This window comes from Loxodonta africana, chromosome 5, assembly GCF_030014295.1.
Source record: "Loxodonta africana isolate mLoxAfr1 chromosome 5, mLoxAfr1.hap2, whole genome shotgun sequence".
In the NCBI taxonomy this organism is placed as follows: domain Eukaryota; kingdom Metazoa; phylum Chordata; class Mammalia; order Proboscidea; family Elephantidae; genus Loxodonta; species Loxodonta africana.
In genome coordinates this window covers 156,519,937-156,661,594 of record NC_087346.1, presented here as the reverse complement: position 1 = coordinate 156,661,594, position 141,658 = coordinate 156,519,937, and the positions used below count along the sequence as shown (strand labels likewise).

Here is a 141,658-nt window from a genome sequence, read left to right as displayed (position 1 = left end):
AAAGTCTCAGTAGTTCACAATAATGACCACTCATTTCACTACCATGGATCATGGACCAATTTGGCTGATGTTGGCTGGTGTTACAGAGAGAATTTCATCTCCAAAATATGTATCAACTTGGCTAGGCCATGTATTGTGTGGTGGCCCTCCATTTTTTAACCAAAAGACCAAAACCAAACCCAGTGCCATAGAGTCAATTCTGATTCAGCAACCCTGTAGGACAGCGTAGAACTGCCCCACAGAGTTTCCAAGGAGCGCCTGGCAGATTTGAACTGCCAACCCTTTGGTTCGCAGCCCATAGCACTTAACCACTACGCCACCAGGGTCTTATGTGTTGTAAACTCTAACCTCTATGATGTTAATGAGGCAGGATTAGAGGCAGTTATGTTAATGAGGCAGAGCTCAATCTACCAGATTAGGTTGTACCTTGAGTCCATTTCTTCTGAGATATAAAAGAGAGAGAATCAAGCAAAGAGGAGAGGGACCTCATGCCACCAAGAAAGAACAGCCAGGAGCAGAGTGTGTCCTTGAGACTCGGGGTGCCTGTGTGAGAAGCTCCTAGACCGGGGAAGACTGATGACAAGGACATCCCCTCAGAATCAACAGAGAAAGCCTTTCCCTGGAGCTGACACTCTGAATTCGGACTTCTAGACTCCTAGACTATGAGAGAATGAGTTTCTGTTTGTTAAAGCCATCCACTTGTGGTATTTCTCTTATAGAAGCACTAGATAACTAAGACAAGGGATTCATCTGACTCAGGCTTTGGGTTGGATTCAGGTCTGCTCCGTGCCTTCATTCCAGATCCCAGGCTGATAGACCATTGCTCTCTGGAGCACATGCATGCTTTTCACGGAGGAGAGTGGAAATCCAGGTGGGCAGAAACACAGGAGACCTCTTAGGGCCTGAGCTCAAAACTGGCCCCTTGTCACTTCTGCCCACGTGCAGGTCACATGACCAGCTTCAATGGGGCAGAAAGTGTAGGCTCGCATGGGAATGCCATGACAGGGGTGGGGCTGGGGAAGGTGAAGGGAAAAAAGAATTGTGGATAAATTATCCAATCTGTGGAATCTCGGATTTAATTAGAGCTTTTCCAGTGGATTGGGTGGGGGTGGAAGGATGAGGTATGAGAAGCAGGCCCATAAATGTATACAGACACATCCTGACTCCAGAATTCCACCGTTGTGCAGGGAAATTCTTAGGTCTCTGTCTCCACTGCCGTCCTGCGTGGCACTGTCACAGCCCACCCACTACCTCTGAGGAGGCCACACAGAGCCTGAGGCAGGGGTTTGAGTGCCTAGGATTTACTGAGACTGGAGAAATCCAAAAGAGAATGAGGCAGACCAGGGAGGCAGACTCTGCAGCATGATCCTCAGGGAGCCCTGGAGTGTGAATCGCAGCAGCCGTCCCATTCCTGGAGAAGAGGGTGGCGTGCCACCCTGCCCAGGTGTCACTGGGCAAGGCATCTCCTGCTAGAGAAGACAGTTTTCCCAAGTGGTTCCTGGGTATGAACTTGGGCCGCAGAACTCACAGTGGTTAGCAAGGATGTGCCAGTCCAAATGGAGATCTGGTGGGCACTACCCGTGTCCACTATGCCACGGAGAAGTTGATCAGTTCCAGACCACACCATTAGTGGAGGACAAGACCAAGGTGGCCGAAACCCTAACTCCAGGCCAGGGCCATTTCCCAGCCCACGGGGGCCAGGCAGAGGAATGAGGGTGGACCACAAAGGAGGTGGAACAGTGGAGAGTGGCCTGAAACTCTTGCTCCATCCGTGGCCCATTGCCCCTTTGCAGTTTCCTTTAATAAACGTGTTTTTCCCTTCCACTCCACCTTGATGAGTGACCCAGAGCTAAGTCTCACACACACATGCACACACAACCGCCAAGAGCTCACAGGCTGGGGGCCAGAGACACAGTGAAAAGATGAAGGTGACTCGACGTGTTAAGGCCATGACAGAGCAAAGCTCAGGCAACCAGGAGGTACCTCCCTCCATCTGAGGAAACCAGGATGGGTTCTGGATGGTGCAGCATTTAGGGTGAGTAGAAGCAATCCCCCTGGACAAGGAGAGGAGGGGGGCTGCCATCCGAGGGATTGGCCTGGGCTCACTCTTGGCAGCTTGGCCACCAGGACACAGTTAAGAGCTCTGAGCACAGTGGGCATGTGTTTCCCATCACAGCTTTGGAGGCCACACAGCAGAGCCAGCAGGATCCTCTGGGCAGGGCTTCAAAGCCAGGCTGCAGAGCCCAGATGTCATCCCCAGACCATGGCAGACTTGGGGTGTTTCAGGAAGGGGTAGAGTGTGATCTGATTTGCATTTTTGAATGACAGAGAATAGACTGGAGGGAGCCAGACTGTGGCAGGGGCAGTGAGGGGGTCAAGGCAGTCTTCACTGGGAGATTCTGACACCCCATGTCCAGGGGCACCCCAGACCCTCCACTCTGTCATTAGCAGACATCCCCCCGCCCCAGGTAAGGGGTCCATAGGGACCTCAGAGGACTATATGGTGACAACTGACATCAAGAATACTGAGCTTGGAGCCCATGGTGCCAGTAAAGCTCTTGGGGAGAGGGAGGGGGGACACCAGTCACCCCTCTGAGGTGATCCAGTGGCAGACAAAGAAGCCCGAGAAGGCAAGGGGCAGTCAGGAGGGACAGAGCCTGGGGAGAACCCCTCTGGACATCCTGCTCGGATTGGCCTCCTTCTGGCACCGGGTAAACAATGATCTGTTGTGATCGCACATTAAAAACGGCAGCATCAGAGCAGCCTGGCATTCAAATCAAAACCCCACCATGTACTGGCTGGATGGCCTTGAGTAGTTCATCCATCCTCTCTGGCCTTTGTTTACTGATCTGTAAGTTAGTGATCCCTGCCCCTGCCCTCTGGCCAGTAGTAAAGCTCTCAGAGGGAGCGTGGCCTCCATGCCTAATCAACAGAGTCTGAGAAAGGGAGCCAGCTAGCTGGGGCCTCAACAGCCCTGGCAGGGAAGTCAGGCCACCCACCTTCCACAAGCAGCACCCTTGGCCCCCAAAGCCTGGCCCACCGACTTCAGCCTGTGAGCCAAGAAGCTCAACAGCAGTGGAATCTCAGAGGGTGTTATTTCCGGGAAGCCTATTTATAACCCAGCAGTCCTTCACCTTTGCCCCATCAGAGCTTCCTATGGGTGTGCAAAGGACTGGAAGATGGGGGCCTCAGTCTTCTCCTCTGAGAAATGGGAGGATACTGCGAGAGTGTTTCCCGGGTTCCTTTTGGCTCTGAAAAGCCATGGTGGCTCCTATTTCCTGCACCTTCTGTGTGTTCAGTGCTGTGCCATCAGGGGCAGGCTCTCAGGGCTCTCCGTCTGGGGAACAGAGAACAGGCAACCACTGCTCTGCCTTCTGTCACTGAAGGTTAGTTTGTGTTCTCTAGAATGTTATATAAATCATGCAATATGTACTATTTAGTATAGTCACTAACCAACTGCTGTCAAGTTGATTCCAACTCATAGCAAAAACATAGGGTTTCCCAGCCTATAAATCTCTATGGAAAGAGACTTCCACATCTTCCTCCTGTGGAGCCACCGGTGGTTTTGAACCATTTCGAACTGTTAGCAGCTGATCATTTTAACCACTGCACCACCAGGGCTCCTTATTTAGTACTGCGTTTTCCACTAGTATAATTATTTCGAGGTTTATCCATGTTGTTGCATGTATCACTCCATGGTTGTTTCCCTTTTATTGCTGAGTGGTATTCCACTGAATGGATATACCACATTTTTATCTCTCCATCCACCTGTTTGTGGACACCTGGATTGTTTGCTGTTGGGGTCTATCATCAGTAAAGCTGCTCTGAGCATTCATGGACATGTCTTTGGACGTGCTTTCATTTCTTTTGGGTAAATGCCTAAGCATGGAATAAGTGGGATGTTTTTATGGTAAGTGTGAAATCCTTGGGTGATGCCATAGTTAGCGTCCTCAGCTACTGACTGAAAGTCTGATGGTGGGAGTCCACACAGAGGTGCCTCGGAAGAAAGGTCAGGTGACCTACTTCTGAAAAATCAGACATTGAAATCATTATGGAGCACAGTTTTACTCTGACATACATGGGATCACCACAAGTCGGAGTCAACTCAACAGTAACTGGTTTATAGTAGGTGTATATTCAACTTTTAAAGAGTCAGCCAAACTGTTTTCCAAAATGGTTCTACCATTGTACATTCCCATCAGTAGTGTATTAGAGTTTCAGTTGTTGAGGTTTATTTTCCAGGCTTGTTTTACATTTTAAAGGTTCTAAACCTCAACTTTGCATCCCTGACTGACTTCTTGCAAGGAGCCAGGCCCTGTGCTGCACAGCTTTACATCTCTGAACCCATGTGGCTTGCAAATAGCATGATTCAAACCCAGGCAATAAACAGCTTTATAAAAACCCTCTGCCATTTGATGGCTCCTGGCTTGGCCAAGGTGAATGGGCTGGCTTCTGATCTGGGGGGTTAACATACACTGTGTCAGGACTTCATAACAACATACTGCACCGCACATACACACACCTGATGCCATCGTTCACCCAGAGTTTGGAGAATAGAACCCTGGACAGGGCACAGGTGTCAGAATCGGGCTGATGCCCCTAAAGGAGCAGCAACGGTCTGGGTTTTGCTGAAGCTATCCCAGGTGCTGAATGCGGAAGCAAACCCGGCTGCTGCCTTGCTGGCAGGCGGTGCGCCGTCCATGGTGCTGAAGGGGAGCGCTATGGCTTTGGCGCCGTCCGTGGTGCTGAAAAAGCTGCGCTGTGCCGGAGCCCGGGGATTGCTAGGGTTCTCCGGTGTCCAGAGCCGTAGTGCTCTAGGATGGTGAGCAACACGTATCTCCTCTGTTCCCTGATGTTTGGAGTGTGGTATCTCGAGGAGTCAGGAAACCCTAATGGGGGTATGCCTAAAGGTAGATGAATGATGAAGCCAATAAACAGAAAGTTCCCCACTCATTTCCCAAGCTCTGAATGAACATCGGGATTCCCATGGAGCAGACAGCATGTGAAGTCAAGAGAAAAGAACATAGGGACCGTCTCTCCCCCATCCTCTGCCTCCTTCATCCATCCATCAGAGGCACAGGCAGGTGGGCCGTCCAGAGGCAGCACAATGTCAGGAGCAGAACCCAGCCCCAGTCTCAATGAGGCTGAGTGATAATTTGCAGACGGCAGTGGTAATCTCTGCCCTGCATATTTCACAGCGAAGTTGTAGGGCTCCTGGGTGGTCTGGGCTGGAATGTGTTATATATGAGGCAAACACTATACAAAGGGGGAGTTAGATATCCACGTGGCTAACCCTGAAGACCCATGCACACTGCTACCTTTCCAGCCTGTCCAGTAAATCCCTCCAGATGAAAGAAGGGAAAATCCCAGCACAACCACCATATTGTGTACAAAGTTAAAATAAAGAAAAAGAAAAAACCGTGATCTTGCTGTCATTCAACCAGTGAGGGGAAGGTATAGGGGTCTTAGAGGCCACATGGAGTCCACCCTCCCCCGAGCTGGTGGGTGAAAATAATGAGGAAGGTGTTCATTAACACATGACCAGTTGGTGGTAGAGCTGGTGGGCTGCCCCTCTTGCTCTTACTCCCCAAAACATCCAAAAACTTTGGTGCTAGGGAGAAGATACTGGTCATGGTCAGAGAGGACTGGGCGCTCAGCTCTTCCTATCGCTCTCTAAAGCATCCCCTTCCCCTTCCACACAATCTCAACCCCACCCACTCTTTTTCCGAAACCCTTTCCCATCAGTGCTCTCCCCCAAATTTCTACATTGTCCCACGTTGGTGCCTGCTTTGACCTGCAGAAGCTGCCAACAACCTCACCTGGTCTGGAGGGACCTGTAGTGGGTGGGAACTCAGTGAAGGGGGAGCTTCCTGTCCACTGGGCAGGCAGGGGCAACCCCATTCAGGGGCTGATTTTACCTGTCATTGCCCACCTGGGGCCCCACAAGTGAAGCTGGTGGCTTGGAGATAACCTGAGATGGCAGATGGGCAAAGATTGCACAAATGAGGGTCTAATTGACAATCAATTGTGATTAGGAGTGAAAGGACGTCTTTATAGCCCGAGACACTCTAAGCTGAGGTTGGAGGGAGGTGAGGGTTGTTTCCCGGGATTTGAAAGAGGAGGAGGAGGGCGCTGTGCATCCTACAGCCTGGGTTGTTCCTTGGAGATGGGGAGGGGTGGGGGCGGGTGCCAGGGGGCAGGAGAGGATGCAGTGATTGTCACAGCTGAGCCTCGTCCACACACAGCCCTCTTTTCCCACAAGAAAGCTGCCAGAGGTCCCCTTACCTAGACCTGAAACTCTCCCCTCACACCTGGTACCCCAGCCCATTCCCGGGACCAGACTGCGGAGGGGGAAGTTCATTGCTCGGCCTGCAAACATTTGCATAGAACTGTGAGGGCAAGGAAGAGAGTGGAGGGAAGGAGAGAGGAGGGAAACTCAGACCCTACAGATTTCCTAACACAAAGTACCTTTGTCTGAGCAGGACTCAGAACCCTGAAGGAGCCCCACAAACTTCAGCAAGGACAGTATTTTGCAGTGTGTGTGTGTGTGTTGGGGAGAACACTGTGTAGTTGTGGGTTACATCTTAATATATTACCCTATTGTGCTTATTACACAGATAGTTAATACACTATATGAACTATGTTTTAGTGATCATAGCCATATATTATACGATGTTTGTATTGTATAAAACAACGTGTGTGCTTGTGTTCGTTTTGAATGAAAGTTGTTCCAAGACGACTTACCTTAAAGTCATCACATTTCTCTTTCTTCCTCACTGGCAGGTGTTGTGTGTGTGTGTATAGCTAGGGTGAGAGCAGACCCATGCCTGGCCCCACCCACCTGGGGGTGGGGGATCGTGGCTGCTATTAAGATAGTTGGCCACATTTGAGCCTTGGGACCTCTGGTAGGAACAGATGCCTTGTGGCATGGAGTGTGTGTGTGTGTGTGTGTTTGTGTGTGTGTGTGTGTGAGGGAGACTGTGATGCTCTACAACACAATGAGACCCCATCACCCAGATGTAAAGCACTTGGATCTGCCCTGCCTTCCCTGCCCCTCTCAAGGCACCCTCCCACCCGTGGGGCGCCCAGCAGAGGTGGTGGTGTTTCAAGCAGAGGAGGGCGATCATGGTCTAGTCAGGGGGTCTGTGCCCCTCTTCATGGAAAGAGTTACCAAGACAGGAGGTCACCCAGACAGGTGCACAGATGGTGGGGGAGAGGCTGAGGCTGCAGAGACGCCCGTGCATTTGGCAGTGATGTGTCCGGGTTTGTGTGTCCGGGTGTTCATGAATGAATTTGTGCTTGTGTGTGGCTCCTGCTTGTGAATGAGTGTGTGTGTGTGAATGGTTCACATCTATATTCAAACTTAGGTGGGGGAGGGGTAGCAAGGGAGAAGACTAAGGTGGGGGCGGGAGGGAGATAATTACCTCCCTGCGATGAGAGATTATCCACCCTCTTTCCCCCCAGAGGTGATTTATAATTTAAAGATAAAGAATAATCAAGTCCTGGCAAGGAAGGACACAGCGTTGTGGGGTCTGATTAGAATCTCCGGATGGACCAGCAAGCGGGGGAGGAGCTGGGAGGGTGCGGGGAGGAGGAGGGAAGAGGGAGGGGAGGCCTGTGCCTCCCCCCCGCCCCCGCCCGCCCGCCCCAGTCCCAACCTCCCTGAGGCTCAGCATGTCCGAGCTTGGCCCAAATTACCACCGATCGGTCCCCCATTATTTCTCCCAACTTTTAATTTCTGCTTCCAAAGGATCATTGCCTGCGGTAATTGCAAAGGACCCGTCCTTGTGCGCGGAGCAGGCTCCGGGGACCGCAGTGTGAGGCGGCTCGCACACCCGCTCGCGCACACGCCCGCACACACACTCACACCCGTCACACACAGCCGCACACCCTGAAGACACCCGCACTGGCTTCCTACCGCTGGCCCCCACCTGGGTCCCCACCAGCAGGAGGAGGAGGGGAGCCTGGTGACCCGCCCAGCAGAAAACACCATCCGACCTCGGACGCTGGGCCCTGTCTTGCAAAAGTCGCTGTGGATAAAACATGCACAGATAAAGCCCTGGACTTGTGAGTCCTCCAGGCCTGGGGAAACGGGCGTTTGCTGTATTATTTCTGGGAGACACACACATTCCCCCCTCACTGGAAGGGCATCGATTTTTGTATAGGCAGCCGGCCGAGTGTGTGATTTTTCCGCCTGGGTTTTGGCGGGTGGGGGCGGAGGGCCATCCCGCCGTCGTCATTTTCGATTCCACTTCTAATGAGCGACCCGGGGCGGTCGGCTCCGCCCCTCCGCGGGGAGTCTTGGCCGGGCCCTAATTTGACGAAGCAAAGGGGGCGGGCGCGGGAAAGGATGGAGGAGCAGAGACCCTGAGCTAGTGAGACCCCTAGACGCCAGCTGAGACCCCGAGAAGGCGCGAGGGCGAGAGGCGGGACGAGATCTGCGGGGCGCTCAGGGGAGGATTGGAGAGGGCCAGGGCTCCCGCGAGTAGGCGCGCGAGGACATCGCTCCCCCCGACGCCGTGGGGTGCCGCGGCCGCTGGAGCAACAAGGCCTGCGTGGGGTGGACCCGAGGAGAGGCGGCCGAGCTTCTCTGCCCGGGTGTCCTGACACCCGGGAGCGCTCGCCGGCCCAACGCCAGCGCCCACCAGGCCCCTCTGTCCATCTATCCCGCTATCATTTCAGAGCGCGCCCTGTCTCCTCCCCCTTGGCGGGACCAGCAAGGCGCAGTGCGAGGCCGTCCGCACAGCCGCCAGCGGACTCCGCTCGGGCTCGGACTGCGTGGGTCTGTCCGGCCAGAGCCTCTGTCCGTGTGTCCCGCGCGAGACCCGCCTCCTCATCTCGGGCCGGTCTGCAGCCAATTAGGCGCGCACGCTAACGAGGGCGCGGCGCCCCGCGGCCGCTGCGGGCGCACGTGTGTGCGGCGCTGGGCGCGTGGGCGCTGCCGGCGGGGCCGCCATAAATGCACCGACCGGGCGCGGCGGGCGCCTGAGGCGACGGCTGAGGCAGCCGCAGGGCAGGATCCGCCGAGCGAGAGCGGAGAGCCAGCCGAGCCGCGGCCGCCTCGGGGGACCGTGCGGCGGCGCCAGGCCGCCAGGGATGGGAGCCCAGTAGCCAGCAGGGCGCGAGCGGCCGGAGAGGTGGCAGGCCGGCATGAGCGCGAGCGGCCCGGTTGTTCCCGGGGACGGCCCCGCGCTGCCGCCGCCGCCTCCCGGGCCCGGCCCGGGTCCTGCGCCGCCCGCGCCCGCCGTCGCCCGGGACGCCATGGACGGGCGCGCTGAGCTGCCCGCCTTTCCCCGGGCCGGCGCCCCTCCGCTGGCGGCCAGCGACACTGTGCCTGCAGCACCTGAAGGGGCTGGGGCCGCCCGGCCCGCCGCGCCCCTGCGCCCCACCTCCTTCTCGGTGCTGGACATCCTGGACCCCAACAAGTTCAACAGCCGAAGACGTCGCTGCGTGCTCCTGGGCCCGGTGGCGCCCACTGCGTGCGCTCCGTGCGCCCCGGCCCCATGCCCGCCAGCCCCTGCCACCCCCGGCCGCCCGCCGCGCTCAGAGGAGCTGGAGCGCCGCGCCCTTGCAGCCGCCGGGGGAGCCGGAGCCGCCGCCGGAGCTGAGCTGCCGCGTGAGTAGGACGCGGCTGGCACCGGGCAGGGAAGGGGCTGGCCGCGTCGCCGCTCCCGGGACCTGCGGAGGCGGGGAGCCGGCCGGAGCCCGGGCTCGGTGGAAAGTTCGCTGCGCGCGGGGTCCGTACCCTGGCCCGCCGGCGGCCTCCATCCGACCGGGGCTTCGGGGCCCGCACCGGCCCGCCCTGCACCGAGGCCTCCCAGGAAGGCTCCGCCGGACCGGGCCCACGGCTGCAGGGCTGGAGGCCCGCCTCAGGGCTAGGCTCTGCGCGTCTCCCGGCCACAGAGGGTCGTTGGTGCCGCCGGCGGCGGGGACTTGCACAGGGGCTGGCCCGTGACCTCCCCACCCCCACTGTGTCCTCCCGAGGCCTCCCTCCTTCCTCTCTCTCTTTTTTTTTTTTTTTTGGACAAATCAGACTAATTGTGACAAAACGCTGGTTATCTCTGGAAAAACAATTAAATCCCTTCGATTACAGTTAAAGGGGAAATGTGCTTAGCGGCGGAAAGCGGCCGGTAATGGGGCGGCCCGCGCCCCGGCCGGGTCGATATCCCATTACGGCGGCGTGCATATCTCTTTCAAGCACCTTGCAAACTCCCCCCGAACATCTAAATTATAGGGTCAAAATTCGGATAATTACTCGATTAAAACCTATTACACTTATTAGGGGCCGCTATTGATCGCGAATTGCATTCGACCCGCTCCTGATTGCTTTTTGTGCCCCCCTCCCCCCGCCCATCCTCCCTCCAACTTCCCGGCCCCTCACTGCCCGGGATGGGAGCGCGGGGTGGGCAGGGCTGGGCGGCCAGATGCCGGGCAAGGGGGCAGCGGCTGCACCTCTTCTAGGCTTTTTCCCGGTGGGGCAAGATGAAGGGAGAACCAAACTCCAGCCAAACCCTTGTGGGCAGCTTGGCCCACGACTTCTCAGAGCCTCCACCTGCCTGCCAAGCCCACCCTGTGCCTGTGTGGTTGAGGAGAGGGAGCTGGGTCAGGACCCTCTTCTCCTCATCCAGTCCTGGGACCAGAGCAGCAGCCTGGGCAGGCGCAGAGGCTGGGCTGGGATGGCAGTGTCCTCAGGGACACCTGGAGATAGCCCCTGCGCAGGCTGAGGGAGTGGATGGGGTGGCCAGGACACCTGCCTGGCCACTCTGTGACTTCCTCCTGGCTGCCTGGGGAGGAGTCCGCCAAGACTGATTTTGTGTTGATCCCCTACTTGCAGTGCCAACCCGATCGCAGAGCAGCAGTCTTAGAGGGTGGGCTGGCTGACAGACAGAAGAAGGCATCTTGCCCCCGGCCCTTCTGGCTGAGCAGTCGGGCCACCTGTGGGGGCAGAAACGGCCCCCAAGTCCTGCCAGGACTAATGCTGTGATTCCACATTTCTGCAACTCAAAGTATGGCAACCTCTGGAGCCTCTGCTTGGAGGATCTGGGGCTTCTTCTCTGATTCAGTCCCTAATGCGCTCACGGGTCTCTGCGCTCAACCCCACACTGCCCTACCTACTGTCTGCTGGGGCTGAGTGGGACTGGTCCCAGTGGCGACCCTGACCCTCCCGCTGAAGGCCTGAGGCACAGCCTGCGTTCCGCAGCCTGGGTTGCCATTAGCGGCTGAGCTCCAGGGCCCGGGAGGCCTTAGGTAGGGACGGGAACCCAGGGCAGCCGATTTGGGTGCCTAGAATCTGGTCACTATCTACTCTTAAATGTCCTTAATTGGCTGGCCCCACGTGGCTTGGTAATTGAAAGGTAATATACGCCGAAATAAATTAAATGGCCGTTAACTAGTTTGTACATTACACAAAATGAGTTTAATTAAGTTTGTATCTGCCCCGCGGATCGATTGGAGCTTTCGCTCCACTCCTCTCTAAACTCCGCGAGGGGCCCGGGCCAGCGGCACCAGCGCCTGCCCTGCTCCGGCAAAGGCGCTAGACTCAACTTACCGTCACTCGGCAGGGCATCCCGGGGCCGCTGGAGACCGCGGGGAACGGAGGGGACAGGCGGTGAGAGGCCCAAGTCCGAGGGAGTAATTCTTTCGATAGAAACAGGAAGGGGGTGGAGAGAGGAAACGCAGGCGAGAAGGAAGGGAAGGGAAGGGAAGGAAAACGAATGAGCTAGAAAGAACAGATAGAGAAGAAGCAAGTAAAGGAAGAGAAGGAAACTAAAGGAGGAAAAGGAGATAATTGAGGGCGGGAAGCAGGAACAGGCTGGGGTCGGGGTCCAGCGACAGGAGAAAGGAGGAGAGGAGCAAGGAGGAGAAAGAGGCGGGTGCAGTGGGACGGTGGCTGAACTCGGGCCCTAACTGTCCTGTCCCTGCTCTTTCCCTGTCCCTGTCCCTTTCCCTGCTCCTGGCCTGTCCGCCTGCAGACGCCGGCGACCCCTACAAGGCTGACGAGTCCGAGGCCAACGGCTACAGCAGTGGCAGCGGCGGCGGCGGCCGAAGCCCGAGCGCGGATAGCGGGGACGAGGTGCCCGAGGACGACGAGGAGGAGGACGAAGCACCCCAGACGGCGGCGGCGCGCGACGCGGAGGAGGCGCGGGGTGGCAGCCTCGGGGCCCGCGGGTCGGGCTGCCCCGGCGCGGCCGAAGTTGAGGCGGCCGCCGTCGACGAGGCCGTGGTCCCGGGGCCCCGCGGGACCTCTCCCGGAGCTCCTGGCCCTCCAGGGGCCTTGGCGGCGGCGGCGGCGGCAGTAACAACTCCGGGGACCACGGGGACGACCCCGCAGGGCGCGGCGGCGGCTACTAAGCCCAAACGGAAGCGCACCGGCTCCGACTCCAAGTCGGGGAAGCCGCGGCGCGCGCGCACAGCCTTCACCTACGAGCAGTTAGTGGCGCTGGAGAACAAGTTCAAGGCCACGCGCTACCTGTCGGTGTGCGAGCGCCTCAACCTGGCGCTGTCCCTGAGCCTCACCGAGACACAGGTGAAGATCTGGTTCCAGAACCGCCGCACCAAGTGGAAGAAGCAGAACCCGGGCGCAGACACGAGCGCGCCGACCGGTGGCGGCGGGGCCGCGGGGCCAGGCGCGGGGCCGGGCTCTGGGCTGCCCGGCGGCCTCAGCCCGCTCAGCACGTCACCGCCCATGGGCGCGCCGCTTGCGATGCACGGCCCGGCCGCGTACCCGGCACACGGCCCCGGCGGCCTGGTGTGCGCCGCGCAGCTGCCCTTCTTGTCGAGCCCGGCGGTGCTCTCTCCCTTCGTGCTGGGCTCGCAGACGTACGGCGCGCCTGCCTTCTACGCGCCGCACCTCTGAGCAGGGGTCGGGGCCCAACACTGGGACAACGGACCAAGACCGGGCACGGACCGGGCACCAGGCCCGCGCCCCGAACGCCGCGGCCCGAGGACCCGAAGGCGCCGCTGCCCGGCTTTTTTGTAAGGTGCCAATCGTTGACTCTGTAAATAACCGGTTGATACAGAAAGTTTTAAATTTATAAATGACTGTCGGGGCGGGGCGGTAGTCAGCCGGCGCGGCCCGCTCCAAAGCCCTTTGCCGAACTTCGCTCAATCAATAAACGGCGGGAGACTGCGTCTCGAGCCTCCCCGCGTCGCTCTTGGCCTCTCCCGCCCAGACCAGTCCCTTGCGTTGAGGCGAGTGACATGACCGAGGCGCTCCCGGAGTATCTGGCCTGAGCGGGCCAGGTCTCCCCGCCGACCGGGCGTCCCACGGGCCGACTCTCCCGATAGGCTGGCGCCTGGATCGCAGTCCGTTCTCCACGTGTGGTACTAGGGGCAGGGGCTCACCCTCCCCGCGAGCTGCGGCTCAGATTGGGCGCTCCCCATCCCGGCACCCCGGGAGGAAGGATCGTGCCTTGCAGGTGGTGACCTGCTCCCCCTTCCGCCAGACTGTGGCCTCGGACAGCCTGGGGCAGGGGGGAGGGGAGAGGCGAACAGGACCGAGACGCTCGGTGGGCCGGGGTTGGGGCTGCCGAACTCTCGGCCGACGCCGCCTCCTCTCGGCTCCAAGGCCCTCGGCATTCCCGGCGCGGCGCCCAGCCGGCAGGGCGCATCTGCCAGCAGCCTGCAAGGAGAGGAAACCGAGGACTCACCAGAGCTCTTCCGCGCAGGCCACCGCTCCTCGCTCTCTGGGCCACCCCGCCCATCCCACTGAGGATACAGTCCGACCCTGTGGCGCCTCCAGACCTGGAAGTGGGCTCGCCCTGGGCAGGCGGGGAGGTGTCCACACCGACTCTCAGCCGGCCTGGGCTGGTGGCCCGCACAAGAGACTAGGCTGCGGGGACACGGACTCGGGGGCAGTGGGAACAACCACGCGAGGGAGAGGTCCCCAAAGGCGGCCCTGCCCCTCAGCGGCATCGCCCCATTAGGGTAGATCTTGGAGCCCCAGCTGGGAAAAACCGAGGTGGGGAAGAGGCAGGGCAGGGTTGTGGGACATCCGGCAGGGTGAAGCTGGGACATTCCTCCGCCCCTGCCGCTGCCTCCCCACCCAGCTCTTGGGGTTTCCCACCCATTTGCTAAGAACAAACTGAGCTCTCTGAGGGGACTTTTCCCTGGGGTGGTCAGCCCTCCCTAGCCAGGCAGTGCTAGGGGCTAGGCTGGGGTAGGCGAGAAAGGCAACCCCTGCTGGGAGGTGGCAGCCGCTGCTAGGTGCCAGGGGCTGAGGAGAGGAGACAGCATGGAGGCTTTGCCACGACAAGTGTGTGAAGTCTGGGAGAGAAGTGGCAGCTGGCCCACTACCTCTTGGGAGGGGAGAGCTGGCTGTGACCACCCTGCCCCTCTTCTGTACCCCAGACTGCCTGAGGTCTTCCCCCTCCCCCCCCTTTATCAGACTGGAGACTCAGGTCCCAGGAGACTGCCCCCACCCATCCGGTGCCATCCCCTGCCCTACCCTCTGGGTCTACCTGGGACTGCCACTGCCTGAAATGGTCTCCTTAGAAATCAGTATTGACCTTTATGTTTGCCCCCTTGGAGGGCGACCCTTGGCCCCTGCTCCCCTCCACTGCCTGGCTGTTGTCTGCACAAAACTGACAGTGATAAGTGAGTAGACAAGAGCCCGACCTGTGGGTGGCCCCGAAACCCGATGTAACAGGAGGATGCAGGTAGGTGGGGACATCCTGGTGTCACAGCACCCCCAGGCAGCCAGAGTGTGGACAGCTGTCTGGGGAGCCCCGGAGGCTCTAGAAGGCTTTTGGCATCAGTGAAATAACCGGCATTGCTGGGTTCCTGGACCCGTGCCGCCAAGGCTTGGACCTGGAAAGGCCCGGGTTGGCCTCCAAGGGGCTCCCCACCTCCCCGTGCCAACTGTACTGCGCATAGCCAGGATGGGCCGGTACAGTTCCAAGACGACATTCCTATTCCCAGAGGACATTTGAAGTGTGAAGATCTCGGTTCTAGTTAGCTCCCCCTGGATTCCCAGACCCTCCCTGCCTCCACTGGAGCCAGGCGCTTCAACACCAGCCCTGGGAGGGGAGAAGGCAGGGAGAGGGAGCTCCAGTTCCAGCCTCCTCCCCACCCCGCACCTCCCTCTGAGCTGGCCCTCCTACCTCAGCATCCGGCCCTCACTGACCCCAGCTTCACAGCTGCACAGAACCTGGTGGGCACACTCCAGCGTCAACCCAAGAGCAGGGCCTGAGCCTGGCTACATATGGGGTGCGTGGTGGGATCCAGGTGTGAGGCTGGGGAGGTGGCCCCCCCCCACTCCCCAGGTCCCCACACCTCTCCAGGCCCCCAACTCAGCCCTGAGCTGGAGCCAGGCCCTGCTCTGGGAGGGAGGGCTGCTTCTTGCCACATCCTGGGAGAGCCGCAGCCCCTTCCCAGGCCCCTCTGGTCTCTTCGGCATACCCTGTATACCAGGCCCACACCCAGGCTTACCGTGGTTAGCTCCAGGTTACACACAAGGAGACTGAGGCTGGAGAGGGGAGGGGCAGCCCTGCCCTAGCGCAGTGTACCTGCATACCTGCTCCCTCAGAGAGGAACCCCAGGCACAGGCGGCTCTAGCCCCTGCTGAAGGCTTGCTCTCGCATTGGCTCCCTAGGTCTTGCCATGCACCTGGGGGTGTTTTGGGGTTCCTCTGGATGCCTCTCAGGGAGCCTTCAGCTGGCCCTGCCACCTCTGCTCCCTGCCTGGCTTGGAGGGGGGGAGGGTCCCTGGCCTGCCTGATCTCAGGCTCCTGTGATGGACTCAGGGTCTCTGCTCCTGGGGCAGTGGCAGGCGGCCCTAGGAAGCACCTGCCATGGAAGCAGAGGCAAGTGGTGCTCTTGGGGTGGGACTCATCTTCCCTGGCCCCACACTGGTGTCAGTGCCATGAAGGACTGTCTCAGCCTCAAGATCCAGAATGTTCTGCACAGCACCTCAAGCCTGCCCCCAGACAGCATCCATCCCAGGATCACAGAGTTGCACTGATGTAGAATGTCCACAAACAAAACCATCTGCGTGGAAGGAGCCACCTGTCACAAAGCAGGCACAGCCCTGTAAGCGTAAGCCTGGGTCAGTGAAGGCCCACCCACAAGCCTCCTCACACTCTGAGGCTCCCCAGCTCCCAGCCCCTCCCACTGCCCCCCATCTTCTGCCCAGGAGAGCTGAGCCCTGACAGCTCCCTTGAGGCATTCCCCATGCTGCTCAGCCCTCCTGCCTTCCCTTCCCTTCTTACCCAGCTTACAGTCATTGCCCATGGGTTAGGATCAGATTTGGCTGCTTGGAAGAAAAAATCCTGAGTTAACAGAAGTTGAAAGACCATTAATTTTTCTACTGTGTAAGGGAATTCTGATCGTTGGTGGCCCCAGTCAGTTGTGTCACCTTGGCAAAGTGAACCAGCCCATGGCCAGCACCCGTGGCTTGGGGTTCTCATTCTCATAAACCAATATGGAAGCTGAGGCTCCAGCCATCACATCCTCATTCTAGGCAGCAAACAGGAAGGAAGGGAAAAGGACACACCCTCTCCCTTTCAAGGAGTTTTCCCAGAGGCCCATGTAACAGCTGCTTACAGCTCATTGGAGAGAGCTTAATCACATGACCATTGCTAAGAAAGGAGTCTGGGAAATGTAGTCCTTCACCTGGGAGGCATCTTGTCCCTAGTAAAAAGGGGAACGGATGTGGGGTGCCATTAGCAGACCCTACCACCCTTGTAAAGCCCCCTTGTGGCTTCGCCCATTTCCATATCCACCGGCCCAGCTGAAGCCTGGTTTAACCCCTCCCAACCTCAGCCCTGCTGACTGGCGTTATCCCAAACCACAACCAAAACCTCCAGTGGGGCTAACTATACTGAGCAGCCCTGCACCTGTGCCCTAAAATGTTTGCTTTCCCTTTGCCCTAACTTCCCACCTCCGCCTCCCCAACCTCCAGTCTGCCACAGACCCAGCCACCTGCCTGTGTCCCCACCCCTGTGCTCTGCCTTCCCTCTGCCCCACCTTCTGCAGCTGGCCTGCCCACCCCTTCCCTGCACCCCTTCAGAGACCAAGTGGTCAAAGACCTGTCTACACTGTCCCCACTTTTTCCTCTGCCCTATTCAAGTGGGCTTTCACCTATCACTCCCCCCAAGCCCCCCCCCCCGCCGACAGCTCTTACCTGGGGGCCAAGGGCTCCCCTGGACGGCCCCCTCTTGCCCCTCCTCTGTGAAGCCCTTTCTTTGCTCCCTTACAGGGTTCTTCTGTGCTGCTCCCCTCCCTCCCCCACATGCTCTCCAGTCCCCTGCCTGTCCCTTCCACCCCCAGGCTGAGGCCCCCAATCCCCCGGTCCAGCTCCAGCCACTGGCTCTGATCTCTGTTGTCAACGGGCCTCTCAGACATAACACAACCAAACACCCTCCCACCCCGTCTGTTCCTCCCAAAACTGCCCTGCTTGGTGAGGCCCTTTCCAAGCAGACCCAGAAGCACTTCCCACCTCACCGACCTTACTCCCCATATCCAAGTCCTAGGGGGCCTCTGCCTTCAAAGCTCATCCAGAACCACGGGTTTCCTCCAACTCCCCAGTCACCCCATCCTGGCCACTGTGCCCATGTCTGGGTGACCTGTTGCCCCCACTTTCTTCCCATCGCCACTGTTCACTCTCCACATGGCAGTAGAGGGAGCTTTTAAAAGTAGAAACCAGTCACCCCTGCCACTCAGGACCCTCCAGGGCCTCGCCTCACAAGCTCAGCCTCACTGGGGGATCCTCTGCCCCAACACAGCATCTCCACAGGGCTGCTCCCCCACTGTCATCAGGCTCCGAGGTAGGCCTGATCCGTCTTGTTCCCAGGGAGTCCCAGAGCCCAGGGCCAGCACAGAATCCAACCAGGACCCACCCTGGGTCACTTCAGGGTCATGTGGTGCCATGAAGTATCACAGGTGCTCAGAGGTGACCTGACCCCACACGTGTGCAGCAGCAGATCTTCCACAGGGGAGACGATGCTGGAGGAATACCTGGGGTGAAGGACATGGGAGGTGACAGCAGGGAAGAGGAGTGCGGGGGAGGACTGGGGCTATCACGTGAAGGGTGGGGACAGGGCTGAGATCCACTGACCTCTGGGCAGCCTCTGGCACTGCGGCTCCCCAGCCTCCAGAAGCATGTCCTCCCCTCACACATGGCCATGGGGGTCTCTTCCTTTCCAGGTCCCTCCACCCACCTCATCCCAGACAGCCCTGAGAGGTGGTCTCCTTTGGAGGGTGTTGGGTGCTGATCCATCCTTCCTCTCCCTGGGAAACGGGGTGAGTGTGGCTGGGTGCTGCCTCCCAGGACAGACTACGCCTCCCACTTCCTGAGCAGGTGAACACTGCCATGTGTGACAATGTCCTGGCCAAGGTGACACAAGCAGAGTGCGCATGTGTTGGGAAAGAGACCTGGAAGGCTCCTGATGGGCGCTGGCTCAGTGGCAGGAACACCCCCTTCTCCTTCCTTCTGCAGATATAGTGATAGCTGGAGCCTCAGCAGCTATATTGGACCATGGGACTGGATGCCACATGCTGAGGAGACGAGATCCCAGGTGGCATTGTGTGGCCTCCTCACCAGCACAGGACCTTTGGACTTTCTCATGAGGGAAGTTCCTATAAACTCTTGTGTTGATAAGCCATTGTTATTTAGAGCTCTCTGTCCTGTGAAGCTAACCCTAATTCTGACACAGGATTTCAGTAGCAGCCTGTCCACCCCAGCATGGTGGCTGCGACCCAGGTGTGCTGCTCCCTGCTCCTCCCTGTCAGTCCACCCTCCTGTCACCTCTCAATGCATCCCTCTTGCCAATCCTCACCAGTTCTCTGGTCTGGCCTCAGCCTGTCAGCCCTGCCATGTGTCACAGTACCTTCAACGGGTCAGCTCTGGGTACCCTTGTCCATCACATGTTCCACCAGCAGCTCCCTCCAGACAGCCTGATAGGGCCCAGACACCAGCGGGGCCATGCTCTTGCTTGGTGGCCTTGGACAGGCCCCTCAGCCTGGCCTCTGTGCTGCTGCTTCATATGGTCACTCCCCCTCGGCTCTGCATCTCCACAGGCTCCCTCTCCAGCCCAGCTCAGCCCCCTTTGCCAGCAGCTCACAGGACAACCTGCATGAAGCCCACTGGGAGCACTGGCCTGAATGAGCTCAACAACGAGTGAGAGGCCCGAGCAAGTGTGTGCTCTTGACCAGAGCCTGACCTGTCCTGCCCCGTCATCCCCTGGCTCAGCTGCAGGATGGGCGAGCCCAAGTGAGCGGGACACTGGTGGGTGCCATATGGCCATCAAGCAGCTTCATGACAGGCCTGTGGCCCAAGGGAGTCCTGATCTGCTGGGTTGGGGTAGGGCCATGTGAGTGAGTCTACAGATTCTCCCTGAGGTCCTGGGGTCATCTTCAGCGTCCTCAGGGCCCCTGTGCCTTCCCTGGACCAGCCCATCTTCCTGCCTGGGTCCTGCGGGGTCCCTCCCCCATGTTAGAGAGGTGCTCCCTCCTGCCAAAGGGGTCTTGTCTGGAGTTGGGGTGTACTGTGCCCCACTGTTCCAAACTCGCTACTGGACATGCCTTCCCAAGCCCCCTGGCCTCCCCCCACCTGACTCACAAGGGGCTCAAACCATGTGTGATAAGCATGGAGGTAGAAACAGGGGTGGGTGCTGAGAGCATGGAGGGATGGGGCCTCAAAAACAAGTCACATGACAGGGCCCCTCGCTCAGGAGGTGGCAGAGCCTGTGCTCCCCAAGGGTACAGCTTCCCCATTCCCACTGGCCAGAGGAAGACCCAGCCCAGCCCCTGCCACTCCTGGCCCTGCCCTCCAACTCTCAGCTGGTCAGAAAAACACTGGGTATCAGGTTTGCCTTTTAATAAATATTCACAAAGAGTCAGTAAAAGATCTGATAAAAGGGCACCAGGGTAACAGATCAGTCCTGAATTAAATTCACAGAAACACCCTCTCTTCCATCTCATCCCCAATTTTCCAACTTTGCCTCAAGATGGACAGAAGTATAAAATGGGCCTTTGGTGTAAAACATATTACAAAGCTACAGTATTTAAAAGAGTATGATAATAATCTATGACTACGCAAATAGGTCAGTGGGACAGAATAAAAAATCCAGAGATAGAACCAACTATACGTGGGGTCACCATGAGTTGGAACTGACTAGACGGCAACTAACAAGAACATACACTGTATTTTAACATATGACAAAGGTATTTCAAATCTGTGAAAAAATATGGATTCATTAGTAAATGATGTTGGAATAAATGGATAGCTATTCGAAATTTAAAAAATTGGATTTCTTGGCTCAAATTTTATAACAAAATAAATCACAGATAAATCAATGATTTAAATGTGAAAATGAAACCCATAAAAGTACTAGAAAAAAGCATGGAAAAATTTGTTTATATAACTATAGAGTGGGGAAAGCCATTCTAACTATAACACAAAACTCAGAAGCTATGAAAATTTGACAAAATTCAACTACATGACAAATCCAGATGACAAAAAAAAAAAAAAAAAAGGAAAATCAGATGACAAACAGGAAATATTTGCAACTCGTCACATAGAACTAATTTTCTTAATAAATAGCTTCTACAATTTAATAAGAAGTAAACCAGTAAGTCAATAGAAAAATAAACACAGGGTCTAGACATACAATTCACAGAAAAGAGACATGGAATTCTTAAACATATGAAGATGGTCAATCTCATCCATATGAGATGCCAGTGAAAACTCCAAGGCACCACTTTCCCACTTAGCTGTGTGTGTGAGGGCTTGAGGAAATAAAAATTCTCATACGCTGCTGGCATGAGAGGATACCAATACATTTCTAAGAAGAGCAATTTTACAATGTCTATCCAAATTGAATTTGTCAAGCATTTCATTCTACTTGGATCCACAGTCAATGCCCATGGAAGCAGCTGTCAAGGAATCAAACAATGTATTGCACTGGACAAATCTGCTTCAAAAGGCGTCTTTAAAGTTCTAAAAAGTAAAGATGTCACTTTGATGAATAAGGTGCGCCTGACCCAAGCCACAGTCTTTTTAATCATCTCATATCCATGTGAAAGCTGGGCAATGAAAAAGGAAGATCAAAGGAGAATTGGGGAAGAATAATGAAAATACCATGGACTGCCAGAAGAACAAACAAATCTGTTTCGGAAGATGTACAGCCAGAATGCCCCTTAGAAGTGAGGATGATGAGACGTCATCTTGCTTACTTGGGACGCATCATCAGGCAGGGAACACCAATTGCTAGAAAAGGACATCACGTTTGGTAAAGGAGAGCATCAGTGAAAATGAGGAAAACCCTCAATGAGATGGATTGCCATGGTGTCTCCAGAACAGGCTCAAACACACCGAAGACTGTGAGGGTGGCGCGGGACTAGGCGAGGCTTCATTCTGTTACACGTAAGGCTGCCGTGAGTCGGAGCCAAATCAATGGCAACTAACAGCAGCAGCAGCAGGACTGTAACTGCACAAACCCTTGACTCAGCAATTCTACCTCTAGACGATTAACCCACAGATAAACCTGTATATATATATATAAATGTATATATATATAGGAAATGATATAGATGCAAGGGTATTTGCTGCAGAATTGCTGGGAATAGTGAAAGACTGGAAACAGCTTAAGTGTCCCACAACCAGGGACTGCTCATATAAGTTATGGTGCACCCACACATAGAACATTATGCAGCCATATAAAGAATGAGGGGAAACACTTCCTGAATAGCAGAGTAACCCATTGCCGTTGAATTGATTCTGACTCATAACAACCCTATAGGACACAGTAGAACTGCCCCATAAAGCTTCCAAGAAGGGCTTCCAAAACCTACTCCTTCAGAAAAGTATCAACAATGCTGAAAAAAACCCGTAAAAATCAACTTTTTCAGAACTCTGGAAATTAATCAAAGGCTTACAGCAATCCCAGTGTTTATTCAAAAAAAGCAGCTGAAACTTGGTAAAAAAAAAAAAAAAAAAAAGCAGTCTTGGTGGCATTTCGACTTGCCTTGTTCCCATTCCCCTCTCCTCAGGTATGTGGCAGCCTCGCCACCACAGCAGCTGTGAAAACCAGGAGCTCGGCAGCCATTGGAGGGGGAAGGCTAGGGCTCCCTCAAAAGCCCCATCCCCAGAGAACTGTCACTACTTGTCTGGCAGCTCCCTGGAAAAAACCCACTCACAGGGCTTGTTTTTATGTGGTCTGGCTCTGAGCTGACAAAATCCCTATACAGTTCCTGCTGAAAGCAATCAGCAGTAATTATTTCACACTGCAACTGCCTGAGGTGGCGATATGAGTTGGAGCAAACAAGAGGCTGGCCATGTCTGGGGTCTTAAATGCTAGCAAGTGGCCATCTAAGATGCATCAATTGGTCTTAACCCACCTGGGGCAAATGAGAATGAAGAACACCAAGGACACAAGGTGATTATGAGCCCAGGAGACAGAAAGGGCCACATAAACCAGAGACTACATCAGCCTGAGACCAGAAGAACTAGATGGTGTCCGGCTACAACCGATGACTGCCCTGACAGGAAACACAACAGAGAACCCCTGAGGGAGCAGGACAGCAGTGGGATGCAGATCCCAAATTCTCATAAAAAGACTAGATTTAATGGTCTGACTGAGACTAGAAGGACCCCGGAGGTCATGGTCCCCAGACCTTCTGTTAGCCCAAGACAGGAACCATTCCCAAAGCCAACTCTTCAGACAGGAACTGGATTGGACTATGGGATAGAAAATGATACTGGCGAGGAGTGAGCTTCTTGGATCAAGTAGTCGCATGAGACTATGTTGGCAGCTCCTGTCTGGAAGGGAGATGAGAGGGCAGAGGGGGTCAGAGGCTGGCTGAATGGACATGAAAATAGAGAGTGGAGAGGAGTGTGCTGTCTCATTGAGGGGGAGCAACTAGGAGTATATAGGAAGGTGTATATAGATTTTTATATGAGAGACTGACTTGATTTGTAAACTTTCACTTAAAGCACAATAAAAACAAAAAAAAGATCAGACTTACTAGTCTGACATAGACTGGAGAAACCCCTAGAGTACGGCTCCCAAAACCCTTTTAGCTCAATAATGAAGTTACTCCAGGCCCGTAAAACCAAATGAGACTAAAGGAGCACACCAGCCCAGGGACAAGGATGGGAAGGCAAGAGGGGACAGGAAAGCTGGTAATAGGGAACCCAAGGTCGAGAAGGGGAGAGTGTTGACATGTCGTGGGTTTGGCAACCGATGTTACAAAACAATACGTGTATTGTTTAATGAGAAACTAGTTTGCTTTGTAAACCTTCATCTAAAGTGCAATTAAAAAAAAAAAGAGGTTGGCCGAAACACTCAAAGGGAAGATCTGAGAAATGAGATGCCATCGGGGATCTGAAAAGCAACAACATATTCCTGGAGATCTAGAAGGCCAAACATGTACATGTGCAGTGCTCTGTACATGCCCAGGAAAGAGCTGTGAAGGCCCTAAGCTCTTACTTCTGTCTGACCTGAGGCTTTGCAAAGCAGGAAGAGAAGGCTAAGGCAGAGTAGTCAACTGTGTGGCTAAGTGTTGAAGTCATGCTCCAAGATACACACACAGCCCTTTGATAGAAACTAGAAGTTCAAGGCATTTAAGGAAATCACCATCCAATAATTAGCTGACCATTAAGCTAATCAAGCAGAGACTTCAGTGCTGCACATGACAAAGAACAGACTTTACAGAATTGGGCAAGGAAAGTCACTAAACAAGCAAACAGCAACAACTATCACCACCACTACTACCATCACCACTCCTGCGAGAGAGAGGAGGAACTGATTTCCAGAATTGCCATATTATATTATTTTAAACATTCAGTCTACAACAAATAATGGTACATAAAGAAACAGGAAAGTATGGCCTATACACAGAAAAAAAAGCAGTCAATAGAATCTGAGTAAGCCCAGCTGTTGAACTTACTAAACAAAGTATTCAAATCGGCTTTTATAAATATGCTCGAAGAACTAAGGAGATAATTTCTAAAGAATTAATGCAAAGTATGAGAATAATGTCTTAACAGATATAGGGTATCAATAAATGAGACAGAAATTATGGAAGAGAACCAAACAGATTCAAGAGTTGAAATGAAACTCACTAGAGATGTTCAACAACAGAATGAATCTGTGAACTTGAAGATAGGTTAATTGAGATTAGCCCATCTGAGGAACAGAAAGAAAGAAGAAAAATAAAAAGAGCTGCAGAGACCAGTGGGACACCATCAAACGTACATAACGGGAGTCACAGAAGGAGAGGAGAGACAGAAAGGGGCAAAAAGAATGTTTAAAGAAATAATGGCCCAAACTTATCAAGTCTGTTGAAAAACATTAATGTCTACATCTAAGAAGCAAGTAGAATACACTCAAAGAAACCCACAACTAGACACATTACAGCCAAAGTGTTCAAAGACAAAGATAAAATCTTGAAAGCATCAAGAGAAAAAACAACTCATCCTGTACAAGACATCTTCAATAAGATTAACATCTGGCTTCTCATCAGAAGCCACGGAGGCCAGAAGGCAGTGGGATAATATATTCACAGTGCTGAAAGAAAAGAACAGTCAACCAAGAACCAAGACTGTTCTTCTTCAAAAATGAAGGAGAAATCAAGACATTCTCAGATAAATAAAAACTGAGAGAATTCATTGCTAGCAGATCTGTGCCCAAAGAAATACTACAGGAAGTCCCTCAGGCTGAAATTAAAGACACTGGGCTCAAAGGCACATGAAGAAATAAAGACCACCAGTAAAGATAACTACACAGCTAAATATAAAGGACAGGATAAATTATTTTTGTTTGTGAATCTTTTCTTCTCCTATCTGATTTAAAACACAACTACATAAAGTAATAACTATAAAACTGTGTTGATGGGCTATAATGTATAAAGATATAATTTGTGTGACAAAACTAGCACAAAGAAACTGAAAGGGAACAGAGCTATGTCAGAGCAAATTATTTGTATACTTTGAAATTAAGTTTGTATTAAACCAGATGAAATTGTTTTAAATTAAAAGATGTTAATTATAATCCTCAGGGAAATCACTAAAAAAATAACCCCCCCAAAAATAGTAAAATAAACAACAAAGGAATAAAAACATTACACTAGTAAATATCCACCTAACACAAAGGAGTAATGGAGGAATAAGAGAAGAAAAACACAAAAGATACAGTAAAACCTGCAAAAGCCAGGAAGCTGGGTAAAGTGGAAACCTGTCAGAGAAGGAAAACTCAAATATTTCCCATTAATAGACAGTAATCCAAAAGTGGTGTAAGACTGCACCCTGCCAGAGATGAAAAACTTGCAAGGCCTGGAAAATCAAAGCAGTTCCTTTGAGTTCCAGGTCTTACAGGTTTCACTGTATACATAGAAAACAAACAGAAAAATGGTAGACGTAAATCCCACCGTATCAGTAATTACAATGAATATACATGGATTAAATACTCCAAGAAGCAGGGATGGCAGAATTGATTTAAAAAAACATGATCTAACTATATTCTGTCAACAAAGAAACACATTTTTAGATTCAAAGACACAATGAAGTAAAAGGATGGAAAAGGTACTGTGCAAAAATAACAAAAAGAGAACTGAAGAGGTTATATTAATTTCAGACAAAATAGATTTGATGATTAAAAATTGTTCTTAGAGACAAAGAAGGACATGTTATAATATGAAAGGGTCAATCCATTAGGAAGATGTAACAATATATTCATTTAACAACAGAGACTCAAAATACATGAAGCAAAAACTGACAGAATTTAAAGGAGAGACAGACGATTCAAAAGCAAGAATTGCAAACTTAAACACTCCATTTTCAATAATGGATAGAAAAAATGGGCACACGACAAACAAGGAAAGGACTCTTGAACAACACTCTAAACCAACTAGACCTAATGGACATCTATAGGATTCTCCACCTTCATAAGTATACATGGAATATTCTCAGGGATAAACCACACGTTAGGCATTAAAACTAGTCTCAGTAAATTTAAAAGGACTGAAATACTTTAAAGTATGTTCTCCAACCACAATGGAAAGAAATTAAAAATCAGTAACAAGGAAATTGGGAAAATTCACAAATATATGGAAATTAAACAGTCAACAGGTCAAAGAAGATTACAAAGGAAATTAGAAAATACTTTGAGATAAATGAAAACAACATGCCAAAACTTACAGAATGCAGCTAAAACAGTGTGTATAGGCAAATTAATAGCTATAAATGCCTATATCATAAAAAAAAAAGAAATGGAAACTTATTTAACTTGATTTTAAAAATCTAAAGAAACCTACAAGTCGCATCATATGTAACGATGTGGAACTAAATGTTTTCTCTCTACGATCAGGCACAAGGCAAGGATGTCCCCTCTCTCACCACTCCTGCTCGACACTGTACTAGAAGAACTCGCTAGTGCAGTAAGACACGGAAATAAAAGGCACAAATATAGGGAAAGAAGAAATAAAACTGCCTTTGTCAGCAGATTGCATGATTGTCTGTGTAGAAAATCCCAAAGAACCAACAAAAAAACCTTCTGGAACTAATGAGTGATCATACTGAGGTTGCAGGACACAAGGTTAAAAGAAAAATCTCAAATCAATAACCCAATCATCCACCTTGAGAAATGAAAAAAAGAAGAGCAAACTAAACCCAAAGTAAGAAGGAAATAAGGGTTAGAGCGAAAATTAATGAAATAAAGAACAGAAAAATAGAGAAAACCAACAAAACCAAAGCTTGGTTCTTTGAAAAGATCTCAACAAAGTTGATAAACCTTTAGCTAGACTGATAAAGACAAAAAGAGGGAGGGAGGAGAAGGCTCAAATTAGTAAGATTAAGAATGAAATAAGAGCCATTACTACTGACCTTACAGAGCTAAAAAGGATAAGGACTATGAACAACTGTGAAGGAGCCCTGGTGGCGTAGTGGTTAAGCACTCAGCTGCTAACAGAAGGGTTGGTGGTTCGAACCCATGACATGCCCAGTCATCCAGTGATCTGCTCCCGTAAGAAACTTAAGCCTAGGAAATCCTATATGGAAGTTCTAGTCTGTCCTATGATGTCGTTATAAGTCAGAATTGACTCGGTGGCACACAACAACAATAAACAATTGTATGCCAACAAATTAGATAACATAGATGAAATGAACAAATTCCTAGAAAGGTTCTGTGGTGTAAAGAACTTAATATCACCTAAAGTAATCTGGTTTTGCTCTTGTTTCCTGAGACAATAACTCTAGACCCTTGGGATTTCCTGAATAACTGAGGTGCCTGTATTACTGGAAACCTCCATACCACACCTGAGGATTTGTGCTAATGAGTGAGGGCTGGCCAGATTAAAAAAAACACCTGGTAGGCTGACGTCAACCAACCTCAGGAGGGATGATTTAGCCTTTCATGCATATGCAATGAGGGCTTAGTTATGATTTGCTGGTAAAAGGCTGGACCATGAAGGCACAGGGAGCTTCCTGGCTGGTGAAGGGAGGGTGACGCACCCCCTTCGAGACATGGAAACTTGGTGTTGGGAACTCTCTCAGACCTTGCCATGAGTCTCCTCATCATGATCCTAACTGTATCCTTTTGCTATAATAAGTCAATAATCCTAAGTTCAGTACTCCCCGAGAGTTCTGTGAATCGTCCCAGCAAATTACTAAACCCAAAGGAGAAGGGGGAGCCAGCAGGTGGAAGCGAGGGTGTCGTGTGGACTCCCAATCTTGCGGCTAGCATCTGCCTATTGGGTAGTCTGAAGGATGGTGTCCTTTTAACCTGTGAGATCAGCCCTAGCTCCGGGTGACATGGCCAGTCAGTGTCAGAAATGACTGACAAGTAGGAGGCTGGGGACAGGATTAATCTCATTTTGGGATTGGACTCATGCTGACTCTTACCCACAAAGGTACAAACTACGGAAACTGACTCAAGCAAAGTCTGAGTAGGTCTATAACAAGAGCCTGAAATCAGTAACTAAAAATTTTCCACAACCGAAGCCCAGAACCAGATGGTTTCACTGGTGAATTCTACCAAGTGTTTAAAGAATTAACACCAATCTTAACAAATTCTGCCAAAAACATGATGAGGAGAAAACATTTCCCAACTCATTCCATGAGGCCGATATTATCCTGATACCAAAACCAGACATCACAAAAAAGGAAACTACAGATCAATATCACCTATGAGCACAGATACCAAAATCCTCAACAAAATACGAGCAAACCAACTCCAGCATCATATAAAAAGGATTATACACCATGGCCAGAAAAAGTATTTGACAAAATTCAGTATCCCTTTAGGACCAAAAACTCTCAACAAACCAGGAACAGAAAGGAGCTTCCTCAACCTGATAAAGGGCATCTACAGAAAACCCAGAGCTAACATTGTACTTAGTGGTGAAAGACTGAAAGCTTTTCCCTTAAGATCAAGAAGACGACATGGACGTCCACTCTAGCCACTTTTATTCAACCTTGTACTGGAGGTTATACCAGGACAATAAGGCAAGAAAAAGAAATAAAAGGCATCTAGATTAGAAAGAAATAAGTAAAACTATATTTGCAGATAACAAGATCAATATACAGAAATCAATTATATTTCTACACGCTTGCAATGAACAATTTAAAAATGAAATTTTAAAAATCCATTTATAATCATTGCAGAAAAATAAAATAGTTAGAATTAAATTTAACAAAAGATGTGCAAAATTTGTACACTGAAAACTACAAAACATTGTTTAAATAAATTAACGGGTACTTAAATAAAGATATCCCATGTTCACGGATCCAAAGACCTCGTATTGTTAAGATGGCAATACTCCCTCACATTGATCTACAGACTCAATGCAATTCTTATTAAAACTCCAGCTGCCTTTTTTTGCACAAATCGACAAGTTGATTCTAAAATTCATATGGAAATGCAAGGGACCCAGATTAGCCAAAATCATCTCAGGGAAAAAAAAAGTTGGAGGACTCACACTCCCCAAATTCAAATTACTACAAAACAACAGTAATCAAGACTGTGTGATACTAGCACAAGGATAGACACATACATTAAAAAAAAAAACAGAACTGCGAGTCCAGAAGTAAACCACATATTTATGGACATTAGACTATACATTTAAAGTCGAATCATTTTCGACAAGGGTGCCAAGATCATTTAAATGGTGAAAGAATAATCTTCAACACATAGTGCTAGCAAGAGGATGGTGTTAGATCTCAACCTCACACCATATATAAAAATTAATTCCAAATGGATTAAAGACCCTAGTGTGAGAGCTGAACTATAGAACTCTTACAAGAAAATACAGGTGTTAATCTTTGTGACCTTAGGTGAGGCAATGGTTCCTCAGATATGATACCTAAAGCACAAACGACAAAAGAAAAAAAAGTTAAATTAGACTTCATCAAATTTAAAAACTTTTGTGCTTCAAAGGACGCTGTCAAAAAAAAAGCAAGAAGGCAGAATGGGAGAAAATATTCGCAAATCATAGAAAGATCTAGTATCTAGACCATATAAAGAACTAACAAATGGCAACTCAGTCAGGACAAATAATCCAATTAAAAATGTGCAAGGAATGTGAACAGACATTTCTCCAAAGATAACATAAAATGGCCAATAAGCACATGAAAAGAGGCCCTATATCATTAATCATTAAGAAAATGTAAATTGAAAGCACAATGAGATACCACCTCACCACCAGTGAGACAGCCAAAATAAAAAAGACGTAATAACACGCGCTGGTGAGGACGTGGCGACATCACAACTGTCTTACATTGCTGGCGGGGACGTAAAATGGCGCAGCCGCGTAGAACACACTGTGGCAGTCCCTCAAAACGTTAAACATAGAGCTACCACCTGCCTCGGCAATTCCACTTTTATCCTGGAAAAATGAAAACATGTCCACACCATGTGTACGTGAATGTTCTACTTTTTGTCTCTATGGATTTGCCTATTGTGAATGTCTTACATATAATATGTGCCCTTTTGTCATTGGCCTCTTTCCATTAAGAATAATCCAGAGACAAAAAGTAGATTCGTGGTTGTTTAGGGCTTGAGGAGCCCCAATAACACAACAGTTAAGTGTTCAGCTGCTAAATGGAAGGTTGGCAGTTCGAACTTACCCAGCAGCTCTGTGGGAGAGAGACCTGGCAATCTGTTCCCATAAAGATAGTTGTTGCTGTGGGCTGTCGTTTCTGACTCATAGACTGCCCCATAGGGTTTCCTAGGTTGGGGAGCCCTGGTGGCGCAGTGGTTAAACACTCGGCTGCTAACCCAAAGGCTGGAGGTTTGAACCCACCAGCCACTCTGCAGAAGACAGGTTGGTAGTCTGCTTCTGTAAAGATTACAGCCTTAGAAACCCTGGGGGGCAGGTATGTATAATCTTCACGGGAGCAGATCACCAGGTCTTTTCTTCCTCAGTCACTGATGGGTTTCAACCACTGACCTTTCGGTTAGCAGCCAAGTGCTGACCACAGCCTAGAAAACCCTTTGGGTAAGTTCTACTCTGTCACATGGGGTCGCTGCGAGTTGAAAATTGACTTGATGGCACAGAACGACAGCAGAGCTTGAGCGAAGAGATGCAGAGCACGGGGAGGTGTTGCTGATAAGTACGAAGCTGCTCTCTGAGGGGATAAAATGTTCTAAAATTTCATTGTGGCAACGGATGCACAATGCTGGGAATATGCCAAAACCCATCAACTATACACTTAAAAAGTGCGAATTTTATGGGATGTAAGTTCTATCTCAGTAAAGCTGTCATCAGAGGAAGAGTGAGGTAGCTCTGTTCTGACAGAGAACGACCACAAAACATCTCGTGAAGCTGGGAATACAAGGTACCGACACTGCACACGGCACGCTGCCGAGGGGACACGCGCAATCAGTGGTCACCTCCTAGGAGGGAGACCACCCACCCTCAAGCACTTGCTGAGTGTCGAACATCACAGAATACCTAACCTGCAAGGAGACAACCCACTGGGGACATGTTGGCTGTTTTCACACCCACAGAGCTCCCAGGGTCTTCTGCCAGGCCAGGCCTGGAACCTATAGTGGGCCAGCCCCAACGGCAGGGGACAGTCACGCCTGCAGGGCATTCTAATTAGAATCTGCACCCCCTGCCCCCCAGGGTCAGGGGTACAAAGCTCTTGGTCGCATTAGATATACGACTATGTTCAGCCCTGAGGTTACTGTCCAACTCAGGTCCCCTCTCCAGTCTGAACATGCCAGCACTGCAGCGGCAGAGGAGAAACTGATGGCCAGAGGGGACCACACCACACTTGGGCTCAGCCTTTTAATTCAGTGCATAATTAAACTGGTTTGCAAACTTCTCATGTTTCTTCCGGTCCATCTGGTTCATGGCTGAGACGACCCTCCGCACAGCTGCCCTGTGAGAAAAGCAAACCAAGACAGTGATGGGGGCGGGGTTCTGATGATGGTGCTGGGCTCCTGGCCATGGCTGAGTGTCTCGCACCATCAGAGCAGATCCTGCCCCCTGACCCTCAGCCTCGCTGGGCTCGGGCCCTGGTCCTGTTGAGGTAATGCGGGCCTCGAGGTCTGCCCTGGCACTTCTCCCGTGGCCTCCTCCAGCCCCAGAGGCAGCTCCTGGGATCCCCAATCTTGCCATTGCTGGAGCCATGGCTGCCCAGCACCTGCGTAGAGAACAGCCCACGCAGGCAAATGCAGCTGGGAAGCGTCTGATTCAGACCCTGCTCGGTCCCTGCTCCACAGCTACACCCTAACACCATGTTCAACCTTGGGAAGCGTTTGTGAAGATGCAGCAAAGAGCTGCTGGGGGGCCTGCACAGTTACCGCCTCCCGACACCGCACTGACAAGCAGAAATGTGTTGAGCGGACCAAGCTAACTGCTGTGCTGCATGGCGTTTGGGTCCAGCTGGGCTTTGCACCCAATGGGGCACCCAGTCCACAGAGAGGCCACGAGGAGTTCTGCTGGGACAGAAGAGTGTGGTGATGCCCACTCGCCAGCATCATAGCAACTGGCCTCATCTGTGAAGCTGCCTCTGTGGGCACTGGTGGCGAGTGACCACAGCCTGACCTGTGCCTGGTTGCCCCAATCGGCAGGGCCACCTCAGCAGGCACGATGACACAGGACGAGGGCCCGCTCTTCATCTCAGGGCCCCCGCATCCTAGCAGCACCACCCCAGCTCACCAGAAACAAGGACAATGTGGCTGGCCAGGGAAGGCCCCTGACCAGGAACACCCCTGACCAGGAGCACCCCTGACCAGGAGCACCCCGACCAGGAGCACCCCTGACCAGGAGCACCCCTGACCAGGAATACCCTTGACCAGGAACACTCCTGACCAGGAATACCCTTGACCAGGAACACGCGTCCTCGCCATCAGGGACGTGTGGCTCTGAGGCTCTGCCTCTTGCCTGGGCTGTCCAGCCTGCCTGCTGTGCCCAGCACCTCCTTCCCACCCCTCCTCGCTTTCATGGGACTGAGGTCTGGGCTGTCACCCAGGAAGGAACAACCATCCTGCCCCCACCCCTGCAAGTCCCTGGAACATCCTGGAAGTTAGTCCGGCTCTCCTCGGAGAACACCCCCAAACTGAGGTGCTGGGGGACTCAGCAGAAGACTTACTTGTCGAAAACTTTCTTCCCAATGCGTGCCCGGGCCGTGTCTGCCTGCCGCTTCAGATCGGTGAGGTTGGGGTACTTCATCCTCTTCCCTTTGCCTTTGCCCTTTCCGCTGTACCGGGATGAGCCGAGGTCTGCCTTCACGGCAGCCTCAACGTCTCTCAGAAGCTCTGGGTCCTGCCAATCTGTGAACAAAACACAAGGGTTCCAGAAAAGTCGGGCACTAACCAGAGCCCTCTCCATTCACCCTCTGACCAGGCAGGGTCAGCTGCTGTGTCTCTTCCTGATGGATAAGGCTAGGGCAAGAGGGGCAGTTGGCTTGCTCACTGCCTGGCCCGACCCTGGGTGTGGATGGTCTCTGCCAGCAGCAGGAGGGCCTGCTGTCATGCCACTCCATGGCCCTGCGCCCCCACAGCCCCTGTGGCCTGAGTGGGCTGGGGAGGGCCACACGGGGGTCTGTGGGTAAGGGCTGGGGAGCTCTCTCTGGTGTGTCCACTGCCCCGCTGGTGGGAAGGGAAGGGGGTGAGGTCGTCCACAGGCTGCCTCCTGGCCTCTGGCCGACAGTGTCCCACCTGGCTCATGGTCCTCATCAGCCTCGTCTGTAGCCAGTGGGTCTGTGTGGCAGGAACAGCCACGGCAGTGGCAGGGGGGCAGGCTGGCCGCATACCATTCCCAGTAAGGGGCGTGTATTTTTAGAGGCCCAGAGACAATGCAGGGCTTTCATTCACCTGGACAGCACCCCTCCCCGCAAGCCTGATGCCATCCGTCATGGCCGCTAGACGCAGCCCTGAGAGACACAGGGCCCTGTAGGCTGAGATACCAGCTCTGTGGCAGCAGGAGGAACCATGGAAGGGGCCTGCAGACCAGCAGGAAAACAAATGTCGCCGTGGCCCAGTAGATTCTGAGCCTGTCACCGACAGGGAGAGCAAGATGGACACTTGACCAAGATGTGATGCAAACACGACTCAGAGACCAGCCACAGGCTCCTCTGGGGGGGTGGCCCTGAGTGGAAGCATGGTGCTGGGCCAGAGGGCTGGGGAGCTGGCCTCGGAGTCTCTGCTTCCACATCCCCGAGGGGGCAGCATGCCGGCCGAGAAATTCACTCAGACATCGCTGGGCCGGCTGCCCAGCTCAGGGGGCACGGCAGTGATGTGCCCCTGAGGCATCAGACCTATGAACTCCAACGCTGGCTGGCAAAAGAGTGCTAAACACGCCCTGATCCATTGGCTTCTGGCTGCACACAGGGGATGGCCCACGGCCTAGGCTCCCAGCCCCACAGACAAGCATGCAGACAGACCCTGGAGTGGGAAAGAAGCCAGGTCCCTAGACAAACGGATGGCCAGGCCACCCCGAGTGGAGTTTTTGAAGAGAAGGACTACGTGGCCACACGATTCAGATACAGGAACGATTAATCCAAGATTAAGGAAAACTGTCTAAACAGTTTATCTCCCGGTAATAAGAAGGCGTCACAGTTTAGGAACCCAGTGAATGGAGCGATTGTTTAAACACAACGAAAAAATGCCGGCACCCAGTAGAGATGGAATGAGCATCTCAGGAAAATGAAGGAGCAATTTAAAAGCCTTTGAAGAAAATCAATAGATGCCGGGCCGTGCAGCCTTCCTGAGCGCTGGTGGCGGGCGCCCGTGTGCATTGTCACCGGGCGAGCGAGCGCTGGGGAAGAGAATTGCGCAGCGCGCGAGGAGGCGGGGATCAATACCGTCGTTAGTAAAGAGATGCTATTTCACATCTGACTGGCCAGCAGCCGGCCAGCCCGCTGCCCCATACCTGTTTGTTAACAAGTCACCAAGGGCTGCAAAACCAGATACTCTTCAGGGCTGACACAAAAAATAGGCACTTAATTTGCTCCAAGTGTGAGCCACCAGGGAAGGCCTCGCCCGGCAGATTAACAGGTCAGCCCTCCCCCGCGCTGTCAGGGCCCAGCGCCCAGGCACACCCAGGCGTCAGCTGAAATCCAGCGTTTGTCTCCTGTAAGCAAAGAGCAGACCCCTGATGATGTCAGGAGAGATGGGCTGCTGCCTGGGGCACCTCCACATGAGCACCACCAGGGACCCATGAATGTGGTGTGCTTTCCATCCACCATCCAACATGGGGGCAGAGCCTCTCTGCAGAAGGGATGGAGGCCCAAGGCCAGGCAGGGCCCCCAACAAACCCAAACCCTCCCTGTGAAAGAGACACAGACCTAACACCCAGACATCACAGGGCACAGGCATGGGGACAGACCAAGTCAGAGGCCCAGCGCCTCCACCGCTCAGTCCCATGAGCACACCCCTAGCCTGGGCGCACCAACCCCACCAACACTGAAGGCTTCTGTGTACCCCTCACCCCAACTCGGCCTTGCAGAGACCAGCTGCTCAGGGACCTTTGGGGGCCATGTGGCCAGCACAGGGCACATGCACCAGGCCTTGGCATGAGTCCCAAAGACAGCCAGTGACACGCACACCTAAGACTAAACTTTAGGAGGCTGAAGCCCACTTTTTATTTAGCTTGAAACTGGCCTAGAGCACCTCCACTCAGGGCCCTGAAAGACACGGAGCTCTGTGAAGACCCAGCCGCCCCCAACGTCTGCCGTGCAGAGGTCCACCTAGGCCTTCATGGAACTGCTCGGGCAGTGTCCCCTCCTCCTAGGTTCACACACACACACACCCACAGCGACACCCACTTACAGGCACACACACAGTTCTCTGCCCAGGAATACCTATCCTCTGTTCACCACAAATGTACAGGCAAGCACACAGTTCTCTGCCCAGGAATGCCCATCCCCTTGCTCACCCACACACACGCACACACATACACGCACATACATACACACACACACACTGTTCCCTGCCCAGGAATACCCATTCCCTGCTCACACGCACATACACTCATACTGTTCTCTGCCCCAAGAATATCCACTCCCTGCTCACACACACCCACATACTGTTCCCTGCCCCAGGAATACCCATCCCCTGTTCTCACGCACATGTGCACACCATGCACGCACACACACGCACACCCCCCACTGCCTGCCCATCAGGCTTCCTGTTCCTCTGAGGCCACAGCCTGGAGGCTGGGTGGGGGCCCAGGCATGGGACACTTCCCGCAGGATGGCAGATGGCGGCAGCACCAATCACCCGAGCACACAAGCTCCTCAGAAGGGGCAGGGTGTGATCTGACGAGGGTGAGAGTGAGATAACAGGTATGGGGAGGAGAAAGGAGGGGTGCCTCCTGGGAAGGCATGCGGGGTGCAGTCTGTCTTCCCTCTAGCCCTTCGTCTGTCTGAAAAACCAAGAACCACTCGCAAATAAACCAGCACGAGGTGGTGCCTGGGCCCTGGAGACGTGGCTCAAGTAGATGCCTCAGCACCCCGCACGGTGGCCGTTCGGGTACCACACTCCTCCATGTTCTTGTTGGTTAGAAGTGAGAAGGGCGCACACTGTGATCCATCAAGAGTGGGGGTGACGAGCAGGGTATTGTGAGTCGTCTGCGGCCACGCAGACCAAATACACGTCCTGGGAGACGCCACAGAGCTGTGCCCCACCCTGCACTCTGCACCCCCTCCACCCCCACCGCCTCCCTCACCCTCCCACACCCTCCCGCACCTTGGCAGCCAGACCTACCCAGCCAGACCTACCCGGGCGCTCCGCCTGCCTCTGCAGCTGCTGCCTCTGCTCCCGGGCCCTGTCCTCCGCGTTGAGGGGCTGCCCCCTGTCATCTCGGGGGATAATCTTCCCGTGGAAGGGGCACTACAAAGGACAGCGTGGGGTTCCATGGGCGGGGAGGGGCAGTGCACTCAGTACAGGGTGTGCCTGCCCGCCCTGGGTCTCCATCACAGCTAGCTCTAGTTAGACAGCTCACAGGGAGGATGTGGGCACACAGCACACAAGCCACCCTGCGGGGAGATACTCTGAGCGCCTGCCGCAGGAGGCAGTAACATGGAGAGAGGTCTTCTGTCCTTGCCTTGGCAGGTGGGATGGGTGGTGGAGTGGAGGCTGGGCACTGCATCAGTTTGGTGGCCTGGGCACCGCCCCTCCCAAGAAGCCCTCCCCACCCTGCCCAGGGTGCCCAGACAGCTGGGTGGCACGCTTGCCTCCTCGCCTCTGAGGATCCTGGCCAAGCCCAGAGCAGGGTCATGGGATGGAGAAGCCACTTCCATGGTGCGAGAGGGCGGGGCAGCACCGGCCCAAGGATCCCCAGCGGAAAGCACCAGCACCCACCCGTTGGCTGCCCTGTCTGGCCCACCCATCACGCCCGCAACACCTGGCCTCACCTTCAGCCGGTCTTGGCGCTCACAGAGCCGGCCGTCAGGCCGAGGGGCGCGGCACTGGTGCTGCACCGGCTCGAACTTCCCTGCGAAGGTGATGTGGCGGCTGCGAAGCATCTCCGAGACGTCCGCGTTGTCTACTTCCTCGTCCACCTCGCTGGGCTTCCAGAAGCGATGCTGAGAGTCCGCTCTGCAAAGCAAACCCAAGAGACGCTCAGAGCCCCATCCATGGGAGCATGCCACCTGGCACTTGGGCATGGGCCGAGGCACGGTGGGCACGCCGGAGCAACACGGCCGCCCTGAGGCCTAGGCTAGGGAACGGCCAAAGCCACACCACAGCCCCTCCACCCAGGGAAGGGTGCCGGCCCCGCTGAGCCCTGAGGCCTCCCAAGAAGGTCACCTGGTCTTGTGTGGACGGGGTACAGGCGCTGGTCAGCCCATGTTCAAAATCTGACACTGTCATGGGCTAGCCATATGACGTGGGTGGGGAAGACAGCTGCTGTGATCTGAGCACCAGGGGTGGGGGGGGAGATCTGCCAGGAGCCAGGTTCATCACTAATGAGCGTGTCAGGGGACAGTGGGGACACTGCTGACGGCGCTCCAGGGAGGAAGCATGGATGGAAACACCAGTGACTACTGGGGGGCGACACAGGAAGGCTCTGCTCCTTTCTCTTCTCCCAAAACTTTTGTTATTAGTTCCCAATTTTTCCCTGCTGCTGCTCACCTGACATCCAGGTTGGGGGAAGGAAGCCCTCCCATGGACCCCTGGGCTGCATCCACTGCAGGCCCTTGAGGCCACCACACCAGTCAGGGCTCCTGAAAGCAGGGCCTCCATCTGTGGTGGCAGTGGGCACTCAGCAAAGGCTGGACATGGTGGGGGGCAGGCAGATGGTGCTCTGGGCTCACGGGTCTGTGGGAGGGGGATGGACAGTAGCACCTCCCCTGCTGGCCGCTCTCGGCCTGCCCTGCCTCAGGTGCTCCCACCAGGGTGCCCGCCCTCGCTAGGGTGCACCCTGGGGCCTCCTGCTCCCACTGGCAGCTTGCACAGACAGGCAGCACAGGCACAATGTAGGTGCTGTGGGCACCCCTGAGCCTCCAAGGATCCTGGCACCCATGGCGGGAGGCCACCCTCAGGAAGCACCCGGTGAGGGGAGTGAGGTGCAGGATGAAAGCTGAGCTGGCGGGGAGGGGATTTGCAGGTGCTTCTGGCAGGCGAAAGGTGGGAGCAGCCAGGATGCTGCCCCACGTCCCCTCCCAGACACCGTCAGCCCAGGCAAGAGCACACAGGGCCCAGGATGGCCACCACTCCTGGCTGCACCAGAAAGGCCAAGGACATGCCACCTGCCCTGAGGAGAGCTCTGGCTGTGGGCCATGTCATCAGCAGTACAAGCATCTGGACGGTCTCTGACCAGATCCTTCAAGGTCAAGGGGTCCACTAGGAGCCTAGGGCACACCTATACTCACTTGAGAATCTTCCCGGCCGCCGACTGCTCCTGGCCCCAGTAGCATAGGTCTACCCCGAAGGGCACCACAGGTGCCCGGGCTCGCTCTGCTGCCAGCTTCTGGGCCTCGTCCGGCCCCAGCAGCACCCTGGAGGAGCTACAAGAGCACAGCAGGACTAGCGGACTAGCCATGGGCTCCTGCACCCCCTCTCCCTTGCTGCCTCCTCCCCGAGCCACAGACCAGGGCTTCCCTGCATCAGCACAGGCTCTGAGAGAGGCAGATGCTGGCCACCAAAGGGGCACCCAGTAGATGGGGGCCTGGGCTGGAAGCATTGCGGATAGGGGAGCACTGGGGGTACTGGGGTCACAGGCAGCCCCACCTGGTCCCAGCACCCGCCATCAGCCCTGAGGACAATGGCAGCTCTGCCCACTGGCCAGTGGGGCTAACGATGACCACAGGGGCACTGTGGGTTCATGAGCTCTGCCCACCAGACAGCATTTACACTCCTGGGCGGGAGCCCGGCCTGGGAGATGACTCAGGCAGGGCCTCTCCTCTCTGGGCCTCAGCTTCCCTGTGCGGGTACTGACTTCCAAGGACCCTTCCAATTCCAACTTGCTCTGCATTTGCTTGGTTTATAAAAAAAAAGTTTCCCCCTTTTAAAGACTTCCAAATATTAAAAAGAAAGCATAAGTGGGCTCAAAGAAACCCTCTGATTGGCATGGCCACGTTGCTCAAGGCACACCATGTCTGGCCCCACAGAGCTCCTGGGAGAAGCCCCAGCCCGCCAGCCCCTGGACAGCCCCACAGAGAGCCCGGCCTCTGCTGAGGTCACTCACCTTGAGCCTGGGGTGACTGACACTTACCTTTCAGTCTCAGGCCCTCCTACAGATGGACAGGGCCTAAAAGAGCTCTCTCGGCCCTGCCCACCCCCACCAAGCTCTAGCCCCCCACACTGGCTCTGCGAGGACCCCTTTTTTCCCCTGCAGTCCCCACTGTGGCACAGACGAGGGCAGGAGTAAACACTGCCCCAGGCTGCCTTCCAAGAGACGCCAAGGAAGGTACTACTTAGCCAGACTGGGGCAGGCATCCTGTGGGCAGAACAGGCATGGTAACAGGCAGTGGGCACCGGGAGGTCACCTGGTGGGTGAGGGCGGGGGCAGCTGAGCTTGGAGCAGCCGTAGCTGGGCGGCAGCAGAGGTGGGGTCCGAAGCCTCCTCATCCCTTCTCATTCTTGTCCTTGCATGCAAGCCGTGAGCACTGGACCCCCCCAGAGGGTCTTTCTCCAGAGTCTGGACAGGGGCTGCTGGGTCTAGCCCTGGAACAAAGGCACATGTTCACCCCAAGCACCCTCCCCACACCACTAAGCTTGGAACCCTACATCCAGTCCCTGTGTCCCTTGGGGGTGGGGGGAGTGGGCAGATTCTCAGACACTACCGAACCCATCACACCTGACCCGGCCCTGAAGGCCTGACACTGGGCTGCCTGTACTGAGGCGAGGACCCTGGCCTGCTCTCAGCTGTCCACCTGCATCTCTCAGTTGGGCGTGCACCCTGGCACTGTGGCACTGTCTTTCTGGTCTCTGTTCAGCCCTGTCCAGCTGCTGTGCAAGGTAGCATCTAGGGGCTACAGGTTGGCAGAAGACACAGAGGGTGCCAGGGTACAGATTAGGACACCCAAGGCTCCATATGAGGGGCAGCCCCTGCCACCCCATCTCAGCGGAGGAAGCAACTAGGGCCTGGACTTGAGCCCCTCCTCCTCCAGGTACCAAGCCAGCCAAGGCTGTCCCAGAGGAGGAACTGACGGGGGAGCTAAGACACCCAAGAGCTCGGCTGCCATGAAAGAAAGCAAACCCAACAACACATCCCAGGAAAGGTAGGGTCACCAGGTTAAGACAGGACAGGTAATGTAAGCATATTACACAGTTTCCAAAACATAAGATGCTGGAAACAAAGCAATAGCAAGGCGTCTTAGAGAAGAAGAGGATGCTGAAGATAACGGCATGAAGAGTAAACAGGTGAAATGACGACACACCACAGGGGCTGCAGAGTAGAACAGACCAGTAGCACCTAAGCAGCAGGGTGGCCTGACAGCACTGAGAAGGAACAAAGCATGAACTGAACATCTAAAGTTCAGAGGTGTGCTGGACAGAGGTACAAGTACCAACCTCCTTATTACTGGAGTCCAAAAAGGAAAGAAAAAAATTAGTGGACTGTAGAAAATAGTTGAAGAGATATTGAGCTAAACCATCCCAGAATTAGAAAAAGGCTGAAGAGGCTCGCTGAATGCCAAAGAGGAGACAGAAGGATACACCATGGCCGGATATATTGTAGAGAAGTTTAAGAACATTAAAGATGAAGAGAAAAATCTGAAAAGTTTGCCAAGAGAAAAAGCTGATACCCTTAAAGAAATAAAAATCCCATTAACCTCAGCATTTTCAACAGCAGCACTAAACGCAAGGTCTAGGAAGGTCATTTTGAAAATGTTGAGGGAAAATATATTCAAACCTAGAAATTTATACCCAGCTAAACTACCATTTCAATATGAGGATGAAAGGACAATGAGCATCATGTATACATGACCTCATAAGGTTTGCCACATGAAGATCTGCTTTGAAAACACTCTTAGAATAATCCACCAAGAAGAAATTTATATGTTGTAACATTTTTTTTAAAAAAAGCACATAAAGCAACTACTGAGAGAGTCACAGAAAGATATGGATATAGCCACAGTAGTGCTGGTGGACTCTGGCAGACTCTTCTCACAGAGTGGTAGTTCAAACAGACAAAGAATAAGCAAATTATGGATGATTTGAATGACATTATTAAAAAGGCCAAATGAGCAGACATTGCAGAACTTTGTCATTGTTAGGTGCTGTCGAGTTGGTTCCGACTCATAGCAACCCTATACGCAACAGAACCAAAACTGCCCGGTCCTGCGCCACCCTTACAATCATTGTTATGCTTGAGCTCGTTGCAGCCACTGTGTCAATTCACCTCGTTGAGGGTCTTCCTCTTTTCCGCTGACCCTGTACTTTGCCAAGCATGATGTCCTTCTCCAGGGACAATCCTTCCTGACAACATGTCCAAAGTATGTAAGACAGTCTTGCCATCCTTGCTTCTAAGGAGCATTCTGGTTGTACTTCTTCCAAGACAGATTTGTTCATTCTTTTGACAGTCCATGGTATATTCAATATTCTTCGCAAACACCACAACTCAAAGGCGTCAATTCTTCTGTTTTCCTCATTCACTATCCAACTTTCACATGCGTATGATGCGATTGAAAATACCATGGCTTGGGTCAGGCACACCTTAGTCTTTAAGGTGACATCTTTGCTTTTCAACACTTCAAAGAGGTCTTTTGCAGCAGATTTACCCAATGCAATGTGTCGTTTGATTTCTTGACTGCTGCTTCCATGGGTGTTGATTGTGGATCCAAGTAAAATGAAGTCCTTGACAACTTCAATCTTTTCTCCATTTACCATGATGTTGCTCATTGGTCCAGTTGTGAGGATTTTTGTTTTATGTTGAGGTGCAATCCATACTGAAGGCTGTGGTCTTTGATTTTCATTAGTAAGTGCTTCAAGTCCTCTTCATTCAGCAAGCAAGGTTGTATCATCTGCATAATGCAGGTTGTTAATGAGTCTTCCTCCAATCCTGATGCCCTGTTCTTCTTCATATAATCCAGCCTCTCGTATTATTTGCTCAGCATACAGACTGAATAGGTATGGTGAAAGAATACAACCCTAATGTACACCTTTCCTGACTTGAAACCAATCAGTATCCCCTTGTTCTCTCCGAATAACTGCCTCTTGATCTATGTACAGGTTCCTCATGAGCACAATCAAGTGTTCTGAAATTCCCATTCTTCGCAATGTTATCTATAATTTGTTATGATCCACACAGTCGAAGGGTACAGAACCAGGGATATCATTGCTGATGTCAGATGGAGCCTGGCTGAAAGCAGAGAACACCAGAAAGATGTTTACTTCTGTTTTATTGACTGTGCAAAGGCATTTGACTGTGTGCATCATAACAAATTATGGATAACATTGCTGTCATGTACTGAAATATGTGTATCAATTTGGCTAGCTCATGATTCCCAGTATTGTGTGATTGTCCACCATTTTGTCATCTGATGTGATTTTCCTATGTGCTGTAAATTCTGCCTCCGTGATGCTAATGAGGAGGGATAGGCGGCAGTTATGTTAATGAGGCAGGACACAATCTACAAGACTGGATTGTGTCTTGAGCCAATTTCTTTGGGGATATAAAAGAGAGAAGCGAGCAGACAGACAGGGAGACCTCAATTACCAGGAAAGCATTGCCGGGAGCAGAGCATGTCCTTTGGACCCAGGGTTCCTGCGAGCAGAAGCTCCTAGTTCAGGGGAAGATTGATGAGAAGTACCCTCCTCCAGAGCCCACAGAGAGAGAAAGCCTTCCCCTGGAGTTGACACCCTGAATTTGGACTTTTAGCCTACTTTACTGTGAGGAAATAAATTTCTCTTCGTTAAAGCCATTCACTTGTGGTATTTCTGTTATAGGAGCATTAGATGGCTAAGACAATTGTGAAGACTGGGAATTCCAGAACATTTAATTGTGATCATAAGGAACCTGTACTTAGACCACAAGGCAGAAATTCAAACAGAACAAGAGGATACTGTGTGGTTTAAAGTCAAGAAAGGTGTGTGTCAGGGCTGCATCCTTTCACCATACTTACTCAATCTGTATGCTGAGCAAATAATACGAGAGGCTGGATTACATGAAGAACAGGGCATCAGGACTGGAGGAAGACTCATTAACAACCTGCAATATGCAGATGACACAACCTTGCTTGCTGAAAGTGAAAAGGACTTGAAGCACTTGTTGAGGAAGATCAAAGACCACAGCCTTCAGTATGGATTACACCTCAACATAGAGAAAACAAAAATCCTCAGAAATGGACCATTAAAAAACATCATGATAAATGGAGAAAAGATTGAAGTTGTCGAGGATTTCATTTTACTTGGTTGGATCCACAATCAACGCCCATGGAAGCAGCAGTCAAGAAATCAAAAGACGCATTGCATTGGGCAAATCTGCTGCAAAAGGACTCTTTAAAGTGTTAAAAAGCAAAGATGTCACTTTAAGGATTAAAGTGTGCCTGACCCAAGCCATGGTGTTTCCAATCGCATCCTATGCATGTGACACCTGGACAATGAATAAGGAAGACCGAAGAAGAGCTGACGCCTTTGAACTGTGGTGTTGGCGAAGAATATTGAATATACCGTGGACTGCCAGAAGAACGGACACATCTGTCTTGGAAGAAGTACAGCCAGAATGCTCCTTAGAAGCAAGGATGGCAAGACTGCATCTCGCATACTCTGGACATGTTATCAGGAGGGACCAGTCCCTGGAGAAGGACGTCATGGCTGGTTAAGTACAGAGTCAGCAAAAAAGAGGAAGACCCTCAATGAGGTGGATTGACAGGGTGGCTGCAACAATGGGCTCAAGCATAACAACGATCATGAGGATGGTGCAGGACTGGGCAGTGTTTCCTTCTGCTGCACACAGGGTCATCATGAGTTGGAACTGGATCAACGGCACCTAATAACAACTACAGTAAGAGAAGCCCTGGTGGGGCAGCAGTTAAGCATTCGGTTGTTAACCTAAAGGTCAGTGGTTCGAACCCACCAGCCACCATGAGAGAAAGATGTGGCAGCCTGCTTCCATAGATTATAGCCTTAGAAACCGTAGCGGGGTAGTTCTACTCTGTCCTATAGGGTCACTATAAGTTGGAATCGACTTGATGGCAATAAAGTAACAGTAAAGGCCCAGGCTGCCTTTAAGAGGCTGTTAGAAGAATTATGGATGTCAAAGGCAATTCTGGTGAGGGCTCAGAAGGAAGTGAAGAAAACTACAGAGAAAGTTTCCATTGTCTTAAACAATACACATGGCTCCATCAGCAGAATTCTTCTAGGCATGTGGGCATTAAATGTGCTTCTGATGAGGCTTTAAAAGGAAATGATAAACGTGTGATTGGACAATGAAGGAAGGGTGATGCTTTTTATGCAGCGGCAAAGAATTTGTCTGAAGTATGTTCAAATGTTTGGTGTAAGGTAGAATTTGTAAGCAAGACTTTGAACCAGTTCAAAATGGTTTACTCATGAGCAACAGAAACACGGACAGCATACCTGTTACATAGTGGGCCTGAGCATCTCTAAGGCCAGGGTAAGCAGCTGAGACTCGTAAGTGATTAACCTGGGTATTTGGCTGAGGAGATTTCTACGCAAGATCTTAAAGGGGCAGTGTGATTTCTCCTTGCCACTTACAGTAAAATGAGAGAGAAAAGATACCGCCTTAAAAATGAACTGTGCAAAGTAACTCAAAAATTTGGGAAGCCCTGTCGTACACACTAAGGACACATGCCCTGAAACTCTCACCAAGGACTTGGTGAGTCAATCTTTTGTTGACAAATGTCCTCCAAAAAAAAGAACCATCCCTGGAGCAACTCAGAAGATCAGCAGAACTGTTGGAAGGAACACGGGAAGCAGGGTTGCCTCAGTTTCAAAGGATGGAGCCATGGCCTTCTAGGTCTCAAAGGATGGAGCCATGGCCTCCTGGATCTCAGAGGGTGGAGCCATGCCCTACTGGGTTTCAAAGGATGGACCCACAGCTTCCTGGGTTTCAAAGAGTCAGATTTCCACCAACTAGGTTCCAGTATGTGGGGCTGCCAAGAAGATGGGGCCGTTGCCCAAAGATGAGGGGATGGGGCTGCCATGCCCAAAGGGCAGGAAAACGGAGCCTACCAGAGCTGAGGGGACAGGGTTGCCACTCAGATGCATTAGGAGAACGGGGCTACCCAAAGCCAAGGGGGCAAGGTTTCTACACCAGTGGGCCTGGAAGGTGGGCCTTCTACCAGGGCCGAGGCGCCCACACCCAGACTCTGGAAGCCATGGCCAACACCCAGAGGCTAGAGGGCAGGGCCACTGCCCAGACAGTCTCAGAGGACAAAGCATTACTTTCAAGCTTTTAAAGTTAATGTAATTTGTTCTATTGGATTTGCTTCGTGCCTGTTATCCTTTCTTACCCTCCAATTTCTCCCGTTTGTAATGGAAATGTCTACCTTGTGCCTGTTCCACCATCGCACTTCCCAAGCACATAATCTGTATTCTAGATTTCACAGGTTCGGAGATGAAGAGGGATTTTGCTCCAGGACAGAATATCCCTAAAGTCTCGCCTGTACTTTATTTAGACGACCCTAAAGTCTCACCTGTACTTTATTTAGATGACCCTAAAGTCTCACCTGTACTTTATTTAGACGACCCTAAAGTCTCACCTGTACTTTATTTAGACGACCCTAAAGTCTCACCTGTACTTTATTTAGATGACCCTAAAGCCTCACCTGTACTTTATTTAGACGACTCAGATGAGATTTTTGGACTTGGAGTTGACTTAAAACTTTTAGGAAGATGTAGTGGGTGAAATGTATTTTCCACGTGGGAATGACATGAACTTTGGGGGCCAAAAGGTGGGACATTATGGATTGAACAGTGTCCCCCAGAATGTGTTAGAAATCCAAACCCCTATAGCATTTTTGGAACCTGAGCTGTGCCACAGCCTCCCCCCAGCATAGGCCGGGCGTGATATGACTCAGACATGGCTACCCAGCTCTCGTTTCTGAAGTCAAGGTCTGTTCCTCAGTGCTCTGCAGGGAGTGGCAAACTGCCCACGGGCCAATCAGCCCACTGCCTGTTTTTGTAAATGAAGTGTTATTGGAAGACAGCCACACTCTGTTGTCCTCTGGGGCTGCTTTTGCACTACAGCAGCAGAGTGGAACGGTTGCAGCAGAGACCCTATGTGCTCACACAGCTGAAGATATGTACTTCCTGGCCCTTTAGGATTGCCCTAGGATACCCTCAGACACCGCACTGCCGGGCAGGTGCTGGGTCTGCTGCCATATTTCTTAGGTTACCACGGCTGAGCCTGGAGAACACGGGGCAGAGCCACTCAGAGACGGCAACTGGGTTACACCACCAGCGACAGGGTCCTGAAGCCACCATGAAACGGCGAGGCCCTGAGGCATGTTGCTGTCTGCATTCAGAAGACAACCTGGGTGACCCTACTTATCGCCATCCAACAAACCATCCCAGATTTCGCTTATAAAAACTTCCCGATACTTCCACTTAGTATTTTAGCAAAGCGTCACTGCAACGGACGCAGACACCTATGCAGTCAGCCCCACGAGCACGCACACGCACACACATGCACACGCACACGCGCGCAGCGAGGGGAGGCAAGGCCGACGAGTGAACAATGTGACATTTGGAGAGATACAATCACAGCCAAAGAATCAATATGAGAATTCCTAAGAGTTACAAGAACGAAATATATTTTTCATTGATTTGTTGTTTTAAACCATTAAAAAGATGGGTAAGCGTGTTAAAGCAGGGTAAATACTCAGGGCACTAAAAAAACACTACCATTTTCACATTGCTGTAGAAAATCAATCTCTCTGACATACTTCCAAAGTAAAAATCCAAAAAGCAGACAGCATTCCCCCGGCCCCGAGAGCGAGCATTTCCAGGGAGAACGTTGGGCCCTTGGGGAAGCAGAGGCCACCCGTCACGGTTCCAGCACCAAAGCAACCGTACCCCCCTGGTCCTCTTGGGCTCGCTGATGCCAGTACTGCCTCAGGGCTCAAATGTATCCCACCCCCCCAGGCCACATTTAGAGAGAATCATAAAAATGTCCAAATCTCCTTTTTGTTTAAATTGACCAAGTGGTACCCATTTGCCCGGAGCGCTAACGCAGACAGTGCCGGCGTGGCAGATCGATGGAGGAAGTGGAGAGGCTGGGGTTGCAGTGCAAAGTTAGGCTGCCGTGTGCTGCCATTATTGATTTTACCTAGTTCAGCTGGCCTTGTAATTAAAATGTAAATTTGAGAAAGAGATTATGTCCTGACAGAAATGGCGGGATTAAGGGGAAGATAAAAGCCCCTCGGTGCAAATTCAGAGAAAGAAAAAGAGCAGCGCTTCCCTCGGCCTGTGGATTTAGACTAAATCCAACCACTTCACACTCACCTGCATTAATTGAAAACACCACGGCTGAATATAAACCAGTGCTACGAACTGGCTCGCCCGTGAAGCAGTCTGATCACCGCCTGGGTTCCAGGCCTGCAGAGCCTCGGGCTGCCAGCTGTTTCCTGGGCTCTCCCATGCATTTGCCCAGTGTCTGCAGAAATGAAGTTGTGGGGCCGGCAGCCCTCCCCACACTGTCATCTCTGAGCAGGGAGCCTGTACCCAGGGCACCCATGGAGCAAGTGCCTCCTCCCTTGGCTCCCAGCAAGGTCCCAGAAGGGCTCTGACTTCATCTCAACCAGGTGGCAGGGGGGTCTCCTGAGCAAATACCTCCAGGCAAGCTAAAAATCCACATTCTGGGACTGCTGCCCAGGTGATGCTGCCTGGTGGGTGCAGTCTGAGCCTGGGACATTGGCCCCACCAGGCTGGGGCACCAGATCAGCTCTACCTCTGGCCTCTGCCTACAGGGTCAGGCCACTCTCCTTTGGGTCCTCTAGCCCTCAGCACAGGTTGGTGTTGTGCATGCCCGCCCATGTTCTTAACTGTCCACCCATTTTCAGCTTCATTATTGTTGTTGTTGGCTTCCATCAAGTAGGCCCCCCGACTCACGGCCACCCCACATGGCATGTAACAAGAGGCTGCCCAGTCCTGTACCACCCATGCCACTTAGTAAACAGCTAAACAGTACCTGGACCAGACTGAAGGCCGTGGCCACATTAGCTGTTAGGATTTCCTTCCAGGTTAAGTACAAAATGTCTCGAGCCTTTCGAGGAAACGGGTGAATTAGTGGTATATGAAATCAACAGGGTCTGTCTGCCCTGCTCTGCTCCCCACAGAGCTACGATGACACCAACCCCCCCGCCGACAAACCAGCGCTGTGGTGGGCACTAGGAAGACGGAGCCTGCACACACGCAGCCTTCATGAGAAGGTGGATGGTCATGAAGCAGTCTGAAGAGGGCCATAGCTAGGTGCAAGTGTCACAGGAACACAGATGAGGGTGCACCAGGTTATCAGCTGCTGCATAACAGACACCCCACAAAGTGTAGGGGTGGAGCCCACAGCCATCAGCTCATGTCACAGAATTTCTGGGGCAGGAAAGGACCAGCAAGGACAGAGTGTCTCTGCGCCATGACACCTGGGCCTCAGCTGGGAAGACTGGAACAGCTGGCAGCTGGCAACGCCTAGAGGTGTCTGCACTCGCATGTCTGGTGCTGGAGTGCTGGGGCTGGGGCAACCCAAGAGCTGGACTCAGCTGGGACGGCCAACCCACGCACATTCCTCCGTGTGGCCTGGGCTTCCTCACAGCATTGCAGCCTCATGGTCGCCCCAGACCTGCCCAAGAGCTGAACCCATGTCCTCAGGCCAGCGCTGCCACACCACCCTGGGCTACACGAGCTCTGGGACTCAGAGAAGTGGCTGGGGCGCGAGCAGGCTGTTCCCTGCCTATCCCGTCCCAACCATCCGGGACCTGGGCATGGGTGGCCTCTAGCATGGTCCCACTTCAACGAGGCGCCTCCCCAGGGGCTGGGCCAGGGCCTCATCCAGCTGAGGGCAGCAGGGAGCCCGGTGGGGAGGGGAGCAAAGACAACCCTGGGCACGGAAAAGGGCAGTTACTGCACCTAACAAATTTCTTAAGCCCCTTTGGGCTCCTTGTGCTCAGAGTGGGGATGCAGCAGTGGCCAGCCTAGGGGAGACCGCTGGCCACGGGAGCGCCCATTCTAGCCAGAGAGAGAGCATAAACGAGGAGATGATTTCCGGTGTCGGGAAGGAGGCAAACCAGAGGGCTCGGGGGATGGCCCAGGCGGCCAGGGGGAGACCTAGAGGAAGAGAAGCTGCCAGAACAAGAGCAGGGAGACCCAGGCAAGAGGACAGCTGGGCTGAGGATCTGGGTGGAAAGGGTCTGGCATGGCTGAGCGGGGCAGGAGCCAGCTCAGGACTGGGGGGCAGCCTCACAGGGCTCTTACGTGTGTGTGTGTCCCATCGCTGGCTTGCCTGGGAACCCCTGGAGGCAGCAAGCAGGCCTGAGTCTTCACTACACCCCTTGTTTGGAATAGGGGCCAGACGCAGGCAGGCACCCAGCAAGGGGTCACCCAGCAGGCCCCTGCTCGGGGCCCCCTTCCCAGATCCAGAACCCATGCTGACCCCAGGTGCTCAGCCTGTCCAACCCCAGGATGCCACTCCACCATGGCACTCGCTAGGCGGCCCCCAAACCCCGCAGACAGCAGGTGCGGTAGTAAACAGGGACTGTACAAATGGAAGGTGGTTAAAAGTCTGGTCATGTTAATTTGGCATGACACCCCTAATGGGTTATGTCTTCACACTTGAGTTGCCTAATCATCTAAATTCTTTTAACAAATTTACATTTCATCTTACAGCCTCCAATTCAAATCGACTTGTCTAATTCGCCACAAAAACCACCTCCTTGTTTTTATTTGCTTCCTCTGGCTGTAAGCAATGTTCCCCCCATGCACCCTATACTTGAGCAGACTTTCAGAGAGGGACCTGGGTCCCACCAATTAGCCCCCAGAGGGCCACTATCCTCAGATGAAGGACATAACTTTTGAATTTTTTTTGGAAGAAAAATTTTTCTCAATAGGAAAGGTAAGTCCCAGGCCACCTTTGCCTTTTTTGGCCTTTTGCGAGGAGGGACACGTTGCCCCATATTACAGGGTATGCAGGTGTCCTGGGTTCAGACTGTGACTCCATAAACATAAAGAGTCCTCCCATCTGTGACACTCCCCTATGACAGGGAATCAGAGAGAAGGGTTGTGGAGGCATGGGGAGCCACCTCTCCACCCACCCACTGGTTCCCTCCAGCTGGGAAGACCCCACCCTCAGGCCAGCCAAAAGCACCCCCCACCAGCACCACCACCTTTCCTTAAGGAGATGCTGTCAGACACTGGGGTGCAGTCTTGCTCTGTGGGAGCCTTTTTCTCATGATTTTAAACTCTCCTCCTCCAGGGCTGAGCATGTCTTCCCAGGCAGGGCTGCCCATGGAGCAGGAGGTGCCTGGAGGCCACTCACCCAAGTACAGGACACCTCCTTCCTGAGCACCAGGCAGGCCTGTGTGTGGGGGGTCCTCTGTGGCCCTTATTCTATGTAGACAACCAGATCCACACAAAGAAATTCCTGCTGGGAGCCAGGACAGGAGCCATCGCCCAGCAGAAGCCCATGCCTGTGAAGGGGCTCACCCCCCAAGCAAGTGCCCACAGCAGGCAGGCACAGGAATGGACCCAGCCCAGGCTCATACCAGGGAAGAAAGGAAAAATTATGCCACTTTATGAGAAGAGTGCCGATAAGATCCCTCAGCATAGTGAGGCAGGACACCCCTCCTGAGGCCCGCAGTGATCCCAGGACCACATGAGCGGGGATTGAGGGGGTGCCCCCAAGTGCCAAGTCCCTACCCCTTGGGAGGCACAGGTCAGGAACTTAGCACCTGGACCCCCAGGCATGCCAGTCATGGCCACAAGGCAAAGCAGACTCCCCGCATAGTTCCCTCCCACCATTCCACAGGGACTACCCATCCCTCCTCAGCTACTACCCTCACACTCACCACTGTTCCCCCCGGGCCCATGTCTGTGCCTCTGGTGGGCCGCGCCCTGCCCAGAACCCCCTCAGGCCACAGGTCCTATCCCCACGAAGGCTCCCCTTCCCTACAGCTGCACCCCTCAGTTGTGCTACCCCCATAACCAACACGCCTCCCTCGGCTGTGTTCCCACCCCACTGAGACCCTCCCTCCCTGGGCTGTGCCCACCTCCGCCCTCACCCTTGGGGTGGGTCTGTCTTGATGGCTCCTACCACCCTTGGCACTCACCATATTCTGCCCGAAGGTGGTCAGGGATGTGGGGCTCATACCCCTCCTTCTCCGGAACCTCCACAAACTCGTCCTCGTCCTCGCTCCCATCCCCTAGGGCTGCCGTCTGTGGAAACAACCCCAAGTACACATGAAGCCCCGGGCCTCATCCACAACAGCTGTCAGCCGGGCAGCTCCCTGAGAGTCCCGTTTCTGGTGGACTTTTCTCTCCAGTCCAGGGTGTAAGCATCATCTACCGTGGGACTGCATCTTACGATGGTCTCCAAGACTATCCTTGTTCCTAAGTACCACCTCTCCACCTGTGCTCCATACACCTGGGGGTGCCTTTGACAGTCCACCTGTAAAACCGCACATTCGAACACACTCAACTCCACCACCCCCTCACACCTGTCATCTTCTCGGGGGCATAAAATGAGCATTCTTTCAGAGCTTCACCGAAGAGAAACACTATTTTTTTCAAAAGTGCCCAATAAAACAGTGGATTTTAGGCCAATAAAAGGAAAAGCTTCCCTGTGGCTTACGCAACAGCGACCTATCTCGCCAGGCAGCCTGCAGGTAACTGGGAGATTTGAACCAATCTAAAGCAGCTGCCCTGTTCTGAGGACAGAAGGGGTCAGGGACAGGGACAGGCCACTGACCCCTCAGGACCCTTCTCAGATATTGGAGGTGCCCAGTACCTCATATCCAAACAAGAAGTGACAGGCATTTCTGGAGTATTTTATCGTTAAACACACACACAGAGGAAAGAAATTTTCCCTTTGAGGCCATCTTGGGTCAGAGTCAGTCTGGTGGGGACATGTGAGCTAAATTATGGGGGGAAAGCAGCCTGGGTAACAGACACCTGCTCCCTGCTGGGGTGAGAAGACCTGAACATTTCACATGTCCTTTTTTCATACATAAGAAAACCTGTGTCTCCCCGCACCCCAGCCCTTTTCCACATCCTCACCTCGCCCCCCACATCCCAGACCTTCCCCAGGCCCCCCAACCACTCTCATTGCCCCCCACTCCTCCCCATCCCTGTCTAGTCCTTGGTCCATGAGCAGGGCTACCCAAACCCCAGTGGGCACAGCGGCCTCCTCGGGCCACCCCAGCCCGGGACTCCGCAGGGCTGTTGTGCCTGGCTCCCATCACATCTGAGGCACCAGGGCTGTAAAGGCCCCACGAGGGCTGCCAGCCCCCCTGAAGCAGGCCTCCTGGCACACACTGGAACCTGAGACCCAGTGCCTATGGCTACCACACTCACTGTAGACGGGCCTCTAAAACATTTAAAACGGTGGAAGCCACCATCCTCGGGCAGGGTCCTGCTCCAACAGATGCTTACGGCACAAACACCCTCATCAGTCCCAGCTCCACTTCCTCCCCCACCGGCCTGGTGCCCCAGATTCTTCCAGTGACCAATGGAAAGCAGCACTCCCCACACAGGACCGGGAAAGGCCTGCGGGGTGGGCGCAGCAGTGAGCAAGAGCCTCCTCCATGGGACTCACTCCCCCTCGGACACCAGCCACCTGTCCTTCCTGAGTGGTCCCAGTGGAGAAGAGATGCCGCCACCTCCTGCCCAAACTACTTGGGGAACTCCTGGGGCTCGGTGCTCTGCCCACCACACACACATCAGCCTGGCCAGGATACCCAGTTCTCGCCCTCAGTCTCTGAGCCACCTGGGAGGCCAGCAGACCACCTGGCTCACCTTGGACCAGGAGGGGCCTGGCAGGGGCTAGAGGAGCATGGGGACAGCTGGGGTCAGCTTTCTTTACTGGGACCCGGCAGCATCAGAACATCCACGGCTAATACTGCCTGCAGTCATCTCTGCAGCCACGTCCTGTCCACTGAAGGAAATATCCAGAAGGGGAGACACCTGTCAGGTCAACACCAATGACTGTAAAACGAAAAACCCTTCCCTGTGTTCAACGGGGCCCTTTTAAGAGTCTAAGAGCAAAACCTTGAAAAACTTAACCAACCATGCTAACTACGCCTTTGTTTGTTTTGGTGAAAATATACACAGCCAAAGATACACCATGTGGACCATCTCTCCATGTACAATTCAGTGACACTGGTTACAGTCTCCAAGCGGCCATTCTCGCTATCCTTTTCCACATTATTCCGCACCATTACCTTAAGCTCAATGTCCCCTAAGCTCCCATCTAACCTTTCAAGTTGCCCTTGTCAATTTGATCTCACACAGATAATTCTTTTTGTCCTTCTAAATTTTATTGTGTTGTTGTCAATACACACGGCAAACCATACGCCAGTACAACAGTTTCCACACATACAATTCAGCGACACCGATCACAGTCTTCAGTTGTGCACCATTCTCACCCTCCTCTTCTGAGGGTTCTGATGAGTCGGAAGCCACTCAACAGCAACAGGGTTGGGTTTTTGCTTTTCTGAGTTGTTCCTCCTTCATTAACATAAACTCACTGCTCCCTCAGGTTCCTATCTAATCTTTCGAGTTGCCATTATCAATTTGGTCCCATAAAGACAGTTCTTAAAAGACCGTAATGCTCAAGGCAGAACTTTTTTTTACCTGTTAAGCTAAACTACTGCTCGGTTTTAAGATGATTTCAGGGAACATTTTTGGTTTAAGGTTTAAAGATTCTCTCAGGGCAATAGTTTCAGGGGTTCACGCAGCCTCCACGTCTCCAGAAAGTCTGGAGTCCTTGAGAATTTGATGTTCTGTTCTGCATTTTCCCCCTTTGATCAGGATTCTTCCCTTGAATCTTTGGTCAAATGTTCAGTAACGGCAGCTGGGCATCATCCAGTTCTGGTCTCATGGCAAAGGAGACAGTTGTTCACGGAGGCAGTTAGCCACACGTCCATTTCTTCCCTCCTGTTCCTGACTCTTCTTCTTTCTCTGTTGCTCCAGGTAAACAGGGACCAACTGTTGTGCCTTGGATGGCCACTTGCAAGCTTTTAAGACCCAGGCACTACACAACGAACTAGGAGGTAGGACAGAAGCACTAAACACATTATTAAGCCATTTAACTGGGATGTCCCATGACACAATGACCCTAAACCTCCAAACCAAGGAACCACATCCAATGAGGTATTTGGTTGTACAGAAGCAGCCTAAGTGGCTATTGTTTTTTTTTATGTCATTGTTGCATATATGGAAACTCTGATGGCGTAGTGGTTAAGAGCTGTGGCTGCTAACCAAAAGGACGGCAGTTCAAATTCACCAGGCGCTCCCTGGAAACCCTATGAGGCAGTTCTACTGTGTCCCATACGGTCACTATGAGTCAGAATTGACTTGATGGCAATGGGTGTTTTGGGTTGTAAATATATCTACCACAGAACTTTTGCCAATTCAACTTTTTACAGGTGTACAATTTATTGTGCTTTTATTTCTATACACGACTCAAAGGTATGTACAAATGTGGCTGTTTCCTAAATATAGGAAAGACTGGAGACTCCCAAGACCCCCTAAGACCAAATCCATCTGGTCACCACAGACCAAACCCACTGTAGTTCAAGGTGGGTGTCCAAGGCAGCATTCGGTTTCAGTCTGTGAACTCGCAGGACGCGGCTCACCGTCCCTGCTGCCTGCCAGTCATGGCAAGGCTGCCCACATGTGCGACTGCCGTGGGGGCCCAGGCAACCAAAGCCTGTACCTGCTGCACCCAGAATGCCATGGTGAGGAGCCCCTGCCCTGAGAGGCATAATCAGATGCAAATGTGCTCTGTTTGGGCACAACCCACGGCTGTGCATCTGGGAGCCACAGGAGACATTAATCACTGGGCACCGTAATTTTTGTTATCAGTCTAACACTGATCAAAAGGGAAGCCTGTCTCCACCGCTGACCTGTGAAACGTCCCAATTATACTCTTTGGAAATGACAGGGGCACTTAACTCCCGAGCTGAGCAAATGACGACGATCAATCACGTTTGAATAACAATGAGCCGCGGACCTGAAAATTATTTTTGTATAGAATCTACCCAGGAATTTATGAAAGGTGCAAAGCAGCCAAGGTTTTCGGGCATTATGGCTCACAGCTCGTGCTGTGCGTATCAAACACTAAACAGAATTTATGTGTTTTAATTTTCTAAAAGGTAGATGTGGGCCCGGTGCTACAATGCATAACATATAACGCCAGATTTTAAATATGGGGGTCATTTTCATAAAGTATGGTGCTTACTGCTCACACCCTTGAATCTCACCGGGGACTTTCATTCCATTTCCTTTTCCTAAAAAATATTTAACTGCTTAGCTAACTATTAGGAGTTATACCTTCTTCCTCCCCAGCTAAAATGGTTTATTCCTGTGACTAAATCTGGAGTGCTAGGCTCCTCTTTGTTCCTAAATTAGCACTGATAAGGCTGTCCTCCTGGGCTGAGCTGTCTTCACGAGAAGGCAGGTTCATTAGTTCGTTTGTAAACACCCAGCCGAAGCAGCCCCGTCTCCTGGCCTGGCCCACATCTGCCACCACAAAAGCTGCTGCCTTTTTAAGGACTCAGCCACCCGCCAGGTCCTTCAGGCAAATCCTTTCTTCTAAAGACACCCGGGCCTTCCTCCTCTTTAGCAAGAGCTGACCAGGGCAGTCCCTTTCCATACTCAGTTTTAAGCTCTTTGGAGGCCAGGGTAGCCCATTAAAAACTACGTCGACTTAAGGTACCACTACACTTCAGCTTCAAAGCTTCCATTTTCCAGTTTTCGTTCACCTGGGACAAACTCGGCTGTCCCGGAGCCTACAGTGGTTAACTTCCACCATGGACGTGGGACACCGGGCTGTCTCCCATTGAGGAAGCGCAGAGCAGGTGCTGATGTGCTGAGGGGCAGGCACAGCCAGAGGGACACTCCTGCGGCCTGCTTAAGGATCACATCCAAGTGGCTGTTCAGGATAAAGACAACGCTGTCACTGATCCAGGGACCATGTCTCACGAGACCTCCCCCAGAAAGTGGTCCTGCCCACAAGGAGAGACCCATTTCCACCTTGAAAAAAGCAATCAAATGGTTCACAATGGTGGCAGTGGCTGGGGTAACCTTCCCCTCAAGGTCAAAGGTCACATCAGACAAGGCCAGCCCTGATGGACTTGTGGGAACAGACGTGCCAGCAGTGGGCAGGTCTCCTCCCCTGGAGGCGACCCTCTCGAGGCCACCTGGCGGGGGGGGGCACTGTGAGGGGTTGCTCTCGAGCCTGTAGGCCCGTCCTGAAAAACTCATTCTCTAGGGGGCCATCCAGAGTTGGGGACACATTTTTAAGATGACATCCGACTTGTGAAATTTCCTCAAGAGCAGCTTACTTTTAATCCACCTGAGAAGTGAGTTTTCTCATCATGATAAACAAACCCTGCATGAGAAACAAAAAAGACCCCTCCCCCGCTGTCATGCCAGGCGCCCGGCCCTCCTGAGAGCTAAGTCTCCCATGCCTTCCCATACAGGTTGGAGTTGTCCGTGGCCTAGGAGAGATGCAGGCAGGCGGGTAGCAGCTCTGCTGGCCAATCCCATGCTTCCCTGGCCAAGGGCCGTGGCAGCAGGAGCCGCCCCTCGGGCTCTCCCCGGCCTGGGTCAGGGGCCACCTGCAAGCACCTGAGCCTTGGGAAGGCCGAGCAATGTGGAGGGGATGCTGCTCCGCATGGTGACCGTGCAGTGGCAGGGCTGGGCCTTCCTGGGAAGGCGTGCCTCAGGCTCCGTGCTGGTTTCATACAAATTGATTCTCACCCACGGTTAAAAGGATTTAGAAAAATGAGCCTCTGCGATCATAATTAAACAAGCAATAAAATGGCTAAAATATACAATGCAATCAGTTTACGGAGGGCATGTAGTGATGGTACTAATTATTGGACAGGGAAGGGGAAGAGGAAAGGCTGCGGAGCCTGTACCGCCGGAGACCGCATGGCCAGGAGACTGCAGCTGGGCCATTAAATAAATTCTGTACGATCTAATTAACTTGGCGCGCAATCTCAATTACTTTTCACCCAAGAAATCACTTTTGTTCAGTTTTATGTGTGTCTGTTTCCCTTTTTAAAAAAAAAAAAAAATGATGTAAGGCACCGTCAGACAAGTGAACTCTAAACTTCATTTGTCTTTCAGCAGGCTTGATGGCTATGCATTTAAAAACCCATTCTATCTTATAAACTAAAAATTAAATGTACTCAGCTGTGATGGTCGTCATTGCATCTGCTATTTATATGCTAATGCCCTCCCTGCAAGACCGTGCAAATTACCCCACCAGGCCAATATCTCATGCGCATCTACGGGGCGGCTGCCAGGGAAGCACCTTCTAGAGGACAGAGGTTGGGGCCGCTCCCGGCGCTGCTGACCACGCTGACCACTGACCACGCTGACCACGGCAGGCGGCCTGGCTCACAGGCAGCCGGAAGGCCAGCTGGCTTGGCCAAAATAAAACTAGCTTCAGTGCAAACGCGGCTTCGTAGAAAGCATGTTTGCCTCCAAAATAAAAACCTCTGAAAATCATCCTAACGCGAATGATTTTTCCAGGATGACTCCTTTTTATAGAATCTAAATTCATTAAAAACGCTTTTGCAGTAATATCAGAAAACAGAGAAGAAGGTTTATACCAATCGAGGCTCGATGCTAATCTAACCTAAATCAGTAATGGAAATGAGATGTTGAACAAACCTCCATGGGGAGATGCCGGCGTCCACAGGAGGTCCCTGGGGTGGGTTCACCAGCCACGGTGCTCCTGGGACCCAGGCCTGGGCGAGCAACCACAGGGGCCCGGGGACTCAAAAGGCTGGTCCGTCCTGCTGGGAGGTGGTGCGAGGAGGCCAGGCCACAAGTTCTGTTGGGTTTGGCCGAGCGGCTGGCCAGACAGGGCAGGCCCAAGCTGAGGGGCCAGGTCTGCACTGCTCCCATGCTGGTAAACTCGAACCAGGAGCGCCTGTCACTCCTGGGTGTGGCAAAACAGAGCTTTCCCCTGGGGTCAGCGGTAAAACACGGCCTGAGTGGTGGCGGCAACCAGTTCCCCTGCACAGGGGATGGTTTCAGTGGTGTGCGTGAGGGAAGCAGCTAAGTTATCACTTGGGTTACCCAAACTTTACATAAAACATCACATCCGATAGAGTGTGTAATTGTCTCGTCAGGGCAACCTGAGACCTCCAAGTCTAACAACTCAACCCTCCTACAAGCTCCACGGAGAACGCCGACTTTGGGTGCGGGAAAGGACAGTCATGTGGATAGAAGGTTCCAACACACGCATACACTGCACCCAGACATGGGAAAAGGGCCATCTGCTTCTTGTCCCTGTTCCTTCCCACCCAGCAGGTGGCAGTGCTCACAGTAGCCGTGAACAGCAGCCTGAGGCTGGTGGACCAGCAGGCGAGCAGGCTCAGCTGTGCCCCTAGGGCAGCCTAGGTGTCAGAGGCACACTCATTGGGCGGCCCTTCCACCAGGCCTTCTGGTGAAGCAGGACGCAGAGGCTCCCAGGCCTCGGCCGCCTCCTGCTCCTCTCGGGCTGACCTCGCGAGAACTGGGTTGCCGGCCCCCCAGCCCTGGCTCTCAGCCCTCCCAGGGATCTGGCGGCTTGGCCTTCAGCCGTGATGGAGGGTACCCGTCAGCAGGGAAGGTTGTTTACCGGGCACTGCTGCGGTCCAAGGCTCCCTGATGGTCGGTGATTTAGCTCCTGCTCCTCCTGGAGGTGCCTGACGTGTGAGACATTTTGCTCCGCGTGCATTCTGCCTCTGTCCTTTTCACCTACAGGAAACCAAACCCACGGACAGCTCTGGCAGCGTCCAGGAAGCTTCTCCCAGCACAGTGGCAAGTGAGACAGCTTCTGCCTCACTCAACGGCTAAGACCTCTAGGTGCACGGCTGCCCTGGCCACAGGCACCCACCCGGCGGCTCCGCACCCCTCAAGGCAGGGTGGGAGGGCAGCTTCCAGGCGTGTCACACCGAGGACCAATGTTTGGTGGTGTGGCTGGCCACCACAGACAGAGAACCCTGTATGGGTTCAAACGGACTGGTGTCCACTTCTGTGAGTGAGTTAGGACGTGCCCAAAGCTAAAACATCCGCGGCTGCCACGTCGGACTCATGACTGGGGAGGAAAAAAAGCAGCGACCATATACGGAGGTTTTAGCCTCTGAAACAGATAGCCTCAGTAAAAAAACGGTAATAAAGGGACACTGCTGATAATACTAAATAGACTGACGCTGAAGATTATTTTTTCTGACTTACTAGTTGGTAGAAAATTAACATTTTGTTAATTACACGACACAAAATAACCAGTGATCTTAGCTACGTAATTAAACAGCAGGCAATTTAAAAGTTTGCAAAGGATTTTTATCAGCTTAACGAATGTAGCAGGCACGGGTGATTACACCTACCCCATAACAGAGCCAGGCGGGAAGCTAAATCTACCAAATGATCCTCCATATTGATCTATTTAAGATTTATCCCCGGCCTCCTTCCACACGGAACTGAGACAGATACACTCTATAAAACAAACAGTTATACATATTTAAACTGGCTGGAATATTCTTTAAAGACGGAACATCTATGTCAAAAGGAAAACAACACCATGTAGGAACCGAGGGCAACAGACAGAAACTGGAAATCTTACAAACGAAAAAGGACGAAAGGCCTGCTGCGCCTGCTCACATCGGCCGCCTGGGGAGAGACGCCAGGTCCCCAGAGGGCCGCGGAAGAGCAGGCGCCGGGCTTCGGGCTTCGCTCCCGCGACGGAGCCACCGTCATTTGATTCTAACTCGTCGCGTCCTATTTGCCTAGGTCCCTCACACATCTGTGAAAACTTTTAAGGTGTTTAAATCACGCGTTATTGAATTAGCGCTCCCAGCTCAGCCTGTTCTACACGCGGAGTTAACGATGCCGATCCCGTGCTAAGTGGGGAAACGCTGAGGCAAATGATTTAAACTCTCTGTAAATTTTATTTGAAAATTAGTGAGGGACAGCTCATTCATAATTTCTAATTAAAACGGCTCTAATTAATGTTGACAATCATTAGCGGCCCCACCCGCCCCCCGCACAGGCCGAAGCAGACGCGGCCCCATAGCAGACGCGGCCCCATAGCAGACACAGTCCCGCGGCGCTGCGCCACCCCCGCCTGCCTGGAGGAGCAGGAGATGCGCAGATAGGTGCCTGCCGCCTCTATTCTGGGAAGCGGGCTCACCTAAGACTGGGTGCTGCCACTCACAGCCTGGCGGGCCGCCAATCGCTTCATCTCCCGGCTGCTCCGAGCCGCAGGCCCGCGAGCACGGAATGAACGAAATCCCTGAGGGTTTCAGATCCGGTGACTTTTTTTAAATCAGTCGGTGAAGAAGGGTCTAGAAAGTGTTCGTTCAATTAACAAAGGAGGAAGGCGATTTCTCCCTTCCCACTGAAGCCATACACCTTCCAATCTGAGTGACTCCAACCTGACAGGCCCGACCGACCGCGACAATCACCCCAAGCGCCTCCTCCGACAAATAGCTCAGGTGAGGGCCAGCCACGCCCAAGAGTCCCTGTGGGCAAGTCTGCTGGCCAAACTGCACTGCCCGGCACAGGGTCAGCCTACCTCCATCTGGACATCTGTCGGGCACCGCCTAGGTTTACCCCGTCACAGCAGCATGACTGAGAGCAGCACCTCTCTTATCCTCCAAAGTCTCCTGACTTAGGCGATACGTAATGGCCCCCCTGTTAGCACCCTCACCTCCATCAGCCTCTCTGGCCTTTGGAGTGAATGGTGGACATTTTCTCAGCCGCTGACCTCCCAGTCCCTGCCGCCCAGAGCTGGTCAAGCGCATAAATGCTCGGGTTCTAGAACATGCCATGTTGTGCACCTCTGACCTGCCCAGCATGTGCCCGTGTGGCCGTGTAGGCCCTGCGGGTAAGCCGAGGCATAGTGGGGTCCTGCCCTCCAAGCAGCATGGCCCACAGGTTCCAGGCGAGATGAAGCCAGGCTGCAGGTGTGAAAACAGTGGGCAAGGACGAGGGCCTGCCACCTGCCCCCGGGGTCCTGGGACATCCGGATACGGCGTCAAAGGAGGGCTGGGAAGGGTGTCTGCTGGCAGGATGAGGTGACGGGGCAGTGGTGACAGCAGCTGACCCTGGGCACCACACACCATCCACTGGCTGGCTGCGCCCCCCCTTGGAAGGTGTGTGGCGGGGGGGCAGCCAGAGCGCTAACATGCAACCTCACACTTATTCAAGGCACCCAGAGCCTCCACCCCTGGTGGCCCTGCCACACGCAGCCTTGTGGCCCCCACCACATGCCAAGTACAGAACAAAGGCCTCCTGACCAGACTGCTCAGGCTGGCACCACCCCATCAAGCAGGAGGCTGGCGAGCACCCGGGGCAGGGCGGTGGCCAGAGCACAGTCAAGCTCCTAAGAGTGGCTGGGCTCTCCCAGGACCCCACAGGCTGCCCACAAGCTGAGCGATGCCTTGGCCCCTCTGGGCTGGGGACTCTGCCACCCCCAGCACTATAGCTGGCCCAGAAAGTCCCCAGGCTCCTAGGAGCCACAGCCATGCTACCCAACAGCTTGTCTTCCCCAGCCACTCACAGCAACATGGAAACTGCCACAGTACCAGCTGCCCTCCAGAGGCACATGGTCACTGCCATGGCCTGCCTGGCTCACCACCACATAGAACTGTCTGACTGCAGGAGCTGAGCCATGGGTGTGCCCATGGTGGGCGGGGGCTGGCAGCATCTGGTCAGCATCTCCAGCACGGGGTTTCAGCATAAGACAGGCAGGCAGAGCACACACGGTCAGCGATCACTGCCTGTCACCCCCAGCCTCCTTGGGACCCTGGACACTCTGTCACAAAGGAGTAGCTGTTGCACACAGCAGCAAAAGAAAGACGGAACGACTCACAAAACACTTAACAAAGCCTCCCCTTACTCAGCGACCGGCACAGGGGTGGCCAGAGAGCAGGTCCCCAGGGCCCTGTATCCCTTCCTGCTCAGAGTGACCGCTAATGGCAACCATCGCTCTGGACACAAGCCTTCTGCTCTGAGGCCATTCCTACCCTGGGTTTGCTAAGAAATTCACCCCCATAGTCAACACTCTAACAGAATTATCATCTACTTCCCATGACTAGAAAGTGATCCTTTTTTCACTGTGAAGAATGTATTTTGGTCAAAAGTCACAGAAACAACTTATTTCTTAGTTAAGTTACACACCAAAATGAAAACTCTCATAAAGTATCGCTGAGAACCCACAAGCCCATACCTGCAGTATTGACAACCGCAGCCAGTTCAAAGCCAGGTGGGTGACTTCCTGGCCGCTGTCTATTCCCCACCCGGGCACTCTCCGTTTCCTTAGATTCATGAGACAGTCGAAAAGAGAAAAAGCAAGACCGCCCTCTGCTGGTCCCCAGGGGGATTGCACACACTGCTTCCAAAGTCCAGGGCTAGCCTGAGGATGGAGCCTTGGTGGCATACTGACTTAAGAACCGGGCTACTAGCCGAATGGTCAGCAGTTCGAATCCACCAGAAGCTCCTTGGAAACCCTAAGGGGCAGTTCTACTCTATCCTATAGTGTAGCTATGAGTCAGAATCAACTCCACGGCAACAGGTTTAGCTTGAAGAAGCTGCACCCACTTGGCACTTAGAACGTGGAGCTCTCTGGGAGAATTGTACCCATTTAAAAATGCCCCCAACTGGAGGCTTTCCTGCCCGCGGGCCTCAGACTCCCTGGGGCCATCCTGTCCCTCTCCAGCACAAGGCGGCAGTAACCACATCGGCTGGACCACCCTGCTCTATGGAGAGTGTCAGCCACCCTAGAGCCAAGGTCCGGGGTGTTCTGAGGGGCTTTGAACTTGATCTTTTCCTCAGCAAGGAATATAGCTTTCTTTTCATACCAAAGCTTCCTTTGAAAATGTGGAGCGAGCTTAAAAACCTTTTCTTGTCTCTCGCTCTGGGCTCCACATCTTCTCCAGCCGTGGTCCTGGCCACCAGCTGCACGGCCCCTACCACGGCCACAGCGTGAACGCGAAGCCAGCCATGTAGCTCCAAGGCGACAGCTGGGCTTGGGGCTGGTGTTCCAGGGAGTGGCTAGATCTCTGAGTCCGTTTTCCAGGGTCTAGGCTGGAGCCAGAGATCAGCAGAGGCGGAGGACGGGACATTACACGCACCTGCGCCGAGCATGTAAATGTCACTCCCACGTCTGCTGTGATGGGTGGTTTCTGGGGGTCACCCTGTGGAGTGGACCTAAACTAGTTCCCTTCCTTGACAGCAGCCCCTGAGGGTGTCCCGTGGAGAAGCCCCCACTCTCCATCCAGATACCCTTCTCCAGCTCACGTCTCCTCAGGTCCCCAGAACGGGCTTGTGGGACGGGGTCTGCTTGGCCCCACCTGCCAGGGGGAGCCCTCGGCCTCCTTGCACCAGCCAGCCCAGCACGTCTTGATGCGGATGATCTCCACGGCTATGGGGTCACCACATTGGGGTGTGCGTGGTGTCCCTGGAGCAGTGTCAGTTTCTCCCTCTCCTCTGTCATCTAGTGCCCCGAGACAGAGACACCCACGCCCCATCCCTGTCCAGCGGCTCCTGCTATGGCTCCGACTCCATGGTCCATGCCCATGGAGGCACAGCCTCCACTTTGGGGTCTCCTTCTGAGCCCCCAAGGACCACCTCTCCCCCTTATACCGCCATGGTTCCTTCAAGGCCTGAAGGCTCGAAACACCCCAGCAAACAGTCTCTACCGCTAAAGGGACAGGGGTCTTGAGGTTCGCTGCGGCCTGGCCAATGCTCAGCTCCAGTCGGCAGTGCAGCCAGGGGCGGGTGCTACCCTCTTAGTAAGCCGGAGACAGCAGTCCAGCCTGACCCTTTGTGGCTCCTCGGAGGCTCCCTTGGAGGGCAAAGCACTTAGCACCTCCTGTCCTCGGCCACAATCCAATGATGGGGCCCTGGGATGTTATCACCATCGTGGCAATGGCTCTGCTCCCAGGAAGTCGTCCCTGAGGACCAGGTCAGACGGGCTAAGCAGGGCTCGGGGTGGCTGTGGGCAGTGTCCAGTACCCAGGCTTGCCCCATGGCCTCCCTGGTCAGCTCGGAGCTGCAGGAACACCCTTGGACCCGTCTCCAACTAGAACCTTCTACCTGCTCCCTGACACTTGCCTGCCCACACCCCTGCTGCCTAGAACCCTGCCACAGCCTCCGCTGACCAGGGAGGAAGACCCTCTGCTGCCTCTGTTCACAAGGCTGGAGCATCTGTTTCAGGACATCCACGCCAAGAGAAGAAGGATCTGGAGATTGTCCAGCCCCCTAGGCAACACCGGCTTGCTGAGGATGGCTGAGACTGGGCCCCAGAGGGGTCACGCAGAGGCAGATTGAGAAAGGCAGGATGGTGCCCTTCAGCACTCCCCACCACCCTGCCTGGCCACCGTGCACTCACCAGCCTTCTGGATCCTTCCTGAGGCTTGATGTTAAGCTCCTCATACTTCCTCACAGCGACTTCCAGCTCCGTCTTAAGATCGATGGCACACTTCAGCCGTTGGTCGTGAATCCCTGCGCGGGTGAACAGCTGCGAAATAAGGGGATGGATTACTGCTGCCCACAAAGGCGTCCGTGGCCCACCCTGCCGGTCTCGCGGCCTTCATCTCTCTACCCTATGAGGACAGGGCATTCTCTCTGAACACACCTGGGACAGAGAGAACAGAAGGGCTGAGGGTCCTAGCGGAGGGAGTCTTCTGGGCTCACGGGCAGAGAGTTCGGGGTTCAGTCGCCTGCTCCCATCCCCACGGTTGCCTCTGAGGGTGTGAGTCCTCGCTTGCTTTCTCTGCTCACTGCCTTAAATCCTCACAAGCTCCCTGCTGCCTAAATCCTCATCGCCAGCACACCCGCTGAGCCTGGCTCATGGCCAGGGCCCCCAGGGCCCGATGCAGGAGCCCCCAGAGCTGAAGCCCAGGTGCCCTGCTGGGCCAGGCACCTCTGCAGCACCTCACCTGCACCCAGGAGCACACGGACGGCAGGAACTTGTTCTGGATGAGCTTGAGCGCGTCCCGGGTGCTGTGCACAACGGCGCTGTTGTCTTCATCCTCCTGCACCCGCAGGGTGTCTGGGACAAGCACACGGGGGTCAGCAGAGGAGCCGCCAGGCTGGTCTCCTGGGGGCAGGGCAGGCAGCCTCGGGCAGAGATTGTGATGGCCCCGGGATCACTGGGTGCCAAGGGCACCCCCACCTGCTGGGGGACCTGCCGGTAAACCACCAGGGTGAGAGCCACTGACCCCTCTGCATGCTGTTGCTGTGCCGCCGCCCCCGACCATTACTGCTAACAAATCCCAAACTGACGCCACGAGAAGTAAATCCACCTTTGAATGATTTGGTTAAGACCTTTTTTAGCATAACTCCAAAGCCAGAACCCGAAAAGGAAAAGTAGAAAATGCTAATATTATGAAAATATAAAACCTTGTTTCACAAACACAAAGACAAAACTGAAAGGTAACCCAGCGGCACTGGTTAACACAGGTAAGCCCATGTGGAACCCATCCATTCAGACGAGAAGAGACAGACACAAAACATAGTAAACTGGTAAGCTGCAGCTAGTCCACAGTGAGCGTTCTCTTGAAGAAAGGACAACAGAGCAAGGCTGGGGGTACAGGTTTGCCCAAGTCCGAGGCCACGCGGGCCGTGGGTATGTGGTGGTGGGTTTTTTTCCAGTCATGTACGACTGCATGGTGTGTGGATGGGGGCAGAGATCACCAAGAGCTAGGCTTCCCCGGGGCAGGCATTGACGGCATTGAGGAAGCAAGGGCGGCTGTACTGACCGACCACAGGGTTCCTGCTGGACACAGGCAGGCAGCAGCCGGGGGAGGGGACAGCTGAGGCAAGCAGCGGGTGCAGGCCGGGAGTGGACAGGTAAGGCCACGCACATCCATCCAGGCCACTCTGAGGGCCACTGGCCACTGGCACCCTCTCCCACGTGTCTCTAGGCCCCTCTGATCCAAACACCCCAAAAGAGCTCACAATACCCTCCTCCCGTGGTTTGCCCCGCCTCAGGCCACCTGTTCCGGGACTCTCTCTCTTATGTCTCTCCATCAGCTCAGCCCGCTGCAGCCGGACCCCAGCCTTTCCTATCCAGACATGGACGAGAACTTCCCACAGCTCTCTCCACGCTGATTTCTACCCCAGCCCCCAAACCTGCTGTCGATGTGGCAGCCCTGGGGGTCTTCCCAGGCTGTCCCTCCAGAGTACCCCCAGCCCCAGGTCCTGAGTGGCCCACCCAGCCAGCCTCTCCACCCGGCCCACCTCCCTCCCCGAGCCCCAGCCACCCTGGCCTTTCTATCCTGGACAAGCACCACCTAGTGCCAAGGACTCTGCCCTGTGCTTCCCAACCCCGGCCTTGGCAGGCTGATGCCCCAGCGCTCCACCTCCCTGGTTGGCCAGTGGCCACTCCTCCTGACCATCAGACTGTCGGGCACGCTGCTCACCACGGTGGAGCTTATACACCTGGTGAGCAGACGTGTATCATAATAAGTTACATGCCGGCACACAGGTGATATGGCCACTCAACATATGGATGCTGGCTTTTCACCCCATGTGCCAGCCCGGGAACCAGTGCTATTGCTGCTTCAGTCCCAGGGCATGCTCACCTGCAGCAAGTTTAGTTCTCTGTGCACTGCTGGCTGGGCCTCTGACCAGGCAGGACGCTCCACCCCCTTCCCAGGAGCCCCTGTCACAAGAGGGTCCTTCTTACCCAGCCCCTCACACCGGGGTCCCTGCCCTGCTCAGAGCCCGCCGGGAGCTACCGTGAGATGCCAGACCAGTCAATGTGCTCTCGGAAGTGTCCCTGCCACCAGCCACAGCCAAGGAGGCTGAGGCTGCAGGTCCAGGGTCAGGCTCTGCTGTGGGGACACCCTGGGAGCTCAGGAGTACCAGCGACGAAGGAAGGTGGCCAAGTTACCTGAGCAGAGCTCCAGGTCCAACGTGTACTTGTGCGAGCCAAGCCCGTGGCTCCGTATGAACTCTTCCAGGTGGTCCTCGTGCTCCTCCTCTGACAGGTCCCCCGGGGCTGCCTCTGCCTCTCCACGGCCGATGGCTCCCAGGCAGCGTGGAAAGGCAGGCAGGGCTCTGCTGCAACAGGGCTGCTCCTCATCCTGGGGGCCAGGGGGGGCCGGGCCGAGGCTCGAGGAGGGAGGGGCATCCTCAGCAGCTACCCTCGGGGCCACAACAGGGCAGGTGGCCCCCGGGCCAGTGGCCAAGTCGAAGGGCACTAACAGCTGAAAGCAGTTCTCCACTTCCGTCAGGCAGGATCGGATTTCTTCAGACAGTTCTGCCAAAAGATGAGACCTGCTGATGGAAGAGCTAGGCGAACAGTGCCCCTCAGCAGGAAACCCCGTCCACCTATGGAGGGAGGGCCGTTCAGCACCAATTGGCTGGGGTGCCCCAGGTGCACAGTCTCCCCAAACACACAGCGCCTAGGGCACGCCTCTGCCTGCCACCCCCGGGATCCTTGTAGCTCCCCCACCGACAATAGAAGCCAGTGTCCTGGGTGCACATATTGATGGAGGCCGGTTCATTGCTCGATAAACTTCCAACCCAGCAGCCAGCCTGCAAGGTCACGTGCAATGGCACGGCTGGCAATAACCCCTCAGGCCTGAACTTGAGCCATGATGGAAGTTCACTGGTGCTTCACAGAATACCAAGTGAGATGCTCTACCCGGGGCAGGGGTGCCTTCAGGAGAGGGACGGGCAGGTGGGAGCTAAAACGACACACATCAGTTCCCAGGGCGCGTCTCCTTGCAGACCCTCCTCATGAATCTCAGACGCCTGCTCTCCAGCGGCCCCCTCAGAGGCCCCAGAACTCAGCTGCTCCTGTTCGATCACACCTGGGCCAGGGTTTCTCCATGGGGCCGGAGCCACCCAGAAGTGGCCTTTGGACAGGGCCACGCCCAGCAACAGGGTGTCTGGGTCTGCAGGAGGCTCCCAGGTACAGAACTGAGCCCTTGAAGCCTGGCACCTAGAGGACCCAGAGCCACCGCCACTGCCAAGCTCAGAGGACACTGCTCTGGTCACTGGTGCCGTGGCCCCTCTTCTTCTGTGCCCCTCACACCCTCTAAGAGGCTGGCTGCCAGGAGGTAAGAGGTGGGGCTTAGCCAGGCCATGAAGCTCAGACCCCAGCCTGCACAGACGCCTCCCTCCCTCCTCCATGCCTCCCTGCCCTGTTTTCTCCTTCCTTTTCTCTCTCTCATCCTCTGTCCCTTCTCTCCCTCTCAGCTTCCCTCCCCTTTTAATCTCCCCTCTCTCTTTCCCTCTCTCTCCCTCTACTTCTTCCCTCCTCTCTCCTCAGCATCTGTGCCCAGGTGGCCCTTACAGGAAACAGTCATACACGAGCATAGCCACCAGGGGGTGAAGAAGGGCATGGATGGCCTGCAGCGGGCCCTCCCGGGCAGGCTGTTTCTCACTGGAGACTGGAGAACACCCAGGCTTGCCTATGGTAGGGTCTTTGGGAACAGAGCTGGAGTCTCGGGCTGCACAGTCAGTCCTCCAGCCTGAGCTGTCTCTACCTAGCCTGTCCCCTCACCTGCCCTCTTCCCCACCTGGGGAAGCCCGAGGCCAGGATGGAGGAGGTGGTGGCTGGCAGAGGACTGGGCGGCCCTAGGAGCTCTGCCATGGGGAAAGTGACGACCAGGATCCTGCAGAGTGGGTGCAGCCTCACGGGAGATGGGTGAGTCTCCCCGGTAAAGGTGCAGGGAAAAGCGCACCCCCAGGTCTGGTGGCCTACCTTCCATCTCCCTTTCGGCCTGCTTGGCTCGCTCTCTGTAGATGTTATCCAAGCGTTTTTGCTTCTCTTCCTCTCTCTTTCTTTCTGCCAAGGTCCTAGCGTTGACATCTTGAAAGTCTACCTGAGAAATTGAGAATAAGTATCAGACCCATCAATAAAAAACACAAATAAAACAGAAGTCAAAAGTTGTTTTATAAAAGATTTAACAGCATCAAGTCACAGCCAAGAACTCTGATCTTTCTTTTTCAGTTGTATTTTAAAACGTTATTCTGAAGTCTAGCTCCTGGAAAAGAACAGCCAGCAGCATTGCTATCTTAGGTAAGAATTACACAGGCAAAACGAGCCACCTGGGGAGCAAAGGCTGTTGACAGGACTGAGGGGCTACAGGTACTGCCTGGGCATCTGTGTGCACCCCGGGAAAGGCTGATCGCCCACAGGCCCACCACCGAGGGGGGCTGAGGGGTCTGCCGGCTAGAATATCAGCACCGGCAAGGTTGAGGTTCCTCAAGGTGAGAACCAACGTGAAAGTGGGAAAAGGGGGGGGGAAGAAGGAAGGAACGAGGACATCGAGGCCTGGGGCTGCAGCGGCAAATCTCGCGGATTCCATCAGTGTCCAGCATGAGCCAGAGCGCACCCAGAACCCAGGTGGAGATCTGCGTTGCAAGGTGTGAGGACCTCAGTCCAGGAACGCACTGTCAAAGGAGAGATTTGCATTTGGGAGGCTGAATTTTACTTTCTCCTTTTTTTTTTCCAGATCTACCTCACACAAGTGCAGAACCTGGGTCCCTGGCTCAGCTCCCTCCACACGTGGAGATGAGGGTGTGTGTCTCCCCCAGGAGCTGCACCTCCTCAGGTCCTGCCCCAGTCGTTGTTAGTCACTGTCAAGTCAATTCCGACTCATGGCCACCCCATGTGTGCAGAGTTGAACTGTGGGCCACAGGGTTTTCAAGGCTGTGACCTTTAGGAAGCAAAGCGCCAGGCCTACCTTCTGAGGCGCCTCTGGGTCAGTTTGAACCACCAATCCTTCGGTTAATCATAGTTTAGGACCTAACCAGATATGCCACCCAGGGATCCAGCTAATTCCTCCACTGCTGGTTATCCTGAAGCCCACCCGCCACCAGCCCGCCTGATAGTTATCCTGGACCCCGCCCACCAGGCTCCTGCTTGCTATCCTGGACCCCACCCACCAGCCCCCTGTTGGCTATCCTGGACCCCACCCACCAGCCTCCCTGCTGGCTATGCTGGACTCCACCCACCAGCCCCTCCTTATCCTGGGCCCACCTCGCTAGCTATTCTGGACCCCGCCTACCAGCCACTCCTTATACTGAACCCCATCCATCAGTCCCCCTGCTGGTTATCCTGGAGAAACACCTGGAGAAACACCGCCCCCCCCCCCACAGGTTATCCTGGGCCCATCCTCTCCCACAACGCCACAGCTAGTCCAGCAAGTCATTTCCTTTCTGCCATTGAAATACACTCCCAAATCCACTACTGTGCCCGCTACAGCAGAGTCATCAGTCTGATGCAGAACCCCACGGCAGAGGAGAGGAGGCTGCGCAGGGCTGGGCACCCGGGTACCGACGTCCTCCCCGCACACCAGACTCATCAGGAAGAGTGTTAGCTCCCCCCCCACTCTCCTCCTCCAGGACACCCAGTGGGCCACCAACACGACGTCGCATCAGGCCTACCCACCTGTTTGTTGTGTCGTAAGAAGTGGTAGCCCAAGGCCAGCTTCTTGTAGGCCTCGCCGTACTTCTCGTTCCACCTCTCGACAGCCTGGATGGCAGCCCGCCGCAGCTTCTGGGCCACCTCCCTGGGAGGCGGCAGGGGCTGCTCGTGATCCGTGCCTAGCGTCAGCTCCAGGAACTCCTGGAAGTTGGAAACGACCAGTACCCTGAACTGATGCGACCGGGCGAAGAGTGCATCTACCACCTGGAAGGCAGAGAGGCGGATCTCGGCATGCTCCTGGTTCAGCTGGCTCATCAGCAGGTGGTAGGCGTGGCACAGCTGCTCCTCTGAAGACCTACAGGTACAAGCCAGCTTCAGCCAAGAGCCCAGCCCGTGAAGGACAAGCGGGTTCGTCGGCTCCTCTCCAAATTAAGTACACGCTCCCTCTACATGGACACGGTCCTCACGTGCGGCAGAGACCACTGGCTGTCTCCTCATCTCCATTCTCCCCTTCTGGGGCAGGGCCAACCAGTATGGCCCCGAACTGACCTGCCCACCTCCCACTTGTGTACAGCCCCCAAGCCAAGAATGGTTTTTATATTTTTAAATGGTTGAAATAAAAATACTTTACCACACATTAAAATTACATGAAATCCACATTTCAGAGCTTATAAGGTCTTCTTGGGACACAACTATGCCCATTTATTTGTACATAGTTGTGATGGCTAAGGCTGCGTGTTAACTTGGCTGGGCTGTAATCCTCAGGAGTTTGGCAGTTATGTAATGATGTAGTCATGCCCCATTTTGTGATCTGATGTAATCATCCTCCATTTTGTGATCTGATGGAAGCAGCCAACCAGTTGAAAAGAGTTTCCTTGGGGGTGTGGCCTGTATCCTATATGGATGTTCTGGCAAAGCTCACTCGCTTGTCCTGGATCCTTCATCCAGCTTGTCATCAATTGATCTCCAGTTCTTGGGACGAAAGCCTGTCATAGTGTCTGTCAATCTCGAGATTTGTTGCAATGTGTGAGCCAGCAGCCTGCCATCTGACCTGTCGATCTTAGGTTCATGGCCCCTGCAGCTACGTGAGTCAGGAGAACCCTCTAGCCTGACACTGACCCATGGACTTTGAACTTGCCAGCCTCTACAACCATGTGAGCCATTTCCTTGAAATAAATCTCTCTTCTTTTTCTCTCTTGCTATAGATACGTGCTTCACTAGTTTTGCTTCTCTAGAGAACCCAGCCTAAAACAATTGTCTACAGCTGCTTCTGCAGAGTCACATAGCCATGAAAAGCCACATGGCCCACAAAGCCTAACATATTTACTCTCTGGCTCTTTACATACCATCCCAACTGGAGACCACACCTCCCAGCCTCCCTTGCAGCTAGGTACAGCCAGTGACAGGAGTAAAAGCAGAAGGATCTCTGGCAGCTTCAGGGAGCCTGCGTTGGAAGGGAGCTGGCATGTATCCTCTGCCCCTCTTCTACCCGGCTACTGCCCCCTTGAGTAAACCACTGCTATTTGAAGGTTTTCTGGGGCATGCAGCTAAGCCTGATCCAAGCTGAAATTTTTGAGCAAAATGTAAATACTCCATCACATAACAGTCACCTACGTTCTCCTGTTTGATAAATACAGGACACAGCGTACTCAGTGAGCCTCAGTTTACAAGCCCAGGGTCTGAGCAGAGGCCTTTTCCCTCCTCGCTGCTCTCTGGCTGCCTCAAGAGGAGATCTTCCCATGTGCAGCGCAGATCCAGCTCGTGCTGTCCGCTGAGGGAGAGACAGCTGCGGATGGACATGCTGGACATGTTCCAGTGTCTAAAGACAGACAGGGCCTGCTGACTCAACGAGCAACTCACCCTCTGTGACCTCTGACCTTTCCCAACATTAAAGAACAAGATGCATACTTATCTATAAATCACATACGTGCACCCAAGGACTCATGTATTACACACATCATCACACACACAGGAACGTGAATTATTTTTAACGTGTTCCTCCCCAGCCTGGGGACCGCTGCCCAGAACATGACTGCCTGTCACAGGATCTGGGCATTGTGGTGCCTTGGGGAAATGGCCTGGGCCTGCATGTTCCTCTGGCTGTTCTTTCCCAGGGCGAAGGAGGTAACTGTGGGGGCAAGCAGGGGATGGCTGAAATATATGCAGCTGGGCAGAAGGTCAGACCCCAAGGGCAGCCCCAATCTCTAAGTACATTACAGACCCACCAGGCCAGTCAGTCACCACGAAATGCTGGACCCTAACACATACTTGCAAATTTTCTTTAGTTCCTTCATTTTCTCGGGATTCAGCTGGGGTTCTCCTGAAGTTGTGAGCTCTTCTACCAACTTTGGAAGTTTTTGATCCATATCTAGAAACATGTAATGCAGAGATGCCAAATCACAACCCAGTACTTTACAGTTCATCATTTTATGAACAAATGTTTACTGAACTCCATTCCAGGGGGGCATTCCAGGAGGGGCCCTGAGGCTGGAGCTGTCATGCCATTGCCACCATGAGATGAACCCCTGGGAAATATAACGATTCAAGATGGAATTCATGGTGAGTCCAACAAGGCCCTTGTGGTGATAATCAGGAAAAGTACAGAGAAAGGAACACAACACTGAAGTTCCATGACCACCCAAGTTTGGGAGATGCTGTAGCTGTTTTCGGGTTTGGCAATGCACGTGGCACATTAAAGGGACGAACATCACTGGCTAAATGATATTTAAGTTAGCTTCTTCCAAATCCATCTGATTGGGGCCCTCCTCCTGCCAATACCACGATCCACAGGACAGCCTCTGGAATGGCTGCAGAGGCAAAGGGCAGCCCGTTTTATAACAAGAACCAGATGAAAGCGCTTGTGGAGCCCCGTGGGGCCTTGTGGAGCCCAGGTGCAAACAGAGGCACCAGTGCCGAGCTGCGTTGGGCACTGCAGGGAAGAAAAAGGCCAGGGGTGAGGGTGAGGCCAAGAAATTGGACAGAAGAATTGGAAAGAGCCAAGGAGAGCAGGCCCAGGCAAGTCATGAACTGAGACTCGGGCAGCCTGGGCCGCTGGCTGTAGAGCTGAGCTTCCCGATGCGGAAGAGGGAGCCACGCAGAGGCTCTCAGCAGGAGCCTGCGAGCTCAGAGAGCTCCTCTTCCCCAGTCCCAAAGCCCGCCTCACTGAAAGCTTTCCCCAGACAGAAAGGACCACGCACCAGGCTCTTCCACCCCAGCGGACGGGCGGGAAAGGTGGCCCCCCGCCCCGCATTGGGTCCACCCTCCTCTCCGCCCGCCTTGCCGCGGCCGGGGTCCCCTCCCTTCCGACACTGGAAGCTGCCAGAGCCTCCCCAGGCCAGGCGGGAGCACGTGTCACGTCTGGAGGACCAAAGACCCGCGCACAGTGACGTTTACTGTTAATGAAAACCGGCGCTTAACCTCGCCTACTCCGGCCGACGGCCACGCTGGGCAGCAGTCCCGGCCGGGGGGCAACCAGGGCTCTCTCCCGGGTCCCCCGCGCTTCCCGAGTGAAGGCCGCTGCCCACGCGGCCCGTGACGACCCTCCGCCCCGGGCGCATCTCTCCACTCGGGTCTTCTTGGTTGGACGCCCCCCTCGGCTGCGGGGACCCTGGGGGACTGAGGGGAAGCAGCGCGGGAGAGGCCTGCCCGCAGGCCGTCGCTCTCCGGTCCCGCGCCGCACCCGCCGCCCGGCCCCTGCCCGGCACGGGGAACCTGAAGGCCAGAGCCCGGCGCGACCCTCGCCCTGTCAGCGCGGCGCCGGCGACCCTTACCTAGCGTCCCGGCACCTCCCGCCTTCGCCCCGCCCCTCCCGGCGGAGGCTCCGCCCCGCTCCTGTCACGTGCTCGAGAGCGCCGCAGCTATTGGCTCGCCCTGGCCCTGGCGACGCGGAAGCCGGGGTCAGCGCAGGGACTGCGGTACCTACCGTGCGACGCAACCCTTCCCTCCTGTGCCCCGCCCCTTCCGGTGGGGTCCCGCCCGCCTCCTGTCACGTGTTCCCAAGCTCTGCATCCATTGGCTCGCCTTGGCCCGGCGGCGCGGGCGCGTGGGTGGAGCCAGGGTCAGGGCGGTGACGCAAGCGCGCTCCCGGCCTTGCGGGCCGGGGAAGCTTGGGGAGGGAGACGCGCGAGAAAAAGGAGGCGGGAGGGCGCAGCAAGCTTATCTTAAAGGGGACGCGGGCGCCTTGCCGCGACGTACAGACGTGGAAACTGAGGCCCGTAGAAGGGTTGAGACCTCAGTTTCAACGCTACAACCTCCGGGAGGCTCGCGGTCCCCGGGGACGCGCCGGGCCATGACCGCCCGGGTGGAGCCTCGGGGCCCGTTTCTCATGCCCGGCGCTGCCGGCAGGGCCGCGGGCAGAGGCCGCCCCCAGAGCAGGCGGAGGAGTCGGGTACCCGGTTCCCCCGGCCGGGGCCGAGCCGGGGAGGGTGTGAGGCGTGGGCCGGTGCGGCCGGACGGTGGCGCCCGTGCACCGCGGGCGCACTGGGCCTCCCCTGGCTGGGTGAAACCACTGCAGCGCAGGCCCGAGCGAGTGTGGATGGAACGCTGGGAGCCAAGGGTGACCCCAGGGCCCGGGCCCGGGAATATAGGCGTTCCGGCCATGTGCAAGGGGCGCCTGGGGAAGGGCAGGCTCAGCCCTGCGGCGTCTGTGGGACGCGTCGCCCACCCAAGCAGGGGAGGCCCGGGGCGGGGTTGCCTGAAGCCCAGAGAGAGGAGCGCCCCGGCTGGAGACTTAAGTCCGCACACGATGGCTGGAGGAGCACCTGCGCCCTGGCGAGACAAGCCTTACCTTCATTCCTCCAATATTCAAAGTCAACAGCCGGTCACCCCACCTGGGCACACGCGACAGCCAGGCCTCTCCCGTACGCGGCCACCCCAATCCATGTCTCCCCACAGGCCCCCGCACACGCTCCCACTCCTCGCAGCTTTGCGCCCTTGCTGTCCTTACTGCCGCCAACACCGTCGTTGCAACTGCCGAGCCTTGGCACAAGCTGTCCGCTGCCTGGAAAGCTCCTGCCCAGGTCTCAACAGGGCATCTCGCTGGTTTGGGGTCCTTGCTCGAATGGTCGTGAAGCCTTCTCTGCATATGTGGGCAGCTCTCCCCCGCCCACCGTTTGGACCCTTTGAGGGCCCCATTTCTCTTCAGGGCAGTGTCCGGGTTGCAGGTGACCCCGCCCCCAAATACTTGCATCTGCAGTGCAGGCCACATACTGGAGTCAGTGGACCTGGTTCCACATCATGGAAGACTTTGTAAGTCCTGCAAAGGAAATGAGCTGTGCCCCCCGCCTCTAACTATCCCCCCGCCATCTGTTTATTTCTCTGACCTGCTCTTCTCTCCCTTGCTTGCTTCACCCCAACCACAGTAGGTCTCTGTGGAGCCAGTCCCTTTGCCTGGAAGGTTCTTCCCCTAATATCCACGTGGCTCGTTCCTCACCTCCTTGGAGCCTTTGTTAATATTTCACCCTGAACATTTGCTCTTCCAGCCCCTCACCATCCTTGCTGTATCAAGCACCCCCATCTCCATTTTCTTAACCTGCTCTACTTTTTCCCATGGCACTTACTACTTTCTATCATGAAAAGCATATTATGTTTATTTTTTATTGTTTCTATTTTCCCTCACTCCTCGAATGCATACCGCATGAGAACAGGGATCTCTGTTTTGTTTCCTAATGCCAGACACACAGTAGGTGTGTGTAGGTGCTCAACATTTGTTAAATGTTAAATGAATGATAAAATTAGGAAGGCACAATGAATCATAATGTGAACTAGAAAATATTTTAAAAGAACCAAATGCAACTTTCAGAGATGATGAATCTCAACCAGGATAAACCCAAAGAAAACCACCTAAGGCATATCATAATCAAACTGGGTAAAACCAGTGACAAATAGAAAAATCATAAAAGCAGCCAGAGGAAAAAGGCATAATATGTCCAGAGTTACAAAGACAAGGCAACCGTCAATTTCTTGGGAGAAACAATGAAAGCCATGAGACAATGGAATGACATCTTTAAACTAGTGAAAGAAAAAAATACTGTCAACCTAGAACTGTATATGCAATGAAAATATCCTTCGAACATGAAGTAAAAATATTTTCAGACAGAAGCTGAATGAACTCATTTCCAGCAGATCTGCAGGACAGGACATGTTGCAGGAAGATTGTCATATGAAAGGAAAATGACACCAGATACACACTTATATCTGTAAAAGAAATAGAGTGCTGTAAATGTAAAAATGGGGGTAAATATAAGATCTATTTTTTCTTATTTTAAATTTCTTTTTATAAATGACGGACTGTTTAAAGTAAATAATGCACTGTAAAATATCTGTTGCAGTAAAATATATGATGACAATGGCTCAAAGGACAGGAGAGGAGACATGGAGGTATATGTTATAAGATTCTTACATCTTACATATAAAAAAAAAAACCAAACCCATTGCTGTCAAGTCAATTCCGACTCACAGCAACCCTATAGGACAAAATAGAACAGCCCCATAGATTTTCCAAGGAGCCCCTGGCGGATTCGAACTGCCAACCCTTTGGTTAGGAGCCGTAGCACTTAACCACTATGCCACCAGTGTTTCCATCTTACATATACTGGTATAATATTATTTGAAGGTACATTGTGATAAGTTAAAAATGTACAATGAAACCCTAGAGCAACCACAAAAAAAGAAGTATAGCCAATAAGCCAACAAAGATGAAGTGGAATCATTAAACACACACACACACACACACACACAAAAGAAGATAGGTAAAGATAAAAAGTGGAACAAAAAACAGATGAGGAAATAGAAACGAGTAGCAATGTGATATATTTAAATCCAACAATGATTACTTTAAATTTAAATGGTCTAAACACCCCAATTAAAAGGCCAAGATTGTCAAATTGTATTTTAAAAAAGCAAGACCACTAATATGCTAACTGTAAGAAACACACTTCAAATTAAATGCTCAAGTAGGTTAAAAGTAAAAGGATTAAATATATAAGGTACGAACACTAAGCACACAAAAGCTGGACTGGTTTTACTCATATCAAAGTAGACTTTATAACAAGGAATATTACCAAAGAGGGACACTTCATAATGATAAAGGGGACAAAACTTTTAAGAAGGCATTAATCCTAAATGTGTATACTCCTGATAACAGTGACTCAAAACACATGGAGCAATACTTGACTGAACTATCCTCAAAAAGTTAAACAGATAATTATTACCCTATGACCCAGCAATTCTATTCCTAGCTATGTACCCAGAAGTCTTGAAGCAGATACTCCAAAAGATACTTGTACACCAATGTTCACTGCAGCATTAGTCACAATAGCCAACAGGTGGAAACGCCCAAATGTTCATTAATAGATGAATGGATAAAAAATGTGGTACGTACATACAATGGAATATTATTCTGCAATAAAAAGAAATGAAGTTCTGATACATGCTGCAAAATGAGTGAACCTTAAAAACATTATGCTGAGTGAAATAAGTCAGACACAAAAGGATAAATATTGCGTGATCCCACTTATATGAAATATCTGCAGTAGGCAAATGAATAGAAACCAAATTTATTAGGGGTTTCACTGGGTTGGGGAAAGTGGGAGTTATTGTTTAACAGGCCCTTTGTCAAAGATAAGGAAAAAAACTGGAAACAGTGATGATCCTTGCACAACATGGTAAATGTTATTGATGTCACTTAATTGTATATGTATTCCTCTCTCAGTAACTGATGTAACAAGTAGAAAGGAAATCAATAATGATGTGAAAGATTTCAACTCCATCAACCAGTCTGACCTAGTGACATTTATAGAACACTACCCACATTAGCAGAATTTCTTTTCAAGTGTACATGGAACATTCACCAAGATAGATCCCATTCTGGGTCATAAAACAAGTCTCAATAAATTTAAGGGAACTGAAACCATACTGAGTATTTTCCTTACAACAGAATTAAATTAGAACTTAATAATAGAAAAAGTTTTGGAAAAACCCTAAATACTTGGAAATTAACCAACAGACTTCTAAATAATGCATGGGTCCAAGAAGAAATCACAAGGAAAACTATAAAATATTTTGATTTGCATGAAAATAAAAACACAATTTTGATAAACATAAAAAATATGTAGGATGGTTATATTAGAAAAGAAAGGCCGCAGATCAGTAAACTAATCTTCCCCTTTAAGAAGTTAGGAAAAAAGAGAAAATTAAACCCAAAGTAAACAGGAGAAAAGCTATAGTAAAGACAAGAGCAGAAATGAATTAAACAGAAAACAGGCAAACAATGGGGGGAGGGGGGGGAGGGAAGAAGCCAATCAAACTAAAAGACAGTTTTCTGTAACAATAAAATTGATAAATACCTAACTAGGCCGATGAAGAGAAAAACAGAGAAGAAACAAATGACCAGATAGGAGACATCACTACATATCCTACAGACATTACAAAAAATAATAGGGTATATTATGGAAAACTTTATATCAGTAAATTCTACAACTTAGATGAAATGGACAAGTTCTTTAATGACATAATTCTCAAAACAGACTTAAGAGGGAAAAAAGACTTGAATAATTCTATAATAAAATATATGTCCCATACACTGAAAACTATAAAACTTAGATGAGAGAAATTAAAGGAGACCTAAATATATGGAGAGCTATACCAGGTTTGTGGGTTGGAAGACTCGATATTGCTAAGATTTCAAGTCCCCAAATTGATCTATAGATTTGATTCCAATTAAAATCCCATAGACTTTTTTTCTTTTGTAGACATGGAAAACTGATTCTAGAATTTATATGAAAATGTGAAAGACTTAACAACAACAAAAACCAAAAACCAAAGCGGTTGCCATCAAGTTGATTCCAACTCACAGCAACCCTACAGGACAGAGCAGAACTGCCCCATAGGGTTTCCAAGGAGCAACTGGTGGATTCAAACTGCGAACCTTTTGGTTAGCAGCTGAGCCCTTAACCACTGCATCACCAGGGCTCCACACAAAGGATTTTGAACAGCCAAAACAATATTTGAAAAAAGAACAAAGTAGTTTCACAATTTACTTTAAAACCTCAGTAATCAAGATAATGTGGTATTGGTGTAAGGCAGACTTCAAGATCAATTCCACAGAAGAGATTTTCCAGAAATAGACCCAAACATATATAGTCAATTTTTTTTTTTTTTAAACAAAGGAGCCAATGTTCTTCAATGGAGGGTGGGGGGTGGGGGGATCTTTCCAACAAATTATATTAGAACAACTGGATAAACATAAAGGGGAAAAAAATGAACCCCCACCACTTCCTCACACCACACGCAAAAATTAACTTGAGATGGGTCACAGACCTAAGCATAAAAGCTAAAAGTATAAATCTTCTAGAAGATATAGAAGAATATCATTGGGATCCTGAATAGGCAAATATTTCCTAGATAGAACACAAAAATCACGAACCATAAAAGAAAAAAAATTGTTAAACTGAGCTTCACTAAAATTAAGATCTCTGTTCACCGCTGACATTGCTAATAAAATGTAAATGTCTACACGTATGGCAAACAGCCTGTATCAAAAATATTTAAGAATTCCTACAAATCAATAAAAAAAGACAGATAATCCATTAAAAAATGGGCAAAAGACTTGAACAAATATATGAATGGCCAATCAGCACATGAAAAGGAGGTCAATGTCATTAGTCATGAGAACACAAAACCACAGTGAGACACCACTCCTCACCCACCTGGATGGCTAAAGAATGACAGAATGACAGAGCCAAATGTTGGCAAAGATGTGGACCAGCTGGAACCCTGCTGGTGAGTATAAATGATATGACCACTTTGGGAAAATCTTTGGCAGCTTTCATAAAATTAAATATAGAGCAACACTATGACTCAATAATTCCATTGTCAGATATTTAACCAAAAGAGATAAAAATAACGTCCACAAAAAGCCTTGCGCACAAATATTCATAGCAGATTTATTCATAATAGCCAAAAAGTGGAAAGGGCCCTAAATGGGTATCAAGAAGAGAGTGATAAACAAATTGTGGTACATTTAAACATGGACTACTACTCAGCAAAAACAAGTCAGAACCACCGATACATGCAACAACGTGGGTGAATTTCGAAAGCATTCTGTTGAGTCAGAAAAGCCAGACACACAAGAGTACATAATCTATGATTTGATTTACCTGACGATAAAAATCGAAACAGTGATTGTATATAAGGGGTGTGGATAGCCTGGAAGGTGCACTGGGTTGGATAGTGTTCCCCCTCCAAAAAAAAAAAAAAAAATTACGTTCTGCCTGGAACCTCACAATGTGACCTTATTTGGAAATAGGGTTGTTGCAGCTGTAACTGGTTAAGATGAGGTCATACTGAAGTGGGGTGGACGCTCAGTCCAATAGGACCGATATCCTCATAAGAAGAGGAGAAGAGGCAGAGACAGAGGGAAGATGCCACGTGAAGAGAGAGGCTGAGACTGGAATGATGCTGCCACAAGCCAAGGAATGCCTGGCGGCCACCAGAGGCTGGAAGAGGCAAGCAAGAATTCTCTTCTGGAGATCCCGGAGAGAGCGCGGTCCTGGTAATACCTTGATTTCTGACTTCCAGCCTCCGGAGCTGAGAGAGAAAGAATTTCCCTTGCTTTAAGCCATCTATTTCACGATACTTTGTTACCACAGCCGTCCTAATACACAAGGTAACTAACTTTCTGGGGTAATGAAAATGTTCTACACCTTGACCTGGTGGTGGATACATACATGTATACATTTATCAAAACTCATAACATTATTTACTTAAGACTTGTCCATTTCAATGTATGCAATTTTTACCTCAAAAAACAAACAAAAAAACCCATAGTGAGATAACATACAGAAGCAACGGAATGTCTAAAACTAAAAAGCTTCCCAATGCCAAGTTCTGGCAAGGCTGTGGAGCCGCTGAGCCCTCAGACGCTGCTGGTGGAGGTGTAAGCTGGCACCACCACTTTGGAAAAGTGCTTGTCAGTATCTAGTAAAGCTAAAAATATAACCCAGAAATTCCCCTCCTGGGTATATCCCCACAGAAATACACACTGTATGTACACCCTGGGCGTGTCTGTGTTCGTGTGTGACATACTATTGCACTGTGATACCAGTGAGTTTATCACACATTGTATATATCCAGTGTATGTCCATATGGGTAAGTGTGTTCACAGCAGCTGTATCCATAGCAGCCAAAATCTGGCAACAACCCAGAGGTCCACCAACTTGTGCTGTTCATGTCATGGAATACTACACAGCAATAAAAAGAAGGAACTATCGCTACACCATGAATGAAACTTCCAGCAGGCTCCGGGCAGCCTGGGAGGCTGGCACCCAGCAGGCTCCGGGCAGCCTGGGAGCCTGGCACCCAGCAGGCTCCGGGCAGCCTGGGAGCCTGGCACCCAGCAGGCTCCGGGCAGCCTGGGAGCGTGGCACCCAGCAGGCTCCGGGCAGCCTGGGAGCGTGGCACCCAGCGGGCTCCGGAGGCTGAACAGGTCTGGGTTAGCAAGCCTTGAAGGTAGTTCGTTTCCCAGGGTGGGAGCCATGCAGTGGTTAAAGCAGAAGCCCTGTCTTGAACTCTGTTCTTATGAGTCCTGCTTCTACCCCCTGGGTTAAGAAGGATGGGGCGGGATTTTTATCTTTTCCTGTGTTACGTGTTTGCAAATTCAAATTTAAAGAGTTCTAATAAAGCATCAAATTTCAAAAGGAAAAAAAAGACGACCATGCACTACATGGGGTCAGGTGTTGCCCGGGCGTCCCGTGGTTCATGACTACATGTACTGACCTTGAAGGACATCCATGTACTGCAAGTGGCAGAAGTACGTTGGAGAGCATCGCATAGACGTGATCATGTTTTCCAAGAAAACACGTGCGATGCTTGCGTGGACCACAGAGTGTGCGGACATACGTACGGCCAGCACCGTGGACTGCCTCCACACACAGGACTCAAGGGAGCTCTGGCTTTTTGAAAAGGCACTTTTCAAAGGCTTGTAATAAAACAGAACCACTGAAAAAGTGGCTGTGTGAACAGAGACTTGGGCTGGAGGGCTCTGAAGTGGGATGTCTGGGTGAGGGGTGGCTGGGTCATCCCTAAGGGCGTGGCGCGCCCGCCTCCACGGAGGAAGCCGGGTTCACAAGGTGGCTCAGAGGGCCTCTGCTGGACCTAGTGGTGCCTGGGGTGGGCGTTGGGGGCAGGGAGGACCAAGGAGTCAGAGGCTGCTGTGGCAAGGTGGGGGCTCCCTGGCCCTGGCTTTTGCTTTCTCAACAAAGAAGGACAAGTTCATCCAGGAAAGACAGACGTGGAGACACAAGCATGGCAGGGCCTCGCTGGAGGCTCATGGGAGGGAGGCCAGAGTGTGCATAGGGCCAGGCAGCCACAGCTGGAACAGAGGTGTGGGGACAGGAGGGTCGGGGGCTGGGTCCTCCAGGTGAGCTTGGAGGAGGCCAGGGGTGAGGACGTGGCCTTGTGGAATCAGGTGGCCAAGCTGTCTCTGTGCCAGGCCAGGCCGGCACTGGAGGTCTAGGTGTGAACAGCTAGAGATACGAGGATGGGCTCTTGGCAGAGCCTGCGTGGTGACAAGGGACGGACAGCAAACAGCGTTGCTGAGCCACCTTCAGGAGCCACCACGAGGAGCTGTGGACAGCCAGCACCCTGCACTGAAGAGGGCAGGTGGGAAGGCCCCAGGCTGGGGCATCCAGTGTGGACCTGAGGGAAGGGGCTGTGCTGCCGAATGAGAATGGAGAGAAACCCAGTGGCCACCAGCAGCTCTCAGAAGAAGGCTGAAGGGGGTAGGGAGGGGAGAAAGCCAGTGGCCGTCCAGGCCCTGGCAGCTGCCTCAGGAATGGCAGGGCAGGTGGCCCCAGGCTGATAGCAGCAGCCACAGGCCTCCCCAGGTCCAGCCCCCAGCCTCAGTACGCCAGCCCCTGGGTCACTGGTGGCTGCGGCCAGATGCTGCGCCCACAACAGATGATGCCCGCATGTCTCCACAGGCTGCCCCGAAGGTCCCAGTAGCCAGGGATGCAGTCACAGACACGCAGAGGCTGGAGACAGCTCCTCGAATCCAAACCAGGAGGGCTCGGGCTGGGACACCAGGATGTGGGTGCTCTCACCCTTCAGGGACCCCTGGACTGGCCAGTGGATGGCCATCCATGGCGCTGGCAGGTCTGAGTGCCAGCAGGAAGCAGCCCCTCCAGGATGGATGCACCCTACTCACACTGCTAATTGTCCTTTTGGTAGACAGGCCTATGGGGCCTCTTGCTGTATTTTGGGCCCCCTTTAGCTACAATCAGGGAAGCGATGCTGATCAAGAGGGAAGTGTGGAAGGAAGCGAGCCAGTTCTCAGGGCGGCTGGGGCTGGAGCAGCTGAGTGAGCCCTCCCCAAGGGGAGAACCCACCGTGCAGGGGGCCCCACTGTCATTGTTCTGTGCGCTCATTGAGACCACAGCTGCCTCAGGAACGCACCTGACAACGCCTTCACCAGCCACGCCAGCAGAGGGGAGCTCCGAGGGGGAGACAGGAGGCATCTGTTCCCAAGGAGCCTCACACCCTGGAGGCTGTGTGGGGGAGTGGCCAGCACAGCCCCGGGCTGCTCAGAGGCTGCTGCAGCCCACAGCTCGGGTGAAACTGGCCTGGATTCAGAGAGGAGGCCCGGGGGCGTAGCCATGACACCGGGGGCCGCCAGTCTCGTACCCACTCAGCACGGGGCACGCTTCAGGTCAGATGATCCTAAAGGACCTGAGAGGCCCAGTCACCAAACCCTTGGTGACAGCCCCAGGGGGCAGCTGAAGTGAGACATGAGCAGGCCTCTTGGGAGGGTTGGCACGTGGAGGCTCACGTCTTGAGAACCACAGCTGCTGTGGCACTAAGAGCAGGCGGGCCTCAGTGGGCTGCCCGTGTGTGACAGACCCAGGCCCCGTGCCAGCCACTGTGGCCAGGAAACCTGGAGGGTGGGCTGGAGGGGACGCTGCTCACTCACTAACCGGGTCAGGAGAAAGGGCTGGAAAAGAAACCTGGAGCCAAGGGGGAGGAAGAACAGAACCCAACAGCAGCCTCCTTCTTACACAGAAATGAGAAATAGAAAACAATTTTATTAACATGTTTTACATTTACAGTTTATTAGCTAATCAACATTGACATGCAAAAATAAGCGCTAAATACAAACCTCTACAGCATGGTTCTGTCAACTACCACATGTTTTGTGTCTGGAAGGTCACTGGTAGCTGTCCTGACTGAACTATTTGTTTCTGTAATGAATAATGTTTACTCTAAATGTATGGAACCATCCGGCAAGGCCTCTGCAGAAACTCGGTCCAGTGGATTTCCACATGAATACATTCTCAAAGCAGGAAGTAAGGCGGCGTGCACGGCGGCATGAGGTTACCTGCGCACCCTGGTGAGGCAGGCGGGCTCCTGTGAGGCTGGCTCCCCATGGGCCTGTGGGCAGGTGCCGGGCGGCTGGCAGCAGCTCTAGGAGGGAGCCATCATGTCACTAGCAGGGCACGCCAGAGCTGCTGCGGTACACCCACGGTCACACTGCGTGTCACCACTTGGCCAGGTCCAGGGCTGAGACAGATGGGAGTCTGGTGAAGAACCAGCCCTCGTTTCCCAGGTCTCATTATTAGCAAAAACGGGAGGGAAACTGTGAGAAACCATGAGGGAAAGAATCGATTCCTATTTTTGAAATGTTCTAGAAGTTTCCCTTGGTGTTGAAGTCCGTCTGTAAAGAAAGGTCGCCTTTGAAAGGTGAAAGGACGTTCCAGAAGCATCCAATAGGTGTCGTATGTTACAAAACCCTACCCATCAAAACGTTTTCCAGTACAAACTTACGAAATCGTATTTCCTCTCTTCCTGTGAGTACCTGTCGTTGCTCGCTGATCTTTGGTCGCAGGAAACAATGATGCTGTGGCAGGTGGGAGCTGAGGGGGGCGCCTGCTGCCCGCCACCCCAGCCGCTGCGTGCCGGCGACGGCCTACATGATGTACACCTTCTCAGCTTGTGAGAAGTGGAAGACTTCTTTGGTTCTTGGGCAAACGACTTTATCATCTTGGCGGATAGAAAGCAGAGACTGAAAAGTAAGATCAGGACACATTAAGACAAGCACGTGTAGCCTGAATTAACTCCCACTGAAAACTCACACCGTGAGGCGTCAGGGAGTACACTGTTGTATTTGCCAAAGTTACTTCTGAAGACCCCAGGGCTCTCTCTCAGCTGTCGTTCCCCATCTCTCCTCTGCCCACTTTCAAATGACAGGCGGGCGGCAGCATGGACAGCAGTGCGGATGGCGTGTGCTGCCCTGGCCCCTCCCCACCCCTCCTCGTCCCCTGTCCCCTCCCTCACGTTATAGCCATAGACGTATCCGTTGGGTAGCATCATGGGTGGGTTATTCTCATTCATCACATCGCCGGAGATCTTGCAGACCAGGCGGGAGTTGGCACAGTGGGCCATGGGCAGGGGCTGTGCCAGCTTGTTGAGGGACCGGCTGCACACGGGGCAGTCAGGGCTCTTGGAGCTGCCATCTTCCTTGTAGCACTGTCTGCGCGGCAGGTTAAGGAAGGCTCGGCAGGGCCACCTGTGGGCAGTGAGCAGGTGGGACGGGGACACGCTGGTGCACTCACCTGCCCCAGGCCCATACAGGAAACAACACGTGCTCACTTTTCAAGGCAAAGACAACACTTGCACCCACCAGGAAAATGGCCTCACTGAAGCCTCCGGGTCAAACACGGAGCAGACCCGGGGCACCCACAGGCACTGGGCCCCTGGAGCTCCACTGGGTCAAATAGAGCAGACCGGGGCACCCACGGGCGCTGGGCCTCCGGGACTCCAGGCTGCAGTGGCACTGGCCTGGGAGAAACCTCTGCCCCAGGAGCCTCCAGCTGGGAGGAGGGCAGAGCAAGGGACAAAGAGCAGAGGTGAGAGCGCCACCCCCTCCAGGGACCCTCTTCTGTACATGACCTTGGGGACCACAGCCATCTTTGTGCCCCAAAGTGCACTGACCCTCCACCCTGGTTAGGAATTTCTTGTGGACTTCAGAAAAGGCAACATGTTCTAACTCTTGACAGCAGGGAGGGCAACAGGAGGGCCTTGCGCTGGGCGCTGCCAGGTTATGGGTGGCTCCTGGACAGCCACTAACCCTATGGGGCAGGGGGCGATGAGTTGTCACGCACATGGAAGGACGGCCCGACAGTGCTCAGGTGAGGATGCTGAGGACAGATAATGACTAAGAGGCAGTCTCCAGGGAAGGGGCACCTGGCAGTCCTGGTGGAAAGAAACCACAAAAGCAGTCCTGAGGGGACCTGTGGAGAGGACAGCGTGGCTTGACTGTGCCCTCAGCTATGTGTGCACAAGAGAGACCCGCAGGTGCCGGTCAGTGCGCCGTGTGGCTCGTTGCAACGGGAGAGGCTGCAGTCTGCTGGAGAAGCAACTGCCATAGTACAAACTCATTTGAAGAGAAAAGAAATAAAATGCAACTTGGATGCGACATTGAGGGTTCAGACCAACTAAAATGCTTGAGGATTCTGGAAAATCAGAAGGGAAAGCCATCTGAGAGACTAATGTCACAGCTGTCAGTCTACATGAAAGCGTTTGCTTACAGAGCAACGTACCGTGTACCTAGTAATGCTTCAGACTGTGAGAGGGAGACGAAGCACACGTGCAGAAACAATGCGGAGACTTGGCATCACATGTGCTGGGCTCTTTGTAAAATCAGACAGACCTAGAGCCCGTCTTAACCTCGCACAACAGTGACAGCACCGACCTCCTTTTCCATTGCAGAGAACAAAGCTGAGCCGGTACAAGATCGAGTCTATCAAGATTAGATCAGAGAAGTGAACAGCAGACTGAAGCGAGAGGAGCGTGCAGCCGAAAGGATACGGGGTCTTGATGGCCGAGAGGCCAGCCTGCAGCGTGAGCGTGAAGACGGAGTTGTTGCCCAGCTGATGCAGCCGGTAGTTGTCATACCGGAACTGCTGGATCAGCATCCGCCACCGGGCTGGGTCCAGAAGGTCCTGGAAGAGACAAGGACAGAGCGGCTCTGCAGGGCCCTCCCAGGGCAGCTCCAGGGGACTCAGCATCCAGGTTGTGACCCCTGATGGGACAGTTTAAAAGAGCAGTGGGGGTGGGGCGGGGCGGTGCCCTCAGCTGCTAAGAGCAAACTAATCCGAAACTTTTTCCGTGTAGATGAAAGGCAACCACGTTAACCCAAAACCAAACCCAACCCGTTGCTCACGGCAGCCCCGTGTTTCAGAGAACTGCACTCCTGACATGCACGGCTCCAGCTTCAGGCTGAAGGTCGGCACCAAGCGTAGCTCTCCCTGAGCCTGGACTGACAATCCACGGTCAAGGCCACACGACTGACGTCATTTTCCAGAACATTCCCTTGTCTGTGAAGCAACAATAGTACTCTGGCGCATGGGGTCCCTGCGGTCGCAGTATAGCGCTCAACGGACCTGACACACGGCTTGGCGCAATGTAAGCTTCGGAGTCTCTCTCCCTAAAAGCGAAGAGTTAAAGGGCAAAATCTTATTTCAGAGAAACTATTTGTTTGATTGGAAACAGCAACTCCAGCTCAGTTTAGAGAACCACAGAACAGAAATTTAAATTTGGTTCACATTTGTTCCTGAATCAACATTGGGTACAGCAGAGCGAGACAGGGACGGGATATGAACACGGACATTGACGTCAGCCAGGTCTGGAAAGGCTTTCCCCAAACTGCCGGGGGACAGCCACTCCCGAGGCAAGGGAGATGGTCGTGACGTGGGCACGATCAGGCATCTCCTGTGAGCTCCACAGGGCACCATACTTAATGACAACATTTTCTTAAATTTTAATTTTGTATCAAAGTAAAACACATCCAGAATTAAACACACAGTCCATAAGTGCTCACGATGAAAAGCACAGCCCCTGGACCCAGCCTTCCACTCTCTGGGTACCCCTGAACTTTCTGGCCACCGTTGGCCATGGCCTCCCGGTGTTTCCTGCTTGATCCCGTTTAGACCTTGCCTACTGACTTGTCACCACAAGATGAGGGTTTTGTTTGTACTTTGGCAACTCCGCTGTATTTCAACAGTGTTCTGGTTCTTTGCTCCATTTTTCATAGCATCCTGTTCTCGTTTCTAGGATACAGTACAGTCTCAAATTCCTTTGAAGATATAATTAGAATTTTAAGAGGTTTTTTGGGCTCTGAGCTACCCGTTTCCTCTGAGACGCCGTTTTCCCGTGTTTATCTGTGTTTTCCTTTTCCCAGGCTGCAGTTTGTCTGAACGTCTGGTAATGCTTGGTTGTCTGAAGTCATGTGTATGTGGAATGTGCTTGTCATCCGGCAGCCTTGAATCAGGGAGGGTGGGTGGGTGCCGGCTGCTATGCTAGGGACCCCTACGTGCAGAGTGGAGGTGCTCTGCTCAGTCGAAGGAATGCTGCACGGCTCCCCAAGCGCTTCTCCCTGGCACTGGTGAAGCGCCTGCCCTGCAGACGCTGGTGAAGCACCCGCCCCGGCTGACACTGGTGAAGCGACCGCCCTGGCAGATGCTGGTGAAGCGACCGCCCCGGCAGATGCTGGTGAAATGCCTGCCCCGGCAGATGCAGGTGAGACACCTGCTGTGGCTGCTCTCTGCTGCCTTCAGCCTCTCCTGTTTCTAGCCCAGCTCCTGTGCTGCTCCGCCCTCTGTCCTCAGCTGGCGTTGCTCGAGAAGGTGGGGCTGTGTCTCCTCACTCTTCACCACTATATAGCAGAAGAGGGAGCCACATGCACTCCAGGCTCCACCTTGAACTGGACATCTCAGTTCTAGAGCAGGTGGCCTTCTTACATTTCTCAGTCTTCTCCAGAGCAACAAAGTGCTATGACTTCAAATCTGAAGAGCTCTGTGACCCCACTTGGCTGTCTTTTATTATACAATGCTCCAGACGCCTCAGAACTACGTGAATTCAGTCAGGGCAGAGAAAGCTTCGCTGACAGGGCCACACTAGTGACATAATTTTCCGGAATAGTCACTGGTTTGTGAATCAACAATAACACTCTGGAGTACGAGGTTTCTGCATGAAGGCCTGCAGCCACAAGCTCCGTGGTGGGGGCTGCCAGGGAAGCAGTCTAGGTTCTGCCACGTTGTTCTACAAGATAAGATGGCCAGCTGCAAGGCTCAGTGATAAACTTCGTGCAACCTATGAGAAGGGGATCTTGCTCTTTTTTCCTGGAGCTGTGTGAAAAGGGCAGCAGCGCGATGGATGAGAGAATTGGCGCACATGAAGTCCTGTCAGCAGCAGGTTGACGAGGCCAAGGAGGCGGGAGAGGCACTTCAGGCTTTGCAGTACCCTGGATTCAGAAATGCCAGGCTTCTTGTTAATGAGGGTACAATGACAACGTGTCCTTGCCTCCTGAGACTTCACAGTCAAGAAAACTACAAAGATATCAACCCACAAGGTCAGAAAGGGTGGGGACAGTCCTCCTTGAGGATCAGAGGTGTGGGAAGCAGTCCTGCCACTGCAAAGAGAACAAAACCAGGATAAACAGGAAAATGAGGCCAGGGGGGCAGAAACGATCAAGGGAAGAGAAAAAACTAACCACAAGAACCTGCCAGTTATCAGAGTTAGAGGGTGTGCATTTATAGCTAAAACACCAGCCAGAGAGGTGCAGAGGCCCCCAGCGGTCTAACTCTGATTAAATGGGATCCACAAAGAAACAGAGAAAAGGAGGGAAACACTGCAAATAGTCAAGCGGGATTTCCCAGGGCTGGAGATGCGAGTTCTGGACTGAAAGGCCTCTCTGGGCAGTACAAGTAAGGAGTCCCACCCACAGAACAATTGAGAAGCTTCAGAGCATCAGGGCTAAGGCAAAGATCCTAACCCCCACCAAAGAATAGGCCCTGTGCCAAGGAATGCAGGGCTCTCAGCAGGTCTGTGTGCTGTGGGAATAGGGTCTGTAAACCTGCCTCTGTCCTCCCAAATGACACCCCAGGGAGAGCGGTAGGCCCAGGAGGGTGGCCAGAGGCACTGTAAGGGAGATAGCCCTGGAAAAGAGACCTTAAAAATGGGGCACAATGCTGCTCAAGGGGTCAGAATTAAAGGTATGCTGGGGCAGGTGAGTCCCAGGCAGGGAGGCCAGCAAAAACTGCAGAAAGAACACAGGAGCCATGGCAGGAAAGAGCTATCAGCCAGGGTGCTGTTTGTCCGGGGGCACCATGGTGGGCGGCCACACCCACTTGGTGTGGACTCACCAAAATCAGCACCACAGTCACAGCTGCCATCGGCCAAGGCTCCTCTGCTTGAGGCCGCATCACAGCGGGAGCTCCAGGCTACGGCAACGGTCGGGTCTCTGCTTGAGGCCGCATCACAGCGGGAGCTCCAGGCTACGGCAACGGTCGGGTCTCTGCTTGAGGCCGCATCACAGCGGGAGCTCCAGGCTGCGGCAATGGTCAGGTCTGTGCTTGTAGGGGGAGTGGAAGCCAAGGCTCCGGGAGCCTGAGACCTGTCCCAAGTGAGTGGAGAAGGGCCAGGGGCCCCAGGTAGCCTCTGCACTGCACCTCTGGGCCCGCGTGCTGGACGGTGATCTACTGAAGAGCAAGTCCTGGCACGTCTACTTGCCCTCCTCTCCGAGTTCCTTGGTGTCTGGCCTCCAGCTGTGAGCCGCCCACCCAACAAGCCACTGTCAGAGCTCAGGATATTTTAGAACACAGCCATGTAGGTCAATCAAAGTGCTGTTTTCCACCGAAGTGTGAGAGGATGGCTGGAAGGACTAGCAGACACGTGCCTCCTCCTTCCCAGCTGGGCCTGTGTCACGGCACCACCTCAGGGCGTGCCAGCCATTCTTCAGGGCTCTCACTGGCATTTGACCTAAGCCATGAGTCTGTCTGGAGGGGTTTGACAACAGATGACCTCACACGCACCTTGACTGAACCCAACACTACTTGTGGAGCTTGCGGGGACGTGAAGATGGAGCCCACGTTGGGGACAGCTAGCCAGGAGGTGGGGACGCTGTGCTCCTACGATGCAGAGAAGAGTCTGGACAAAGGCAAGTAGGGCAGCCCTGCAACTGGAGAGAGGGACTCTGGGGTGTGCGGGGAATCCAGAGGCTTGACAAGGACGCACACAATGTCCTTCACTGAGACACAAATTGGGTGTGTTTGGTCTGGTTCAGTTACTCATGTGGGCAAGGAAATTAAGCCGAACTTTGATTGTCTGAAAACCAGAGGCCTCCGTGAACACTTGCTCTGAGGTGGGCCAGGCTGTATGCACAACAGGCCTCGTTTGAGCCAGGCACTCTTGTCAGACTGTTCTCAGTGGACACTGGAGCCAGGCACGCACTTCCCAGCCCACACTTCCCATCGCGCCCTCCCGATGCCTGGTCTCTGGCTCTCCTTGCTCAGTCATGTCTCTGTCTGTAGTCCCTCCAAGGCACCCAGTCTCAAGACGCCTTCTTGGTCCTTGCTCTCCCTCCTACCGCGTGGTGGCGATGCTGCTGCAGATGCTGGGCGTGACCAAATCCTCTGTAGCCACCACCATCAAGGTTGTACAGTCCTGACGGCGGTGCCCTCAATACATGGGTGTGGAGGCTGGGTGAGAAGGTGGGACAAGTGCAGGTGGAGCTCTCTTTACACTGTCCCATCCTGACTCATACTTGGGGCAAGAACGTGCAGAAAGGACAACTCTGGGGTAAGACAGGCCTGGGGCGGTGATAGCTGGGGGAACTCGAGCATGTTCTGGAATGTTCCTGAACCAAACTTCTCACCAGCGCAGTGAATAAAATGGGACCAGCCTGCTGGGTGTGCTGAGCAGAGGCATGCGTGTACAGGGCTGTGGACAGCCCAGGAGTGGAACGTGGGAGTGACCAGACAGACCTTCAGCGCAGTCCCCGTGTCCTCACGCACTGGACACACATCCTGCACACCTCAGGCAGTGGGAAGCCTGGGTGGCGGGGCGCGGCGGGCTGTTACCTTGTACGGGGAGATGTGTGTGTCTGACGGGAAGGCCAGCATGCCCATGACCTGGCGGACCTCATCCAGCTGGCTCCCTTCAGCCTGGCTGAAGTGCTTTCTTGCGTGTCTAGAAAACAACAGTTTGCCACATTTAAATTTCTACATTTGCACCTTTAAGAACTGAGCTAACAGTCTTTATGTCTGAGTCTAGGTAGAAAATGAGCCACCCTGCCCCATGTGTTGGGAACCCTCACACTCCAAGGAGCCTCACTCCATCTGCTCACTGGGGGGCCACCTGCTGCGGGGCCTTTCCTCCCACCCAGGCGGTGAGGGGAGCAGACTTAAAACGCAACAAGTGCACCAGCCACAAAACCCTCGGGGCAGACAGGGATGGGATCCAGAACAGTGTGCACCGAATCCTCCAAGTCTTATTTCGGTTTAAAATGAACCCCTATGACTCTACTGGCAAACCTCCCTGGGATGCCTACCCCATAAAACACAGCTGGATAAATGGGAGAGGATACAGCATCTGCTTCCGTTTCAGGCTCTCCTTCCTTTGGGACCTGTCCCACTAATGTTACCACAACTGTCTCTACGTGTCCCAGCTGCCCTTCAGACCACCAGGCACTCACACTGGTGGGGAGACGGCAGATGCTGAAGCAGATATGGCGCTTGGTGCCCACTCGAGGTCTCTTTAGAGCAACAAGCCAGTTAGAAGCCTCCACTAAGAGCGAGTGAGGCTCAGACTCCATTGTGCCTCGACCCTGTGTCCACTCCCACAGGAGACAACCTGGCCGCATTCCCGGGCCCCTCTTGCCTTCCGGTGGCCTGTGCCCTATCTGAGCCTGCCATGGTTCTGAGGTTCTGACAGATGCTGCAGCACCAGCACAGGCCGCCAACAGAACAGCTGTTGTTGTTAGGTGTCATCGAGTCAGTTCCAACTTATAGCGACCCTACGTACAACAGAACAAAACACTGCCCGGTCCTGCGCCATCCTCACAATCATTGTTATGCTTCAGCCCATTGTTGCAGCCATTGTGTCAATCCATCTCATTGAGGGTCTTCATTTTTTTTGCTGACCCTCTACTTTACCAAACATGATGTCCTTCTCCAGGGACTGACTGATCCCTCCTGATAACATGTCCAAAGTATGTGAGACGCAGTCTCGCCATCCTTGCTTCTAAGAAGCATTCTGGCTGTACCTCTTCCAAGACAGATTTGTTCATTCTTTTGGCAGTCCATGGTATATTCAATACTCTTTGCCAACACCACAATTCAAAGGCGTCAACCCTTCTTTAGTCTTCCTTATTCACTGCCCAGCTTTTGCACGTAGATGAGGGGAATGAAAACACCATGGCTTGGGTCAGGCACACCTTAGTCTTCAGGGTGACATCTTTGCTCTTCAACACTTTAAAGAGGTCCTTTGCAGCAGATTTACCCAATGCAACGCGTCTTTTAATATCTTGACTGCTGTCTCCATGGCTGTTGATTGTGGATCCAAGTAAGATGAAATCCTTGACAACTTCAATCTTTTCTCCATTTATCATGATGTTGCTCATTGGTCCAGTTGTGAGAATTTTTATTTTCTTTATGTTGAGGTGTAATTCATACTGAAGGCTGTCGTCTTTGATCTTCATTAGTAAGTGCTTCAAGTCCTCTTCACTTTCAGCAAGCAAGGTTGTCATCTGCATAATGCAGGCTGTTAAAGAGTCTACCTTCAATCCTGACGCCCCGTTCTTCATATAGTCTGACTTCTCGAATTATTTGCACAGCATACAGATTGAACAGGTGTGGTGAAAGGCTACAACCCGGACGCACGCTTTTCCTAACTTTAAACCATGCAGTATCTCCTTGTTCTGTTCGAATGACTGTCTCTCAATTTATATATAGGCTCCTCATGAACACAATTAACTGTTCTGAAATTCCCATTCTTCACAGTGTTATCCATAATTTGGTATGATCCACACAGTCGAATGCCTTTGCATAGTCAATAAAACACAAGTAAACATCCTCTGGTATTCTCTGCTTTCAGCCAGGATCCATCTGACATCAGCAATGATATCCCTGGTTCCACGTCCTCTTCTGAAACCAGCCTGAATTTCTGGCAGTTCCCTGTCCATATACTGCTGCAGCCGCTTTTCAATGACCTTCAGCAAAATTTTGCTTGCGTGCGATATTAATAATATTGTTCTATAATTTCCACATTCGGTTGGATCACCTTTCTTGGGAATAGGCATAAATATGGATCTCTTCCAGTCAGTTGGCCAGGAGGCCGTCTTCCATATTTCTTGGCGTAGACGAGTGAGCACCTCCAGCGCTGCATCTGTTTGTTGAAACATCTTAATTGGTATTCCATCAATTCCTGGAGCCTTGTTTTTTGCCAATGCCCTCAGTGCAGCTTGGACTTCTTCCTTCAGCACCATCGGTTCCTGATCATACGATACATCCTGAAATGCTGAACGTCATCAGTTCTTTTTCGTATGACGGCTCTGTGTTCCTCTATCTTCTTTTGATGCTCCCTGGCGGTGTACTTCTGAGAAGCATTGGCCAGTGAAAAGCTTATGAACAGCGGCAGAACAGACCAGCAGCACCCACCAAAACCAGAGTGTGCACATATCTGGTCAGTAGCAACTCTTGGAGCCACAGAAGGTTGGTGGGAAATTCAGAGCAGTCCAAGCCTCAAGGCGACACAAAAAGCACGTGATTATCAATACAGCCAGCTGTTAAGGACGCCTGAGCACCAGTTTGAAAACAGAAAGTGTGGGCAGGCACCTAAGCTTCGGGTTCTGCCAAGTCATGTCAAAGGGAAGCAGGGGTGAGATCAAATTTTAAATGACGTGGCTCAGGATGAGCTGCCTCAACCGCAGAGCAAAGGGTCTCTGCCGCACCTCTGTCTAGCCCCTCATGCTGTTTTCTCTCCAGGCTCCTCCCTGAGGCACTGTGCCCAAGCCCTCACAGTCAGGGCCACCAACACAGGGCCTTGCCCGCCGCCCGTCAGCCCGACGCGCTCCCCACTGCCTGGAGTTGGAAGCCCACGATGGCAGATGCACACCTTCCTTTGGGATCCCTGGGACATCTTGGTTATCGTGTCCCTGACTTAGCAACACTGGAGAGAGAGAAGCCTCAAAACACAGAGTTTTTAGTTTACTTCAGGGTAGTTTACAAGAGAACAGATGCTTCCCTCCCTGCCAGGCCTGCTCCTGCACGTACAAAAGCTTCAGTTCGCCAAAATAAGCATGAGGGTCGGGAGGGGATGGCGGGAACAAAGGCTCAGGGCCGGGGGCACCAGGCCTACCCCTCAGACGCTGTGGAGCCTCCTCAGTAATGAGCCCACGAGTGGATGTCGGCCTTGCAGCCTCTGGCTCAGCATTTCACTGGACCTTGCTGTGGCTGCCAGCATCCCTCATAAGCTCACTGCGGCTATGTACGCAGTCTACTTCTGGGGGACATGGGGATGACTGCCAGACCAGGGTGCTTCTGACAGTGCAGTGCAGTGTAGTACCCTGACACACATCTTTCAGCAAACATGTGTTGTGTTGATGCACTGCCCAGCAGCTCGCCCTGCCACGGGCACCGTGGGGTCCTGTGGCACCTCCAAGGAGAGTGGGAGGGCTGGGTTGCTATTCTGCTCACAGCCCCCGTCGCGGCTGCCAACATCAAGATTTAGGCTGGTGGGCACCTCAGCCGGCTGGGAAGCAAGTACACCTCCAAAATCAAGGGGTAGGCTCTCTGCTGCCAGCTGTACCAGCTCCCACAGCCAAGATAGTCAGCGGGCCTCTGAAGGGCAGGCACACACATGGCAAGGGTGGGAACACTCCTGTGCATGGGGGTCCTCAGCAGCCCTGCTGGGAAGCAAGTAGGAAGGCAGTGCACAGGCCTCTTGTATGGCTCTATGCTCTGTGGACACAACGGACCAAGGTCCCCAGCACTTGATCTGCCCATCCCACCAAGCTAAGCGCCATCTTGGGCCCGCAGCCAGCCTACCCATGCCTCCCAGCCTGGCGCCAAGCACACTGCTCAGGGTCCGGCACTGTCCTCGGGGTCAGAGATGCTCCGTGAGGCAGATGAGGCAAGGAGACCATGTGCCACCAGGGCACTGCCTGCCACGCTTGGAAAGCCCTCAGATGTTCTGAGTGCTGGCGATACTTTCTCCGATGATCACACCTGAACTTCCTGCCTTCTCACCTGCCCTGAGGACCAACCCCTCAGGCACACGCCTATGCGACAGCAAGTCACCTGCACCTCACCAAGTAAAAATATTGCTCGTGTATTTTGTATGGATGGTATACTATGAAAGAAAAACAAAATAAAAATCATAACCCCTCAACCTCTGACCCGCTGCCTTTCACCGGTCTGGATGCTCCTCTGACAGCCACTCCAGGAGCCAGGAGCCCCCGTTTTCCAGGCTTTACCCCACTGCTGCTCCTGTCCTCAGAGTTCTCCACCCAGTGGCAGGACCAGGCCGCCCCAAGACTGGAGAGGAGCCCTAGATACCCTGCTTCCTCCCCAGAATCCAGAACATCAGGGGACCGTGCGGAGGGGAAGGCACTTCTTGTTGGGTGAGGAAAGGAAGGGAAGGACCCGGGTGCCCATGCACGTGACGCCAGGCAGGGAACAGGGACAAGGTGTCCCTGCCAGGCAGGGTTTCTGGGGACCCACCCCCGCTGGCAACACTGCACGCATCCGACAGCCTACCTCACGGCGTCCAGTCTCTTATTCTGCCGGATGAGCTCAATGAACTCCTGAATCCGCAGGCTGAATTCCAGGCAGCTCTGAGTAAAGAGAAGACAAGGCTCATGTAGCAGCTTTCGGGGTGGCGGCAGCGCTGGCTGCAGACATGGCCCTGATGTGTGCACACTTCTGCACCAGAGCCAGCCACCACCTGGGTGGGCACAGCTGAGCGCAGCGCTCCCAGCAAACGGGCCCTGGGAAGGTAGCCTGGTTACTCTGCAGTAAGCACTTTTTAACTGCATCAACGAGCTTGGCCTCTCCTGGTGCTACTAGCATGGAGTGTGGGTCACTGCTGAGGGCAGGTGGGCGCTGAGGGCGTAATCACAGGGTGAGCGCCCTGGGGGAGGGCCGGGTGGCACAGCAACAGGTGCAGGCCCTGAGCGAGCCTGCCAAGGACACCCATGTGCAAAGGTGCCCGCCCCGCGGAGGAGCAGCACCAGCCTGGAGGCAGCGCGTGGTTTCCGGTAGGGCAGGTGTCTCACCAGGAGCTGTCCCCAGTTCACAGGCTGACAGAACAGAACACCGTCACCTCCAAGTAAAATCAGTGACCAGAACAGGAGGACTTACGAACTCTTCACAAGGACAAGAAGCCTCTGGGTTCTACTTTGTTATCACAGAAGCCGTAAAGCGTGTGTACACTAGGCAGTACTTTCCTCACTGAGGTCTATTCCCTCCTCTTCACCAGTGGCCTGGGCCCGGGGTCCCCAACTAGCTGGGCCTCAGAATCATGCAGAGCACTCTTCCCCCAGATATTTACTTTGTTCTACATGTGTGCACCGGGGACCAGCCCCACAACAGAGGCTGTTCTGGGAACAAGTCCCTGCCTCTGAGCGTGGACGCCTGGTGGAAGGAGACGGTGAACAAAGCGAGTGAGTCTGACTGGTGCAGGACACACACACAGAAGGTGGGGCACTATCCCGGTGTTGCTGAGCAGGTGACAAAGGCCTGCAAGGGTGAGGGGAGAAGGCCCCAGGCAGAAGGAACGGCCAATATGAAGGCCTAGGTGGGTGCCTGCCTGCAGGCTCCACCGACGACATGGTTGGCTTGGACAGGGTGGAGACAGGGCAGAGGGCAAGACCTGGTCACTCACTGAAGGCCTGCAGAGGCGGCAGAAGCCCAGGGTCTGCTGACAGATACCCACGAAGGGTAAGAGGCGTGGGCTGGAACTACGAGCAGGTGGCACTTTGTGTATGGAGGCAGGAGGCCAGTGAGGCTAGGGGGAACAGGTCTGCAGGACTCTGCTGGCTTCAGGGATGGGCCTACTGTTAAAAGCGCCACACGAGACTGTGATGGAACGCTGGCAGAGTGGACCACTGGGGTGGTGCAGCTTCTGGGCAAACCTACAAGCTAACTTAGAGACCTCACCAGTATCAATCACATTTTGGCCAAAACCTTTGTGGCTGGAGCACAAGGGCAAACATGCAAAATTAACTTTTACAACCTCAGATGAAAAACTTGATTCTTTTACAGAAGTAATAATTGAAACCATAATATCTTCAACATAGTTTCGAAAATTAAAGACTCAGTATTTCCAGCCAGAAACTGGGTATGCAGAGCTAAGAGAACACGAGTCAAATCCTGGTGGTCTTCTCTCATGTGTCGTTTTTAGCTACCTGGTATCCGGGTCCCAAGATGTTGTGAAATGGAAACTCTACACAGCAAATAAGTAACCCATCTAAAACGTAAACTCAAAGTTTACCAGTAACTTTGACCATTCCCACCTTGGCCTCCACGATGTGGTCACTGGTCTTCTGAGAAACGCTCCCAGCCCGACCCTCAGCTCACCTCCACAGACTTGGCCCCTCAAGGAACTGCCTTCTGCCCACCCTGCTGGCCACCCGCCGGATCCACAGACCCAGCCTCTTCAGCAGCAGCTCTGAAGGCTGGAAGACGAGCCAGGCTGGGCAGCAGAGACAGAGGTGAGGGCAGAGAGAAGCACCCTCCTGTCAGGGTGGGGCTGCAGAGGGTCACATTTCCAGTGCACCCTGCCAAGCAGCAGGGCTCCGACCGGAGTGGCCTCACTGTCCTCTCCCTTCCACCACCCAGAGGGCACCTCACAGAGCGGAGGCAGTGAGTGCTCCCGGTCCAAGCCCTGGGGCAAGGCTGTGGCATGGGCAGCAGACACTGAGTGGCAGGGCTGGTGTGAACCCTGGGGCGAGACTGTGGCATGGGCAGCAGACACTGAGTGGCAGGGCTGGTGTGAACCCTGGGGCGAGACTGTGGCGTGGGCAGCAGACACTGGGTGGCAGGGCTGGTGTGAACCCTGGGGCAAGGCTGTGGTGTGGGGAGCAGATACTAAATGGCAGGGCTGGTGTGAACCAGTAAGGTGAGACAGGTCCTGCAGGCACGCTCCCTGGGAGGGGTTCGGACAGGCAGAGAGGCCTCTGCCATCCGCTGCCTTCAGTGCCAGACCAGCAGGGGCTGAGAAGGCAGACCAACAGCTCAGTGTGGGTGTGCTGCTGAGGGCCAAGGGACCCGGGCTCCCTAGTAGAAGGAGGCCATGCCCCCAAGGTCGGGGCCCCCCAGAAGCCTGCTCTTCCTCCATCCCCAAAGCGCCAGCCCCAGCCCTGTCTGCCTTGCCCAGAGGCCAAGAGAGAGCCACAGCTGGCCCCAGTCAATGGCCACGGCTTCCCGTTCAAGGGGCACCGAGGGGATGCCGTCTCAAAGCAGAAAGGAGCTGCCACGTGGATGTCCCGAAGGCTCATTATCTGGGGGAGATGCTCGGTGATGGCTCTAGCAAGCTAACTTTCAGTACTTTCAAACAGTCCACAGAAATGTGTGCTGAAACCTGGGGACACACAGTCCGATGGTAAGTGCTGTGATTCCGAAGGCTCCCATGGAGCCATGAGGCTGACAAGTCCTGCACAGCAGTCAGAGTCTACATGTCCACAAGGATGGCTCCATCTGACCTTCCTGGACACGCAGCACGGATGTCCTGACGTGTCCAGAGAGGAACTCAGCAGGCACCCGCCCCAGTATTTTAAAGCATTCTCCGCCATGGGAATCTGGGGCTTAGGAGCTTCTTCCACACCTACACTCTCCTCTTGCTTTGTGTGACTTCACAGAAGAGCATCACGCGGACCCTCAGCCCCCATGGCTCTGACCTGGGGGTCCCTGTGAGTATCCAGTGTGGTCCCGCCCAGATCACATCCCCTCCCTGGTATGTGAATGGGTGTCTATGTGAGTGTGATAGTGCCTGAGTGTACATGTTTATGTGGCACGTGAGTGTGTATAAATGTGAGTGTACACGTGGCATATGAATACATCAGTGTGCGTGTGAGTGTGAATATGTGCATGGGTGTGCTTTAAGTGTGATTGTACATGTGGCGTGTGAGCTAGTGCATAGGTGCACATAAGCACACGTGCACAAACACATACAAGACGTGCAGACACTTCTGTGCCCTGTGCTGTGCCCGTGATGTTTTGTAAGGGGCAGATTCTCATGTCACTAAGTGGTCCTCACAAATCACTCCTGGGTGGCTCTTTGTGCTCCTTATGAGCCAAATGTCAGACGCAACACTCATCTGCAAACCACAAATGCCACCATCGATCATCCCCACACCTGTGGAGGGTGCAAGCTGCACCTGAGCCACTGGCCAGCTGGGAGGGCCCTGGCCAAGGGGCACAGTGGGACCACCCAGCAGTCCTGAGATGCCAGAGCCTCGTCTGGGAAACGGTTAGGGCTTGCAGAAATGGGAAGTCTATCTTCCTTCTAACGTCCCACTTTCTCAGGTGAGTTAGCTTACAGGGGTGGAATGGAGGAGGTGGCAGATACCAAGAGTTATATACCAGTTCTGTTCTAACGTCCTGTCTTCCCGGGTGTGGTGAGTGGGGTGGGCGGGGAGGGTGGATACCAAGGGTTATATACCAATTCCATTCTAACGTCCAGCTTTCTCAGGTGTGGGGGCAGGGGGTGGATGCTGAGGGTTATGTATCAATTTCATTCTAACATCCCACCTTCTTGGTAAGTAGGAGCAGAGGGTGGATGTCCAGGGTAACATTCCAGCTCGGTTCTAACGCCCTGCCTTCTCGGGTGAGTGGCAGGTGGATGCCAAGGGTTATATACCAACTCTGTTCTAACATCCAGCTTTCTCAGGTAAGTGGAGGTGGGGGTGGATGCTGAGGGTTATATACCAATTCTGTTCTAACACTCTGCCTTCTTGGGTGAGTGGGGGGTAGCTGCCAAGGGTTATATACCAACTCCGTTCTAACACACCACCTTCTCGGGTGCGTGGGGTGGCTGTCGAGGGTTACATACCAACTCCGGCCTTGCTCTCACGGCCTCCACACCCAGGTCCTCACTCTCTCTGGGGGAGCCACTGGCCGCTCTACTTTTCCGTGCCGTCTTCGCTTCGTGCTCGCTTTGGCGGCCCTGAGTGGCAGAGATTGCAGCCGGGGCCAGGCGGGCCGGGGCCGGGGGAGAGGGTCCAGTTGGCAGGGGACTACGTGCACCCCAACAAGCTCAAATGGGGTGGGGGTTAAAGAAGCACTCGGTTTAGAAAACAGAAAACAAACAGTTTTTCTAACAGAGGCAGAGGGTTGGTTAATGTAAGTTAAAACATTTCTGCAAGCCCTATAGTGACAGTCTTTTAGTAAGCAAGTGTAAATTCTAGAATTTACGCTAAAATGCCTATGCTTCAGGCTGCTGCAGACCTCGGGAAGAGTGTGTGTTTGGTGATAATAGCATAGTCCAGGGCTCTGCGCCTTAGCTCGACGGGCGATTTATGACTCAACTGCAGCCAGACCACAGGCGCCCGCAGCACACAGGCAGGGCCCAGTGACCCTCCGCATGCGGTGTGCCCACATGCTGCGTGCCCCCGCCGGCTTCACACTCGCTCCCTCAGAACGCTGTGCTCGGCACAGTCACCCACACCCAAGTGCAGAACACGGTGCACTGTTCATGGTTTTCACCCAAATGCCAAGCACCACCACCACAAAACCCAAAAGCCACACCAAGCCAAACAACCCCTACCCTACAAAATGAAACCAAATAGCCCCGTGCCCCAGGATGGAGGCCGGGTGTGCCGTGTGGTGGCAGCCATCTCTACCCACCCTCCCCCGGAGCCCCATGCACCTTCATTTTCCGCAGTCGGGACTTGTTGTCATGGCACCAGGCCAGGCAGGTGGCTGTCTCCCGCCTCTCCAAGGACTCCTCCACTTCTTTGGCCGTCAAGAACATCTCGATATTCACTAAGTCCTTCAAGACAGGAAGTGGTTCCTGGTTAGAACACGTCCCAGCTCAGTGACCTACCTTCCCCCAAATGCCTCCCACTGAAGTGGTGGGGAGCCCCAGTCCAACGGTTCCCTGGCCTCCCTGCCTGCCAACTGGACCCTCTTCCCCGGCCCCAGCCCCACCAGGCCCCGGCTGTGATCTCAGGTGCCCAGTCCCTGCTCTCCCCAGCAGCCTCCACATGGCTCTGCTCCTGCTCGCAGGACAAGACGGCCTTGTGGAGGGCCCCCCGGCTTTGCCGGCACTGTTGCACTGCAGGGCTTGGTGACATGGTAGCACCATTGCAACCCCATGGGGATCTCTCACTTCCTGTCCCCATGGAGCGGGGAGGGCGGCCCTGCACACACAGGTACACGCTGGATCAGGAGAGACGTTTAAACCACACACCGAGAATGCTCAGCTCAGGACAGAGACTAGCAGACCTCTCACTCCCTGTCCCCGTGGAGTGGGGAGGGTAGCCCTGCACACACAGGTACACTCTGGATCAGGAGTGACATTTAAACCACACACCGAGAGTGTTCAGCTCAGGTCAGAGACTAGCAAGGCAGCCCCGCCCATTTCCCGGTTTGCTGGCTCTCAATAACAGGAATAAACCGAAGAGCCCAGAGCACAACTGCGGCCAAGCCAGGAGCAGAGGGGGTCCTTGGTGAACAGCACATAGAGGGTGGCACAGCCATTGACGCCAGGACACAGGGGACAGAGGCCGGGTGGGGGACACAGCCCAGTCAGCTAGCTGGGACAGGGCAGGATACAGATCATGATGCAAGGCGGAGAAGACGGACACCTGGCCGCGAGGAAAGAGAAAGGGGAGAGGAAACGTTTGAAGAGCTAGTAAGGACAAGCATCCCGGAACTGAAGGGTGATGACGAGCCTGGTGCTGAAAGGGCTACCAGGGCGCAGAGGGAGGCAAGGAGGCCCGGACAGATGGGCCAGGGCAACGTTCCGAGCATCCAGGGCCTGGAAAGCCCCCAGCAGGCCAGGGTGGCTGCATCAGAGCTGAGCAGGGCCCAGCACTGCCGGTGACGACAGGAGCGCAGGGTCTCGATGAGGACACCCAGCTCAGGTCCCTGGGGGGCGCACGTACACAGTGAGGACGTTCCAGACATCGAGACAACTGAGGGTCGACAACACGGCCCACGGCGGGTGGCGTGAACAGTTAACACACTCGGCTGCTAACAAAAAGTTGGGGGTTCCAGTCTACTCAAAGGTGCCTTAGAACAAAGCCCTGGTGACCTACTTCCCGAGAACCAGCCTCTGAAAAGGCCCCGCGGACACAGCTTGACTCGGACACCAGGGCTGCCGGCGGCGGAGACGCGCCGGCCAGCGACGGCCTGAACGGAAAGGCAACCACGCGCCTAACGACTTAGACCCAGAGCTCTGGACGAGGTCACCAGGTGGAGGGCCGGGAGGAAATCGGAGGCTCCCGACACTCGTCTGAGGTGGGCAGTCATGGCTCTCCTTCCCTCCCTTCCGACCCCAGGGAACCCAGGGGCTCAGGGCTGTCAGCGTCTGACTGCTGTCACCACGCCCACGGCCGTCGCTCTGCACCAAGACTGAGACAGCTCGGGCCTGGGTCACAGGAGTGATCCCTGCGGACGCCCAGCGGCCCCCTTTGCCCCTCCGTGTGAGTTTTCAGAGCAGCAGGGTGAGCCTTTTAAAGCAAGCCCTCTGCTCCAAGCTCTCCCTGGCACACCTTGGCAAGTGAAATCCCCGGTCCTCATGATGTCCTCCAAGCTCTGCGTCTGCTCTTCCTAGCCCACGACAGCTCCCTGGTTTTGTCCTGGGACAGACGAGCTCCACGTGGTTCTGGCTCGGCCCAGACCCTCCCCCGCAGGGAGAAACACAGCCCACTCTGTCCCCTCCTCAAGCCATGTCATATGGTCTGTGATCGAGGGCTGAGGGGAAGCCTGTGGGAAAAGCCTGGAATCTCGTGATTCTGGGGAAGGACCAGGTCAGAAGAAACATACATGGGGCCTGAGGGTGGACACGCGGAGAGGAGGCCAGAAGCAGACTGTGAGGCCGCATAGTGTCCGGGAGCACCCGGCCCCAGACCTGCCTCTCACTGGCTGAGGAGCTTCCCCCTCTGAGCACGTCGACTCACTTATAAAACAGGGTCCCATGCCTGGCTGGGTGGTCCTGAGGAAGAGAGCCGACGTTTGCACAGGTCTGGGCAAGCAGGGGGCTCTCAAAAACATGAGCTTGTTCACACATTTAACCAGCCAACCCACATGGACTTAGCATCAACCAAAAAGAACAGCCTGCACCGTTCTGCCCTCCCGGAACGTTCCTTCCAGCAGGACTGATAACACAGGAACACAGGTATGAACAAGTGAGTCAGGCAGACCCAGGCGGGGAGGGTGTTGTGTCCTGAATGGTGAGGAAAGGCTTCTCCAAGGACACGGCACTGGAGACTGTGTGGGGCGAGAACAGCGGCACACAAAGTGCTGGGGCAGCCGTGTGTGGCCAGAGTGCATGTCGCACGCGGGGGAGAGCAGGCAGCTGGCAGCTGGTGAGGCCCCAGGAGGGCTCTGGTTTGGGTGAAGGAACAAAGGGCCCAGGCGTCCATTGCGCAAAGGCACTGTGACTGTATGTCTGACTATGTGTTGGAGGGGTGAGGGCCAGAGGGGCAGCAGGGAGCCCGCCAGAAGGACCCTACGTGCCCTGGTGGCTGTGACTCAGATGGTGACACCAAGATGGCAGGACGTGGAGGGACCCTATGCAGAGACAGGGCACTGAGGATGACCAGGCCTTTGGGCCTGAGGGGCACTGAGGCTGCTTCCTGGGGCGGGGAGGGTGGGGCAGGCAGGCACCTGCATTGGGGTTTGGACTTGCAGGGCTGAGGCTCCATGAGACCCCAGGTGAAGAGGTCGCGTGGAGAGCAATATCCAACCTGGGGCTCGGGGGAGGTACAGTGCTAGGAGCCACACACGTGGGCAGGGGTTCCAGCCAGGTAAAGGGGTTAGGATCACTCTGGGGGCAAGTTAGACAAGAAGGGGGAGAAGGCCAAGATGGGTCCAAGAAGGCCACCGATGTTTAGAGGCCAGCTAAGGAGACGGAGGAGGGACATGAGGGAGGGGGAGGGGCACAGAAGGATGAGGGAAGGGGACCAGGAGGAGCACCAGGAGGGAGGACGACAGGTAGATGGGAGACACGGTAGTCAGAAGCCCAGGAGAAGTGGCCGAGAAGGGGAGGCCAGTCAGGGGCTGCAGAGAGCAGAGGTGGCAGTGACTGATCAAGGGGTGGGTTGAGAAGAGGTCGTGATGAGGACATACAGACGAGGAAACCAGCCTCTGCAGACACTTTGCCACGAGGACAGCTGGTGAGGACAAGGAGGTTTAGTGACTACGGGGCCCGTACACTGTCCTAAGAGGAGGTGGGCCACACAGTGCGTGGCTGGAGGTGACCCAGGATAGGGATAAAACAGAAAGACCAACATGCTGGTCAGCGAGCAATAGGGGAGAGGACCCTGGCCATCCCCAGCTGTAATGCTTGAAAGTGGAGGAAGCACAGTGACCCTTAAGACCTGCTAGGGGGCTGAGGTGACCCCCACCCATGCAGGGATGCCTTCCACACCATGGGCATCCTCACTGTGTCAGTGCTGCAGACACGAATGCCTCGGCTGGAGATACAGAAGGCAAGGGCCTCACATACTTCTGCACCTTGAACGTTGGTGGCGCTCAAAGCGCACCAGCGGGAATTATGGCAGGCTTGGAAAAATCCGAGGAGCCCACAATAGCAGGAATAACGACACAAACACACCTATGTGGGTAACAATGGGAAATGCGTGTGTCAAGGTCAGGAGAGGTCCCTTTCCATGTTTCTCCAAATCAGAACACGTTTCAGCTGGTGGAGACAAACCATTAGCCCTATGGTGCCATCATGCACAGACACTGACATCCTGGGTGCAGAAACACTGAAGGTGAAGACACGTTCACACCAGGCCTCCCGGAGCAGTGCCACCGTGAGTGCTTCAGGCACCCACGACAGACAGAGGCCAGGGCCCACCTCGATGCCGCTCTGCCGCGCCAGCTTCACGGCCGTGTTGTAGTAGCCGCAGCGCAGCAGGTGCTCCACCATCATGCGGTCCATGCGTTTCTTCTTCCACACGCTGGCCGCCGCCGGCTGGTCGCTGCTGTGCTCCTTCAGGTGCTCGATCCGGCGCTTGCACAGCTTGGCGCTCTCGTCCTCGGCCTGGATGGACTCCACCGCCTGGGACGTGCAGAAGAGAGAAGACATGAGGATGGGGGCCCACTGCCACCTCAATGAAAACCCTGTGCAACCTGCAGGTCACCATCCTCATGGCTCGTGAACGTGACAGCCGCCATCACTGGGCTGTGCCACAGAAATAAAGACCCAGCTACGAGGACCACTATCGCTTTACACATACTATTAAAGACCTGCACTAACAAGACAGATTTAAAAGAAAATACAGAGAAACCACATTAGAGAAGGCGGCCAGTGACCAAGAGGAGGGGCAGGCAGAGGACAGTTACAGAGAGCGCTCTGACATCCTAACAGGACTCGCTCCTGAGGAACCATGGTGACTGTGGCCTTCGGTCCACTCAGCAGCAGGTGTCCGTCTGGACGGCGAAAGCCCATCAGGGGTCACACGGGGTCAGACAACGCGTCCCTGGAAGACGGCACTAGAGGTCTGAGTGCTGACCACTTCCACGTCTTACTCTCTCCCATCCTGACAACCTGGGAAAACCACGTGTGCCCCCGTCCCTTATGCTGGCAGAAAGCCTGGCCCACGTACAGGCACCACCCCAGTAAAGACCCTGCAGAAGGAGCCTGGGCCCTTGTGCCATTCCCGGTGCTGACATAACGCTTACTCCACCGCCACCTGGGCGCGTGTGTCCTTCCTTGTCCCGACGGCACACACCCCTGGGTGTGGCCACCTTGCATCCATCAGGGGATACTAAGCGCCCTGTAAACTAAGACCAGCGGCATATGAGTGAGAGGCATCTTCCCAGCTGTGAGAGGAATCAACTCGTGGATCTCCACCCACGTGACACTAAAAAAGTGTGGATTCTTTCAAGTCTGAACATTCTGCTGCCTCTAGCAAACACCCCTGCAGGGACAGGGTGTCCTGTCTGTTCCTTTCCACCAAACAGTATAAACTGGGAACGGCTAAGGATGGAAAGCAGGACCAGGTTTCCTCACAGGTAACTAATTAGCAAACCAATACTTCTATTTATGCTATTAGGGTAAAGTAAACCTTCTACCTCGGCTGCGGGTTTTGTGAATCTTGTTTGTAAGTTGCTTTTATAAACCGTACCCAGGAAGTCAGCCCCCGAGAGCTTCAGATACTAGGCGACCCGCCGAAGTCAGGGAGTCAGGGTGCGTAGGGCGTGTGTCTGTGTGGGAAAGCAGGAGGAGCCCTGTAGAAGGCCTGGGGCACTGTGGCCCGCAGGGCTCAGTGTGCACGGCATGTGTCTTTGTGGGAGGCCAGGAGGAGCCCTGCAGAAGGCCCTGAGACACCATGGCCTGCAGGGCTGGCCCCAGGGCTCAGCACCCTGTCCACAGCACCCTGGGCTCCGGCAGAGGCTGTCTCTGCCTTCCAAAAATGGGATGAGAGCCCCATCTTCTTCCAGGGTTGTCTAATAAAAACGGTACCTATGACACCACTCTGTAAACACAGACCTTAGGGGCGCTGCTCTATGGGTACTTGCTAATATCTAACACCTGTGCCATGAAAGCTGGTCCCCAATCCTCCACCTGGAGCTCCCAGGCACTCGAGGGCGGCTCTTGAGAACAGCAGGGGCAGTGCACTTTCCTCTTTTTTCTGAATGTCATTAAATGCGATTGTGAAATGCGGCCTTCCTGATGTACCAGGGGGCTCTCAAAGGACCCTGACATCGGGGCGCAGCTTGCGGCGCAGCACTCCTCTGGGTCCAGAACAGCCACGAGGGTGGAAGTGCTGGTGCGGGGGCAGGGCCTCTGCAATGCCAGAAGTCACCCCTGTGCCCTGCGCCGTGAGGCGGGACTCTGAATCCTCACTGTCCAAACCTGACGCTGAATGCAGGCTGCACGCGGTTTTCTGAGCAAACCATCTAAGGAAGGTTGAGGAACTAGGACAGGCGGCGCTATCGTGGAAACGGAGAGTAACAACTTTGTAAGATGGAACAGCTGCTTTATCTGGCCCATCAACCACACTATAAATTCAACTACTCCTATTTAATCGGTCATGACAACCGAATTCCAAGCAATCTACAAAAGACCGTCACTGATAGGACCCAGCTCCACGGGGGCTCAACAGATGGGGGTGAGGAGGGACACAGTGACCAGGAAGGCCTGCACATCTGATGTGTGCAGGCTCTGGAGGAGAGGAGCTCCTGGCTCCTGCCCCATGAGCTCAGCCACGGGGGAAGGAGGCCAGGCGTCGCAGGAGGTACTGCAGAGGGTGGAGGAGCACAGAGCCCGGAGCCCTGGAGAACAGCAGTCCCCAGGAGTGTCCTTGCTCAAGGGGCCCCTGTCTGTTCATTCTCTCTGTCCTCCCCTTCCGTGGAAGGCACTGCTGCAAAAATCCCCCACAATGCTCCCTTGTCAGGAGGCCAAATCAGAGGACTGGGGCCTCATAGCACTCCTTTGCCGCCCGGTGCCCACCCAGGGAGTGACAGAGATGTGGCGATGCTCTCTGTCTGCCTGGGCATTTGCACGCACCAGCCTGCACGCACCAGAGCACACTTCTGTGTCACATGGGGCACGTCACTGCAGGACTCTGCGCCCAGGTCCTGCTCCCAGCAGGGGTGGTTCTGAGTGGGAGGAAGAGGTGAGAGCAGGGGAAAGGTCCTCTAACCTGTAAAGAAAGCCCTAGGACGGTTCTTCCTCTGGGGCAGGAGAGAGCTGCAGTTAGCTTAGCTGACCAAAGGATGAAGCAGCAGTTGGCCTGAGTTTAGGGGTCACTTTATTCATATTCCTGAATCCAGGGTGAGTGAGCAGCGAAGGTCATGTCATTTACACGGTGTCTCTGGAAAGAGGCTGAATGCCCTTGAGGCAGCCCTGCTTGCATACTCTAGATCTAAGCCGTGTGGCTGAGGGCTCCAAGCTGCTCAGCTGGGCGAGGAAGCACGGAGTTCCCTCTCCCCAAGGCCACATGATGCAGGGTGCGGTCCACAGCTGACTGGCTGGTCTTGTAAGAACTTTGAAACGCTACGCTCCTGAGGGTTAGACCTGGGAGAATAGAATGACCCCATGCAACTGGCTAGAAAGGCTGACTGATTAGAAGGCATGGATACCGCTTCACGTCTGGTCTCTCTTATACAAGGTGAAGGGGGCAAGTCACTGGTTGAGGCCGGTTTCCTCCTCCAGCTGGAATGGAAATGGAAACAGTCTTTACCTCTCAGGGAACGGTCAGGTATTCTGGTATTCTGCAGTCCTGAGAGTAACATCAATCTGCTTCTGTGTTCCCAATAACTAATAAGCACCTTCTAAGTGCCCTGCCTTGAGCCAGGACCTGCGTTTCTTGAGTGAAGTGCGTGTTCATATCCTTTGCCCGCTTCTTGATTGGGTTGTTTGTCTTTTTGTGGTTGAGTTTTGACAGAATCATGTAGATTTTAGAGATCAGGCGCTGGTCGGAGATGTCATAGCTGAAAATTCTTTCCCAGTCTGTAGGTGGTCTTTTTACTCTTTTGGTGAAGTCTTTAGATGAGCATAGGTGTTTGATTTTTAGGAGCTCCCAGTTATCTGGTTTCTCTTCGTCATTTTTGGTAATGTTTTGTATTCTGTTTATGCCTTGTATTAGGGCTCCTAGGGTTGTCCCTATTTTTTCTTCCATGATCTTTATCGTTTTAGTCTTTATGCTTAGGTCTTTGATCCACTTGGAGTTAGTTTTTGTGCATGGTGTGAGGTATGGGTCCTGTTTCATTTTTTTGCAAATGGATATCCAGTTATGCCAGCACCATTTGTTAAAAAGGCTATCTTTTCCCCAATTAACTGACACTGGCCCTTTGTCAAATATCAGCTGCTCATACGTGGATGGATTGATATCTGGGTTCTCAATTCTGTTCCACTGGTCTATGTGTCTGTTGTTGTACCAGTACCAGGCTGTTTTGACTACTGTGGGTGTATAATAGGTTCTGAAATCAGGTAGAGCGAGGCCTCCCACTTTCTTCTTCTTTTTCAGTAGTGCTTTATTATCCGAGGCTTCTTTCCCTTCCATATGAAGTTGGTGATTTGTTTCTCTATCACATTAAAAAATGACATTGGAATTTGGATTGGAAGTGCATTGTATGTATAGATGGCTTTTGGTAGAATAGACATTTTTACTATGTTAAGTCTTCCTATCCATGAGCAAGGTATGTTTTTCCACTTAAGTATGTCCTTTTGAATTTCTTGTAGTAGAGCTTTGTAGTTTTCTTTGTATAGGTCTTTTACATCTTTGGTAAGATTTATTCGTAAGTATTTTATCTTCTTGGGGGCTACTGTGAATGGTATTGATTTGGTGATTTCCTCTTTGAAGGACCTGCGTTTCTAACCAAGTTAGGCTTGCTGGCATTTATCATTCTAAAACTTCTGGAATCTTCTGGGACCTTTGCTGTCAAAGGTGGAGCAAGCTTCTCCTCATGACTAGGGAGCAATACTGTGGAGCCACCAGTAGGCTCATCCTGTACCCGGCCAAACAGGAATGACCTGACCTCACACAGAACGGAGGGCAAGACCACTTCACTGCTGAGCGGAGGCCTTTTCAAAAGCCTAAGATTCCATAAAGGCTCCACAAAGATGGAACCAGGTGCATGGGGCCTGGTGGGAGCTGGTAGCATGAAGGGATGGGGGGCCCACTATGAGCCGGGCTGAGAAGATCAGACTTCATGGACTAGGCAATGAAGACAAAGCAAGAAGTGAAGAAAAAACAAAGGGACAGAGTCATTTATATGCTCGTAGAATCTGAAAACTTAAAAACTTAAAGGGACCACAGAAATCATCTGGCAAGCCCCTCCTTCTTCTATAATTATTTTCATTACTGTTGTTGTTAGGCCCCACCAAGTTTGCTGTGACTCACAGCGACCTTATACACAACAGAACGAAACACTGCCCAGTCCTGTGCCATCCTCACAATTGTTGCTATGCTTGAGTCCACTGTTGCAGCCACTGTGTCAATCCACCTGGTTGAGGGTCTTCTTCTCTTTCGCTGACCCTCTACTTTACTAAGCACGATGTCCTTCTCCAGGGACTGGTTCCTCCTGATAACATATCCAAAGTATGTAAGACACAGTCTCACCATCCTTGCTTCTAAGGAGCATTCTGGTTGTACTTCTTCCAAGACAGATTTGTTCTTTCTTCTGACAGTCCATGGTATATTCAATATTCTTCACCAACACCACAATTCAAAGGTGTCAATTCTTCGGTCTTCCTTATGCATTGTCCAGCTTTCACACGCATATGAGGCGATTAAAAACACCATGGCTTGGAGTTGGCCCACCTTAGTCCTCAAAGTGACATCTTTGCTCCTCAACACTTTAAAGAGATCTCTCGCAGCTGATTTGCCCAATGCAACGCGTCTTTTGATTTCTTGACTGCTGCTTCCATGGCTGTTGACTGTGGATCCAAGTAAAATGAAATCCTTGACAGCTTCAACCTCTTCTCCGTTTATCATGATGTTGCTTATTGGTCCAGTTGTGAGGATTTTTGTTTTAGGGTGAGGTGTAAGCCATACTGAAGGCTGTGGTCTTTGATGTTCATCAGTAAGTGCTTCAAGTCCTTTTCACTTTCAGCAAGGAAGGCTGTGTCATCTGCCTAATGCAGGTTGTTAATGAGTCTCCCTCTAATTCTGGTGGCGCGTTCTCCTCCATATAGTCCAGCTTCTCAGATTATTTGCTCAGCATACAGATTGAATAGGTATGGTGAAAGGATACAACCCTGACGCACACCTTTCCTGACTTTAAACTACGCAGTATCCTCTTGTTCTGTTTGAACGACTGCCTCTTGATCCCCATGAACACGGTTAAGTATTCAGCAATTCCCATTCTCCACACGGTTATCCGTAATTTGTTATGATCCACACAGTCCAACGCCTCACCATAGGCAATAAAACACAGGTAAACATCTTTCTGGTATTCTCTGCTTTCAGCCAGGATCCATCTGACATCAGCAATGATACCCCTGGTTCCATGTCGTCTTCTAAATCTGGCTTGAATTTCTGGCAGTTCCCTGTTGATACACTGCTGCAGCCACTTTTGAATGATCTTCAGCAAAATTTCACTTAAATGTGATACTGATATTTTATCTTTGATTACAGATTTAATTTATGTAATGGTCCACAATAAATCAAGTTTTCCATTTCTTCCGGAATCAGTTTTGGAAGTGGTATTTTCTTAGACGTTTGGTAATTTTATTTCAATTTTCAAAAATACTGATATAATATTTGTAAGACCCTCTTAACTTCTTTTGGTATCTGCAGGGTCTGTGGTAATGTCCCTTTCTCACTCCTAATACAGCTCAGTGTGCCTCTTCTCACCTTCTAGATTAGTCTTGCCAGAATCATGTCAATTTTCTAAGAACCAAATTGGGCACTGTAGACCCTCTTTATGTTTGTTTCCTAGCTCATAAATTTCTGCCTTTTTTTTTTTTTTTCCATGTCCTTCCCTTCTACTTTCTTTGGGTTTAATTTACAGTCTTTTAAAATATATAACATTTCAATCATTCAGTTACAGGTACTGGATTTATGTTGAAGTACAGTTCAAAATTAGGTAATCCCCATATGTTTGAGAGTTTTTTTGTTGTCTTTATTGATTTCTAGCTTAAGTGCATTACATGCAATTTCAATCCTTTGAAATGTTTTGAAATTTGCCTTACAGTCCAGCACATAGCCTACTCCTATTAATATTCCCTGTGTTTGAAGTTCTGCAGTTATTGAGGATGGTGTTCTATATACACCCACTAGACAAGTGTGTATTTGTTACATATTCTGCCAAGGACTGAATTATGTCCCCCCAAAAACGTGTGTGTATCCACTTGGTTAGGCCGTGATTCCCAGTAATGTGTGGCTGCCCTCCATTCCATGATTTTAACTTTATGTTGAGAGAATTAGGATGGGATTGTCATGCCACCCTTACTCAGGTCACCTCACTGATCCAATCTTAAGAGAGCTTCCCTGGGGTGTGGCCTGCACCACCTTTTATCACTTAAAGGAAAGGGAGGCAAGCACAGAGTTGGGGACCTCATACCACCAAGAAGACAGGGCTGGGAGCAGAGCATGTCCTTTGGACCTGGGGTCCCTGCACCTGAGAAGCTCCCCGCCCATGGGAAGATTAAGGACAAGGGCCTTCCTCCAGGGCCTTCCCCTGGAGCTGATGCCCTGAATTTTGACATTTGGCCTACTTTACCGTGAGAGAATAAATTTTTCTTTGTTAAAGCCATCCACTTGTGGTATTCTGTTATGGCAGCACTAGATGACTAAAACATATTTGGTCTTTATTGACTTGTCTGCTTGTTCTATCGACTACTCAGAGACAAATTATAATTTACTACTTTACCAGTTCGTATCTTCTTTTCAGTTTTGTTATTTTTTGCTTTACATGTTCTGAGGCTATGTTACCAGATGCATATAATTTTGAATTTATTATTGCTTCCTGGTTAAACTGTTTATTATCATAAAATGACCTTCTTAATTGCTTCCACCGCTTTTTGCCTTAAAGTCAATTCTGTTCAAAATTAACAAAGCTAGATGGAAAAAGTTCTATATCTGGCTGTCCAAATACAGTAGCCGCTGGCCACATATGTGGCTCCTGAGCACTTGGAGCATGGCTAGTGCAACTGAGGAATGGAATTTTTAATTTTATTTAAATTTTAATAGCCACACCTCATTAGTGGCCACATACTGGATAGCACAGGTCTAGAATTCTGGTTGGCCTTATTTTCTTCAGCACATTCTACTGGGTTTTGGCTTTCAATGGTTAACAAGAAGTTGGCTATCAGGCTATTTGTTGTTCCTTTGGAAGTAGTCTTTTTCCTCTAGCTGTTTTTAAGATTTTTCTCTTTGTTTTCTTTAGTTTTACTATGTAAAAATCCTGCGTGTGTTTATTTTTATTACTGGGGATTCTTGAATCTCTGAGTTGGTAATCTTCACTGGTTCTGGAAATTTCTGTCTTTATTCCTTTATATATGGTCTCTGCCCCACTCTTTCTCCCCCTCCCTTTTGGAACTCTGATTAAAAATATCATAAGTTTTTGCTCTGTTCTCCATGTCTCTTAGGCATTTTCATCTTATCTCTCCTTGCTGTATTTGAGATAATTTCTTCGGACCTATCTTTCAGTTCACTAATTCTCTCTTCAGCTGTGCTAACTGTTAAATGTTAAAATGTTTGTTACAAGCAAACACTTGAGTTTTTCATTCCAGTTATATTTTTTCATTTCTTGAAGTTTTATCTGGCTCTTTTTTAATTCTGCTAAATCACTTTCCATACTTTCTGTATGAAAAGGTATTTTCAAGCTTTTTTTTTTATTCTTTAAACACAAATGCAGTACATCATTCTCATATCTCAAGTCTGTGCAGGTCTTTTTCTGTCGTTACTGCTGGTTCTCAATCATGGTGTCTTATGTATACCTGGTTATCTCTGTGCTGGTTATTGTCCTGGAATAATTATTTCTAAAAATAACTGGATGCCCAGGTTGAAAGGCTCCTCCTCACAGGAGGATGTGTGTTTACTCTGCCTGTGCCTGGAGGCACCACTGGCTGGAACCACTTCTACTAAGCTGAAGGCTAGGGTTCCTGCGATCACCCAGGTGTTTTCGAGTCTGGGCTGGGATTCCTTGTGGGAGTGAGCTCACTTCTGGTGTACCCTCACCTTGAGGTCTGGCACTCCAGGGTCCCAGCTTATCGTTGGAAGGGCCTCCTGTTAGGTTCTCACTCTGTGCTGGGCCCAAGGAGTTTACTTTTGTACTCTTTTGTCCCTCTTGGCCTCACCAGCAGCAAGGCCCTCAAGGAGTTTACATTTGTACTGCTCGGTCAGTACTCCCAGGGCAAAGGCAGCTTCCTTGCCTTTTCACCTCTCTGATTCCCTCTACCCTTTGACTCTGGACTGGTGATTCCTTTCTGTCTCATGAACTCTCTGATGCTTTTAATAAGAAGTTTTAAAATGTCCAGGTTTTTTGGTTGTTTTCAGTGCTAAGATTAATTCAAACACCCTAGTCAGAGAAAACAAGAAATCCCACATGCTGTTTTGAGGCAAAATTCAAAAGATATCAATCTATTACACATCCTGGCCTTTCAGCTGTCTGGGCTGGGGACACACCTGGAGCCAAGACAAACTGGTCCCTACAGCAACAGGAACATGGGACAGGAAGCTGGCCTGCTCAGCCCCATAGCAGCACTTGGGCACAAACAGCCTGGAAGGGAGTCCTTCTTTCCTATTAAACTTGGTTTCTTCTGACAAGACTTAGTGCCTTTAAGATAGTGTGAGCGTTGTTCTCATTTTGTGCATTGTAGGGATAGTCCAAGTTATTTAGACACCTAAATTCACTGAGAGTAATTCCCTATGCCCCATACCCCATCCTCCAACCCAGCCTGCCAGATTCTGTCCCCAGGAGACTCTTGAGAGGCCAGCGTGCAGGCTCCCTGACTCCCAGCTTAGCGCAGGTGCCAGGATGCAGGGGTCACAAGCACTCCTACCTGTCTTGGCCAGCTGGGCTCTAGGAAAAGTACATAAGAAAATCACACCACACCTGTGCGGCTCTACCTAATTCTGCAAAGGTCTGCGGGCAGGTTGGAGTCCTGTGGTGGGAGAGAGCTGGCCTGAGGTTTTCTGACAATGGAGAAGGTATTTCCTAGCTTTGCTCTGTACACATTCTCCAGCAGCCAGGCTGAATTCTGAAGCCATCTTCTCTGAGATCTGTGAAGAGAAAGGCAGCCAGCAGACTTGCCCTGCAGGTTGGGCATCTAGTAGCCTGGGGCTCATTTCTCAAGAGCGGAACCAGAACAGCAAAAGGAAGAGGGCATGGCAAAAACGAAGTCTGGGTTGCTGAGCTCAACCTACTTCGGGGTAAATCTAGCTCTGCTAACCTGCAAAATTCCTACTGTGTTATTCTTAAAAGACATAACCAGCTTGGTGAAATAAGCATTTGGAAAAGATTTAGTCCTCAAGCAGAAATACAAAGAAAGAATGGAAGACTGTTTTTTCCTCTGTATCTTAACCCCACCTGGAAAAAATAAGGGTACCTGCTATCAAATCTGATCTTTTAAAACTGTTAATGTGCTTAAGTTCAAACCTTAGAAATTCACTGAATCTTAAAAAAAAAAAAAAACAGTGAATCTTGACTCTCAAATCTTACTAAGTTAACGTGTAAAGTGTCTTTAAATGGAATGAATACCTACGGATGTGTTCTCATTCCAAGTCACAGAGTATTTCACAGCTGAAAATGCTAACGCTGGAGACGCTCGTGTTTTAGAAAATGAGCTGTGAGCTGAGAGCTATCACCTGCCCCGGGAGTTCGTCAAGGGCTTCAGTCCATCCCGCCGCCTCATTGCACCTCTTCTATCTCAGGACTTCCCACCTTAGTTGTGGCCCTGCTCCCAGAGAAAATGGCCCATCTTTATGGTAGACTGGGGAACCAGTGAGGCTGGGACTGCTGGGCCCACTCTGCAGCCTGAGGGCAGAACGAGGCCACCACGCACCCAGGGCTGGCTCCTGCTGTGTGCAAGCCAGACCTGAAGCAGCACTCACCTTCCTCTTCAGGACGCTGAGCTTTTCCACCACGCCGTCCAGAAGGCTGACCACTGAGTCCACGGCTGGGCAGCTGCTCAAGGTCTTCTCCAGCTCGGCGACCACCATGGTGACGTGGCTTGTTTCGCGGTCGATGTTTTTCTGAGCAGCTCGGAAGCGTTTATTCAGTGTCTCATAGGGCACCTGGTGAAGAAACCAGAGGCTGCTGAGAATCCTCTGAATCAATATTTCAGTCCCACCGTTTTACAGTCAGGACGTGAGAAGTCTTCATCACAGCACTCTTGTGGCAAAATGCTAGCCTTTCAGTTCTCTCCAGAACACGTATACTCTGAAACTCTACCAAGACACATAAAAGAAGACTCGAGTGAGCGGAGGTCGTTCTGGGGCCCCGCCTGGATGGGAACACTAAAGAATGTAAAGGTGCAATAAACAATGAAGCAATGATCAAAATGAAGACTAACAACAGGAGAGTCAATCTATCAGTTATTAAAACCTGTAATCACCTAGAGTGATGCTGGCAAAACCAGGTCAGAGCAGCATGGTAAACAACGCTGTGTGAAACCAACCCTGTGAGACCAAGGACATCCCGAGAAGCAGCACTGCAGGTCCACTGGGGTTCAGTAGAGTGCCATCTGAAACACCTGCGTGCCATTACAAGGGCATGTTTAACTAATTTCAGGAAGTGAACACTTATTTTTCCCCTCATTATGAAAACAAATTATTATTTCAGAAATTATTATTTATTGTAGAACATTTAGAAAATATAAAACAAACAAAAATGAACCTAAAAATCGGTGTTACTTTTTTGCCCTCTGGAGAGAACCACTGTTAATTTTCTATCCCGTTCTTTTCCTATGCTCCCACGATTTTAAACACAACTGCCAGGGCTACGTCATCTCCAGTATCGCATCTTCCTCCTTCCACATGTAAACACCATCCTTAGATACTGCTCTAGAACCACCGGCTGTACTGATGGCCCGGTGGGAAGTCCGTAAAGTAACCACGCTCTACCGCCGAGCATTGTTTGTTCTGGTTTTACCACTGTAAACCACACCAGAACCAACACCTCAGCTTCAACAGGCCCACGATGTCTAAGGGTCACCCCCCGGGAATGGACTCCTGCTCCAGCCATTGGCCTGGGCACCAGGGCCGCTGTCGGGGAGGTGGGGCACCGGAAGGAAGATGGGGCCTGGTGGCCAAGGAAGGAGCCACTGCGACCTCTTTGCCAAAGACCCAGCTTTCTCCCCAGACCTAGAAGGCCTGCACACAAGGCTGGTGGGGGGAAGGCAGCCCTGTCCTCACTGCCTGCCCCTCTCCTCAGAGATCCTGGGGACTGAGGTGAACCCACCATGATTGGCAACATGACCGCGTGCAAACACTGCTATCTGCACCTGAGGTCTTACTTGCACAATGGGCAGAATGCCACTTTGAACAAGCGGGCAGTGAAGGACTGACGAGGTGCAGAAGGCAGCATCCTGGCGACATCTCTTTAGCAAACGGTAGCTAATGTTACTGCCTGGTACCAAGCAGGGACTCACATTTGCTGACGAACAAATGAATCAAGAAGCGGAATCCTGTAATGCCCCTGTTTCACAGTTGAGGAAAGCAGTCTGCCCACACTATGTGGCCACCCAGGGCGGTTGACGGACTCTGTGCCACCACCTGGCAGGCCTGCCCTCACACGTTCTTTCTCCTTCCGATTCACTATTACTATTATTCTGGTAAAAATGGAGGGGAGGGAAGTATCATTTTTTTCTTCTTTGAGTATCTGCTAGGGAGAAAGTCACAACTTAATACCCCTTTTTATAGATAGTGCTTGGACAGCACTCAGCACATGCTGTTGTTGTTAGGTGCCGTCAAGTTGCTTTCGACTTGTAGCGACACTATGTACAACAGGACAAAACACTGCCCGATCCTGCACCAACCTCAGTTGTTGATATGCTTGAGCCCATCGTTGCAGCCGCTGTGTCAACCCATCTTGGGTCTTCCTCTTTTTCGCTGACCCTCTACTTTCCCAAGCATGATGTCCTTCTCCAGGGACTGGTCTCTCCTGATAACGTGTCCAAAGTACGGGAGATGAAGTCTTGTCATCCTCGATTCTGGCTGTGCTTCTTCCAAGACAGATTTGTTCGTTCTCCTGGCAGTCCATGGTATATTCAACATTCTTTGCCAACACCATAATTCAAAAGCATCAATTTTGTTGGGTCTACCTTATTCACTGTTTAGCTTCTGCACGCATATGAGGTGACTGAAAATTCCATGGCTTAGGTTAGGCATACCTTAGTCCTCAAGGTGACATCTTTGCTTTTTAACACATTAAAAAGGTCTTTTGCTGCAGATTTGCCCAATTTAATACATCATTTGATTTTTTGACTGCTGCTTCCATGGGCGTTGATTGTGGAACCAAATAAAACGAGATCCTTGACAATTACAATCTTTTCTCTGTTGATCATGATGTTGCTTATTGGTCAAGTTGTGAGAATCTTTGTTTTCTTTATATGGACGTGTAATCCATGCTGAAGGCTGTAGTCTTTAATCCTCATCAGTAAGTGCTTCAAGTCCTTTTCACTTTCATCAAGCAAGGTTGTGTCATCTGCACATCTCAGACCGTTAGTGAGCCTTCCTCCAATCCTGATGCCCCGTTCTTCATATAGTCCAGCTTCTCAGATTATTCGCTCTACATGGAGATTGAATAGGTATGGTGAAGGGATACAACCCTGATGCACACCTTTCCTGACTTTAAGCCACACAGTATTCCCGTATTCCTTGTTCTGTTTGAATGACTGACTCTTGGTCTATGTACAGGTTCTTCATGACCATAATTAAGTGTTCTGGAATTCCCATTCTTTGCAATGCCATCCATACTTTGTTATGATCCACACAGTCGAATGCCTCTGCACAGTCAATAAAACACAGGTAAACATCCTTCTGGCATTCTCTGCTTTCAGCCAGGATCCATCTGACATCAGCGATGATATCCCTGGTTCCACGTCCTCTTCTGAATCCGGCCTGAATTTCTGGTAGCTCCCAGTCAATATACTGCTGGGTGAATATCTGATGCACGAATAACAGCAGCAAAGTGTATACCAACAAGGTCCCTAGTACCAACACGCTGGTGGCCTGACCTCGTTCTCTTATCCTGTGTCACAGCAGCCTGAGTTTGTCTCTAGTCTAACTTGGCCACACTTGATTCTGTACCTGTGTTGCAAGATGGAATACCTTAACAACAGTTACAACAAAACATGCCGTTGTTTTTAATCATGCCACAGCCCAGCATGACAACAATTATCACAACAAACAAAGCCAACCAACACAGAGTCACCTTCAACACAGGCCAACACACAGAGCACCGCCAAAATATTTTTCAAATTGTCACCAGGAGAAAGACTTCTCCAAACATCCCTTAGCTACATTCAAGGTTCATGACATAACGAGGCCTTGCCTGACTTTACAACCCCATTAAGAGCCTCCACCCCACAGTCAGGTTAAGTGGTTTGTAAGTAAGGGCATAATACTTCTAGCAGTTGGCCAGCTGCAGGTGTAAACTTCTGTCCTCCAAACAAATCTTAGTTTTGATAAATGTACCACGGTTATGCAAGATGTAATCACTTGGGGAAGCTGGGGTGTATGGGAACTCTCTCTGTAGCATCTTTACAACTCTTCTGTGTAAGTCTAAAGTTATTTCAAAATGAAAAAGTAACAAAAACAAGCAGAACGAAAGGGGCATACAGATATATTTGCTTGGCTGCTAATTGAAAGGTTGATAGTTTGAACCCACCAGCCAGCCTGTGGGAGAAAAATGTGGCAGTTTCCTCCCATAAAGATTATGGCCTTAGAAACCCTATGGGGGCACTTCTACTCTGTCCTCTACGGTTGCTATGAATTGGAATCGACTCAACAGCAACAGGTACTTACTAGACTCCTTCTTGAAAGAGATGCAAGAAGCTACTAGAGGAAAGGATCCAGAAGTCAGGGGTAAGTGGGACACTCATAACCGTATGTTCCCTTTCATAACTTGACTTTTTAAATGCAAGAGCAGGTACAGATTTTATTGTTTTGAAAGTAGTAAGAAGCCCAGATTCAGGGCCCCCAAGGCTGGGTCCCCAGCTCTGGGGAGTGGGCTGCATATCCCTGAACAAAAGTACAGGTTACCTTGAAGGCCTCCCAACACACAGCATTCAGCACACTCTGGGCGCCTATAGCAACCTGGTGCCAGGCACACAAACACAAGTGAGACTGTCCTTGGGCAAGGACAGAAAGGACAGATCAGGAAGGCCTGGCTCCGCCAGCACTTTCTCTAAAATCCTAATAGATTAGGGCCTTGCTGTGCTTCAGTGCCTCGGGAGCCATCACCTCCGGGGTGAAGCCCAAACCAGGGCCTTGGAAACTATCTGCAGGGAAGGGCAATCTTTTTTATTTCCAATATGACTCGACGGCACCTAACAACAACAACAATATGACTCGAGATGGTTCCTTCATAAAATACAATAAAAACAAATCACCTGGTTCAGAAAAATGAACTGAAATCTTAAGGCACAAGATACACAAGCTCCAAACTTCCCTCTACTGGCTATGATGAATAACGAGGCTACGAGCATTCAAGTGCAAATTTTTGTGTGGACACGCATTTTCATTTCTCTTGGGTATATACCTGGGAATGGAATCGCTGGGTCATGTGGTCGTTCCATGTTTAACTTTTTGAGGAACTGCTAAACTGTTTTCCAAAGCAGCTATACCACTTTACATTCTTACCTGCAGTATATGAGGATTCAGCCTCTCTACAACCTCGCCAATACTTGTTATCGTCCATCTTTTTGATCCTAGCCACCCTAGTGGGTGTGAAGTGGTACTTCACTGTGGTTTCAATGGCGTAGTGGTTAAGTGCTGTGGCTGCTAACCAAAAGGTCGGCAGTTCAAATCCACCAGACACTCCTTGGAAACTCTATGGGGCAGTTCTACTCCATCCTATAGGGTCGCTATGAGTCAGAATCGACTCGATGGCAATGGGTTTTTTGTTTTTTTAAGGACTAATGATGTTGAGCATCTTTTCATGGGCTTATTGGCCATTTGTATATCTTCTTTAGAGAAAAGTCTATTCAAATCCTTTGCTCACCTCTTACAACAATAAAAAACAAATAACAAATTGGGTTGTCTTTTTATTGTTGAGTTGTAGGAGTTGTTTATATATTCTGGATACTAGAATAGTAGACTCTTATCAGATATGTGGGAGCTCTGGTGGGTCAGCAGTAAAGAGCTCAGCTGTTAATCAAACGGTCGGCAGTTCGGATCTACCAGCTGCTCCTTGGAAACCCTGCAGGGCAGTGCTACTCTGTCCAACAGCGTCACTGTGAGTTGGAATCGACTGGATGGCAATGGGTTTTGGTTTGATTATCGGATATACGATTTGAAAATATTTCTATTGCTTCCCTATTCTGTGGGCTGTTTTCACTTTCCTGACAGTGTCTAAAGCACAAGTTTTTCCTTTTAATGAAGTCCCATTTATCTGTTTTGATTTGGTTGCTTGTGCTTTAGGTATTGTAAAAATGGCACGTGTGTGTGCGAGGGAGTGTGTAACCTCCTCTTACTTGACAAAGGGGAAGTAGAATCGAGATCCACAGCCCAAGGCTGATTCCTCTAAGGCGGAGGTCAGCCTTGCCGCCTCCCTCTCCTCCCTTTACCAGTCCTGACACCAACCACCCCTGCCATGGCACTCTCTCCTTCTCTGCAGGGTATAATTGGTCGCAACGGCTACACGGAACTCAAATACGATACTCACCATTATGGGGTTTGTTAGTAACAGGTTACAGTGCAGGGTCTGTAACACTCAGGGTACAGTCCTTTCTTCAGGGCAACCTCTTCTCAGCCGTGCCTGCGGGCACATCTCTCTCTGACTCCTCCTCTGGCCTTTGACAATTTAGATCAGCTGGTAAGTGCCTGGAGGCACCCCACTCTGCCAGTAAGCCTGGTGTCGAAGGCACTCTGGTTTCTTGTTCAGTGAACTGGGAAGGCCCACTGCAGCCGTGTTGTGCCACTGTCTCTTGCCGTCTTCCGTATTACAGCTCCTCTCTGTCTCCTGGATTTAGGAGGTCTCAGTGCAGGGATCCCAGGTCCAAAGGATGTGCTCTACTCCTGGCTCTTCTTTCTTGGTGATGTTGAGACCCTCCCTTCCCACCACCTCTAGGGTAGCTCATTTTAAGCCTAGCAGGATGGCAAAATTGACCAATCCCCTTGTTAGGGTTCCATACACTTTATTTGCATGGTCCCACCCCAACAAGGGTGCCATTCACCTCATTTACATTATTATTAGCAAGCTATCCTATTTCCTTGGCACAAGTACCTTATTTGCATAGTCCCACTCAGTCATACAGTAAGCGTTACAAAGACTGTGGCTGGAAGGGCCATATTGAGTAATTCATTGCACCGCAGGTGTCATAGCTAAAAAAACATTGCCTAATCCAAGGTCATGAAGATTAACACCTTCATTTTCTTCTAAGATTTAGTTTTACCTTATACATTCAGGTCTTCCAACCATTGTGAGCTGTATACGGTGTGAGGCGGGGTCCTATTTCATTTTTTTCTGCACGGAGATATCCAGTTTTCCCAGTACCATCTGTTGAAGAGACTATTCTTTCCCCATTGAACTGTCTTGGTACTCTTACTGAAAACCAACATAAATATGTGGGCTTAATCCAAACACTTGGAGGGACAGAGTAGTTGGGGCCTGGGGGCCATAGTTTCGGGGGACATCTAGACCAAGTGGCATGACAAAGTTTATTAAGAAAATGTTCTGCATCCCACTTTGGTGAGTGGCATCTGGGGTCGTAAAAGCTTTCAAGCAGCCATCTAAGATGCATCAATTGGTCCCATCCCACTTGAAGCAAAGGAGAATAAAGAAAAACAAAGATACAAGGAAAGTATTAGCCCAAGAGGCTAAAGGACTACATAAACTGCAGGTTCCACCAACCTAAGACCAGAATAACTAGACGGCGTCCAGCTACCACCAAGGGCCGCCCAGAGAGGGAACACAATAAAAAGTGCCGGATGGAGTGGAAAAGTGTGGAGCAGAACTCAAATTCATGTAAAATGACCAGATTTAATGGTCTGATGGAGACGGGAGGAACCCCTGAAACTATGGCCCCTGGACACTCTGTTAACCCAAAACTGAAACCATTCCCAAGGCCCACTCTTCAGACAAAAATTAAACAGAATTACAAAACAAAAAATACACATGAGGACCGTGCATCTAGGTTCAACCAGATACATGAGACCAAATGGGCAGCTCCTGCCCAGACGCAGGATAAGAAGGCAGGAAGGAACAGAACCTGGTTAAATGGACACAGGGAACCTGGGGTGGAAAGGAGGAGTATGCTGTCATATTGTGGGGACTGCAACTAATGTCACAAAACAATATATGTATAAGTTTTTATATGAAAAACTAACTTGAGCTGTAAACTTTCACCTAAAACATAGTAGAACTGCCCCACAGTTTCCAAGGAGCACCTGGTGGATTCGAACTGCCACCTTTTGGTTAGGAGCTGTAGCTCTTAACCACTATACCCAGGTTTCCAAACTTTCACCTAAAGCACAATTAAAAAAATATCTATCTATATATATATATATATATGTATGTATGTATGTGGGCTTATTTCTGGACTCTCAATTCTGCTCATTGTTCTATATGTTTATTCTTTTCCTAGTACCACACAGTGTTGATTACTGTAGCTTTGTAGTAAAGTTTTGAAATCAGGAAGTGTGACTTCTCCATCTCTGCTCTTCTTCAAGATTGTTTGGGCTATTCTGGTTCCCTTCAATTTCCATATGAATTTTAGGATCAGCCTGTCAATTACTGCAAAAAAGCCAGCTGGGATTTTGATAGGGATTGTGTTAAATCTGTGGATCAATTTGGGGAGTACTGCTATCTTAGCAATACCCCTAAGTATTTTACTCTTTTTGACGCTTTGTAAATGAAATTGATTTCTTAATTTCTCCTTTGAATTGTTCATTCCTAGTGCTGATTTTTGTATATTGATCTCATATCTGGCAACCTTGCTGAACTAGTTTATTAACTCTAATAGTTTTTTTTTTTTTCTCCAGATTCCTTAGGATTTTCTACATTCAAGATCATATCACTTACAGAGTTTTATTTCTTCCTTTATAATATGAATGCCTTTTATTTCTTCTTGTCTTATTGCCCTGGCTAGAACCTCCATTACAATGTTGACCAGAAGTGATGCGGGTGAACACCCACCAATGTCTTGTTCCTGATTTTAGGGGGAAAGCTTTCAATCTCACAGATGCCCTTTAGTAGGCTGAGGAAGTTCCCTTCTATTCCTAGTTTGTTGAGTGTTTTTTTTTTTAAATCATGAAGGGGTGTTAGATTTTGTCAAACGTTTTTTTCTGTGTCTATTGAGAATATTGTGTTTTTGCCTTTATTCCGTCAATACGATGTATCACATTAATTTTCACATGCTGAACCAACCTTGTATTCCTGGGATAAATCCTACTTAGTCATGGTACATAATCCTTTCTATATGTTGCTAGATTCAGTTTGCAGGTATTCTGTTGAGGAGTTTTACATCTATATTCATTCATAAGGAATGCTGGTATGTAATTTTCTTTTCTTGTGATGTTATTGTCTGGTTTTAGTATAAGGGTAATTAACACTGGCCTCACAGAATGAGCTGGGAAATGTTCCCACCTCTTCTGTTTTTTGGAAGAGTTTGTAAAGGATTGGTGTTAACTCTTTATTAAACACTTGGTAGAATTCGCCAGTGAAGCCATCTGGTACTGGGCTTTTGTTTGTGGGAAGTTTTTAATTACTAATTACTCATCAATCTTTTGTTACGGGCTTAAGCAGCCTATCACCTACAAAAATTGCAATTTTATATGGTTCAACTTAATACATTTTTCCTCCTACATATTTTCCGCTGTGTCCCCTGTCCAACGCCACATTGGGAGGAGGGGAGGCCTTACATTTTTCTCATCAATTTGAATCAGTTCTTTATGGTTCATATTTGGTGACTGTTTTCTGGCTTGTTTTTTAGTTTATCTGTTTTTTAATTCTGGTCCTATTTTATCTGGTTATACCAAAAATTTAAATTTCTATTAATTAGATCTATTCAATTTTACCTTAGTAATTTGTTGCATTACAGGTTTTAGGATCACAAGATTTCTTCATCTAGTTAGCTGATGTTCAATTATATTTTCTCCAGTACATCGTTCCCCTTCAGTGACTCACCAAAAGTAATCCTTCCTGTTTCCATTATTGAAACAGAATCTGGCAAACACCATAAGTTGAGACTTGTATGAAACATCTGTACTTTCATCCAACTCTACAGCACCCCTCCCACACCGTGCCATTTGCCTTAGTATGTGTTTCTTCAAGCCTTCTCCAATGTTTGCGTTGGATTTTCTGACAGTATTTGCTGATAAAGAAATGCATTTTAGTTTGTCATCATAATGCTGTCAGCCATTTTTATCAGCGCAGGAAGGAAATGTTTTCCCAATGGCATGTGGTTTTTCGTCTTTCACGATTAAGTAAGAAACCTGAGAAGAGGTTTCTAAATATTTACCACATTTTCTAAAGTGCTGGATTCAGCACTGAGTGGCAGTACACATCCCTCTACATTCTGCAGAGTTGTCTCAGTGTCTGGTTTCAGCATGGAACAATCTTGTAAATCACGGTTGCTTCATGCTATCATGAGCTGACTTACACCCTGAGGGTGGCTCACCAGGGACAGGAGTGGCTCAAATCCCCTACTTTAAATAGGCTTCTTGAAAACTGACACGTTTCAGGCCAATTTCTAGGGGGATCTGAGGTGCTGTTTCTGCCTCAGAAACTGGCTGACAAGGTGTGTGCAGTAGGAAGAGAGCTGTCAGTGCTGCCATGTTCCCCCCCTTTCAGTGCCTGCATCATTAGTCCCAACCCTCTGCTTACTGCGGACATCTTTATACCTCGGATCCGCTTTAAAAAGGGCCACAGAAGTACAGTAAGAACATGAGCTGCAAATCCAAGTCATCCGCTGCACACTCACTAGAGCAAAGCGCTCCCCACTGGAAGTCCGTGCATGATGGGGCACGCCAGGGCCCTGTCTCCACCGACTCCCGGGACAGCTCACAGACAAACACGAACACAGGCTACATGTGGGCACCAGTGTTGATTCCTACACGACACCACCAAAGCACACTTTCTCTCCTTTTCATTTCTGTTGGTGGGGCTGCAAGTTTGAACAGGATGTCAGGGAAGGTCTCACTAAGGTGAAGGTTAGGGAATAACCCCCATGGCTGTCTGGGAGAAGAGCATTCCGGGCAAGGTAAACAAGTGCAAAGGCCCTAGGGCTGCAGAAGGATGACACAGCTTAGTAACAACACGGAGGTGCTGAGGTTAAGTAGTGTGCCCAAAGGAAATGGAGGAGGAGGAGGCAGGGGGCCTCTCACAACCCTGGCCTTTACCCTGAGGAAGCTAGGAAGGCACCAGGAGACAAGAATGATATGACCTGGCAATCTGGTGGCTGGGTGAGAAGGGACTGTGGTGGGCAAGGGCACAGCAGAGGACCAGTTAGGCTACTGCAAGAACCCAGAGAGGAGATGGTGGTTCTGGCTAAGTGGAAGCAGGAGAGAAGGGAGAAGTCATCAGATTCTGCATATATTCTGAAGCTGGAGCCAAGAGGATGTGGATGGGCTGTCTGTGAGATGTGAGACCAGAAGGTCAAGGCTGACTCCAAGGTTGTGACTGACTGAAGGAGGAAGGAGGAGCCGCCCTTTACTGAAAAAGGGAAGACAGAGCAAGTGGGGGAGGGGGGAGGCAGGTTAGATCAAAAGCTCAGATTCAAGTACGCTGAGGTACCTCAGAGAGGCCCAAGTGGAGATGACTTATAAACTATTGGGTACAGAGTACCGGGGTTGAGACTAGAAATAAATTTGGGAGCTATCACTGTATAACCGAGGGTCATGACACAGCTTAGTAACAACATGGAGGCGCTGAGGTTAAGTAGTGTGCCCAAAGGAAATGGAGGAGGAGGAGGCAGGGGGCCATGAGACCATAGCAGACCACTAAGAGAGAGTGTAAACAGAGCCGAGGTCCAAAGACAGAGCCCTGGGGCACTCCAACATTTAGGGGTCAAAACCAAGAGGAGGGGCCAGCACGGGAGACCAGGGATCAGCGTGTGAGCTCAAAAAGAAGCCAGGCAAGGGTGGTGCTGTAGAGCCAAAGGAGGACTATTTCTAAGGGTGCAATGCTAGGAGAGGTCAAGACGAGCACCACAGGGGTCAGCTGGTGACCCTGATCAGAGCCATGAGCAACAGCACAAAACCAGAGGAGAAGCAATTCAACAGAGAAGGGGAGGCGAGCCCTCAAGACCGTGACATGGTGCCAGCTCAGAGAGAAGGCGATTTGAGGGTTCTGTCTGCTTGCTGTTAACTAGAAGGTAACGGCACAGGCACGCATCCTCGGGTGGTAGAGAAGGGGTGGAGAGGTCGTTCCCAGACAGGGGTGCAGGTGGCCCACCCTCAGTGACAAGAGGGAGGCAGCAAGTGTGGGCTTAGAGCTGGCAAAAGGCAGGCGGTAAGTAGGACCTGGACCAAGCCATCCGCTGAGCGGGAGGATGGGGGGTGTCTGAAGGTGGGGAGCACATGCAGCAAGCCTGAAGAAGGGCAGCCATGCTGTCAGGCATGGTAGGACCCACCTGAGGTCAGCCATCAGGGGCCGGAGCCAGGTCCGCCCCTTCGAAGTTGGCACGGGCTGGTGCGGGGCAGAGCGGGCAGGGGGTGACTTACCTAGTGCCAGCATTGTGTCAGGCAACAACGATCCATGGGAGAAAGGGACGGGGAGCCGAGGCAGCACTGCTGGGGGTGTGTGGGTAAGAGGAGCTGGTGAAAAAGGAATGTCAAAAGGCCGGCCACACCCAGACTGCTGTGCAGGCCACGCTGTGTTCTCTGGAATGCACCAAGTGGACAAAAGTGAGACAAAGCATGAAGAAAGAATTTTCCAAGCAAACAGAGGTAAAACTCACTAGCCGAAAGCTACTTAATTGTGTCTACTACTTGCCAAGCAAGTAGGTCCTTGGAACACAGCAATGAACAAAACAAGGTCCTTGCAGGGTACTCTGTACAGGGGGCAGTCTCAGGGGAAAAGATACAAACAGATGCAGGATGCGCTGTTAGATGGTGACTAGTGCTGTGAAGAAAACAAGTGGGTGAGACAGAGCAGCAGGAGTTACAAAGCCACAGTTTTATTTAAACACTCAATGAGCGTCAGTGTAAACGCTAAGCAGGAATCCTGGGGAGGCTCCGGCAGGGAGCTGCCAATGGGGCGGCACCTTTTCCACTTTCCCTCCTTCCTGCTGCCTGCAGAATGTGAAGGCTGGTACTTCGGCAGCCATTGTGGACTAAGGAGGAATCTCAAGGATGAACATGAGAAAGACAGAGGAGTTAGGAATGCCTCCCAGGGTTTTGGCCCAAACAAGTGCCAGGAGGATGTCGTCCTCCTGGAATAGCAAGAGTGGGCTGGTAAGGAGAGACTCGGGGCAGGGGGAGGCAGAGATCAGGCACTCAGTTTCGCCCGTGGTATCTCAGTGTCTCCCAGCCGCTGAAGAGATATCAAGCAGATAGCTAGCTACATGAGGTGGGAGTTGAGGAAAGGGTCTGGTGGAGGTAGATGTGTGGGAGTCATAAGTATGAGGACAGCCTAAAGCCACATACAAACAGTTGAGTGCTGAGCTACTAACTGAAAGGTTGATGTCTCGAACCCAACCAGAAGCACCTTGGAAGAAAGGCCTGGCAATCTACTTCTGAGATATCAGTCACTGTAAACCCTGTGGAGCACAGTTCCACTCTGACATACATGGAGCTGCCATGAGTTGGAATCAATGAGATGGCAACTGTTCAACCAGGTAGGCAGAAAAGTGAAAAGATCCCAAGACTGAACATGGGCACATCAGTTTGCATGTGAACAGCATGCAGAGAGGAAAGAAGAGAACCAGGAGAAGGTGTCATATAAGCCAGAGGAAGAAGTACTTCAAAGGAGGATGATCAACTGGGCATTGTCCACTTTTATAACATGAAGTCAATGGTGACCCTGACAAGAACGCTTTTGGTTGAGTGTTATGGGCAAAGCCCTGATTTAGAGGATGGGGAAAAGACGCTGGCGTAAGGGGAGCAGGGTAAGACGGTGGTGGCTGGAGGGAGACATGGGGCAAGGGAGGAGTGTGGTCCTAGATAGGAGAAATTACAGCCATTTGCACAATGACAGGAATGACCCAGTAAAGATGGAAAAACTGATGATGCAGGAGACAGAGAGAAGCCAGCTACTGAAGTGACAGGCAGGAAGGGACAGAACTCAAGCTGAACTTTGATAGGGGCAGAGGCAGCTCCTCTAGAGGATGTGGGCACAGGCGCTGGCAGGTCAAGAGCGGCCAGGCTGGGGGAGTGGGGCAGCAAGCTCAGTGGTGAGGAGGCAGACCCTCGACAGAGAGAGGTGTGGGTGAGGAGAAAAGGAGCCTGGCCCAGAGATGGGTAAGGAGGCCCATCAGCACAGGTGTATATTTTCTCCATTCAGCCACACCGAACTGACTAGTCCACGTTATTACAGTGTTTAGTTCTCTTCCTCAGAAGGTTTTCAAAATAACAGTCCCTAAGATAAAGCTTCTGAAACAATGTACACCCGCAAGTAATCAGCACCTACCCACAGCCGATACGGGGCTTTGTGATATGTAGGTTAGCACTGTTACCAACTTCACTTCACCTAGACCCCCATCCCCAAAAAAGGACGTGAATGGACGTGCCCCACGCCACATTTCCGGATGTTTACACGCTGGATAGACGGGCTGTCCTTTTTCGTGGTGCCAACTTGTGTCCCACTGATCCATGTACCCACGGTTGGCATCACTGGCCTTGACACTCACTAGTCTGGCGGTTTCAATCTCTCTGAATGGCTTTGAGAACATCCCAAGCCACGTCACCCCAGTGGGACTGTATGTCTGCTGATGATGGGGTTTGCCAAGACTTCAGTGCGTTCCACATAGCTTTGCCAACCCAAAATACAACTTCCTTGACCACCCAGCCAAAGCCACCAACTTCATCCCTACAGGGCCACCTCCCCCTCTCCTTCCAATATCAGCTTTTACGTCCTAAATGTCTTAAAGTATCTGAAATGTTTGCGTGTAGCCGTTTAACATCCCCTCTACCACCAGGGTGTAAGGGATGTTATTCGTCTTCTGCATGACATCCCAGTGCCCCTGACAGTGCCTGGCAAGAGATTCTCAAAGAGCTGTTGACGGAGTACATGCGAGAAGTGGCGTGCACGGCTGGATGTCGGGAAGGTCTGGGCTGGCATCTCAGCCTGGCAGTCTGCCAGCTGTGCCCCTGGTCAAGGTGCCTGACCGCTCCATGCCTCAGTCTCCCTTGCCCTGAAATGGACAGCTGTAACAGCTATAACAACAGGACCCTCCTTCTCAGTCAGCTATTGGAATGATGAGAGAATGGGGGAGTTGTGCTCAGCTACTGTGGTTATTAGGGACCCTCAAAGCTAGGGGTCCAAGAAGAGAGGGGCAGGGACAGAGGGAGGGGACCTCGCTAGAAGCCCCTGGGCCATACCACTCCCCTGCCAGCTGCTGCTACCACTTGTCCTGGGCTGGAGGGAGAGGTTAGTTCTGCCTCTAGCTTAGACCACTCATTAGAGACTAGTCATTAGCAAGTCTTTTCTTTCTCAGACTTGAAATTTGTTTAAAAAAAAAAAAAAAATCTGCAAGCTAGCCAAGAAATCAGTCTCCGTCCTCATTACAATCCACACTTATCCTGAAAGGCCCAGGGCGCACAAAGGCAGGCCGTGGCCCACCGCAGGACAGGCACAGAGGTGCACCAGTAGGACACAGCAGACAGAGTATCTTGCCTGTGTGGTTAAGTATCTAACGTCAGTGTAAAAGTGAAGAAGAATAAAAGGGTACCTACGACAAAAGCGGAAGGACAAGGCTGTTAAGGAAAAAAAGAGATTTCAACCATGTTTCCGAGCATGGTAGGGTTCTGAAAGGCAGAGGGGACACTTGGGGACGTTCCAGGCAAGAACACACAGTGCTGCAAGGTCTAACAAGGCCTTGAGATTCGGAGAGAAAAAGATTATTCTTTATTAAGTGCCACAGGTCACTGTCTTTAGTACAATCACCTTCTGAAGGAGGCACTGGCTCTATTTTGCAAAGAAAAAAAAAAAAAAAAAACTAAGGTAAAAAGACTTAGCCTAAGGCCACCCATCTAGGCTAGGACACAGACAACCAGGATCAAACACAATGCCTGTCTGGCTCCTAAGTCCCTGTGCTGCATGGTCACTCGTGCTCCCTAAACTTAAGAACACACGGATCCCCCAAATACAGCCACAGGCCAAGTCTGGAACGCTGCGTTAAAAGTTAAAACTTCAGCATATGTGTGGGACCCAAACCTTCTACTACAAGGAAACCCAGACTTCGAAACTGCAAGGCAGTACTTGTTTATATGAAGACAGTCAACCAGGTTGTCATTAAATTGAAAATTTAAATATTACTGTAGAGAATTGGGCAGTTCTCCTCTGTCCTTTACGGTCACTATGAGTCAGAATCAATTCGATGGCAACAGGTCTGGGTTTGGTTTCTTCAGTAGAGAACTCAAAGGCCCACGAAAACACGTCTATGGACCCACTTTAGGAACATCACTCCAGCCCAGCCTGCTACCTGTGAGGAGGAGAGGACAGCTGGGAGAGAGAAGGGGATTCAACAGGGCTGAGCAGAGGAGGCCCTGGCTGGGGCGTGGAGACGAGGATCCCACAGAGGACAGAAGGAGCCCTGAGCCAGTTCTACCCCTTCTCTTGAGCCGTGCACAATTCCAGCTGATCTGGGTGTTACATGCAAAGAAGTGATAAAGAAACTCTCTAAATATTATTCTATATTGGTTATCTGAAGGAAAAAAAAACAGAAGGCAATATAACAAACGTTAAGAGAATGATTTCTGTGCAGCAGAACAACAGGCAATCCCCAATTCTTCTGTATACTTTTCTTCATTAAAGAAAATTTGGTAAATTTCTTTTACCGTCAGGAAAAAAAAAAAAACTTAAAAAATAACTAATACAGGGGCTCTGGTTCAAGGTGGCAGACCGGAGTTTATCTCCTCTCCCCCTGCAGAGGCCCACCAGGCATCACCCATAGCACGACACCTACGTAGCGTTCAGGAAGACTCAAGCCACAGCCAGAAGAGGAGAACGCATTCTCATGAGCTATAACCCCACATGTTGTTTTAAGAAGATAAAAACAAATCCAGTAAAGCAGGATTTAGTTCAGTGGTTCTCAGTGGAAGTGATTTTGTCCCCCAGGGAACACTTTGGGGCCGTGGTTGATTCCTGGCCGATGCAGTTCACATGTAGCCACCACTTGTCTATCAGCGGAGGCTTGCATGTTGCTATCATGCTGAACAGGTTTCAGCGGAGCTTTCAGACTAAGATGGACTCGGAAGAAAGGCCTGGGATCTACTTCTGAAAATCAACCAGTGAAAACCCTATGGATCACAACAGTACAAAGTGCAACCAATCACGGGCTTGATGCAGGACCAAGCAGCATTTCGTTCCACTGTGTGTGGAGTTGCCACGGGTCAGGTCCAACTCCACAGCGGCTCACAACAACTGACATCTGGTGGGTGGAGGCCAGGGATGCTGCTAAGCACCCTACACTGCACAGGACAGCCCCCTCAGCAAAGAATCATCTGGCTGAAAGTCCACGGTGCCAGGTGAAGAGAGCCCGTGCTAGTCCCTTTTGTTGTAGAAATGGGCACTTAGTGAGGACGAGAGACTTGCCCAGGGTCGGAGCGTGCTGGCAACAGCACCTCATGGCCACTCTGAACTCCTCCTGCTGTAGCAGTAAAACAGCTGCACGAGACATGCCGGTCGGGAGCCCGGGTGCTCCACCAGTTCTCAGGACATGATGCGCATCATAGGCTCCACTGCTCAAACTCAGCTGGGGGCGACCAGCCACTTAACAGTGCGTGCTCCCATCCTATCTGTGGAGTACTCACTCGACAGCAAAGCAGAGTAAGCTCCACCAGTGAAAATCCAATCCAGCGCATGCTAGCTCCTATTACTCTGCAAAAGAGCTTGTCCTGGGTTAAAGGTGCACCAGGCCACAGGGCACGTTCTAAAACCTCACTCTCTTCTCTGACGTCCACACTGCACCCTCCTACCTCCACCACTCCTGCAGGAGTCTGGACTGCTGCTCAAGGCTCGATGGACCCAGCCCGAGCCATAAGCTCTCCCAGCGTTGTTTCATTCTGTGTTAACAAACACTTCGCAATCAAGGGTCCCTAGTTTCCCATTCAACTTCCCCATGATACACTAGGAATTACTCCTGGGAATTCTAGGAAAAAATACATTACCTGAGCACTGATACAAATATCAACAAAGAAGAGAGAACTTAGTATGTGGGCTCCAACCTGGGAGGAACCGTGGTGGAAGCAGTATCTCTAATTGCAAAAATACTGCCATTAAAATCATTCTTAAAAGAAAAAGGAGTAAAGTGTTTTAAATTTGGCAGGCTCACTTGGAATGACCCTGTACTGCCTCTTTACCTGTACGAGTACCCACACGACTCTTCATTAGTAACAACTCTGGCATACAAACCAGGGACAGAAAAGAGGAGGACTTGCAGGAAAAAGCACTTCCTGAGGCCTTCCAGCTCTGTTCCTGGTTCAATTAACGAGCAGTGAGATTTTCAGAAATCTTTCCTGTCTGGTGTTTCCTGTATTCACCAGCCAGCACCAAAAATGACGAACCATCAGGGTTCTGGTCTTCGTGCCTTCTTGTCTATCAGTTCAAATGACAGGCCCTGAAGGCAAGTTGAGTGAGACAAGAGGTCAGCAGTTACAAGCTCCCCCCACAACGTCTCTCTTTTGAGGGGCAATGGGTCACGAAGGAGGAACCAACATCAACTCAAGCAGCTGTCTAGTTGGGGGCCTCCAGCAGTATGGTACAGACCTCTGTGAGTCACAGATCTTCATCTTCAAAAGAAGGGTGATCCACCAACCTCATGGAGCTGAGTACACAGCACCAGCCACCTGTTTCTTGAAGGGTCTGACAAAAGGCGTTTGGGACATGTCGGCAACCTTCCCTCTCCCTTCCTCAGTCAAAGTCGATGCTGGATGTGCAAGTGCTAATAACGAAGGAGGCAGAGAATCGATGCTTCTGCTTTCCTGCGAAGGCGATGTTGACCAAGGCACAGTCTGACCTCAGGAGCAATAACTGTAATAACCACCTTTTCATGGGTGCCAGGCGCTGTTCTACCAATAGGTAGGTGACATAGGTACTATTAGGAACTACACTTGGCACAAGCAAACAATCAGAGTGGTTAAGCAAGCTACCTCCTAAGGGGTGAATGCAGGAGGTAGGATTCAAACCCCAGCAGGTCAGCTCAGAGCCTGTCCTCTTCTGTCCTTTGCTAAACTAACTTGGGGTGGGGGCGGCTCACAGCAACTGGGTCATACTGCACCCACCACCACCTGTCACCACTGTGACGGACCAGGACCCTGGAGTCCTCTGGGAAGAAAGAGAAGCTACTCGGCCATCCAGGAAAGGAACCAAGTCACATAAGCTCGGCCACAGCTCTCTCAGGAACGTTATGACCTTGATCGTTTAAAGTATTTCTTCCCAGGTGCCTTCCTCGATGCAATCACCATAAGATCCTCTGTTAACGTGTAAGGAGCAAGGACTGGCTCCTGCTAGTAAGAGCACAAATTTCATCTTAATGGAATGCCACCTGGTGAAGTGATCACCCAAGGTCACACAACTGGCAACCGAGTGGCAAGGGCTGTATTTCAGGTTTGGTGACGCCCAGTAAAAAAGGTTCCCCATTAAATCGTTAGGGCTCTCCTTACAGGTTCCCTAAGAAGCGACTGGAAGCCAACTCATCAACAAAATCTAACATTAAGCTTCCGGGTGGTCAGCTGGACCCCCGATCTGCGAGTCAGGTTGGGGCACTCTGGCTGGGCGCCCGCGACCCCACACCACGGGAATCCCGATCTCCATCCGACCCCCCAAATTGACCAGCCTGCCTACAGCCAGGACTGTCGCTGGTTCGGCTCACTCTCTTTTTAACCCGGAGGGGCCACAATCGGGGTCCAGGGGGCGAAGCGGAGCGCGGGCAGACCTCTCCCCGCCCTGCCACGAAGCCTCACAGGCTGGGCAGGGCAGACAGCCACACTGGCCACACCTGACAAGCCGTCCGGCCACCGGCTCCTGGCAGTCCAACCCGGCGCGGGGGGGGCCCCGCCACCCCTGGGAGAACCCGACCCGCCCGGGGCAGACCGCTTCGCCCCTCGGAGAGCCGGGTCCGGCTCGGGAAGGCCGCACCCCAGCCCCCGCCCGGCCCCCTCCCTTTTTTCCTCCCTGGGGGTCGTCTCCTTCGCGGCCCGCGGGCACCGGCGGGAGGAGCAGTTGCTTCCCTTCCGCCTCCCCTTGCGAGACACCCACCTTAAGGGTCGGGTACTCTTGGACCTTCAGGGTCATGGACAGCTGAGCAGCTGACTCCTGCACCGCCATCTTGAATTGGCCAAAACATTAGCGGGCGGAGGAGAAGCCGACGGGCGCGGGGTACGCCGGGTAGTGTCCACGCCCCCCAGGCTGAGGGGGCGGGGAGGGGGCGGGGCAGAGGAGGGCGGACTCGTCTGCACCAATCGCGTTCTCTCAGCCTGTCCGGCGGCGGAAGAACGCGCCTGCCGGCGTGAGCGTCGAGGGGCGTCCAGCCGGGCCAATCACCACCGGCCTTCCTCTCTTCCAGCCAATCAGCCGAGAGCTCTGACTGAGCGGTTTCTTTCTTGAATTTTTCGGGCTGGGAAGGATGGCTTCCCGGCTCGGGGTCGCGCTGTCGGTTTCCGGCCTGTCTTCGCATCGGCTGTAAGGAGAAGCTGGCTTTCCCCGACACCCAGGCTGGCTCGCCGAGGGAGGCGTCCCACGGAGGGTCCGGAGGGTGGGGGCGGCGCTCCGAGCCACACCGCAGACTCGGCCCGCTGCCGGGCGGGCTTCGGAGTGGAGTCCTGGAAGCCCTGGTGGCGTAGTGGTTAAGAGCTACGGCTGCTAGTCAAAAGGTCGGCAGTTCGAATCCACCAGGCGCTCCTTGAAAACTCTATGGGGCCGTTCTACTCTGTCCTGTAGGGCTGCTATGAGTCGGAATCGACTCGGCCGCAACGGGTTCGGTGTTTTTTGGTTTGGGCGCCGGCCAGGGACGTGGGGCTCGAAGGAGGTGGAACCCCGAAGGACGTGGAGCCCTGGTGGAACAGGACCGAAGGGGCGCCTTCCTAGAGCCACAGGAGGGGGCGATTCCAGAGCAACAGCGGCCCCCCCGTCAGTGGTCCCTCCAAAACATCTGCAGGCCTCGCGTGTGTGTCAGCAGGTGGCTCTCCGTTGGGCCCCCATTTCCGCAGGTTAACAGCTGCTGGAGTCCTGATGTGGACCAGTGGGTTTCCTATTGGAAGAGGAAAAGTGGAGTATTTCAAATTAACGTACGAAAAGAAATTCCCAAAGTTTAAGAAGGGCTTCGGGCTCTGGTGGCCCAGTGATATACGTAAAAGACTTCCCGAATAAACTCTCTTGCATTTTAGATAACGCATTTCTAAGACAATTAAAAAAATATATTTAGTGCTACAAAAACAGTGTCTACAGTGTCTAGCAATGAAGCAGGAACCTCTACTTGAAGATGTTAAACAACAGATGATTGCAGGGATCTTAGCTGCTACATACCAGCCGGAACACAAAAAGTTGTGCCTACCTTTAGGACATTTTCCTTTTTATCAAGGAGTTGGGGGCCAAGGAGGGCATTATTTCTTAAATACATGGCTGCAGACTGCAGTTACTAGGGTATTTTTAGATTTTTTTTGAGGTATATCTTATAGTAAAGTGCACAAATCTCAAAAATACAGCTCGCACTCCAAAGCACACAGGTGATCTCTGGGAGCCCCTCAGTGAGTGGGCAGATGACTGTCTCCTGCACAGGTGGGAGGATGTGACCTCCAGCTCCCATGTCTCAGCTACACTTGCATGGCACTCCAGGTAAGGATGGGGGCTCCCTATCACAGTCAACAAGCCATGAGCTGAATGTGAGGGCTGCCCTACTGGGAAGATTTGGTCAGACCCTGGTGGGCCCTTTCTTTCCTCTCCACTGATGGACCACAGACCATCTAGGACTTCAAATAACTACCAAAGTTCGGGGTGATGGCTTAGCCCAGAGCTGTATGACAGAGCTACCTTACCTGCTCAAATCAGTTTTATAAACTAGAACTGGCTTTGGAGTTATTTTAATTCGTAAGCCTCGTAGGAGGTGGTTAAAAAAAAAAAAAAAATTAAACAAGTTGAGTCAGTTCCAACTCATGGCGACACCATGTGTTATAGCCATAGGGTTTTATTGGCTGTAATCTTTATGGAAGCAGATTGCCAGGCCTTTCTTCCGTGGTCCTGCTGAGTGGGTTTGAACTGCCAACCTTTAGGTTAGCAGCCAATCCAAAACTACTTTCATCACCCATGGACCTAGGAGGTGGTTAACACCTGCCAATTCTGCTTAAATAATTCTTGAATAAAATGTGTGCCTCACATCAGATGATAAGGTATTACAAAGTTGACTGGTCTATTGATAAGAAAATAACATTGTTTGATTTTCCCTTGAAATTATTTAGTAATACACCTAAAATTAGCTTCTATGATTAGCTGTAGAGATGGAGTTCACTCAAACCACATAATTGTTATTTTCACAACATTCTCCAAGGAAACAGCCCCCTGCTGCCACATGACGGAGCAGAGAAGCGCTGATGGGGCTGCCTTGCAGGTCCCAAGTGGGGCTCAACCGTGGGCAAGTGCTTTGTGGTCATCCCTGCCAGGGCCTGAAACTGAAACGGAGCTTGAGCCTTAAGAACAAAAAGGTATTAAAAAAAAAAAAAAAGGTATAACAAGGACAAAGTAAGTATCTTGGGTCCAGAAAGCCCTATCTCGTGTGGACAGTGTCACCAGTAGAGGTACCTCCCAGTTAGGGACTCTGGGGACAAAAAAAGCTACAGTGATATGTGCTGGTCCCACCCCTACTCCAAGTGTTGCTGCAACCCTAGCTAAATAAGCCAGGAACTCATGTGAGTGTAGGTGGTATAAAAGTGTGTATGTGGCGAGAGTGTTGTGTGTGTGTAGTGTGAAAGTAAGTGTTGTGAGCTGTGTGTGAGAAGGCATGTGTGTGTGTATAGTGTGAAAGTATGTGTTGTGAGCCGTGTGTGAGAAGGCATGTGTGTGTGTAAAGGCTCCTTCTGCATATTTGACACCCATCTGAAAGGATGCAATTGGTGTCATCGGTGAGGTGTGCATGAAGACCCTCACTCCCATGCGGTCATGGTTTGCTTTTGTGAAGGAGAAACAGTGACCTGGGTGGAGATCAGGTTTTCTGTGCCATGAGGCCACTGAGTCATCGCAGTGGGGGGATGGGGGTGGTCATGGCAGTGAAACTAATCCATGACTTCCTTGACTACAGTAGTTTATGCATTAGATCACAATGAACATGCTAATACATTGCTGAGAGCAGAAATAGTGCAGATGAGATTCATAATCACAATGGCCCCGAACCAGAAGTTATTAACAGAATAAGAAAACAAGGCGATTCCACTTGGAAAACCCTTGTTCTAGAGCCAAAGAGGAGATAGAAACGGAGATTGCAGATTTTCTAGAAAACGGCAATGATAAAAGCAGTGCCTGTATCAGAATCAGTGGGATGTCGCTCACTAGAAAATCTACAGCTTTCAATAATTGTATTAATGACAAAAGGGAGAAAGAAAAATGATTTAAGCATTCTACTTAAAGTAAAAAGGCAATGTTATGGATCGAAGTGTGCCCCACCCCACCCCCCACCAAAAAAATGGCTTGAAACCCTAACCCCTGTGGCTGTGCATAGGGCACTGTTTGGAAGGAGAGCTTTCTTTTGTTATGTGAATGAGGTCATACCAGTGTACTGTGAATCCTCAACTAATCACTTCTGAGTTATAAAAAGAGCAGACTAGACACATGGACACACAGGGACAGACAGACACCTTGTCAGGGTCATCTATAAGCCAAGGAACCAGCGACCACCAGGGCTACCAACAAGGAAGGAATCGACACAGCCAAGACCCTGATTGGGACTTTTTGCCTCCAGAACTGTGAGAAAATAAATTTCTGTTCTTTTAAGCCATCCACTTGTGGTATCTGTGTTATGGCAGCACTAGATAACTCACACAACAACAACAATAAGAAAGAATAAAGACAAAAGCAGAAATTAGAAGGTTAGAAAATTAAAAAGTGGTAGAATCAACATATAAATAAATCGGTAATATGGTTGTTCGGAGAATAGCATACGCAATGCCACTGACTACTTAGTTTTTTGAAAAGCGAGGTATCACAAACACGGAAAATAAACAACAGAGGGAAACTGCCACAGAGATAAAAGGAATTTCAGGAGTCACAAGTGATCTCTTCATTCCGCTTCATGTGGTGAAACATAAAACAAGCTTTTAGAAATGAGCAAAACCCTGTCCTGCGCACATGGTCAGCACTCTGAGGCTGAGGGAAGCTGTGCTGAGATGCTCTCGGTGGCAACATCTCACCTCCACTGCCTTCCTCAATTTTTACTTCTCATCAATTGGTAGCCTACCACAGATAATGCAACAATCTTTTGAATGAATTTCATATATTTAAAGTCATTCCTTAAAGTGATTTAAACTATTGTTTTGTTTTTAATTGGAATATAATTTATATACAGTGAAATGTCTGAAGCTTAAATGTACTGTGATGACTTTTGACAAACGTAATCATCAATATTAACACCACCATCAACGTATTCAAAAATCCCCCTGTCTACAGAAGTTTCACCCTGGTCTTTCGATACAATTGCTTTCATCGTAGAGGCAAACACTGCTCTGTTTTATCTCTATGGATTAGTTTTGTCTGTTCTTGAACTTTATATAATGGACTCATACAATATGTACTCTCTCCCCTGGCTTCTATCATTAAACATTTTTGTAGTGTGAGGTGGAATCAAATCTGACTCAACGACCTGATAGGACAGCATGGAACTGCCCCACAGGGTTTCCTAGGCTGTAATCTTTATAGGATGAGCCCTATTCGTGCTATGCTTAAGCACTCAGCTGCTAACTGAAGGGTCAACAGTTTGAACCCACCACCTGCTCTGGGGAAGAAAGACCTGGTGATCTGCTTCTATAAAGATTTACAGACTAGGAAACATGGGGCAGTTCTTCTCTGTCCTATGTCGTTGTCGTTAGGTGCTGTCTGGTTGGATCTGACTCGTAGTGACCCTATGTACCACAGAACAAAACACTGTCTGGCCCTGCACCATGCTCACAATCTTTGTTATGCTTGAGCCCGTTGTTGCGGCCACTGTGCCAGTCCATCTCATTGAGGCTCTTCCTCTTTTTCGCTGACCCTCTACTTTACCAAGCATGATGTCCTTCTCCAGGGACTGATCCCTCCTGATAACATGTCCAAAGTACGTGAGACATAATCTCGCCATCCTTGCTTCTAAGGAACATTCTGGTTGTGCTTCTTCCAAGAGAGATTTGTTCGTTCTTTTGGCAGTCCGTGGTATATTCAACATTCTTTGCCAACACCACAACCAAAGGCGTCAATTCTTCAGTCTTCCTTAGTCATTGTCTGGCTTTCTCATGTATATGATGAGATTGAAAATACCATGGTTTGGGTCAGGCTGCACCTTAGTCTTCAAGGTGACATCTTTGCTTT

The 141,658-nt window shown here is 51.9% G+C and overlaps 4 protein-coding genes across 9 annotated transcripts; 2 read left to right on the top strand and 2 right to left on the bottom strand.

The window, feature by feature from the left end:
* Positions 1-9,150: 9,150 nt before the first annotated feature.
* NKX1-1 (NK1 homeobox 1) lies at positions 9,151-12,856 on the top strand. The gene is made up of 2 exons (XM_010591463.2): positions 9,151-9,616; positions 11,973-12,856. The coding sequence occupies exons 1-2, from the start codon at positions 9,151-9,153 to the stop codon at positions 12,854-12,856; spliced, it is 1,350 nt and encodes a 449-aa protein (XP_010589765.2).
* Positions 12,857-31,212: 18,356 nt separating this feature from the next.
* UVSSA (UV stimulated scaffold protein A) lies at positions 31,213-74,207 on the bottom strand. 5 transcript variants are annotated; one of them, XM_064286129.1, is made up of 14 exons: positions 74,159-74,207; positions 72,657-72,756; positions 70,413-70,743; positions 68,721-68,841; positions 66,900-67,268; positions 64,942-65,054; positions 64,392-64,520; positions 51,109-51,214; positions 39,376-39,553; positions 38,260-38,394; positions 36,802-36,985; positions 36,166-36,277; positions 32,536-32,716; positions 31,213-31,320 (listed from the first exon to the last, which is right to left on the bottom strand). In XM_064286129.1, exons 2-14 carry the CDS (start codon positions 72,752-72,754, stop codon positions 31,227-31,229), a joined length of 2,151 nt encoding a protein of 716 aa, XP_064142199.1. In that variant the 5' UTR covers positions 72,755-72,756; positions 74,159-74,207; the 3' UTR covers positions 31,213-31,226. The 5 variants fall into 5 exon arrangements, 4 of the variants coding, with proteins under 4 accessions (XP_064142199.1, XP_064142200.1, XP_064142198.1 ...); XM_064286130.1 differs by lacking the exon at positions 74,159-74,207 and adding an exon at positions 73,806-74,071; XM_064286128.1 differs by lacking the exon at positions 74,159-74,207 and having other exon boundaries at positions 72,657-73,783.
* LOC135231494 (collagen alpha-1(I) chain-like) lies at positions 73,464-84,038 on the top strand. Its single transcript, XM_064286328.1, has 6 exons — positions 73,464-73,770; positions 73,896-74,302; positions 74,389-75,550; positions 81,686-81,873; positions 83,369-83,474; positions 83,659-84,038. Exons 1-6 carry the CDS (start codon positions 73,464-73,466, stop codon positions 84,036-84,038), a joined length of 2,550 nt encoding a protein of 849 aa, XP_064142398.1.
* A 391-nt stretch (positions 84,039-84,429) lies between these two features.
* Positions 84,430-136,502, bottom strand: MAEA (macrophage erythroblast attacher, E3 ubiquitin ligase). Of its 2 annotated transcripts, XM_064286125.1 has the most exons (10): positions 136,373-136,502; positions 116,902-117,084; positions 106,248-106,451; positions 102,087-102,209; positions 101,271-101,384; positions 96,977-97,053; positions 92,300-92,408; positions 87,249-87,382; positions 85,716-85,911; positions 84,430-85,443 (listed from the first exon to the last, which is right to left on the bottom strand). In XM_064286125.1, the coding sequence occupies exons 1-10, from the start codon at positions 136,439-136,441 to the stop codon at positions 85,348-85,350; spliced, it is 1,305 nt and encodes a 434-aa protein (XP_064142195.1). In that variant the 5' UTR covers positions 136,442-136,502; the 3' UTR covers positions 84,430-85,347. The 2 variants fall into 2 exon arrangements, with proteins under 2 accessions (XP_064142195.1, XP_064142196.1); XM_064286126.1 differs by lacking the exon at positions 101,271-101,384 and having other exon boundaries at positions 84,431-85,443.
* Between the last annotated feature and the right edge of the window lie 5,156 nt (positions 136,503-141,658).

Coding starts and splice junctions, on each gene's coding strand:
- NKX1-1 (XM_010591463.2), top strand. CDS start 9,151: ATGAGCGCGAGCGGCCCGGTTGTTCCCGGGGACGGCCCCGCGCTGCCG. Junction 9,617..11,972: donor CGCCGGAGCTGAGCTGCCGC/GTGAGTAGGACG, acceptor GTCCGCCTGCAG/ACGCCGGCGACCCCTACAAG.
- UVSSA (XM_064286128.1), bottom strand. CDS start 72,814: ATGATGAACTGTAAAGTACTGGGTTGTGATTTGGCATCTCTGCATTAC. Junction 68,842..70,412: donor TCTTACGACACAACAAACAG/GTGGGTAGGCCT, acceptor TCAATTTCTCAG/GTAGACTTTCAAGATGTCAA. Junction 65,055..66,899: donor GGACCTGGAGCTCTGCTCAG/GTAACTTGGCCA, acceptor TGCTTGTCCCAG/ACACCCTGCGGGTGCAGGAG.
- LOC135231494 (XM_064286328.1), top strand. CDS start 73,464: ATGCGGAAGAGGGAGCCACGCAGAGGCTCTCAGCAGGAGCCTGCGAGC. Junction 74,303..74,388: donor GGGTCAGCGCAGGGACTGCG/GTACCTACCGTG, acceptor CGTGTTCCCAAG/CTCTGCATCCATTGGCTCGC. Junction 83,475..83,658: donor TCGGGCTGGGACACCAGGAT/GTGGGTGCTCTC, acceptor GGCCCCCTTTAG/CTACAATCAGGGAAGCGATG.
- MAEA (XM_064286125.1), bottom strand. CDS start 136,441: ATGGCGGTGCAGGAGTCAGCTGCTCAGCTGTCCATGACCCTGAAGGTC. Junction 102,210..106,247: donor CGCGGCAGAGCGGCATCGAG/GTGGGCCCTGGC, acceptor CCTGTCTTGAAG/GACTTAGTGAATATCGAGAT. Junction 101,385..102,086: donor CCCGACTGCGGAAAATGAAG/GTGCATGGGGCT, acceptor TCTGCCACTCAG/GGCCGCCAAAGCGAGCACGA.